The sequence below is a fragment of the Columba livia genome, chromosome Z (genome assembly GCF_036013475.1).
Source record: "Columba livia isolate bColLiv1 breed racing homer chromosome Z, bColLiv1.pat.W.v2, whole genome shotgun sequence".
NCBI classification, from domain to species: Eukaryota; Metazoa; Chordata; class Aves; order Columbiformes; family Columbidae; genus Columba; species Columba livia.
Genome location: NC_088642.1, coordinates 19,709,524 through 19,853,702, shown reverse-complemented (window position 1 = coordinate 19,853,702; position 144,179 = coordinate 19,709,524). Strand labels below are relative to the sequence as shown.

At 39.4% G+C, this 144,179-nt stretch overlaps 1 long non-coding RNA gene across 2 annotated transcripts; it reads right to left on the bottom strand.

The window, feature by feature from the left end:
• Nucleotides 1-51,182: 51,182 nt before the first annotated feature.
• LOC110365935 (uncharacterized) lies at nt 51,183-97,143 on the bottom strand. 2 transcript variants are annotated; one of them, XR_010469261.1, is made up of 8 exons: nt 94,341-97,143; nt 94,105-94,249; nt 90,857-90,981; nt 89,536-89,631; nt 74,427-74,562; nt 72,725-72,839; nt 60,982-61,085; nt 51,183-60,855 (listed from the first exon to the last, which is right to left on the bottom strand). It is a non-coding gene; the product is annotated as an uncharacterized LOC110365935 (long non-coding RNA). The 2 variants fall into 2 exon arrangements; XR_010469262.1 differs by lacking the exon at nt 89,536-89,631.
• Between the last annotated feature and the right edge of the window lie 47,036 nt (nt 97,144-144,179).

Genomic DNA, 144,179 nt, shown 5'->3' with positions numbered 1-144,179 from the left:
GCACTAAATCTACAGCAAGATTTAGATTGTTAAAGCAGGACTTTATGTGTCAGGATTTAGATGCCTAAATTGCAAACTTAGACCCACAGAATTCCACTTCAGTACAGCTTGTGGAGGAATGTGAAGTCTGTAGACAATTCATATTTTTAGAAAAAATTTTAAGTATCTGTGTCCTCCTGGGCATGGCAATTGTGAGCAGCTCCTGCTTAATTTACGATCACAACCTACTGGGATCTGCCAGCTAGGCATTCTTCAATCTTCTTCAGTGCTTCATGTGGAGTGTGGTCTGAGTGCATTCTGAGAGTGAGCCTATCCAGACCGGTCTCATTCAAAATCCAGTAGCAGAAGTTATTATTTTTCAAAGAATAGTGAAGGTGATGTTTCCCCAGCTTGTTTATACCCAAGCTCAGTGGATGAAGGGCTTGGTTTGTGACAGACCTATTGACAGTCCTTCATCTGATCGCCTACACTCAAACACTCTTCTTCCTGCTTCACAGGAAAAACTCCTATTACTAAGCTGTAGACCACCAGTCTGAAGTGACTATTAATAGAGGTGAGAAGCTGAGTGTCAGACTATTATGCTACACTGCTCTCTGCACATACTTTATGACAACTAAATTTCCCTTTACAGGCCTCTTCCTAGGCCAAACTCAAACTTTTTCCCAGATTAGATCTGCCTTTTCTTTTTCTTCCACTGCCCCCTACACAAACAACTCCCAGATACAGGTAGCTACATTCCAGATGAATGCTAAATATTTTCTTGGCATACTAGTGCTGCATGTGGTCTTTCTAGTCCAAAATTATTTTGTCTAATGTCTTATTGTAAATTTCCATGTAGAATTTTGGGACTGATTTGGTACCGGTCCATTTACATTTTCCTCACAATCTGCCTCCAAGGATTAGTGAGGCTCTCCAGCGAAGAGTCAGTGATATTCTGCAGCATCGTGTTTAAAAATACCAAAGTGATATTGACCATAAATTATTCTAGACTCATTTCCCAAAAGAAAATTTTGATTAATGACTCTTTCCAATACTATTGCCTCTCTGATCTGATATTTTTGTAACTAAAAATGGGTTTCCCAAAGCAATGGAAATGTTTTCCAGAAATACATAATGAAAATAGTTGGATAAACAACTATTTGAAATTAAATTTTATGATAGTCAGTTAATAACTTCAATAAATGCCAAGATAGTCTTACAGACTTTGATAAAAAGAAGCAAAATATTATCTAGTTCTTATCTTGCATTCTCTAAGATTTTTGCTTTATTATTGTATTATCAGGTGAATTTTTTTTGATCCCCGAAGCCTACAGTCCTAAGAGAAATGATCAAGAGAATTGTCCTTCACCAAGAATTATGCTCCATGTAGTAAAAATATACAGGAGATAGAGAAGATTTATCAGCAGATCAGAGACCTTACTATTTTACAACAACAGTACGCTAGGGGGACTAGTTTTACTCTTGCTTCAATCCTGGTCATATGTCACAGTCACAGAAGAGAGTGCAGCTTCAGAGAGTTAATATTTTGGCACTGCTAATAGTGAATCCTGCACGTAGCAGGCCAAATATCTCTATTGTAACTCATTTAAATCAGGAAAGTAACTAATACCTGAAAGTTATCTGACCTACAACTTTTTTTTCCCCTTCAGTTCAAACACAAATTTGTCTGGCAGAGAACTGCAGTTATTAAACATGAAAGTGGCAAGAAACAATAAATAAATGCTCATAATATGGAAACTGGTAAGTCCATATATCATTAAACAGACCAGACACCATTGACCAAAGTGAATGAAATATTTCTTTACTTCAATATCTTGTGTTTAGCAGAGAACTGGTAAAAGTGAGGAACTCCTAACTTCTCTTGTACTTGTTGTCTCTTTCAGAAAATCACAGGATGTCTCACCTTCATTTCCCCCATCCTTTTGTCTAATCTTTTGTGTGCTGGTAATTCAAAAGGCCAATGTATCCTTAGTACACTCCCAAGGGTCTGTACTATATGGACCAGACTTTCAAGAATTCAGCACTCAAATTCTTGTGTTTAACTATAAAAATAACTAATATAAAATTAAATGTGGATTTTTCCACTGAACTGTCATTCTCAATACGATCTGTCTAGTGGTGGAAACCTTGTGTATGTAGGGTTCTTAAGTCTTCTTCAATTTTAGAGACCCCTTTGTGTCACTAACAAAGTGCTAGAGAAAGTTTATATAAGGAAGGTGATGATTGCCTAGTATTCAACTTTTACTAGACTGGGTTCTTTATAGGGTGGTTCTTCCAAGTGTCTCACCTGCACTGTTTATGGAAATCTTCCATGATGCTGTCTCAAACAACTTCTTTTGGGGTCCAAGGCTGTTTGAGTTAAGAATTTCTTACTACAGCCCAACCTAAACTTTCCCTTCCTTAGTTTCAGGCCATTGTTCCGCTGCAGTTGTAAATATTTCCCTTCCTTCATTTAAGATAAACTGTTAAGGAAAACATCAAGCAAACAACAACAACAAAAAATCTTCTCATCTTCTTTATAAGCAGTGAAATGCCACAGTGAAATTCAACTGTGGGCAACTTGTAATATTTGTGCAAGAAAAAGTCCATCTGGTAATTCATAACTGGAAAATAATCTTACATGTCATTACAAAGGCTCCTAGCTGGAGCAACTGAAAAACTCCCAGGGACAAAGCTCTCTTATAATCAGTGTTTTTCGAATGAAAAGTTCACACTACATATGCTGGTAGTATGTGGAAGTATGATTCTACCACATACGTGGCCTCAACTCTGACGTTTGCACCTGGCTACCAAATTAATATAAATGTAATACAGTTCAACTTTTCTAAAATGTTTCATTTGGTAATTTGTGGTATTTCGATTAAGAATGGAGAAAAATCAGAAAAATCAATATTGTTCATATTAAATAAAATAATAGCAATCAGGTTAGTTCTCAAAATATAAATGCAAATAGAGCATCATCAATGATCTGGTGTTTTCTTTACTGAGACCTTGAAAGCCCTCTTCCTAGTTCTGAGATAGTGACCATATTTTATAAATGGCCTGGAATAAAAAAAAACAAATCTCTGCTGACCAAGTTTGCAGATGACACAAAGACTGTGTGGGTCATGTGATTAGTGAAGAGGGCTGTTTAGGTTAATTGAATCATTTGACAAGAAAGTAACAAACAAATCACAGAATCATACGATCAATATGTGTAGATGGGCAATCCTATGCCTAAAAATACTCTTGCAGGATGTGACTGGCTTTCCTGGAGAACAGTAAATAGGGGTTCACAGCAGAGACCTAACTTGAATATGAGATTAAGATGCCATTTCCAAAAGTGCTATTATAATTATTAGAGAAATAGAAACAGGAATCTTGGCTGCAGATAACAAAGACGTACATCGACTCTGCATTTGTGCTATGACTAGGAATATTCTGTCCAGCTCTTGCCCAGGACTGGATGGTTGTTGTTGTCTCTGGGTTGATAAATTAGAGAAAGCTCAGAGCAGGGTTACAAAATGAATTGGAATATGGAAAACATAATATGGTGACAGATTTGTGCAGATCAATCTGGTTGATTTTATTAAAAGTTATGTGGTGACAGCAACTGTCATCCAATATCTAAATGAGGAGCCAGAATTTAAAGAAAGATGCTAAATCTAGTCAAATACAGGTTAAAATGAGGCCTTTATAAAAGCAGTGGTGGCCTTTGGTTATGGAAAATGTTTAATAAGATGCATAGTGGATGCTCTATCCCTGGAATTTTTGAACTAAATTTATTTCTACTGACATAGAAATTAATTCATGTGCAACTTATTCTAAACTGGTCCTGCTTTGAACAGGGGGTTGCACAAAATCACCTCTTGAGGTCTCTTCTAGACTTACAACCTAAATTACTCTGCAATTTTGTGGTTTCTGATTTTTGGGAGATTTGACTACATAACCGCTTTTGGGATTAAGGTAAATCTCTACTTGACTGCAATATAGAGTAGAGATAGCAACACCACTGTAGCTGCAGGGCTAATTCATCCAGGTAGCAGTATACTTTGTCCTTCAGTAACCTAAGAGAAAACTGATGTACAGTTTTCCAGAACCAAGGTCTGAATACGGGCCAGTGGAATCTAGATGCTTCACTTGTTTAAGGTTAGCCTTTAGTTTTTGTATTTATTTCTTAATAACAAACTACAACTGATTTGAAGTTAAGTTAGCACTGGCATATAATTGGGTACAGGAAATATCTCTCTACCTTTAGCTCCCATCAGAAAGGGAGGAAAAAAATACACTATTTCCAACACAGGGAAAAATACATTCCCTGCCCTAGGCAGAGAGCTTACAGAGCTCATTATAGACAAGATATGAAAAGGCTATAGTAAACAACAGGAGGCGAGAGGAACTGCATTCAAACACACACATGTACACTGTAATGAGTTGCTCAGTGAGGTAGTTCTGATCCTTGTAACATTCACCTGCAGAATTAATGGTTTGGTTTGTTAGTGTTTACTCAGTTACCAGCATTCTGTTGATTTCTTTTGTGGCTACAGAAAAGAGAGGAGGAGGGCTTAAGAACACATGCAATACTCTTGCACATTTTGTGTAGAAAATTGTACAGGACTATTAAAAATCACCGGATCATTTGGAAGAAAGCCAGGTACAGGCTCAAAGATAGAGTAGAAGGGACCAAAGAAACACAAGCTAAAGAAGATAACTGAGAGCTGTGGTTTCTACAAATATTGCTTGCTCTTGCCTTTTGCACTTTCCTGTGTTGTTGTATGGTTCATAGTTTTTATGTTTGGTAAATGCTGGCATTAGATTTTTTGTATCGTTATTACATTCCACCTTGCTGCTGTATTAATATTAACTTTGCATCTCAAATGTCCGTAATCAGCAATTTTTTATCTTACTCTTTGATGGATGATGGCTAATCTCAGTGCTTTCCCTTCGAAATTTGCCTTTTTTATACGCACACAAATTATCATCAGTGAGTAAATCCAAACCAAACAGATCAGCCAAAGGACTTGACATTCCAATTAAATATATTAGCTGATGGAGCCCTAATAATAAAAGGGTAAATTCCAGATGGAAATCAGTTAAACAGTTACTGTGCTAGTTCTGCTTGGCCAAAAAGTCTGCTCTTTCCAGATGTGAAAGTCGGTCTGCTAAAAGAAGTAAAAAGCAAGTGAGGAAAACTAAACATTCAGCACCAAAGGTCATTCTCCCTTAAAAGACAACAATGTGCATGCAAGGACCTAAATGTCTGTTACAGTGGCTCAGACTGTTGGGTGTCTCTGTATCATAAAGGATCTTAGCACCAGCTTTGCACCTGGACAACAGCAAAGAAAGGGAAACAAGTTAAAAATGTATCTGCGATATCTTGACATTCAGTTTTTAGAACACAGCAGAAGAATTTGGAATCACTGTGTACAGTTGCCACAAATCCTTTTTTTTTTTTTTTTTTAATTTGCATCATTTCGCTAGAAAAAACCTCTGCTATTTACTAGCACACAGTACATGCATTAGATGAAACCTGAATTCTGGCTGAGGAGAGTGGTGGGACCAGCTGCAAAAGGAGCAAGGAGGCAGGTTCCCAATGTGCAGCCTTGAAGTAAAACTGCTTCTTTTCCTTTGCCTGCTCTTTTCTTTTGCTTCAGTAGCAACTTCTGAAAAGCGCTAGTCTGAACAGAGGTTTCTGTAAGAAATCTAGGAAACTATTTTATATAATGTATTTTCTATTGTTTAAAGAGGTTTCACATCTCGAGGTTGGAGATGAGGTTGCTGTACTTAGATAGTTTGAAGTAAACAGGGAAAATTAATTCTAACAGAGAAGGACAATAATAAAATTATCAAAGGGTAGAAAAAAAGGTCATACCTTTTGTACTAGTGTGGGAAAGAATAGTGCTAATGGGAGAAAACAGAAGGAACAGTTAAGAATAAAGTAGTTTTCCTAGTGTTTCTGTGAACCCAAGGATAGAGATTTGTCTGTCTTTACCAGTTGTCCTGGCTGACTAAAATGTAAGAGCTGCAGTATCTGTTCCTGCAGCTCAAATGGGGCAAACTAGCTGGAAAAGAGATCAACCCTTAAGGAAGCCTCCATTTGCTCACTCAAACAAAATTATAGGGTTCCAGAGAAAAGACAACAAGAGTTTTGCCCTTTATGAGGGAGGAGGGGGATCTTAATAACAGAAAGGAAAGAGCCACATGAGCATAAAGTTGATAGACCCAATGCAGGGAAGTTTAACCAATCGTCTGTTCTTCAGTTTCCCTTTTTTTTTTTATTAGGAAGGGATACTACTGTTACCCTTCCTCCCAAGAATTCTGACAGATAAAGAATCATAGTTATGCACTCTTGGGAGGCTCTAAAAAAAGAAATTCGATAAGAATGGAGGATTGTGCCAGAGGATGACTGAATTTCCAAATTCAGACTTAATGGAAATCTTATAGTACACATATTAATCAAGAGTTTAATGTTATGGAAGAATCTGTGATTCTGGAGTAGAACTTGGAGAACATGAACATTTGCCATGTGGAAAGGGTAACACACAGAGTACGCTGTGTACTTATTTTTAAGTGTAGTCACTCTGCTTCTCAAATGAGTACAAAATGCACGTGAGAATGCATATGCTTCTTCAGTACACAAGCTATAACCCTCAGTCTCAACATAGGTTGCGCCAAGCAATCCTTTTTTCTGCTGGCACAAACACAGTTTCTCCTTCACCTCTTCATATCTTTTTTATGTTTGTCGCATTTACACAGCTGGATCTCACTGGACACTGTCTGTTCCAGCAACGTCAGCCGCAGGCCCTCCTCCTCTTCCCCTCCTGCTTTCACGCCTTGGGGTAGCTTCACAGAAGTACGGGCGGGCTTGTGAAAACACTCGTTATGTCTCCTTCCTCAGCTAGACAGACCGTTTATTTTAGATAATGCTACTGCTACGGACGAAGGAAACGGAGAGTGTCAAAGTGTTTCATGGTGCTTATGTCTTCATAAACACAAGATCTACTGACTAGATATAAAGCAAATGGAAGGTGAAACCATGCGTCACAGAAACGAGGAGTTAAAACAAATACAAATATGGGTATTTGTCTTTCTCCTGAAACGTGAAGAATTACTTCTGTGCCCAAAAGCCTGGTTATTTTTTTTTCCAGCTACCCTAACGAGTCTAGTGAGAGGTTTTACCTTAAGTTACAAATAGTGTTCTTTTTCTCCTTGTCCGACGCAGGCGTTTTCTTCACAGAAGTGTACAAATACAGTTTTTGGATATATATTCATTAAATATTCAAGGACAAGTTTCGGCCCATGTAACAAAGGGAATATGTTTATATTTCTTTTAAGAGGGAAAAATAATTGAAAATTGAAAATCATATTTGATGTCACATACAGAAGAGTCCCTGCCTCATCCTGCTCTTATTACATGGCTGCCAAGGTAGCTATATGGGTCTTGGCCAGCCTTGGATTGCACTGGAGACACAAGAATGAGATGCCATAGCCATTCTGCACTGAATCACAGCTCTGCCACTCTGGAGGACTTAATGGGAAGCCATGATGCTACATGGAGCTGGAAATGTACAAACTATCAACACTGCAGCAGGAGGTTTTAGAACCTTTCCCCAGCAATCAGTGTGTTTTCAGAGGGATCACAAAGCCTGCAATTTGGAAGTGTTGGGAAATATTAATCCTTGTGAGGATGCTTTTAAATGTCCAGTGTAAACTGTCAGGTGTAAATAGGAAAGTCCATTAAATTTTACACTGTGAAATCCAGACCACTCAGTCTACACTGTTTAACTTTAATGTAACTTGTGAATCTCTAGTATGCAGCAGTGTAGCTGCACTATCACAGATGTCAGTGAAAGATGTGGTAATAATTTTCTATATTTAAAAACTACACATTTTTTCTCAAGGTCTTTCAGGAAAGCAATTCTGGTGCTATAGGCCTTTCTAGCTAGCACCCTCTAATATTGAACCTGCTTTTTTTTTTTTTGCCATCTGTTATCTATATTTCATACTTATTTGGGACTCACAAAGACCAAGGAATACTGTGATACAATAACAGATAAGCTGTTCATCCTCACTTTTGTGAATACTCTCTGAATATCTAACACTTTTGTAGAGATTTTCATGTATTCAGGAACAACTTGTGGTCCAAAGAAAAAGAAATGATAACAGCTTATGAATGCATAGACTAAAGATGTTTCTAAATAAACATTTCATACTATTTATCAACACTCTATATAATTTCTAGCATTTGCATTTCTAACAGGGAAAGAAACTGTTGAAATAACAACAGCTCCTACATGTATTTCTATACTGAGCTGTGTGATTCAATGTATATGGCTCGGTGGATCTGAAGCAATGAGTTTCTGCAGTCAGAGGAACTCTGCAGGGATCAGAGAGATGTGGTAGCAGTGATGTGGCCAAAAAAACCCCTACAAAATTCACTAATTTTTCTAGTTCAGCCTGACAGGCACTGTCAGCCAGCAGTAACTGCAGAGTGCGGACGTGACAGATTTTCCCACTGGAAGGATAATGAGCACTGTGTGAAATGATTAGTAGTCTGAGTTTGATCTTTTAAGGAAATGTGAAAGTTTCTAGTGGGAGAGAGAGCACAGATAAAGTAAAGGCTGTATTTATTCTGTGGGATCACTGTATGTCTAGATAGAGCACAAACAGCCAAGTAGGGAGATGTATACTCCTTGGGTGTTGTGTAGCCATAGACCAAAAACCCCAGGCAATCAGTGTGTTTCAGAAAAAAAGAAGTTAATCTATGAAGCAGAACACAAGGCTGTTATAATGAATGTTAAAGAATTTTACAGGATGTTTTATGTCTCATTTGTATGGCATCACACCAGCAATAATTTATAATTTTTCCTGAATGAAAAGGCTAAATGAGAGGAAAACGTGCTGTACACCTGGGTGTTGAGATATTTACCATTGGAACAGTGGTTGCATGTAACTGCTTATCCCTTCCTACCTGCAGCAACTAAAAGAAAAGGGTATGGAGGCTCAAATTCAGATGAGGTGTAAGAGTGTGCAGCTTCTTAAATTCAGGAAAGTTGCATTACCCTGTATGAGATCACAGACTGCCAATGTGCCAGAAGATACAAAGGAGGTCACTATTCTATGATTCTTTGACTAGAGAAACAGAGTGTTCACCAACTGTGCAGTGGTACCACCTTTTATCTTCTCTTTTTAGACATTTCACAAAAAAATATATGTAGTTATCATTTCAGAAAAGCCATTTAATATCACTGATTTTCACAAAATCTGGACTGCTCTGCATTTATTGACTGGTATACAGAGACAGATACTTAGTACTTCCACTGCTTCCCTTGCTGTGACGACAACATACTCTGAGTGTCATTTGAAGTCCCTTTGAAATACCAGCACAACTTCAGCATATGCTAGGCAAAAATTCAGCACACCTAATGTCAGGACTCTGCAGTGAAAGCACTGTAATCTGCTCTGGTTCCTTTTTTTTACCCAATGCAGACAAGCAGGCACTTCAGAGAGCTTTCTATCTTACATGGACATCCTCCCACATTTGACTTCTGCAATAGAACTACCCTTTTCTCTCCATTATCTGTGAAGGAAACCTGGACAACTGGCCTACGTGTACTTCTCTGGACAATAGAAGACTATGTTTGGACAGATGCTATCCCAGGTTTCAGAAACTGGTGCTCTAATCTTTTTCACGGACACCCCTGCCACATTTTCCTCTGAATGGCTTCTCAGCTCCTCCGTGGAACCTTCCCCACTGGAGCATCCCCAGTGCCTGACTCTGGGTGTGGACTCATTGCCAAATGTCCTGCATACATAATAATGTTGCTAAGGCTGCTTTCCTGCTAGTTCTCATAATCTTTTCCATTGCCAGTCGTCAAAAGGAGTTTTTTAAATGCCTGAGCTGAACAGCATCAATTTCAATTGTAACTTCTCAACTCTGAAAATGTGTCAGTCTCCTGAGGTGAAATTCTCCATCTTGACACTTCTTGCAATCCACATCAATCCTGAATAAAAACTAAAAAACCAGAATATGCTGTTTACCCATAATAATCACTGAGGAAGTGTGTGTGTAATTGATAACGTCTGATCAAAACCAAACCCAGTATTTCTTATGTTTTCCAGTTTTCTGAATTCTCATGGATCCCATTGCACTCAGTCAAGCTTCTTTGAATTGTTCTCAGCTGATTGTATTTGCAATAGCCCAGATCAGTAAGTCTGGGCTATGTGGGGACTGTAATTTGCTAATGAGTGCATACCTGTCCCTGTGGAAGGAGTCCAGCTGAGTTCTGTGGAATTATATTGGTCTAGATCAGAAGAAGATTGCCCCTTGTATTTTTAGTAGTTGTTGGCACAGAGTCCTTACCCTAATAAACAGACAGATCAAGCTCTATTCTTCTGTTTATAGAAAGATAATTTCCTGATTTCCTAGCTGGCCCAGGAACCAAGCTAACGGTTTAATTATTTCCTTTTTAAAAATAATATTTTCATTCTTAATTAGTTCCATTGTGATTTCAGATTTCCACAGATACTGAAATATTTCTATGTCACACCCACATAAAAGATTGCAAAGTAAATTCTCAAAAATAACTGGTGCTACAAGCATTTCTGGCACAAGATCTAGCTGGTGTTTGAGGTTATCTATTCTAAAGCACACAGAGAAACATTATACAGCAGGAACTTGAGAAGTAATGCACAGTTCTCGGCAATCTGTTTTCAAAATAGAAAATCTTAATCCTTATGTGGCAAAATATTCTTCCTTCTCTTTCTTTATTTCTATTTTTAGTGAGGTTTTATGATATTAAAGAGGACATTTCAATCAGAAACAATAGTTATTAGATGAAATTACAATTATTTGGTTTTGAATTATTTTACAAACTTTCAAAGAATAATTGTGTTGGCACTTTCATGACAAGGTCAAAGAACATAGAACTGCATGGGCTGTCATATCTGTTGAGAACAAAGGAACCTCAGAAATTAATTGATGTTTTAACCAAAAGATAATTGCTCTGTATTAAGCACACGTGTGTTCAATGTGATTGAGCATCTTAAAGGTATAAAATGTAAACCCAAAGGCCTTCCTGCCAAAATATATCCCATTCAAGTCAATTTTTGCCATTCTTTTCAAAATGCCTTGTACATCTGATACACATTTTCTGACAGCAGCTTAGTAGTGTTTTCTTTTTAACTCTAGCTACATTTAGTCTGAAATATGAGGGCAGAATTATTTGGAAACTCCTGTTGCAAGTGGTTTTATTTTGTCTTCAAAGGATGTCAGTAGGATCTAAATTTTCGAATCTGAGGTATGTTAAGCAGCAGACACAGAGCAGGAGTGTCAACAATGTGCCACTGCCACAGGAGAATAAACAGCATAGCATGACTGACAGTACCATAGCTAATATTTACCATGCAAGCAAATGCATTTAGCACCTAGTTCTCAGTAGAAACCTTTTAATCGCATCTCAAGACTGCCTTCATAATACCGACTAACTTTCTGCATTCCTATCTACCTCACCTGTACTGACTTAAGTCATTTAATGAAGCTGTGGTAGCTCAGGCCACCACTTATGATCAGTCACAGGCTGTATGCATCTTCTGTAACAGCAATTCCTGCTACTAGTTCTGCTTTTCCTACATAGGATCGGATTTGAATATGGAAATTATTCTTTACAGTAACCTCTGCAAGCAGCTTCACCTTTTCTATCACTCAGACTCCTCACCTTAATATTTCAGTTGTTTCTTACTGACCAGAGTTTAGACTACAGTAGGCACCATGTTATCATTTGCTGCTCAAGCTTCTGGGAGGTTTTGAGAAAGTTCAGGCAAAAAAATCCTACCAGAATGTATCTTTTTCACTCTGTACTTAAGCGGTTTATTCTTTTAGGTCACATCCATGTTATAACAGAGAATAGCGAACATAAGAGAGTGATTTAGATTACCTAGCTGTATTCAGATGTCTAAATACAGGCATCTGCATGTAAGACAGGTGCCTAAGCTCTCGTTTCTGTCACTAAGTCTAGAAAGAGATTCAGCTGCCCTGATGTAAACATCTACTTCAGGCATTGCTGATTAGGTCTTAAAATGTCTTTGTCTTGACTAGGGGCTTGATTCAGTGTCTTCAACACAAATATCTAATACCAACTGACATATATGGGGGGATCTTAAACTGTATAGGGCTGGGCAGATGTGACACAAGATCCAGAGAAATTCTCTGCCCTTCTGAACTGACAGGTGAGCATCTAATGGAAAAACTAATGGCATCATAAATAGCATTTGACAGCAATTTGTGGTTAGGTGGGTTGAACCATTCAGCTCCTCTGGCTACGACAGAAACCTTCATACTGAGTTCAAAATTAGACAGCTAAATCTTTATATCTACTGTCTGAATTTGGGTTCTATCTAGGCAGAAATGTAACCACATAAGAGAAAGCTCTTTGAGTTTACTACCTGAAAAAGACCCTGTTTCCTGCATGAGTTTGCAGCTGTGAGAAACCCCATGCTAGTGTGATCCTGTTTATGTTGTCACACAAGAACACCAAGCTAGTCTGAACAGGAGCACTGTAGTAAACTGTTTTTTTTAACCATCTCTACCCAAGTGCATCTGTTGAAAGAGTCAGATGGAGTTTCATCAGATTCTCATCCAGTTGCTGCAGTAACATCAACAGCATTGGCTGAAAATGGATTAGACTTTGGTTATACACAGTGCTTTTCTTGTGAATGTGGATATAACATAAAAAATAAACTCCTTTGTTTCAAATCTTTATGTGGTACCACTGTCACACTCTCTGATATTAGCCTTCCTGCCATAGTATTCTTATTTTGTGGAGAGAAAGCTGAAATACTGAGGGATATGATAGGTTTCTCAAATTCACAAAATAGTCCACAGAAGAAAGAAGTGAACCCATATCTCTGAAACACAATATCTGGTGACTTAGATTGCATGATCTTCCCTTTTTACACATGTAGGAATGTTCTCAATTGATGCTGCCTTTTTTTTTTTTTTTTTTTCACAGCAATAGAAAAATAAAGCACCCAGAGCTTCACTCTTCCTTATGCAGAACCATACATTGACAAGAAGGGCTTCAAAACAAACATGAAGAAAAACCCTTTCGACTCTTCCATTTATGTAATTTTCTTATCCTAAAGCAATAGCTATTCTTAAGAACAGGGATTAGCCATTAGGTTTGAGGAAGTTTTGGAGTTTTTAAAGTGCGCATCAAAAGTTACACTGCAAACTCCTCCTGCCCATTTGAGTAAAAACTCAGTTCTGTCAAGTAGAGCGCATGCAACTGAATACAATAAGCTATAATTTTTAAAGTGTATTTGGGAGAAGCCTGGGCTCTTAGCTAGTGAAAACACAGGCACAAGGATAGTCAAGATGGAGTCTCAAGGTCTGCAGTATTAGTTTTATTGCTCTTAATAGGCACTCAAATATCAGGATAATTGAATAAGTGGATAAAAGAAGCTTTGTAACTTTAGCTGTGAATTTTAAACTGTGAAAGAGTTTAGAGTCAGGAGAGGCATATGAAAATAACAAAAGAAAGCAAATAACTTACACTGTTATTGACTAAAAGGATTATGTTTGCAGCAAGTTTAAATACACAGTGATAAATGGAAGTATCTAAGATGGTAAAACAGATTAGAAAGGCAAATTCAGCTTGTCTCCTGATAGGAATCTAGCAAGTAAGTACAATATTTTTTTCAAAAATACTGGATTTAATTTAGCTCACTGCAAGCTTGATCCATATCTCAGTCTTTACTTTGATTTAGAACAGTGTCCTTTAATTTCACTGGGCTTTGGACCAAATCCTCTGTGGACATGAAAACTCTTCTAACAAGACAAACTCATAAAAAGAGGCAATGCTTTCTAAATCAAATTAAGTTAAAATTTTGAAAAAATAAAAAACCTACAAACAACAATGATAACAAAAAAACCCCCCACAACAAACCCCCCAAAACCAAACAAACCCATCAAACCAAACACAACAAACCAGTTTGTCTGTCAGATGCATAAGCCATTCTTCAGCTCTGCAATGGAAGCAGCAAAGTACTTAATAATACAGTTCAGAAAATTAGGGAGAAATTGTCAGTGCTTGTAGCATGGGGAATCTGTTAGCAACGGAGCTAACATTAATGCTGTAAATCCAGCATATTTTGGTTTTATATATGCATTTCTGATTAAATACTTTTCACAAAACAACTATTACAATTACAACTTTTCATTCACTTTTGTCCTCAGTGGAGACCTAATTCAAGGGGACAGTTAGTCTTCAGAAGGAAGTTCTACTAGGCACTGTAAGGCACATACTGATTGCAGACATTGTTTTTACAATACGGGATATACTCCAACACCTCCAGTCATCCTCTTGGTGTTCAGTGACTGGTAATTACCTGGATGTCTCTTTAGTCTTGTTGGACATAACCACATGATCACCTCTCTCCCCATTAACATTTCATATTGCTCCAGTGCCACCACCCACAGTTTCTTTCAAATTGTCTGCTTAACACAAGTTAAATTAATTGTTCTCAGCACCTTTTATTGCTTAGAAATTGTTTCTGTTTATGAATCCACACGTCCAAAGCTGTGACTGTTTTTTCTACTGATAGAACTTGCTCTTAAAAAATATTTTATCTTCCTCTGTAATAATGACTGCAGTCAGTCATCCACTATAGAATAATGTATAAAGAAAGATAAAGAAACTAAAGTTCTTTCCAGTCCTGTCTACTATTCTAGAATATTAGCAGATTTTCTGAGCAGTAAAGATCCTTTGTTATTTGTCAAAATCTGCTGTTAAAATTCAAGGCTGTTATTTTGTTCTGCAAGTCAGAGTACTGCAATTCTTTATAAAATGAAAGCTAGGACGACAGATCAACAGTTTACTATACATGCACAATCCTTCAATCCCTTGAAGAGAACTTGTTTTTTTGTTTTTTTGGGTTTTTTTGCAGTTCCTATTGTTTCAAACAAAGCTTCTTCCTACCTAAATGGTTACCACTGTAGCTATCAATGACATCTTGCCATTCATAAATAATGAAGACTATACCCCAATGGATCATAAACTTTAATTAGGAAGAATGTCACAATAGGACTAGAAAGTTTTGGTGGTTCAGTTGGCATTCCAAATAACAATTGCTCATGTCCTCCTGAAAGTTATATTTTAGTGGACTTTGTTAAGCTTCTGGTACATTTTAAGAACGCAGTTTCATCCCTTAATTGGCTCCTGTAGCTATTTTCTCTCAAAGAAGAGTTTAGCTCTCTGTAAACAGAGTTCTAAAAGCCACCATGTAAAGTGGTATACTCAGGGCATAAAATAACACTTAGCTCATGTCATTTTCTTCCTCTGACATCCACATCTGGAAAAGGCACAAAGTGGAAACATTCTGGTTATAATAATTCCCATTTAGGGAGAAGAGAGGATAGAAATTCTTGCTAGCATTCTGACAAAGATATAAACATTACTATTTTCATATTTAGCATGACTCCTTTAGCATTGGAAAACAATGAAGATGTCACAACTTTCAGAAAACTAGTTTATTTTCTGTTTTTATTTTAAGATTTACACTATAGATTTCAAGTGAGGTAGGATGAATTAGTTCAGGAAGGTGGATAGCTGCAACCTGGAATTTCTCCTCACTTAAGCTGCAAAGTCAAAACCAACATTTAAGCTTTTGGAAAGTTTCTATTTTTCTTATTTAAGTAAAGACAGAGGCACTCACTTTCTTACATAGTTCACTAAAGAAGATATGGAGGTTGCAGTCTTTTGTGGAAAGTTTGCATTGTTCATTTTTCTGTTGTTTTAATCTAAAATCAAAATTATGTTAATTGAAGGCATATGGAAGTTCTTTGTACACAAAAACATAATGGTCTGGGAACAAAAGTATTGGATATCTTACAGTTAAAAAAAGCTTTCTTACAAGATTTATGTCTGTTTTATGGAATTACAGGATTTTGTTCTTTCTGATACCTTGGAAAAGCACTTGAAACCTCTGATGAACTCCAGAACTGAATTTTACCACGATTCTTTGAAGTCACCCCCAACAGCTGAACTCACAGAATACTGGCCTGTCCATATTTGTTACACAGCATCTATGCCTCCTCATGGAATACCATTGAACTCAGGGGGTAGAATAGAGCATGTATATGCTAGCATATGGAGCAAAACAAAACCTCTAAGACAACTGGTAGTTTGTCCAATTTAAAGTGGAACTGCTACAATGGCTAACAATTGGCATTTGTATATGGGCCACTTCAGGAAAGGAGGACGCAGACAGTTGTGTATAAACCAGCTCAGGAAATGGACAGAAACAGATCTTAAGAAAGATGACTGTAACTCAAAATGCAATCAGGCCATTTATATATTAAAAAATAAATCTGCCTTGATCTTTCCATGAGTCATGCATATCTATCATATTTAAGTTGGTAAATTTGTATCGAAGACTTATTTGTGTGAGGTAGGATGAACAGAGATGGCAAACCTTTCCTCTATGAAGTCATGCTGACCAAGAGGAGCATCAGTTGGTCATGGAAATATAATAGTCATAGGCCTGCTCATGCATAATAACATGATGACTAAGAGGCAGCAAAGGGTGGAAAAAATTAATCAACCAATTAAAAATAAATAAAGAATTACTTAGCATAATATTCAGGACTATACCAGAAACTGCTACTCTCAAATAAAAGCCATACTGTATGCCCTCTCTGTCTCTTTCTTACTCTGCAGAATTTGGGGTATACTTCTCACCTTGTTACTAAGGCCAAATTAGGCAAATCCAACCATAGCTTCTTATTGCCATTTTTTATAAATACACAAAATAAGATTCTAGATAAAAATAAGATGGACAAGCAGAAGTAATATTAAGATGTATATAGTTGCTGATACTGTATAATACCACTGTACTTATAAAATATAATTTTTAACTAAACACTTACGAGAATAGAATTTTCTGAAACTTTATTGAATGAGGAGATTGATCTTATTCTCAGTGAAGTCAAGATCTTTTGCCCCTGGGTCCCTGTACAGACTGTGATTTGCCTTAACACTTCAGCCAAATTCTTTACTTACCAAAGAGAATGTTTTTATAACCAAACCCAAAAGTGAGCATGTGGCATATCCATTGGCATCAATTTATGCAGTATATTAATAATTTTTCTGCAGTATTTTACTATTAGCTACTACAAGCACAATTCTCTAGCTGTGGAAAACTGTTTGGTCTTCAAGGCTTCTCTGATGGTGTGTTAAACAACAAAATCAAAGCAGTTCCCTGATGGTTTGTTCGGTTAGTGTACAATTTGCAGTGGATGTGACCTTGATGCTCGAATAAACAAAAGGAAGAATTTTTAAACAATAGTTGATGGTATCATATTTTTGATATCAAAGGACCTGTAGTAAAGTTAATGTGTGGTCTAGACTTCAAAGTTTTGCTGGCATATTGAGCGGGGTAGAGAGTAGCGAAACCACACCATGGAGATGGAACAGCATGCCAACAAAGCCACAAGCAGATATGTAGCTTGAGGAACTTCCAGTGCAGGGTTTGTCATGCTCAGTAATGCTGCCATGACAGAAACCCACCAGTACAGACTGTAACTCTGCCAAAGCACCTAGACCTTGAGAAAACCTGATGGCTGAAGATCTTAAGTGTAGCTCAAGTAGGGGCACACATACCTAGTCCTAAAATGAAGTCCAGAAGGCTGAGCTATGCATTTTCTATATTGCATGAGAAAGATGATTTAAACGAGGTCCAGAAGAGGCAACAGACTGAAGGAGCCTTAGGTTAGCATGCTGTCACTGCATCTGACTGTGCTTACACACAGGGAGCAGCGGGCTACCTGAATTTTTTGTCTGATTTCCAGAATGGAGGATGGAGGTACCTCTACTCACTGATAAAAACAAATGTTTGTAATCTTCCTTTCAAAGATCTATCCTCATGAGGTAAAGAAACAGTATATTTGGAAAGGATAGGCATTAAGGGAGCACTGACTCCTAATGCTGACCCGCCAGCACAGCCTCTGCAACACCGTGTGACAACGCAGAGGATTGTCGAGCTGCCTGAACACCTGCGTGTTGAAAGAAGACACAGGTAAATCCACTTTCAGTTGTAGCACTAAGGATAGAAAGCTGCTGGCATCACTGAAAGAAGAATGATTTGGGATCTACACAGTAAAAAAAGTCATGAAGGGTTTAGACATATGATCCAGCTGTCGTCTGAAATAGTAGGATCCTAGAACAGCAGATTAAACCCACATGTTTTAAACATAGTAACTGAATTTTTATCCAGAGGAAACAAACAGAGAGAAACAAAGGGATGAAAATTGCTTGAAGCTTAAGGAACCAATTCCCTGGAAGCCATCCTGCCCAAACACAGCAGAGGGGAGTAATCTCCTGGGGAAAATTCAAACTGATGTTTGAATGCCTCATCATCTGGCTGATAGAATTAGAGATCCCCTTCAGCAGTCACTGTTGGCACTTAAGAATAAGATGAAGAGTAGTCTGGGATGTCTTAAATAATAGACCTGTATCAGGACATTACCAGAACTGTGGCAAAAACATTCAGAATCTTTCATGTGTTTTTTTTTCAGCATCTCCTTGCATGAAAAGATGCTGTTTCATATTCTGTTAATTCATTATTTTGATTTATTTCAGAATAAGGTGGCTGAAGTCATTATTCCGAATTTTGTACCAAATAGTCAAAGCTTTCTCTTTCTCCTTTGAACTCTTTTAAACTTGTCATCTCTAGAGAAAGGACAATCTTTTCAAAGACATTAATCAGCTGTACCAGTGATACTGCTCTAACAGTAGGTTTACAGTAGTCATGAATGTGGAAACATAACAACCTCTAACAAGGCCTATAAATGATGCACATGAATCCATGCCAACAAAAGTAGTTAGCTTATGTTATTCATGGAGAAGACACATCCTCGCAATCTGAAAATGTCCTTTAAAGAATACAATATTGTATGTCATGACCAGCACCACTGTATAAACCCAGATTTTGCCACGTTTACTCAAGTGAAGCAGTAGATAAGTCAGATATTGTGGAGAACAATTCTACTTATCATGACTAAAAGGAACAGAATTCACTACTTGGAGGAGTATATCCTCCATCTTCTGAGCTTTATATAACAATGACTGCACCTTTGACTGCTTGAGGATTGCATAACAGTGCAAAGGGAGGTGAATAATGACAACAGAGTAATATTCCCAAGCAAAATGTTTTACATTAGTACAACTGGGGTGATTCAGACCCCTCTGTTCAGTAGTTTATCTCCGGCAGCAACCAGTTAATGTACAGCCAAAGGAAAGATTTTTATAAAGGTGAGGTGTTAAAAGGTTCTTCTGTGATACACCTTGTATCACAAGGCCATTGGGAGTTCATGGGCTTTCTGAGCCAGTATTTGCATCTGAACCACTGTATTAATCTAATGTCTGGTTGGTGGGAAGAACTACTAACCTATTTTGGGGAACTGCTTGTATATTAGGATAGTACCATCATATTTCTGTATAGAAAGTTACGCAAATGTGCCATGTTTTAGGTCTCCTTTTACACAAGTTTCAGGATGCTTTGTGATTCATTCACTTGAAACACTACATCATAAATGGGATGCTTACAAAGAATCTTTCTAATAGCCATCCAAACCCTTGCTTGAATTCTAGACACCTTCAAAGCTTTACAGCAGAAAAACCAGCAATTTCAAGCCTAAGTGGAAAACAAGTCGAAAGTATTGCCTGAAAACACATGTAATCATCAAGGGTTGGAAAGTAACATAGGAGATTGTTAGAACCAGATACTCCTTCACAGCAGAACTTCAGAAGAGAGAGAGAATTGTAAATCAGATTTAAGGGAAGCAAATCTACTGAGGATGCAGCAGTAATTTGAAGATGCACTTACAGTTCTGTTAGATATTGATGATATTTCCTTTTTTCATGTTTTCCTTCGTGCAAAACAAAAATATATGGAGCTTAAAAATTGCACTCTTAAGGAGGTTTATATATATTCCTTACAAGTTTGTTCTATTTAAAATTAATCTCTGGATGAAAGTAAGCAAAGAATAAGAACCCTTACTAGGAAAATGTGTGGGGTTTAATTTATTGTTTTCAGGGTGACTGTCTGGTGTTAGTATGATTGCAAAGGCTATCCCCGGTTTGTCCTTTCTTTGCTCCCCATGGAGACTTGGATGGATTCATTCCACCCCAAACAAAGTTTTTCCTCCACCCATCAGAGATAACTTTTGTAATTGTACAAACATCAGAGTGTAAATCCTGTTCTGATAAATTTGAAATGTCGATTCTGTGAATGAAGCTTCACAGTATGTTCTTTTGAGCAGTTATAAACAAGATATGAATATTGTATCTGACATAACAAAATCTGTACCTCATTCACAGCTTTTGCAAGGAAAATAAAACCTTCACATCATTACACAGGGGACTTCTTGGAATTGCAGTTGGAGATGATGATTATGGGGAAACTAAGACTTATAAATGCTTTATTGTTTTGATGGAAATCAGCCAAGGAGGCAGATAAAAGACTTAAGAAGAGCTAGCTAGGAAACAAATCAGAGACCTAACTGACCCTACTGGAAAAATAAATTCTAGAACTTAACATCTGGTTCTTGCAGTTGTCAACTCACTCAGCAAATGGTCAGACTGATTAGCTGCTTGTCTGCAGAATACAGGGAAGGAAGTAAAGACCACATCATATCAGCAGCAGTAGGCAGTGCCAAGTGAATGCTCATAACCTACAGGGATATTGGTGTAGGTAGCAAACAGAAGTGTCTGCATAAAGCCTAACTTTTAAAGTTTGTGCCTGTACTTCAATGTGACCCTTCTTGCTGGTGCAGTCATACAAACAATAAATAGTGATGAGCTCGTTGTTAAGGAGGCAGATATGAAATCTTAAGCGTCACATGAAACATTAGGTAACAATTACCTTGGACTTTGTTGCAAACTTTAAACTAAGGCCAGGTTTATTCAGGTCACGAACTGTTCTTCCAAAAGTTTCCAGTCAGTTTGGACTGATTTACAGTCACTGCCTTAGTTCAAAAACACATTTTGATGAAAAACCACAATCAAGCCAATGACTTTGAAGAAGATTTTTGCATGAAACAAACCCTAAAAATGAAGGATTTGGCGACCCCTCTCAAAATATGCAAAACACTAGCACTTTATATAGGCTGTATTTATACCATGCAACAAAAGGAGATTTAAGGAGAGGTTTAGGGAGTTATTATACATTACTATACTGAGACAATAAACCCACTCAATGCAGCTTAACACAGTGCAAATCCAGACATATTTCTGAGCTTGTGTCTACCCAATCCTTGCAAGGTGTGCAACATGTGTGGTATCAGGGACACACTGGCTGCTTACAGAGCCCAGCTGGGCACCCCCAAATCAGCACAGGTGTCTCTCCTGGTAAAGTCTTGAGGTCTTTGGGGACACAAGTTTTGCCTCTGAACCTCAAATTACATGTGTTAATAGTACTGGTGGTGCAGCAATTACTCAGCACTAGACAGTTGTTTTCAGTAACAACCAAACAGTCAAGAGCACAAAAACATTTTCTTTGTTATTTAAGGAAGAGTAAGTGGAGTTCAAATGTTTTGGCTTTGTTACCTAAAGTATGCTAGTGTGTTTGAAGGTTGTTTTTGTGTCCACTGGTCTGCCCTTTGTCCAGGATGGCAAATCTAACAGTAAACAACAGGTCTACCTGGAAGAACCATTCCCCAAAGTCTGGTGGGATCAGTCTTCTTGCTTTACTAGTCATTCACACCTCTAAGAACTTCAGCATATTTTCCTTGCAGAGAGGTGTTTGTTCCAGTGTAGAAACCGGGTACCGGTAAAGGTCTTTTATAACATTCTCATTTTCAAATAGCAGTCGTCTTGCCTAAATATTCAGCAGCAAATTAAAGGAGTAGTCTTTGATGATGCAGTGATTAATATGAACAAGAGACAGTGTGCTGAACACAGACACAGAGAAATACACAGAAATCTGTTATTCTGTCAAGCTTCTTGATAATGAACCATCTTGAAGGGATACTGGTATACCTCCTCCATTAAAGTCCAGGCAATCAAGCCTGAAAATGCAAGCTTTCCTTGAGACAATAGTAACAGAAAACTAGGACTGCTTTTTTTTTCTGGCTGGCTTACTTTCTGTGAGTCATATTGAATGTCACCCATACATTTCCATAGGACTTGCATTTGCTTTCACCAGATTGTAACGTGATGGTTGACTTACAAAGCTAATCCCTTTGTAGCATTCCTTTTTAAAAACTTACCTACATTGTATTCTTTGTATATTTTAGATTTTTAATCCTGCAGCTCCACAATAGCTCTATCAGTTCAAGATGCCTCAACATAAACTAGGAGAGGCGTGCTGCTGGACCTTGTCCTACCAAACCAAGAATAACCAAGAGATGTAGGGGGTTGGGAGCAGTCTTGTCTGCAGTGATCCTGAGATGGTGAAGTTCAGGATCCTGTGTGGATCAAGCAGGGCAAGAAGTAGGACTAAAACCATGGACTTCAGCAGGGTAAAATTTGGTCTCTTCAAGGTCCTGCTTGGAAGAATCCCATGGGTTTGGGCTCTACAAGGTAGGGGGCTCCAAGAGAGTTGGCTAATATTCAAACATCACTGCCTGCAAGCTCAAGACTGTTGCATCCCTATGAGGAACAAATCAAGTAAAGAGAGTAAGAGGCCAGCAGGGATGAGTAAGGAGCTCCTGTCAAAACTCAGGTGGAAGAAGGATGTTTATGGAATGTAGGAAAAGGGACAGACCACCTGGGAGAAATATGAGGTGGCCATGAGAGTGTGCAGGGATGTGGTAAGGAAGGCTAAGCTCAGCTTGGAATTAAATCTGGCCAGGGATGTCAAAGACAACAAGAAGGCCTTCTTCAAGTACCTCAGCAGCAAAAGGAAGCTTAGGGAAAATGTAGGTCCACTGCTGAATGAGGAGGGTGCCATGGTGTCAGATGATACAGAGAAGGCAGAGTTACCAAAAGCCTTCTTTGGTTCTGTCTTTACTGCTAAGACCAGCTCACAGAAAGCCCAGACCCTGGAAGTAGGAGAGCAAGTCTGGCAAAAGGAAGACTTGCCCTTGGTTGAGGAGGATCAGGTTAGAGATCATTTAGGCAAACTGGATGTCTACAAATCCATGGGCCCTGATTGGGTGCACCCACAAGTGCAGAGAGAGCTGACAGATGTTATTGCAAAGCCACTCTCTATCATCTTTGAAAGGTCTTGAAGAGCAGGATAGCTGGCTTGAGGACTGGAAGAAAGCCAGCATCACTCCAGTCTTCAAAAAGGACAAAAAGGATGACTCAGGAAACTACAGGCCAGTCAGGCTCACTTGAATCCCTGGAAAGGTGGTGGAACAGCTCATTCTAGTCATCATCTCCACACATGTTGAGGAAAAGAAAGTTGCCAAAAGTAGTCAGCATGAATTCACCAAGGGGAAATCAAGCTTGGCCAACCTGATAGCCTTCTTGTCTACCCTTGGCTGGGTAGACAAGGAGAGAACTGTGGAAATTGTCCACCTTGACTTCAGCAAGGCTTCTGACACTGTCTCTCACAACATCCTCATAGGGATGCTCAGGAGCTGTGGGTTGGATGAATGTAGGGTGAGGTAGATTGAGAACTGGCTAGATGGCAGAGCTCAGAGAGTTGTGATCAATGGTGCAGAGTCTGACTGAACGTCTGTAGTTAGTGGGATACCTCAGGGGTCAGTACTGGGTCCAGTCCTGTCCAACCTGTTCATCAATGACCTGGATGAAGAGACTGAGTGAACTCTCATCAAGTTTGCTAAGGACACCAAGCTGGGAGGAGTGGCTGACATACCAGAAGGCTGTGCTGCCATCCGGTGAGACCTGGACAGGCTGGAGGACTGGGCAGAGAAGAACCTAATGAAGATTAACAAAGGCAAGTTTAGGGTCCTGCACCTGGGGAGGAATAACCCCAGGCACCAGCACAGGTTAGGGTTTGACCTGCTGGAAAGCAGCACTGCAGAGAAGGACCTGCAAATTCTGCTTGACAACAGGTTGACCATGAGTCAACAATGTGCCCTTGTGCCCAAGAAGGCCAGTGGTACCCTGGGATGCATTAAGAAGAGTGTGAACAGCAGGTTGAGGGAGGTTCTCCTCCCCCTCTACTCTGCCCTGGTGAGGCCACTTCTGGAGTTCTGTGTCCAGTTCTGGGCTCCCCAGTTTAAGAAGGACAAGGAATTACTGGAGGGAGTCCAGCAGTGGTCTACAAAGATGATGAGGGGCCTGGAGCACCTTTCTTACAAGGAGAGACTGAGAGAGCTGGGTCTGTTCAGCCTGGAGAAGAGAAGGCTGAGAGGGGATCTTATCAGTGTTTATAAATATCGCAAGGGTGGGTGTCAAGAGGATGGGACCAGACTCCTTCCAGTGGTGGCAATGACAGGACAAGTGGCAAAGGGCACAGACTGAAGCAAAGGAGGTTCCATCTGAATATGAGGAGAAACTACTTTACTTTGAGGTGCCAGAGCCCTGGGACAGGCTGCCCAGAGAGGTTGTGGAGTCTCCTTCTCTGGAAACATTCAAAACCCGCCTGGACACAGTCATGTGCGATCTGCTCTGTGTGAACCTGCTTTAGCAGGTGGGCTGCACTAGATGATCTCCAGAAGTCCCTTCCAAGCCCAACCATTCTGTGTGATTCTGTGATCTTTCTTATAAGCCCACTTTAAGTACTGAAAGGCCACAATAAGTTCCCTCTGGAGCCTTCTCTTCTCCAGGCTGAACAACCCCAACTTTCTCAGCCTGTCCTCACAGGAGAGGTATTCCAGCCCTCTGATGATCTTGGTGGCCCTTTTATGGACACACTCCAACAGGTCCATATCTTTCCTGTGCTGATGGCTCCAGAGCTGGACATGGGATTCCAGGTGAGGGTCTCACCAGAGCAGACCAGAGGGGCAGAATCACCTCCCTCGACCTGCTGGACACACTCCTTGTGGTGCAGCCCAAGATACAATTGGCCTTCTGGGTTCCAAAAACACATTGCCAGCTCATGTCCAATCTTTCACTCACCACTACCCCCAAGTTCTTCCTCGCAGGGCTGCTCTCATTCCCTTCATCCCCCAGCCTGTATTGATACTGGGGTTTGCCCCAGCCCAGGTGCAGGACCTTGCACTTGGCCTTGTTGGACCTCATGAGGTTCACTTTAACCCACTTCTTGAGCTTGTCCAGGTCCCTCTGCATGGCATCCTGTCCCTCGGGCATGTCAACTGCACCACTCAGCTTGATGTCATCTGCAAACTTGCTGAGGGTGCACTCAATGCCACTGCCTATGTCATTGATGAAGATATTAAACAGTACTGGTCTCAATTTGGACCCCTGAGGGACATCACTTGTCACTGATGTCCATCCAGACATTGAGCCCTTGACCACTACCCTCTGGATGCCACCATCCAACCAATTCCTCATCCACCAAACAGGCCACCCATCAAATCCATGCTGGCTGTCTTGAATCTCCTTCCTGTCCTTCATGTGTTGGTGTCCTCATTCTGAGTTACAACAGCAGTAGCTGATTATCAGGAAGCGTTTCAGAGTGGGATTTAAGTGACTCGCATTTCTGAGACCAGCACAGGGACCACAAAAGAGCACTTTAGGATTTTTAACCTTTAGTAGCAAGTATTCAAGTGCAACTTCATGTTCATTCATTGTGATTACTGAATTTGATAAACCATTGACTCGGAGAAATACCTGAAACCTGCATGTTTTCTGGGACTATTTCACAGTCTGAGCTGGGCAATGAAAATGGAAAAAAGTCGATTTAAAGAAACACTGTCTTGTTTTAGGGTCTTGCACTCTCCCCATTAAAATTCTTTTCTAAAACAAAAGCATACCATTTCATTAAAAAAAAAAAAAAAAGAAAAAAAAAGCAAACTACATAGGCTTCTCCATACATTGCTTTCTTTCAATGTCAATGCATGTAAAAAATTTGTATTGCATTAAATAGGAAGTGAATGTAAGTGTGACATATGGAAATCTTCCAGATGATTGAACTGTTAAGTACAATTTAATGTTGCAGAATGTTTCTCCTCTCCATTAGCTAACAGCATGTATTTCTATATAGAGGCAATACAAAACTTTTCATGTGTTTATTTTAAAGAAACTTAATGAGCACTGTAAGCAGAAAAATCTCATCCATTTTCTGAATTGCTGTTGTGGGATTGTTACTAAAATTAAAAAAAAAAAAAAGTAATTACTTTACTTTTTCATGAGATCTAAATCTGATCTTGTTCAATCAATGCAAATCAAAATCAGCTTCATTGAAGTAAGTGAAATTCAACTGATTCAGAAGTTAGGAGGCTGGGGTCAGTTCCATTGACTTCTGTACAGTTACCTCTGACCTGCCTCACTGTGAGATCAGATTCAATCCAATATTGAAAAACTTGCACATTCAACTTATCTCCAGGAATACGCTTGAGATACACAGTTTAAATCCACAACCACACTTCCATAAAGGTGGGGTCTTCAGTGCGATGATTTTGGGCTTCACAGTAAGAAAAATAGGAATCAGTTCGAAGATCAGGATACTTGGATATAAATAATTTTCTAATGAATTTATTTTAAAAACAAGTGTCTGGAAATCAGCATCCCTATTTCTAGCACCTCACTGCATGTATCTGGATTTCTACTGTACATGAAAGCAGAGTATATGCTTTAGAGTGTGAGCAAAATTATCTGCTGTTGCAGAAGAAATCCAGAACTCTGGACTCAATTCTTGGCAAGTAAAAGCCTTTTTATTCATCTTTATACCAAAACCTAATATTGACATTAAAGAAGGATAAGATGAATACAGTTCGGTGCTCTGAGTGTTCAGCATGAGTGAAGCTAAGAAGGCTGGCTAACATGGAGAAGGGATTTGGTGGTACACCACATGATCACATGAACACAGGTTTCTGTATTTCATATAACCCTTTACACCTACCCCATTCCTACAACTACCTCCAAATTGCACCGTTTTTTTAAGTTTAGAACTATTTCAATAAGTCTTTTCCACTTTTGGTTTCTGATTGCACCTCAAGTGCCAAATGTCTTGAGGAAGGCTGCTCACCTCTCAATTTATTCAAGATGTTTGAATATGTTTTAAATCCATATAGAAATCCAATGTAAGTATAAAGCCTTTGGAGATTTGCACCTCATTACACCCCTATAAGTTCCAAAAAAACAGTGCCAACCCACCTACCAAAGTTGTGAACATGTCTACCTCACGTTACACACTGGTTACACTAAACCAGGGAGCTAGTTTTTAATAAAGATCACGTTGTCAGTTGAGCATTATGGACACCTACATAAGAATATGTATTCTTTTGCTCCATTTTTTATTTTTAGAGCATATCAGCAAAATCAGGATGAAGCTATAACTTGTAATTTCCTTGCAGTGTCAATGTTAAGGATTCTTGCTGGAATCACGCAGAAGGAAAAGAGTAAAATACATCTGCCTTTTTTTTTGCCTGATCTGGCAATAGACAGACATCGAATTGAATTCAGAACTTTTCTGTCATTCTCATATGGAGAGAATTTTGAAACAGAGGAAACAAAGAATGAAGTGGAGGCCAGGTGACGGTCTGGTCATGACCATGTAATCATACTCAGGCAGTATGGGGAATGTGCTGTGATCTTCAACAGTCAGCACAGTGCAACATAAACACGGCATTTTCCCTGGAGACTCTTCCTTAAACATGTTGGAATGGCAGGAAAGTTCTGAAACCCATTAAGATTTAGACTGGTGAGAGTTTAAATTCCTGGAAATCCACATAGATGGAGAGATTAAAGAGCTAAATACTGACAAAAAATTGCCTACAGGATAGGAGTTGAGTGATAGGCAAGCAACCTATCCCTTAAAAAAATAGTAATATGATAAGTTTTCCATTCTCACAAACAGCATGATAGATACAGATGGCAGAGTTTTGTTCAAAGTCTCTAGGCAATATTTGATGGTACAAAAAACCTTAGCATGTATTCTGTAACCATAAACCTAGTGTGTTTTTAAAGTTTGTTTACTTTAATATTGTAGCAGTAGGATGTATTATTTAAGATATAAAATTAATAGGCAATTAATAGTCATAGAAGTTTCACTTGTTTTTTTCTTTTGGTGTTTGTTTGTGGGGGTATTTTTTTAAAGCTTACATATAGAGGATTTATAGCTAGAACAAAATGCAAAAAAGAAAATATTATTCCAACTGAGGTCTTCAATGAAAGTAGATTGTGTGCATTTGCTCTGCTGCACGGTTCTTCACAGAATGGGAGATCACTCAGAGCTCATTGTGCTCAGAGAAGATTGAGAGGCCGTAAGTGATCCAAACAGGAACCGCAGAAGTGCGATAGGAAGCCCCTCTGAGACCATCTCACACTCACGCAATTATCCCCTGTTGCTAGACAAATGCTGAAGTGCATTCAAGTCACTATCAAAACGAAATGTCAAGAAAAAGCTGAGATGTTTATTTTCATAGCTGGAGACTCTGCCACAGGAAAGCAACCTTCTGAATGACCTGTTCTTCCTGACTGCATCAAATGACAGATGTGGGTTTAGGGTCATGTCATCTGATAGGCACCAGAGCGGGAGGGTGACATTTCTCCATCATTAAATGAGATTCATAGAAGTTAATTATTTAAAAAAAAACATATTCTTCTATTAAGACTCTGGTAATACTTATGATTTTTAAAACTCCTGGGAGTTTAGGATGTCCAGTGAATGTGAAATGAAGTCATTGAGGAGAACCTCAAAGGGCATGCCTCCATTGAACTTTGGCTCTAGGCTCATGAGAGAGAACAGGATCAGCCTGGTCAACGCAGCTGGGATGGTCTGCAGTGAGATGGCAGCTGAAAGCATTGAGCATCGTCCCTGCACAGTGGTGCTTGTCAGCAACCTGCATCTCAGAAGGAATTTTCGCTCAACTTGCCCTGCACCGATTCTGTTTCTCTTCAGGATCTGACAGACTGGAGCTGATTCTTTCCCCTGTCAGAGGGCTAAGTTACAGGTAACTCTTTTCTTTATTGATCTGCTTTGGGTTATACAATCGAAATCAGGATCACACAATACTGTTTTTCTTGAGAAAGGCTTTGGGCTGTGGTTTTGGTTTGGTTTGGGTTTTGTTGTTGGTTTTTGTTGGTTGGTTGGTTGCTTGTTTGTTTTTGTTTTGTTTTGGGCTGTTCATTTGTTTGTTTTTTTAGTTTAATTTGAAGCTTTGCATTGTAAACTACCCTGAATTCAGCACAAAACTTAAAACAGTCATTAAGAGTTTAAGTTGTTTCTTCCCTATTTGGATTTTTACTAGGAGATTCATGGTGACAATATTTCATCAGTATTAAAATAGAGGAGAGTGAACAGCATTTCCATGTGGGGCCGGGGATAGGGGAAGAGTATGTCTCTATAACCTGCATAATGCACCAAGGAAAGGAGCTCAGGCTTCAGACATGCGTTTATCTCTGTAGCAGATGAAATGCAGAAATCCATGAAATTTCCAGAGCAAACCTACCGAACTAAGAATCTGGCTGAACAAATCCTTATGTCATATTTTGGTTTAACTCTTTTAAAGCAGGCAGGCCTCAGGTTAACTTGAAAGAAAAACAAAAACAAAAACAGGCACCAAAAACCACACAACATATTTTCTTGTTTTTCCACTGTGTTCTTTATCATTTCCTAGTAACACAGCTGGAGAAACCCATTTTTTATGAGATGATAGAATTATTATTGAGAAACAGAACCATTTGGCTTTAAATCACTGAGTTGAACTGGAAAGGGGCAAAGCATGTCAAGATTCAATGATTGTTCCAGGCTGCATATAGAATGAATTAGTAGCTTCAATTTCAAATTCTAAGTTGCATAAAGACAAAAATACCACTACCATGACTTAAGATTTTGTTGGCAATCCCAGCAGAACAAGACAGGTCAAGCTTGAAAGCAAATGAGTGGGGTGGGGGAAATTCCCTTTCAATCCTACAGGTGCACTATCTAAGCCAGCGTTGGAGCACATGGAGGAGGCAATATGAGGAGGCTTGTGCTGCCAGAGCACCAGCTGGATCTCCTGGATGCACAAATTCATGTTGGAATGGCCCTAAAACTCTTCATTTACAGATAACAGATCTCCAGTGTCTGTCACCAGAACTCTTGAGTCTTCCCAGGCCTCTGCTGGGTCCTTGCTTAACACGGCATTGCGGTCACACCATTTTCTCTCATGTACTGATAAGTCAGCTGACAATTTATAAAATATTTCAATTCTCTCATGCTTTCTGGGATGAAAATTATGTTTTATGTCTCTGTATTTCCTTTATTTTTTTTTCATTCTGCTTACATCCAGAGCTTGAAAGTCGTATCCTGTTTGCAAGTATACAGCCTTCATTGCAATAAAGAAAATCTTCTGAAGTTAAAAGAGAAATGACTAGAAATGGAGTAATCCTGTGCAGCCCCAGAATACAGCAGAGCACTAAGCACAGTGCACTTTGACTGCATGTGACAAAAGGAACACTTTCAGCACATTTTTATCAGTGCCTGTTTTTTATTTTCTCATTTGTAAGGTTGCTGATATTAAGTTCATCTTAAGGCAAACATTCACCGTGCACTGATAACAAACTTGGGACACTTTGCATTTGATAGTGGTAAAATAAACCCTTTCTTCCAAGAAGTACAAAACATATTTATTTTAGTTTAGGTTGCCTAGGAACTAATGCTCATTATCTTATGGTGCAATGAAGAACAAGCTTCATTAGGCTACAGAAGATAAAAATTCATGTAAAAGTTTTGCATGTGACATTAGGAAACCTCTGAATCACTTCTATCAGTACTATCAAGACAGAATGGTAAACTCTGAATGTTTTCATGTGAAAAGCCTACAATTTTACAATTTTCATCTTAAAAAATCACTACTGCATTTTAAAAGATGTGGTAATTTAATACGTCTAGTAAAATGTTTGAATTGTAGTTATTAAAATGAAGGAGAATTGCACTGAACAACTCACTAGCTGAATTTTATACTTTATTGTGTACTTTACAAGTTGTTGTCAACACACTGATATTTCCAGGAATGTGTCCATTCAAAATCATGCCAAAATTGTGAAATTATTCTAATTCAATTTTTTCAAAAATTCAAGTGTATTTTTTCAATGACAGCAGTATATGAGGCATTCAATATTAATATATGAGTGTTCAAATGCCTCATATATATATCTCATATATATATCTATAAATAACCACTATAAATGTATATTTAAGCACACTTTGATTGTAGTGTGTTTGTTTCTGTTTAAATGAACTTTACTTAGAGAATAACATTAAAGTCCAATTCTCAATTTAGCATATGTTAGGAATTAATTTTCTTTACAGATTTTGTAATATTTGTTCTAAGTGAACTGTCTTAGTTATTATTTCTGAAAATATGTTTCCTTGAGAGAAAAGTCACAGAAAAAATTATGAAACACAAACTGATTGTTTGAGTCAGTTTGAAATTTGAAGCAAATGTTCCTTTTTTTTTTTTTTTGCCTAACTAATTGAAACTGTGTCTTTGACTGACATATTTTATCTAATCCTACTTATTTAAGAAAATAAAGGCGCTTTATAACTTTCCAGCTCTATGCCATTAGAGTGCTTGCCAAGTTTTTCTTGGCTAACACTGTGGATAATTATTTTTCAACTGTGTGCATTTTAGCACTTAAACCACAATATTTACCTACATAACAACTACGGAGAGAGTGCAAGTTTTCTCAAATCAGTGTGGCCCAAGCATTTTTGTGATTAAAAACCATAATGATAAGAAACCAACATATATGATAGCTGTTTCCATCAAATGTACAGGTTTTCAGATCTGTTGTAAGCACGGAGTTATACTTTGATGTTACACTAGTATTACCAAGCTCAGGATCCAGCCCAGATTGTTTCTTTGATTCTTGACATTTTAGCAAGTCGCCAATAAACCTGTCAATTAGTGCTATTAACAGTTAGTGTTTTACAGTGAAGCACACCTCTGTCCTCTAGGAAATGAACAGAGACTGATTCATCTTTTACAAATAACCTAACAACTTCATGCAGCACCAATAGAAGCTACACCAGCAGCCTGAAGTTCGGAGCCTTTCCCATTCCACCAGTTAAGGATGAAGAAGAGAACTGTTTCTAATGACAGTACCTACCTACTGGATCCAGGCGATGTGTGATCTTCACATCTTCATGGTGTACCATGGACAAAGTGAAACGTCCAGCGTTTTAAGGGAGAATTCCCAGCAGCTCTCAAGTACTTAGATTAAGCAGTGTCCCGTAGGACTGCTTCAAAAGACACAAGACTCTTATTTAATGTCTGCATCACGTGGTTTATTTGAAAATCACTGACCCATCTTTTCATAGCCTATGTCCCAGGAATACACTCAAATGAGATTTCAAACATCGATTTGTTGTAGTTGTTGTTGTTTTTTCAGCTCTAAATAATGGAGGCCTAAAAAACCCCATCAAACTTACCAAAGTTGCTGCTCCTCTAGTTGCCACCTCATCTAGCTGTAGGGGTAAATATTGAAATGCACTGGTATTCAGTTACTAAACTGAAGACATCTAGGTGGAATGAGCTGTTTCAAAATCAAATACGTTTTATTTACTTTTAATGTGGATGTTAATCTCCTGCACCCACCCCAAAATGTAAATTGGATCAGAGAAGCTGTTATATGTGAAAAGGACAGTCTGGAGTGATTTTCATTGAGCTATGGCTAAAGGGCAAATAATTGTGTTTGTATCATGCTTGTTGCTATAAAAAGCAACACTGATATTGACGACTGCAATATTCTTTGATGTGTAGAAGAAGCTGTAGTAGAAAGGTATATCTGTGTTCCATATTAACACTAGTTGCACTGCTGCTTGTGCAGAAAAATTACAAATATACCAACCTGTGTGACCCATCGCAAACAGAACCTAATTTCCTTTGGATGTGCCCTTCATTTTTCAAATGATTGCCAAGGGCTTTGCTAAACAATTTTTAGAGTTTCTTCATGAAACTTTATCCATAAATCTGTCTTTTTTAATTTTCTGTTTGGTTGACTGAATTTTCTGTTGCAAACAGGAAGGAAATTTAACTTTCAAAGAGGAGTGGTGCATGGTTTCACTACTGTGGCTGTAGTTCAGGGAAAATCTAATGACTCTGTCCTTACCCCTGATAGCTGAGTGATCTGTTCCTTGTCTATATCTGCTCAGCATCTGAAAACCCACAGTATACTACAGAACATACAGGACAAGAAATATTTTGCACAAGGTATTTGCTTCTTGTTCCCAAACGTAAAGATGAGCCAGGGAAGAAGAGAGAACAGATTTCTGCTATCATTAATCATTTTTGTTAAAATCCACAACTCTTCTCTGATTTATTAGCATTCTCTGAAAGAGTTGAAAGTTGTCCAAATAACCATGATTCAACAATGTTGTAATTCCCTACCAGTCACTGTGCAAACCGAACTCAGATTTTACATTTATGTAGGGATTCACGTAACAGGTTTATATATAATCTCATTACCCAACTAGCTCTCTCTTTACGAACCATGCTGAACAAAACAAATAAAAATAGCCCAACCTTTATTGCTCTGCTTCGTTTTTTATGTGTTGGAAGCCTGGATCATTTTTACACCACACATAAACACTCCCTAGAGACAGATGTCAGAACAGTTCAGCCTAAAAAACCAAGGGTAAATGTTCAGGTTCTGGTACGTGGTTGTTGGTGCTTCAGTTTTACAACATTTGAGAAAGGCAAAAACAACAAAGAGGTAAAAATCTTCTTACTTGCTCAGTCCTCTTCTGTTCTCTGCTTTGGGTACTCAGGCTGGCAACTCCTAGCACTATGTGAAAATTTGACCAACTCCTGCAGCAACAAGGCCAAATGATTCCTCCATAATTTTGCAGGAAAGCAGAATAATTTCCCTGAACTTGAGTTCTTATGGCAAAAAAAACAAAAAATCACAGAGAGCAGGTGTCTTTGGTTAGAAGTTCCCATTGTTTTGGAAGTCCAATAATGATAGTTTGGAAAAAAACAAACCACAAGTTATCTGTCTGGTGGGGCTAGATGTCCAATCAGGCTGCCTTGGAGCTGAAGTGTCTAAATGAGTAGACACTATCAAATGTTCACAGTTGGCATGGGTAGGGATTGCACAGCTACCAAGAGCTCTTTATATCCGTGAAACAGCTGTGTCCAGCCTAATTAAAATTGTGATGTTAATTAATTACATAAAGTAATAACTTTTCCTGGGCCAACGGTTTCTGATTGGGTTTGTTGGTAGTATAATGGTGTCATAAGGGACTTATCCAGGAGACAATCATTTGACTGCTGTTCCAGTCTCTAGAAATGAGGCTCACTAGAACACACTGGAGAGAGAAGGAAACATTTCTGGCCCATTCCTTGCTTTCAGTCCTGCACTGCAGAATGGTAGTCATTGTAGAGATATCTGCAAGAGGTCTTTCTTCACAAGCTCTCTGAGCACTCCCGTTGTCCCTCCTGCTCTTCAATTCTGTCCTTCAGAGCTGATATCTCAAATAAAATCTGACTTGTTGAGTTTACTGGGATAACCTAGAAATAAAATATATTATGGGCAAGTGTTGCATTGAGCCTACAAGTTGCAAAGTGATTTTTACACAGGTTTTCTCCAGAACACCACCAACTTAAAGGGCTGACAGCAAATTGCTCTTCATATTGACAAAATCAGTCATTCCAAGCAAAACATCACAGGACCCATTCTCTAACATTGATGACCTCAGGGGACTTATTTTCTTTACTGAGTCCAATTAGGCTTTTCTTTCAGCTCTGGACTCTTTGTGGCATCTGCCTCTGCCAGCACGCATTCCCTGACACATCTTACAGCCTGGTTCTTCTTGTTTTGAGGAAACCACCACTCTGTCCCTCACTGGTCACTCCCCTCATCAGCAAACATCTACATCTGCTCCTGTGTGCACCCACAGTGCTGAGATATGGAAGCAGCTCGAAACATCAAGCCTGTAAATCTGAGACCATGAGTAAGGCTGAAGTGATGGGCAACAAGCAGCCAAGAGAGGTGCTGCTTCGCTTGGAGAACAACAGCCCTCCGTAGCCAGCAGAACTGAGATATTGGCAGGGACCTCTGTAAGCGATACAAAGAAAACCCATCCCAGCCAAAGCTGGACTCTTGGCACGTCTGTGACTGCTGAAAGAGTTATACAATTTGAAACAAAAAAGCATTTTTAAGGCCAGTGGGGAGGAGGAGGTTTCTGCCTACATAACGGAGCACAGGCTTCTGCCTGCATGCTGTGCAAAGCTTGTGAAGCTCAACAAGGCCAAGAGCAAGGTACTGCATGTGGGTTGGGGCAATCCCAAGGAGAAGGGCTGGCTGGGTGGAGAATGGATTGAGAGCAGCCCTGAGGAGAAGTACTTGGGGGTGTTGGTTGATGAAAAGCTCAACATGACCTGTCAATGTGCACTTGCAGGACAGAAGGCCAACCATATCCCTGGCTGCATCAAAAGCAGCGTGTCCAGCAGGTCGAGGGAGGTGATTCTGCCCCTCTGCTCCACGCTGGTGAGACCCCACCTGGAGTCCTGTGTCCAGCTCTGGAGCCCTCAGCACAGGAAAGACATGGACCTGTTGGAGGGGGCCAGAGCAGCCACAGAAATGATCAGAGGGCTGGGACAGCTCTGCTGTGGGGACAGGCTGAGAGAGTTGGGGTTGTTCAGCCTGGAGAAGAGAAGGCTCCAGGGAGACCATATAGCATCCTTCCAATAGCAAAGGGGAGCTACAAGAAAGCTGGAGAGGGACATTTTACACAAGCATGTAGTGATAGGGTAAGTTGTAATGGCTTTAAACTGAAAGAGGAACGAATTAGATTAGATGTAAGAAAGAAATTCTTCCCCATGAGGGTGGTGAGGCACTGGAACAGGCTGCACAGAGCAGCTGTGGATGCCCCATCCCTGGAAATGTTCAAGGCCAAGTTGGATGAGGCTTTAAGCAACCTGGTCTAGCGGAAGGTGTCCCTGCCCATGGCAGCGGGGTTGGAACTAGATGGTCTTCAAGTCTCTTCCGACACAAACCATTCTATGATCCTATGATAAGACCTTTCATGCACTGTGTGTACAGACATTTATATTTTAGTGGCATTGGTGATATAACTTTTCTCTTTGAAGGTATGTGCATTTGCTGCAACAAGAGAGAGTTACTGGGAGTGGATAACCAGCTGGAAAAATGTGGTTGAGGTTAAACTTTTCAGGTCCATTCATGCCTGTGAATTAATTTAGCTTGCCGTTTTATGATCTTGAGTTACGAAATGTTGATGCAAAGCATTAATGCTTAAAGCAGTCCAAGAGACCATCTGCTATGCCAAACTCTAATCACTATGCGGTAATTAGGCTGTCAGTTACAGAAATCACACAGCATTTGTGATATTTCCAAATGAAGCAACAACCAGTGCCATGTGTTAAAAACAGGGATTGGTTTAGACAGGTAAGAGTCTGTTTATTTGACAGTTGCCAGCTTAATTTCTGAGCAAATGAATACTCTGTTCCATTCTGCCTGTAAACTATTTGAAAGAAGAGTTTACAGAGACATTCTCAGTGCTGTCCCACAGATAATAAAAGAAAAGAAGAATACAGTAGAGATTTTTCCCTTGAATTTCAACACAGTGGCAGGGTCTTATTCATCTCATTCTGAGATCTAAGGGCGCTTATTTAACACATACACCAGCGGAAGTTAAATATCACAACAGCCTCCTGAAGAGTTTAGTGAATTATGTGATTAGTGATTAATGGCTATTGAAAGTGAGCTTTTTTAAATAACCAAAATCAAAGTCATGTGCAAAAAACCCCCAAACACTTTCAGGGTTAAAAGATGAAATCAATATTTTGCTATATTAGGGGCCCAAAGTACTCTTAGCTGTCGATGTGCCCATATTTAACTCCTAGGCTCGAGGTAAGCTTTTATATACATCTACTCACTGACAGCTCCCTAGAGCCTGCTGGTTGGGAGTGGTAGAAAATTAAGATGTACTTAAGTCATTGCACTCAAGTCATTGCTCTCATGCACATTGTGGGGTTTTTTTTAGCATAAATGTAGGTAAAGAAAACATTTAAGTTCAACGGTAGAAACAGTAACTAATCCTGATTTGAAGTGAAATAAACAAAGACAGTGATATTTTACATCCAAATAAGCCGTATAGGGCTCACACAGCAACTTGTTTGTGGCTGAATTGTCCAGCCTGATAGCAGGGAAAATATCATACAAATCTGCAAGGAATCATTGCAGGAGGTATTTGACATTTTGGGTGATGCTGATGAAACATTTGCATTTACAGAATAAGAATTGATTATTGAAGATATGGATGCATAATTTTTGGCAGTGAACAAACTGGTTTCTACAATGTGCAAAAAAACCCACATTTATTCCTCAGTGCAGAGATCTGCTGTCTTTTTCTTGAGGACATCCATCTGAGCCTGCAGGTTTAATTTCAGGTAGAAGCAAAACTAGCTTTAGGAAGGATTAACATCTAGTATTGAAGAAGGAAAGGCTTGTTAGAGATCAATATTACCTCTTTTCATGGTTATATTACAGGTTTTGTAATATTTTATTTTTTGTGTGTGAGATCACTCTTGAAAGCCTGCATATAGCATTCTGACCTGTTATTTAAAGAAGTGGACACCTATGTAACTAGAACTCCTGCCTGCAGATGGGCTTGAATGTCTGGCCAAAAGAGAATCTCTCTCAAAATACAAGAAACTGTTATTTCATAAAATTATTTTTGAACATGGATAGACAGTTCTCAGTCCTGTACACGTGTACACACATACTGTACATATGAGCACACAGATATAGACACGAGTTTACCTGCTCAATAAATACCAGGGACATTTTCCAGCTGATACACTCAGAATCCAGCATTAATGCTTTGGCAGCTGCTGCCAGCAGCCACCAGCCCCCCCGCAGCCATTTTAAAGGCCAACAGATACAACTCCAAATGCCAGCAAACTGTGAGACAGTGCGAGTACTTTTACTGCCTTGCACAAGAGCAGCACCAGTTGCTGGTGGGTCTGTGTTTCTCAGAGATGTTTATTTGGAGAAACAGTTGCTGAGACATTCAGACACTATATAGACATTTGGGAACTTATTTTCCTTTGTCAAAATGCCTTTTGTTTTATTTACCCACCTATCTGGAGTCATGTTATACTTACGCAGATATTTGGCAGATACTTAGGAGTAGATTCTATGAAATCCCAGATAAATTGTGAAGGGTAAACACTGCAAAGGACAGAAAATACTATTCAAATATTTACTGAAATTGAAAACAGGGCAACAAAAAGAGGCTTTATCTATGGCATTTAAAGAGCCCAAATATCAGCACACATAGGTGTTTTGTAGTGCTGAAATGCACTTATGCTCACAGCAACATATAGTAACAGAAAGTTATATTGCCTTCTGTTCCATAGAGCAGGAGAGTAAGTGCAGACCTCTCAAATCTTTGCTAGTATCTGAAGCCATCATTCTTCAATTATAACTAGAAACATACAATATAAACAATTCTGGGGAATCAGTTGTTGCCAAATGAGGACAAAAGGAGAAATGTGTAGAAAGAAAGAGAGGAAGGAAGAGATATGGAAAAAGATTTTGAAAGAGACACAGATACGGCATTCAACATGACTCTTCAATGCAATATAGTAGCAAGAAAAAAATTAATTACAAGCTGTGGGACATTAGGTCATGGGGAAGAGAGGTTGCATGACTCTGTCCATATGGTTCTGGTGAGACCATACCTAAAAAAATACATTTGATTTTGAACAATGTAGTATAAAACTGATCATGCCAAACTGGAATGGATTCAGAGAGCAGCAAAACAGTTATTAAATGGCTGAATTTATGAGGAAAGATAAAATAGCTAAAAATATACATAGCTTGGCTATGCTATATCTAAAGGGAGACATTAATTGTCTGTTAGTACAGTATTCAAAGGCTTAAATGCCAAAGAGGCTGAAAAGTCATATGAATTATTTAGTGAGATACTAGGAGGATGTTGTTAAGGCTAATGAAATGGAATATTCTCAAATGATAGTGCTTGAGAAAGGACTAGCCCTCAACCATGTAACATATGAATAGTCTTTAGTTTAACTGCTACATTTTCTGTCCACAGGTTTATGGAGAGTACACGTGTGTAGGCCGGGGAGCACAGAGGAATGCAGTAGAAGGAATTTCACTCAAAAATTAATTTGTGGCTAATAGTGTGCAATTTATGCTCTGAGTGAACAAATGGCTTGATTTATGTACACAAACTCTTCAAATTCTTGTGAAAACAGAGTGTTTGGTATAAAGACTACAGCATTTAGCTGTAAAAAATGGGAAGTTTCTGTGCTGTAGTTCACATGCAGGTTGCACATTCATTGCAAACTCTGATATTAGACTTCCCATTGCTGGTTTACATCTGCAGAAAGTACATATGCAGTACAACTGAATAAACTTAAACTGTTCAGTGGATTTAAAAGAATGTACTTTCCTGCCTACTGGATTTTCAAGCATGAGAAAGAAATCTCCAGAGGTTTATTTTGTTTGTTTGTTTCCATGTGAGATGGATGAAGCTACACAAGCACAGAGACCCCAAACTCATTTAGTCTCCCCTCATTCCCTGGCAAAGGTCTTGTAAAACTTTGGAGATCTCTGGTTATGCTAAAAAAATAATAGACTTCATCCATTTCCGCTGTGCTGTTACGGTTTTTATCTATGGTGCTTTGTACGGAAGTTGCCAAACAACATCTGTGTTGCTTATGAAAAACAAATGAAAATGTTTTCAATTTGTTTAGATCAGCACAAAAATATATTTTCAAATGAAACCAATCTTGTTCTAGCAGCTATCTGATGAAGAATTGACTCACAAACACATGAGTCAGAATTGCTCCTGGCATTTTGCTGCCTTAGGTGAAATACTAGCCCAAGTACCCATTCAGTTCTTCATCATGTTTGACAAGTTAATTTAAGAGTGCTTTCTATTCAGTCAGGATTTTGTGAAATAATTTGTCTCTTTTGTTGTTGCTGTGCTTTCTGCTCTTACCCTATTGCCTTCAATCAGCTTCATGTTGCAGCACATCTCTTTCCTCTCGTTACACTTATTTCCTTAGGATATTACAATTATTTTTACCATCTAGGCTCTTTTCTTGCTTTTCCTTCCTCTTCCTTCTCATGCACTCTTTTGTCAGAGTCCCATATCTTCTGGTCCAAGCCATCCCACTTGTCACACTTTGTCAGCTAATAAGCCCTGAGGCTCATGAATACTCTGCACCTCGGTAATAATAGGGACTGGGATTTGTGGAAGAGTTAGAGCAATCTGATGGTGAAGAAGGCTGAAGATCTCTAAAGAGAGAGAAAAGGCAATAGCTTCAGCTGCAAAACCACCCTTATCCTGGTTTTATTTTAATTTAAGTGACTCTTGATGCTTCTATTTCAATATCTACAGTCTTTGCTTCCCAACTTTGAAATGCTGCCTCTCCAAATCTCAGAGCAGAGAAGATCTTACAGTCCAATGTGCTGGTACTGTGTCAGATGACCACTCCGTCTGTGTCCTTCACTTTGAAATAGACAGGAAGGACCATCCAGATAAGAGTTTCCTGACCTTATTGGTTCTGCAGGAACAGCTGAGACATGACTGATGCAGATTCTTAACACACAAATGTCATCTTTTGGAACAGCTTTAAAGAAGTTGCTGGCAGGAAAGCTCTGCTGGGTCCCAAATGATTTTGGTTTAGCAAAAGCGCCCAGTTTCATGATCTGGATACTAAGGATGTGAGAAGGGTGTGACAGCACAGAGCCTTATTACGAGCACAGGTCAAAGGCCTGAAACTCATGTGTGTCCTGCAAACCGGAGATCCTTCCAAGTCCTTCCAAAAAGCTGTAAAAGGGCCAGAAGCAGACAAGCTTCACAAAGAATACACTCCTTTCCTGTCCTTGGCTGTGAAGTTTTCCTTGGTGAAACCCAGCAAGCTGAAGTAGCCCTTTGTAACAGATCTCCACGAGGTTTTCAAGTTTACACTGAGATTCAGAATGGGAGGTGTGATACACATATAGTAAACAAGTATGCATACACATATGCATATGCATGTACAATATATATATATTAAGCCTGTTGAGTATTTATCTTATTAGAGAGTGTAGTTTAAAAGTTAAGATAAGATATTTAGTCAGGAGTCTTCTCTTAATGCTTTGCCCTGCTTGTTTCTGAACATAATTTCTCCTGGTCTACTTTCTACAGTTTTCAGCAAGTGTTTTTAGGAAGATGCTCTGTGTGAAAGTGAGACCTTAAAATTCCCAGATAACCACATTCAGACTGTCTAGGGAAACTGTGAAACCTGATGCATGAGAAATAGGGTGCAAACCGATTATAGAGAAACTAGAAAAGAATCCAGGAGTTTGGGAGTGTGGCCATTTTTTCCAAGCAGCACAAAAACACTGAACCATGTTTCAGATGGAATGTATTACTGAAGTTCAGTTTTTCCTTGACTTAGTTTTAGACAAATACTCAAGAAAATTTGAGGCCTCTCTCCAGGACACACTAATTTTTGGTTTTGCAGTTGCAGCTGTCCAGTGAGATTAAGGAACTTGGATCAGTTCCAGCCTTCATTTAGAGTTGTCGAAATAATAATAATAAAATTCAGTTTGCTGTGTCACATGATGGTGCCTTTAATGAAATGCATGAATTTGTGTCCTACCTTATGTCACACTGAAATAATAGAGGTAAATAAGAATTGTTACACTTTCTTCCTGTTTCTTAGTTTATTAAACTTAGTTACAGTAAACTTTGAATATGGAAGTGCATATGTGACTTTCATTTCAATATTAGACCCAAACACTGCTTCAGCTGAGCAGGTTCCTGCAGCCTCAAGGTGCTCACCAAACTGATGTGCAAACCTGCAGCAAAGACCATAATCCTGTGTCATCCATAACAGGACAATAAGTGAGACATAGCTATTTGAAACCTTCAGAAGAAATAATTCTGCGTCCAACTCCTAACATATTCAAAAGAAAAAGAATACACCAAGGGTGCTGGTTCTGCTGGCTTTGCCAATGTGAATAGGCTTTCCTCATGGAAATAACTCTACTGTCCTCACCAGGAGGGAAGTACCCTGCAGTGGCTGAAGAATGCAAGAAATGTTCCAGAAATCATTTCATTGTTAGCAGTGTTCGACGTGTGTTTGAAAGCCTGTGTTATAAAAACCAAATAAATGTTTTGATTAAAACTTCACCAAACCTGCATCTTTGTTGAATCTATTATAATCAAAAAATGACAAATTAGAATTCAGCTGTGGAAAAGGAACATTTTGTTACTACTGTTCCTGAACATGTCTGCAACAAAACAAGGGATCTATGAAGCCTTTTACTGGCTACCAGCAGGTACCATCAACTGCTAAATTCTAGGCACTGTTAATGAAATCACCAGGGAGTATGACTTAGGTCAAAAGCTTGGCAGGAGGTGCTGGCAACTGTTAAATCAACAGCAATCAAAACTAGAAAACCAACATGCTTGCTACCATCAAATTTAAAAGAGAACTCATTGTGCCCTAAACACAGCAGCAGGTTTAATAGAAAAGTAGACATGTTTATGGTTTCAGATTTACAACAAGACTTATAAACACCTTATTACTCAGAATCCAGTCTGCTGCCCCAGAAACTAAGAATGTTACTTTTTTGAGAAGGATCTGTTGACACAAACATCTTGCCTAAGTTTGCCATTGTGGTTAACCAAGATACATTTACTACTGAGAAGGTAAATAAAAGCAAATAAGATGCCTCTTATAGCACAATACAGTATGGTTCAAATTGACCAAGCTTAATGCTATGGTATAAATATGCTTAATATTTACGAAATTTTTCTAGAAGCTGCTTGCCTTGTTTGGCTTAATGTCTTATATGAGACCTACTGAATGGGAATGTGTTTTCAGTATTACATGTACTTAAAGACCTCATCAAAAATATTCAAAAGAGCTGTCATGAATACCACAGTTAACCATGGTGCAAATAAAATGGGTCACGGTTTACTCTTACATTAACATGAATAAATCGATCTTGTCCCATGTAGTGTATGTACACAGAAAAATTAACTGACAATTAAATGATAGCACTAATGGAAATGATGCTGTATAAACATAACTCAGCTACACGGACTGTGCTGAAGTAACACAGAAGCTCTTAAATATGCAGGAAAATTGAGAAACTGGGAAACCTGGGTCTGGTGTCCAGGCTCCTATTCAGGGTTTCTGGGCTCCTTCTCCACTAAGCAATCAAAAAGCATGCCCAGTATCATCTGGTGCTAACAAAGAAACTGCAGCTCACGAAGAGGCTCACGTTGTCCAGTCTTGGATTGTTCACACCACAGAATCAAGTCCTCAGTTTTGTCTTTCTCCTACATGGAGGAGAAGGAAGACAAAAAGAGAGACAGAGAAACTACTGAGAAGAAAGTAGGGCCATAATATATGCATTTCAATACACAGTCTTGAACTGGATCAGGTTGGTTTGCAATCTCAGAAATCCTGAAAGGCAATTCCCTTTCTTTTTTTTTCTTTTTTGTTTTTGTTTTTCCCTCTGAATTCATGCTTTAACACTCCTTTAATTCTGTTTTTAAAATTAAGCTTGAAGACATTAAAAATAATGCAGAAGACCAGCCTCCAGTGACTTTTAAAAACATCTGTTATTAAGTCTTTCTCCAGAACACATCTATGTGAGTAGAGACTGAGCATTAAGCTGAGTTTGTTTTCTCAGCAGAAATTCTCAGTATCTAAGATGACCCCCTCACACACATCTGTCTGCAAGCCTCGAGCCTCACATCAGAACTGTTACAATTAATATGAAAATACAAAACAGTCAGTGCAGTGGCTGTTTAAGAGGGAGAGAAAGTAAAATGCCAAGGAACTAAGATCCTGTGATTGTTCAGTAAGGCTGTAATTCATACTGTGCCACAAATCAGCATAGGAAAGGCAAATTCTGCTCAGACATCACAGATTCCTTCAGAGAATATCCCTACATCATAGCTGTGATTTTTGACAATCTGTGGCAAAACCAGTCAACTAAATAATGCTGAAAAGTAGAAGTTTTATATCTCCATAGAAAAAGCCCCAGGACCTGATTTCTACAGCTTTTACCTCCTTTTTCTGTTTGTTGTTTGCTTGTTTGTTTGTTTTTCTTTGTTGTGGTAGTAGAGGAGGGAGAACATTTCTAGTCACTCTATATTTAAAAATACTGTGCAAAAACTTGTGAAACAACATTGCTTACATTATACTCTTGGTTCATGGTTCATTTGTGGAAGATCAGCACTGCCCTGAGATGTCATTCTCACATTACACTGATGTTTAGATGAAGCACTGTAAACACTCCTTCACCATACAGTTACAAAATAAACCAGATTCCATTTTATTAGAAGTGTTTAGAACTGGGTATTGTGTGTGAGCTGAACAGCAGCGACTTCTGGAAAGACTCCAGCTGGGAAGAAAATGGTTGACTGACCATACTTGGGTATCCCGATTTCCACTTGTACCTTGCCACACTGAAGAGCTTTCCACTTGGTTCACAGAGTTTCTCTGCCATTTGTTGTCAAAAAGGAGGTAAGATAGAAGGAGGGAGATAGAGGCACTATTTACAGTAACTGAACCATGGTTTCCTGGAGGGCTATCCAAAGGACTGGAATCAGACTCGCTTTTGAACTGTATCCAGAATTACACAGGTGTTCCAACCTACCAAAACACTGCTGCAAAAACACCTTCATCATCTTCTTGTTTACAGACCCCACTGACAGGTGATGTCCCCTCTAACCTCACTGAGTTCCTCAGCTGGTCAGTTTCATTATAAGGTCACTCTCAATGGTTTTTGAAAATTCATGGTGATCTGGACAGGTTCTTGAGAATCAGAACAATGAAAATGTCGCTCCTGTCTTCAAGAAGGGCAAGAAATAGGATCTGGAGAGCTACAGGCTAGCCAGCCTCAACTCAGCTCCTGGGAAGGTGAAGGAGCAAGAGCTTACCACTTTTGTTTGAAGGTCAGAATCCTGTATCAAAGCATGAAAAGGTAGAACAGATAAACTAATAGCAGGTAACTTCATTTATACAGTCTTCAACTCAAGAAGTCCTTAACCTTAGCTTCAGAAAGGTGAGAGTAGACTGGAGGGAAGATCAATCTATACAGGCCATCCTTACACTCTCATCATAAGCATTCACTGCTGCTTTCTGTCCCAGACATCATAGCATGGCAATTCTTAAATACTTCATACTTATTTACAAGCTTCTAGGCTGAAACCAAGCCATTTCTCAACTATAACAGAAGATTAGTCATTTAGCTGAAACGGTGAATTACTGTTTCTTGAAAAATAACATGGAAAAAAGATTAATAAAGATGATAAAAATATAACTAGTAAATTATAGCTAAAACTAAATTGCTAACACATCAGTGAGAGAACAGATGCATTTGTATAGTGAGTTCATAAAACAAAAAGAATTAAAATATTTTCTCTTAAATTTTGGCCCCAGAATTTGGCTTTGAGAGTTAACATAACTCTTCCAAAGAATAGGGAGCAAAGAGTTTTTTGTAATGTTCATATGACACAATAATCCCTATCCTTTCAAAAATGTTTTCTTAGAGACCTTAATCTTCTCTGAACCCAGCAGGTGAAGTACAAACATCAGTCTCAGTGCACATAATGCTCAAGTGGTGTTTCAGGCTCTTGGTACTTCTACAATTTTACAGTAAGAGTTCCCTCTTTACAGGAAGTGGAAATGCAGATTGTAGGTGGTTCTGTGCTGGCATAAAACTAAATTTGCTGTGGGGCTGAGATGTTTGTGTGGGTGTTTGGCTATTACGATTTCGGTTAGTAAGACACATAATTTAGTGTTAGTAAGGTTGGTTTGATGCCTTTATTAGTAATTTCCTGTAATTTAACTATAACATTGTTAGGAAATGCAGTTGAGTAATTCTGATATTAAATTAAAAATTTCAGTTTAAGGAAATAATTTACTTATTTTATACTTCTATATAATATGTCTAATATATTATATATACTTATATACTTGGTTTTTTATTTCTAATAGAAGGAAACAATTGTGTTTTTGAAGAACTATGAAAAGTACACCTACTAAAACATTGCATCACTGTTTCAAGTGTTGTTCACTGTTTCATCACTGTTCAAGTGTTGGCTAGAGGTTTAATTATTAAACTCCAGGAAGTGTAAGTTAAAGCGTCTTTAGAATTGATTCACCAGAGGACAGTTTTTCCCTTCTAAGCCATTTTCTAGGCTCAAATATCTGGAAAACCAACCACATGAGCACACTCCAGCCTTGTTTATAAGAACACATGCTTGATTCAAACTCCATTGGAAACAGACTGGTTTTCAGTGAGATTAGCAAATGTTGGCAGGGCTCCCTGGTGTACCTGCTCCAGATATTGAAACAAATAATGTGCCTTTAACCTAGGAACTGGCTTATATTTAAGACACTTAAGAAAAATTATCTGTCTTTGTTGGGTTAACATCTTTCCATGTAGAAGCATTCTGTTGAAGATCTCTGGGAGTGTTGAGTGCCTTCTCCTGGGCCAGATGTCTAGGGAGGCCATGCTTTTAACTGCAGAACTTTGAGATGTTTTTGTTCCTGATTGATGACCCACATGTCAGATGCATGTGATTAGTAGATCACAGTGATCAACATGAGTGATAGCTGCAGAAAAGCAGAGAGGTAGGTCAGTCACCTGTTTCACATTTATATGTGAGGCTTCATTAATCAAGCTCACAGTTATTTTGCATTTTACAAAGCAGTTTCAGCACACACAGTGATTCTGGCCTTTGGTGTTAAGGTGTTGCATTGGTTTTGAGGAAGGCACTAAAGCAATTTGTTTATTTGTTATGCTTTCAATTTCTTTTTTCTTGGAAAAACGCTTACACAGTGTCTAAGGATGGTGTCTTTATCAAGATATTGCAGATAAATGTGATTCAATATACTAAATTTAGAGACAGAATAAGCTCTCTTGCCTATTAACACCTTCTACATCAGCTGATTCACCGAACAGGTCTACAGAGTGTGATAGGTCGTAGTTCTCATGTAGTTCACTTCCTTCAGAAACAGTTCACTACGCAGTCTAACTTAGCTGCTCCTGATCATGCTGTTAACAGAGATCATTGTGACAAAAAAGTTAGGGCATGGATTTTTTTAAACTTTGAGCTTGGAAATCTATCACCCTAAGGACATTTTTACCTCTAAAGGGTTACCTAATGTCATGCATGTTCTCCATATAAGGCCATTAACAATATAATTATCCTTTTAAAATGATTGTACCATGAAGCTTTCTAATACCCAAATTGATACAGAACAAATGTTTCAGTGAAAGATGCCTTTAGGATACTGGTGAGGCTACCTCCTACTTCAGAGGGAACAGAATGACTTTCATGAAGAAAGATTAAACATTTGTAGAGGTATTAGACTGCAAAGGCAACACTGGCTGGAAGAACAAGAATATACAATAATAAGAAGAGGTCATGCATTTGCACAGCCTGAAACTCTAAATATCAGCTGGTCAGGAGGGTATCAGCCAGCCAGATGTTGGAAGGAGAGGCCTTTCTTAAAAAAAAAAAAAAAAAAAAAAAGATAAACTATAGATTTTCTTCTATTTCTTCACCTGTGTCTTTAGAAAGAATTTTTAGCTATGTGGACTATTTTGAATACCATGGCTGATGCTTGGATTTGCATTTTGTCTTGATTTTGCTTAAGATAAATATGATTTAAAGTAGCTAGAGAACAAAAAGGGTGGTGTAAATCTATAAACCAAGACTGTGGGACATGTTAATGAGTGTCCTAATTACCTTTCCCCAGCACATCTTAGGGTTAGCACTGCACTTCCCATTTGGGCTTTTATAGGTGACAAGAAAAGCTAGTTAGGTACCTCAGTGAGTGGCGGTGGGAGCAGAAATGTCTTCCAGCAATTGCTGGCGATACTTAAGGCATGTTAAGGGGCCAAGGCAGGGTGTCCCAATTGCCATCTTAAATTCTGTTTTCTCTGCTGTAAAAATGGCAAATCCAAATTAAGACTATTTAATCAGTAGAAAAATCAGATTATTTTTCGTAACAAGAGGGACTTTACCCATCCACAGACTGAACATGACTCAGATTAGCCAAGATGCCACTCTTTAAAACAAATCTGTACCTGATGTGAAGAATTTGCTTTTCAGCCTGAGTCAGAGGAAGGAAGTTTCAAGCCATGACAGCACTACTGTTTCATAGTGATGAAGCCCATGAACTCATTTGCCACTCTCCATCTTCTGCTGCTTATTAACATTCACAAAAATCATTAACATTCTTTTTCATAAATAACATTTTGTTTTGTTCATGAAATGGTACTAGCTGTGAAGTGTTATCTGTAAAGTCACCAAGGAGAAGGTGTTTGCACCATTACCTACGTCATGTTTGTGCTCTGAAGACTGCAGGATCTTCCAGTTTATTTCTTGGTATAATTGGAATTGCATTGATATTGATGAATGGAAAATGGTTGGTTGACTTTAGGACTGTTCCCCTTTTTGTCTTAAAATTACTCAAGTGTCCCTACCTTAAACACTTGGAAATAAAATCTGTTTGTTTTTCTTTTGTTATTTTAAAAGGGAGACAACATTTATTCAAAGGTTGCATGTTGGAGTGAAGACTAGTTAAATTTCCATATGACTTTTTATTAATTTGAGACCTATGCTTCTAGCACAGAGATATAAGAGCACCATGAATCAAATCAAGACACAAAGGCTCAGTTCGGTGCAAGAAGCCTGTCAGGAATGGTAATTGAGCTCTTGTATTCCCACTGCACTCCTGATTTACCGGTAGATGTCTCTGTGTCAGCTTCTCCCTCTGTCTGGTCTCTGATAAAAAGTCTGCATTTGAACACTATGCTATAAAAGGATGCCTGGGATTTTTCATTGCACCTGCTAATCTATAACTATGTCCAAGTGATTTTGAAATGAATTCAAAGAATCTGGTTTGTCTAGATTATTTTTAAATGTAAAACAAGGTATTTTTTAATAGTCAAACTGCTAGCAATTAAAGCAACGTTAATTAAGGTGTTTTCATCTTGAATATCTTCATGTTATTTATGAACTAACCTAATAGATGAAGCGCTAATTCAGCAGAAGCACATCACAAGAAAACTATTGATATAAGGAAAAACTGAGTTGACACAAAAGAAGAAAAACCCTACAGTAAAGGTGGCTGTGAATTTCACATTATCTCAATGCACACATACGTCCAAAGGGAAAAACAAAAACAAAAACAAAACAAAACAAAACAAACAAAAAAAAAAAAAAAAACAGAAAGGCAGAAACCTTCAAGAAAATGCAAATATTTTTCCCTCTAAATGTTAATTATCCTTAACAAAATTAACTGGGAGAAAAGAGGCTACTAACCAATAACAGAAATTATTTGTGACATGCATTTCACACATATATATGACAGTCTGCCAAATGGAATTTTTTCTGTTGCTGATAAAGTTAATCTTATTAGCACTTGACAGGGTGCACCAGTCCTGCATCCAGAGATTGTGCCTATGCTGGAGTGCCATCCCATGCCTATATTTCCTATCAGTCCACACTCTAATCAAAGAGTTACAGGACAATAGTACAGAATGAAATTAGGTTAGGAAGCAAAGGTGACTATGGACTACGTATCTTTAGGAACTCTATTTATACCAGATACCTTCTTTTATCTTCAAACAGAATTCATGTGCTCTATCGCATTTTCTGTGGTTACAAGAAATATACAGAGAACTACCTCATGACTGGTGTCAGTTCTATTAAAGAACTTGTATGTCAATACAGTCCTGGTTGTGCTTTATAAAGGCATGAATGACAGTCACCCATCACTGCCAGAGATGCAGATATGTCATAGGAAGACAACATTGAAGGGACTGCAACCTTGTCTGGGTTTGTTCATTTCTGTCATTCCTCACAAGACTGACAGTATTGAAGACCATCTCAGAGGAAAGGGAAGGGAGGAAAGAGCAAAGAGCCTTTCCTCCATAGGGAGGCAGGGGGCAGAGAAGTCTAGGACTATAGAGGTGATGAACACAAGCAAAAGCAGAGTAAGCAGAGAACATAAGTAGAAAAATAGGTAGATAAAAGGTTTGGTATAGGATCAAACACATTGCTCTGTTTCTTCATGCTATGAGGTTAGAAAGATATCTGTGGGTGAATATAAGTTCAGCTCTTCCTTGAAGCAGAATACTTGCCAACCTGCAGGAGTTGAAGGCCACTGCTCTTGAGGTATTGCTTGATGCTGAAGATAATCAACAGGAAGGATGTTCAGATTGCCCATGACTGAAACGTTTTCATCAGTTGAGGTCATTTGCCAGAGTATGGAAGTTAGAATCAGAGCTTCATACATGTAGGTAAACACAGAATCACAGAATGTTAGGGATTGGAAAGGACCTCAAAAGATCATCTAGTCCAATCCCCCGGCCAGAGCAGAAATGCCTAGATGAGGTCACACAGGAATGTCTCCAGGTGGGTTTTGAATGTCTCCAGAGACGGAGGCTTCACAACCCCCCTGGGCAGCCTGTTCCAGTGTTCTCATACTCTCACCGAGAAGAAGTTTCTTCTGAAATTTAAGTGGAATGTCTGGTGTTCCAGTTTGTACCCATTACCTCTCATCTTACCATTGGTTGTCACTGAGAAGAGCCTGGCTCCATCCTTGTGACACTCACCCTTTTTCCCCAGAACTTCATACATGTAAGTAATCCAGAGCTTCATACAAGTGAGCATATATACACAGAGTGAAATAAAGGTCTTTCTTACCTCTTTGGCAAAGAGGACAGAAAGAAATAAATAGGCATGTTAGTAAATGAGCTGTTGCTTAGAGAAGAATTCAAGTCCAGTGAATGCTCTGTCTGGTCATGAGCTGAGAATAACATAGTGTGTACTGTGACCACTGGGATCTTTTGCTAGCACCAGTGAAGACAAATGAGGAAAAAGAAGAAAAGGGAGAGGAGAGGAGAGGAGAGGAGAGGAGAGGAGAGGAGAGGAGAGGAGAGGAGAGGAGAGGAGAGGAGAGGAGAGGAGAGGAGAGGAGAGGAGAGGAGAGGAGAGGAGAGGAGAGGAGAGGAGAGGAGAGGAGAGGAGAGGAGAGGAGAGGAGAGGAGAGGAGAGGAGAGGAGAGGAGAGGAGAGGAGAGGAGAGAAAGGAGAGGAGAGGAGAGAAAAGAAAGGAGAGAAAAGAAAGGAGAGGAAAAGAAAAGAAAGAAAAGAAAAGAAAGAAAAGAAAAGAAAAGAAAAGAAAAGAAAAGAAAAGAAAAGAAAAGAAAAGAAAAGAAAAGAAAAGAAAAGAAAAGAAAAGAAAAGAAAAGAAAAGAAAAGAAAAGAAAAGAAAAGAAAAGAAAAGAAAAGAAAAGAAAAAAAGAAGAAAAGAAAAATAGGCACTTGAGTTGAAGAGAGTCAAACAGCAGAAAGAGTTGTTTCTACACGTGGCATATTGAAGATTTGTTAGATATAAGCTACACAGACATGGTTAAACATACTGGATTTAAGTGTGTAATAACTGAGGAATTCAACAAGGTACAAAGAACAATGAATCTCAGCCCCTGAGAAAAAAAGATTGAGCCTGGTACAGGAAAGAGGCAAGTTGCCAGTTACTGGGCATTATACATCGTTTCATGTTAGTAGATTTTTCTCCCCCCTGAAAAGAACCTCTTACATTTCATTTTAGTTCTGACTGGGTAAGCTGAGTAAGTATCAATCCAAAGTCTTTGTTCAAATTACAGTCAAACTTATGAGTACAAGCATATTCATTAAGGAAATGTATCCGTTCGCCTTTCTTTTCAAATATCAAAAGTCAGCTCCACCATCATCCTTTAGAGTCTTGTATCTGTGTGCACCTCCTACCTTTTGCTTAACACAGCTTTTTCAAATACCTACCTCCAAAATATACCCAGTTGCCTCCAACCCTCAGCATCTCAGTGCACTTGTTAAATACCCTTTCTTCCTTTTTTGTTCTTGAATTGCAGTCCTGTCTTCTGACTTCTTTTAAACTCACCTCACATGCTTGGTAATTTCTTCCAGTATGATATTTCCATATCACTCTAGCTTGCAAGAATATAAGCAAGCACCTGTGTAATCCTACGGAAGCTGACTTCCATCCTACAGCTATTTTTAAAGAATGGCCTCTTTGAGTCCTGCCCAGTAACAGGTGGCTTCAGGACAGAAGAATTATCCTCCTGAAGAAAAACTGTGATGTGAACAGGTGTTGACCCATGACATTTCCATTGAAAGCAGAAAGACCAGAAAGAGTTAGACCAGCTCTGATAAGGTGAGCACTTCTGGAGGAAAACCAGCAAATTTAGCTTTGAAAAAAAATCTCTCACAAGTTGAACAAAAATGGAGACGACAAAAATGGAGAGAAACATATAAATATATATCTGTCTGAAGGCTGTGGTGAGGAATTTTACTTCTTTGTATTTGAAAATGATTAACTGAAGAGAAACATTGGCATTAAGCCTATCTGGCTAATTAACTATGGTGAATAATAGCAGTGACTTAGCACTGTTCTCTTGAATGCAAATCATTACGCTACTTGTAAGTGAAGTGTACAGGACATGGGAGTGATGGAACTGCAAATGTAAGAGACTTAGAATTTGTGTATGCAACCAAGCAGTTTGTAATCACCAGCAGCCAAACAAACACAAAGGTCTTCTAAAGGAAGTAAGTAGTCCTGAAGTCCAGAAAAAGTAATCAGAAGTTGTCTAAGGAACCTCCTATATGAAAAAGGAAATCCAATATATCATTGTTAATTCAAGAGCTCCCTCATTGACAGTACTTGACAACAAAACAGTGAAAAAGAAATAATGGTTTTCTTCTCTTTTATCACAGTCATCCTTTGATGAACAAGCCATCGTGCTGCTCCTATCACTATTTAAAAGTCTAAGATACTCAAGGGATTCTCTCCTTCTTTCTGCATCGTGTTCAAAATTCCCCCACTTTCTCTCTGTTTCTTCCCCAGCAATATTACTACCACGTGTACAACCTTCTCACACAAGGGCTGGGTTTATTTGGTCTCTCTTTTTTTTTTTTTTTTGGCCTTCCGTACTAAGCACAAAAATGTAAAACCTGTAGTTCTGGGTATGTTACCAAAGGAAACAGTTTTACTTAAAATCTTGTTTTTGCCAAAATACTTTCAAAGTATCTGGAGAGGAGTCAAACCACAGTGGCTCTTGGTTGTATTTCCTTTTACTACTTCCCCAGGTACTCCCAGCACAGCATCAAGTAATTGGATAGTCTTTCAGGGGGAAAAAAGCCTGCACAGGATAGATTGTAGGTTTAAGAATTATCCTTCTGGGGCTGGGGACTGTGAGGATGGACACGGGGCACATGGTTGCCAAACTTGAAATCCTTGCTTGTGTCAGTTTTTCTGGAAGACAGGAATCCAATATGACAATTTGTACTAAATACACTGATTATGTTCAGCATTTGTAATCCTTTTTCAAACCTGCATAACTTTTGAAAATTAGGACTCAGAGATTGAAATTATCTTTAATTTTACTTGATTTTGATATCTGATCCTGCCTCTATTTCAGATCAGCCTTTTCCTGTAATGTGGATATGAATTATGAGTTTACATATACATTACTCATCAAGCATTAATAGTGCAGTGGGGAAAAAAAAAAGTATCAAATGCATCCAAGATTGCCAAATTAATCATATAATTATATGCTACAACTGCTATCATTCCATTTTACATGCCATCTAACTAAATTTTGTTACATCCCAGACTTCGGCTTATATTAAAAACACAGCTGCAAGGCTTCTTAGTATAAGCCAAACACATATTCCTTGTGTACTGAGGGTCTTCCCACAGGCCACCTGTAGTCTATTATTTTAAAATTTTACTTAATTCTTCTCAAGCTATTTGCGGTCTTGCTGACATCTCCAGAAGACTTATTCCACATCCCCCTTCAGGAGTGTTAAGATCTTGAGAACACAGGCACTTTGCTTTGGCACTAAGGATTCTGTCTGCTTCTCTTGACGGTTGCTGAATTCTCTCCCACGAAAACTGGAAAAAATGTTTTAAAGATGAAGTAGGAAAAGTCTTTTTGTCCTCTGCCTTCATTATCCTCATAGAAAACTTTAAATGAATCATTTTTCATTATGTTTTAATTTCTTTGCAGGATCATAATTTCTGAAGAAAGAGGGGTATCAGACATTTTTTGGTAAAGAGCGCATGAGAGACTGGCTGAGGGAGTAACAGAATAAACATAATTCAAGTATCACAGCCCACAAGATACAGAGTTTATGGTTAGCCCCAGAAGGATGTCTGTTGTATGCAGTGCATGCAGCTAGGGGTTTGTTGGACAGACCTTTCAGTGAGTCAACTGTTCCCTTACATCTTTGAGGAGCCAGTGTTAGCAGATGGACTTTGTCTAATGGGTTTGTAAAGAGGAGATGACAGTTCCCTGGAGTACACATTGCTGCTATTCAGTATATGGGCCCTGTTGCAATAATGTCTTACAGCCCTTAATATGCCTTCTCAAAGATTATTCGTTTGAAAATGTGCACATATAAACAATATGTATACAGCTGAGACAATGTCCAAAGCACGGCACCTTTCACCTCAAGCTGGGATTCTCTCATCACCCGGTGCTATAACAAATTTCCATTTCCAAAAAATATTGGGAAGAATTACATACTCTGCAGTTTGAATTGAAAGCCAATATATTTACTCTTCATGGGGTGAAACCTGATATGATTCTATTCCAGTGTGGTGCTGGTTTTGGCTGGGATAGAGTTAATTTTCTTCACAGTAGCTAGTATGAGGTGATGTTTTGCATTTGTGCTGAAAACACTGTTGATAATACAGGGATGTTTTAGTTGTTGCTGAGCAGTGCTTAGACAGAATCAAGGCCTTTTCTGCTCCTCACGCCACCCCACCAGTGAGCAGGCCAGGGGTGCATAAGAAGCTGGGAGAGGGACACAACTGGGACAGCTGATCCCAACTGTCCACAGGGATATTCCACACCATATGACATCATGGTCAGTATAGAAGCTGGGAAAAGAAGGAAGAGGGGGACTTTCAGAGTGATGGTGTTTGTCTTCCCATGTCACCAATACACATGATGGAGACCAGCTTTCCGGGAGATGGCTGAACATTTGCCTGCTGATGGAAAGAGCTGAATTAATCCCTTGTTTTGTTTTGCTTGTGTGTGCAACTTTTGCTTTACCTGTTAAACTGTCTTTATCTCCACTCATGAGTTTTCTCTCTTTTTGCCTTTCTAATTCTCTCCCACATCCCACCAGAGGAGGCAGTGAGTGAGTGGCTGCATGGTGCTTCGTTGCCAGCTGGGGTTAAACCACAGCAATTGCCCTGAGTGGGAATAACTAAAATGTCCATCAGAGAGGAGATGATTCTCAACAATAGTACAAATACTGTACTGCCATACACTACTGATATCCTAACATGTCACAATATCTTATTGCTTCTTTCAAGTGTAAAGTCAGATTTGGTTGCATCACTGAGAGCAGTCCATACTCTGAAAATGCATTTTGGATCTATGTATGTAATAGCAAGTAAAAAGCCATCATAGCTTTTCAGTCTCAAATCCTTGTTCCTGGGCTCATGCAGCAGAATATTTCACTTCAAATCCTCTTTTTTTTGCTACTAGGCTCGCAACATGTGTGAAGCAGCCTCTCCTGGAGAAGATGTGGCATATGGCAAAATGTCTCAAGGACCTGCAGGTAGCATTGTTAGATCACAGGAACTTTTTTCATTCACTATTCCAGAAAGAATAAATCTTCTGTTCATTCTGATCTCCAAAACCAAGACAAAAAAAATTTCTGCCCATAACTACTTGAAGGAGTTACAGAGACAATGAAGCTGAACTCTTTGATATAGTGGCAGACTAAAAACCAAAACCTTCAGCCACAAATTAGGGTTTGAAAGGTACAGACTGGACATCAGAAAAACTTCTTCACTAGTAGGGTACTACAATACTGCAACAGGTTGGTCAAAAGAGGACATGGAATCTCCATCCTGGGAGGTTTTCAACACTTCACCGTACAAAACAACTGATGTTTTGATCTAGTATTGGCAAAAGTCCTGTTCCAAGTGAGATAGTGGACTGGTTGACCTCCGTAGTTTCTTCCAGCCAATATTTCTATGCTTTAATCATAAATGCAACAAATAATAAGAACAACAATAAGAAAGGACAACAGAATAAAAATCAAGTCAATCCATCTTTGCAGGAAAGAATGTAGGATGAAAAAATAGCTATGAATATCTATGAATGTGTATGTTCTTATTCTGCTTCGCTGCCAGTGAAGCTAAGCAACAGCTGATAATACAAAATGGGCATTTGGCAGCATCCTTCATCCAGTCTTCCCTCTAATGCTCTCCCACAATCTTCTGAATTTATTGCAGGGACAACAATACAGGTGACCAAAGGGAGCATGGCTTTACCAAAGCACAGTAAATCCTTGTTAGCTTTGGTGTGGAGTCCACATTGGAAGATAACCATTGAAGACAGCGGAAGCAGAAAAACGATGTTCACTTTTATTGTATATAGATGTGACTGTGCTGCAGTCCCTTCTGAGATGTTTGGCAAATGCCTACAATGAATGTTGGTTTATGCTTTGAATTGCACTCTGTCTTTCTGTAGGGAAAGTAGACTCATAATGCAGGCTTAATAACCCCCATAACAATCCAATTTCCTGTGTTTTGCCCACTCACACAGGCACTTTCCTTTTTCCCAAGGATGAAAGACTCTGTATTTCTTTAAAGGTATTTATTTTAAAATATTCCAGGTGCTGCCTTCCTGTTGGCTGCTAATTTTAAGGAGAAAGAATTCACTCAATTTCATGCTGCAGTCAGGCTCCAAAATGAAATAAAAGTATTTATTTTTGAAAATCATTGTTTTTCTTGAAGGCACCTCAACTTATTATTGGTCCCAAGTTGTTTCTTAATTTCTCCATATTTGTTATTACTCTGTTTTATTATCATGAGGACAGGAAATATGAGTCAGTAACCCTAAGATCATCCATTTCACTCACTTATGGGGGGTTGAAGCCCAAGGCAAACAAAAAGTGTCAAGTATTTCAAATAAACTGAAAATACCTCTACCATTTACCACCCACAGCTGAGTTCACATTTGCAGTAGAAGTATAGCTGTTCTAAAACATGTTTAAAGAATTAAGCATAGTAGCCCCACAGAAAGGAATGTTTAGGCTCTCAACAGTTACTCCTGAAAAGGAATATATTATGAGGTGTTCTTTTAAATGGAGCATTTAATGTCTCTAGATAAATTTTATACATGCTTTGAAGCATAAATAAGGTATTCACATTTGCCTTGGATTGCTGAAAATGTGACCAGTCCTCATATTTTCTTGATTAAAAAAAATGTCACTGTTTTCTTTTAACTTTTCATTTTCCTGAAGTTATCTTCTTGGTTTTAACTGAATTATAAATAACCACTGTTACAGAAAGTCCATTCTTTCAGTATTTCCTGTTAGACTGAAAGCACTGTTTGCTGGACTTCTCTAGTGCCCATCTGTTCCCCAGAGACTTTCAGATCTGTATTTAAGGTCAGAAGTTCAGAGCATTTAGATGAGTTGATACATGCTCCTCCAGACTCACCTCAGCAAAGCTAATGGGTTCCACTTACCTGGAAGTGACGACCAAAGAAATTTACCATCACTTAAAGCCAAAAATCTTAACCCAAAAGTTAGTGGTGACAGGTGGACCTCTAATTTATTCACTAACCAGTTAACCTATGGTTGAAGTGCCTTAATTAAGTGAAAATAGACACTGAATTCTTGAATCGCAGAGTACAGCTGTGAGTTACACTCTTGATAACAGGATTCACAGAAGCCAGTACATTGAAGAAGAAGACATCTACACTATCAAACAGGAGCAATGATGGAGAAAGATGAATGAACAGCCACTTTGATTCTAGATTCAGGCACTGTCTGCAACACCACACCAGATACTTGTATGAAAATGTGGGTAACAGTCTCAAACCCATCCTTGTCTTAACTTTTCCATTTGATGTGGAAGTGTGGTGACTCATTTCTTTTAAAAGATGGGGACACATCCTGGTGATGCCACATTTTTTTAAATAGCCTAATGGTGAGAGCATCTGTGCAAGAAATGGGAGTCCTAGGCTCATTGGTACACCATGTAACCTGAAAATGTCCATAAATAACTTATTGCTGTTGACTACATTCCCTGGAATTGTTAATGTATTTAGAAGAAAATCATTTGCAATTCAGCAAATAGTGGTACCACAAATTCTGGTTTTCATGGGAAATTTGCAGTACATCCAGAGCATTGCTGAACCACAGGCTGCCATTCCTGAATGAGTCTCTTGACCTATAGGTTTACTGTACAAAATTCTGGTGGAACTAACTTAATCAGTTTCATGTTTTCAGTTAAGGTGGCTGGAGTTGCCATGGGTGAAGTGTGAAGTATGTAGGAGCTATGTTCTTAGTCTATGTCACTCATGAAACTTGCTCATGGGATAACCTACTTCAGGAAATTTAGGTGTGCAAAAACTGCTGAGTGTTGTTTATGCAATACTAATAAAAATATATCAGGGTGTGTGAGGCAGCAATGTTCGAGATGACTAAGTAATTTCACTAGTGGTAAATAAGTGCCTGTTGTCCTTCTGTTTAATCAGGGAACTAAGAATTGTATATTGCTCATTCAGTTTAGATACCTAAGGCACACACCAGGCTTCTAAATTTTTTGAGACATGTCTTCTAGATGGCTGAAAGCAACATCTCTCCTTCAAATTGATGGAATCTTTGTTCCTTCACAAATTTTAAAAATTGTTATCTCACCTCTCATGTCTGATATGAAGAAATATGAATCCTAGGCTATCACAATCCTTTCTAAAACATTTATACAAGCTGCTGTATATATAGCTGCTCAGTAACAGGGTAGAGGGAAACGTTTGACTTTGTTTCTGTGCCTGGTGATGAGGATCTGCTGCTCTGAGAACTCCAATCTGTACAATTGAATGTTTTTCTACTTTCTAACGAGTTCCTTATTTCCTTCTGTTGATCTAAGCAAAATTATCCAAGTTTAACAAAGCACTTCAAGTAAAATTGTCTCAGGGTCATTTTGCTGATTAAATGGAGACACTGCATGGAGATATTTGGCCCCCCTTTATCCTTCAAGCCCTGTGTTTCATATGTCAGGGAATTCAGTCATTTCAAGGCACAAGTTCTTTGTGGGAGGTTTGTTGGGTATCCATTGCATCAGTATACATTTCTTTGTTATGGCACAGACTGACTTGCGTCATGTTCTTGTGGTTCTCAGCAAGTCTGAGAACTGAGCCAAGTTTCTTGACTACAGAAATGAGTACATTTGGGAGGAGAGAATTGTAATTAAACTGAATTACATTATGCCTTGTTTTTCTGCTTCAGAGCATCATGATACAAAATGAATTGGGGCCTTTGCACCAAGGCAATGAGTTAAACCTGAATATGGTATAGTCTGGGAGGTGATTTCTACCAACTTTCAAATAAATTATTTAATCTTAAAGAAGTCATAGTTTCCCCTTAGTCTGTCTCTGTTAGTCTGATTGCCTCTTGATCTTCAACACAGTTTTATACATTTATGCTTAGTTTGGCTCAAAATCACATATAAGGCTTGCGCAAAGAGATGGCTCCTCTGAATCTTACCCCTTCAAATGCAATCTGATCTAAAGGTCAAGCTAAGTTCTTTCTTGTGACTCATCAAGAATAATAATGTTACTGCAAGCCAAATTCTGGCCTTAAATTCATGGCCTCACATTCACCTGTGCAAATAAATAATTGCAGAATTTGATCTACAAACAGATCTCTTAGAAAACTACATTGCCCTCCACAGGATTCTTCAAAGGTTCTGTAAGAACCAGGTCCCCTTAATCTACATCTTGCTAAAAAATTTCTCTTATCTTTTGTCTAAAAGAGAAAAAATTACATACTTTTGTTTCTGAAGTATCCAGAGAATTCCCTTTCAAAAAATTTTTCCTCAGTCTTTCCACACTCTAGCCACAGACTAGAATTGGACATTTGTTATAATACAAATTGGAACTGCTGTATTGCCCAGCTTTCTGAAATGATGTTTCAGTTCAGGTGCATTTCTGAATATGTGGAAAGTGAAAAATCTGAACTGCAGTAGTCCTAAATAAAAATATCTTTTTGTTAAACTTTTGTCTTCAAAACTTGGAAATAAATATGTTTTAGTTTTTTGTTTTACTGGTTAAAAACTTGTAATTTATGTAAGTATGATTACTTTTGAAAACAATAGCTATTAAAGGAAATTCATAAGATGAAGAACATTTTAAACAGTTACAAAAATTGTTCAGCTGGCTGGTAAAAGTGTCAGCACAAAAATGATTAGCATTGCATTAGCATTGCATTAGCAATGATTCTACTGGGAATGTAGAGTAAATTGAGGCAGGTTAGGCTGGCAGGTGTGAAAATAAAGTAAATTATTTGGAACAAGAAATATGTTTGAACAGTGAGAAGATAATTTAAGAAGAGTAACTAATGCAGAGAGAAAAATTAAGAAAAGCATTCAGTCATGAGCCTGGAGGAAAGGTGATCCACCCATAAGCTTTTCTAATTCTCTATCAGCAAGACTAGTTCAATAAAACTTCTAACATTTCCCTCTAATTCCTTCCTTCTATTAAAAATAAATTTTTTAAAAGTAGTAATTACTTTCACACAAACCAAGATTTTAAGGTATTTTGTGAATGCAGGCAAACCCTGTACTTGCCTGATGTTTTGTGGGGTTTCCTCCCAATCAGAATGACACAGAGTATTTGTTCCCAATCTCATGAAATGCCTCCTTGGTTTTGTGGTCTGCAGTGCTTTAAAAGAAGCAGTTGTTGCAATGGTTGGACTCCAGAACTCAAGATCTAAGACTTGATCTATTAAGTTGTTACTGAAATTAGAACGAAAAGTTCGAACTGGCATCACAAGTGAACTAGTAACCAGCTTGAGCACAGGACAGGTGAGGGGTTCACATGGCAGCCAGGGTTACAGGTCATAAGCCATATTATGTATTAACCTGGGAGTTGACGTCATAGTTCGATGCAGTAAAACGGTCCTCCAGAAGTAGTGTGGCAAACACATGAGCTTCTGTGTCCAGGCCTGCTCTCTGAACGAGGTTTCCTAGCAAGCCAGAAAATAAAAGAAAGGCAGTCATTCAGACCTGTCAGGAAGAGTATTGTAAAGCTTTTGCACTGGTGTGGGTTGAATGCCTACAGGGACACGTGGAAACAACACCATGGACAACTCTTTGATGTGTTTTTTGTTTTCCCAAACATCACTTTCATCTGGCTTGTTTCAGCTTGAGTCAGCCTGTTGTCGTCTGAAAGGTTATTTCCTGACCTATCCTGATGCATTAGGTCTAATAGTTGAGTGCTATCATTCTATTGTTGGTAGCTAAGACCACAATGTTTCTATCTCTGCTTCTCTCAGAAGTCTCATGTCGATTTTGAAAAAGAAAAAAAGAAAAAAAAAAAACACACTAACACAAAAATCCCCAAGGTTAGTACTGACCTCTGCAAGATGTTCACAGAGAAAGGGCAGTTGCACATTACTACAAGGGAGGATTCTAGCAGACCATGCCTATATATTCTTGCTGCATGGTGACAGTGTGCCATGTCAAGGCTATGGGAAAGTCTAGCAGTTTGATCAGGGGTATTTCATGTGTGGTTACGGCCTGGAGGTTATTTTTAAGCAGCCTCAGCACTCTGTCCTAGTTTAAAACCCACTTATGAGCCTTCTGTGAGGTCAGTTAATATCACCTGTTGTTTGATCTTGGTGGTTGCTTTTTTATTGGTTATTTTGCCCCAAAGGACGGGCTGGAATCAGGACAGTAGTTGGAGAATACTCTGCCTAACTGTAAGCTGGAAGATGAAACCCTAGCCTGTAAACTCACCAATTAATTAGTCAGTGCCATTCTCTAGCCTGAATCTTAAGGAAGTAGTTGTAGCAGCTATTATCCCGTTTTGAGCAAAACAAACATTAATTTCCAACCACTGGAATGACTTCAGTTTCCAGGTACTTTCCTGCAACAACTTTTCAATAAAAATTAAATTTACTCCTCAAAATCCTAAATCTACAACTCAGAGGCTGAAGCTTTTTTAAATCGTTCAAAAACTTTAAGCAGCTTACTTTAATATCCATAAAGGGAGAGAAGACCATTTTGTTTCTTTGCTTTACTTGTATTTCATGGCTAACTCCTTATTTGCATGCTACATGTTCAAAACAAAGACACAACCTTTCAGCAATATATTTTTGAACATGAAGGTGATTCATCAGCAGTTCTGTTTATCACCAAGACAACATAACCATGTGATTATGCCTCTCAAATCCTCCTGTAGGCTGTGAAGCCAAATCAACAATATTCACTACAAATATCCAGACTTTGGATTTCCTTAGCTAATCTTTCTAACTGTGGAAATCTTTCTAAGACATTGCCCATGGCTCTTGGCAGAGTGAGCTGACAGTTAACAGGGGAGTAATATACCTATGCCTTCATTTAATGTGTGTTGTGTCATGCAGATAGAGACTAATACTATCTCTGGATATACACATAATGTACATATGCTAGATAAGTATACATACACCAGAATTTCATGTCTGGGGTCTAATATTAATAGCTAGCTTGTAAAATAACAACTTTTAGAAGAAAGAGAAGAAACAAGGAGCCCAAACGTGCACTGGGAAGCTAAGCATGTGGAGTGACAGTCAAATGGTTCTGACCTCCCATATGCAAAGCTGATGCAGCTAAAGAAAACACAAAATAGGATGGTTTAGAATGTCATGTTACTACAGACATCTTAAGAAAGAAAGGGTCTGGCAGAAACTCTCTTCAACCTATTCTTCTTCAAGGTGATATCCTCTGTAATACTGAGATGGTAATTTCCATATCAATTTGTTTTTTCTAGGATGGTACTGTTTTTATTTATTGTATCAACTGTCACACATAACCTGAAGGTCCATGCAATGTTCAGCTAAAGCTGTCTCTGCACATTCTGGGTGATCTTCATGTTTCTGAATAAGCAAGCATTATCGGGATTCCATTCATTCCAGCTGACTCTAGGAATGGTTACAGGGAGAGAAGCTCCTCGCCTCCCACTCGCTCTCTCTCTTTCTTAAAAAACTTTTTCAGAATAAATATTTGAAGACTAGAAAGAGGCAAAACTCCCATAGGGCTAGAAATACAGACAAGCTTACACCAGAGGAGTCTGCAAAATAGCTTTTTTTGTTTGTTTGTTTTCTTTTCAGTGTCCAAGGTTTAAAGATTTTGAGCTTTTAAATTGTCTTTGAAAATAAGAGAAAACACATTATGGACTTTTTGGTGAACAGAACATATTAGTATGTCTTGGTAACTAATAATAATGGTGATAGCAACAACAACAACAATAATAATAATAATTATTATTATGTCAAAGAAACACACTGAGAATCAAGTAGTTGAAATCCCGTTTTCACTTTATGATCAGAAGTTCAAATGTTTATTCAAATGAGTTACCACTGTAGTTTTGACACCTTTAATAATTTTTGTCCTTTGACCATTTAGGCTTGCAGTCTGGTGAAAACAATTGCCGTACTTTAATTCTTTGTAAAATACTACAGAGACAGCAATAGTTCTAGAAGTTTTTACGGTCTCCCATGCAACATGGTACAGCTAGTGAATAACTTCTAATTCAGGCTATCATTGGTCAAGTCTTCTTCAGTGTGAGCAGGTATTCTAGAAGTTGTTTTAACAAAATTATTTTATCCCTTATCTTTTGATCTCTGATATGGTACACTTACATTCTAATTCTGTCAACGTGAAATTATCATTAGTAAGACCTCTCTCCCCTCATCTGAACACACTTTTTTTTTTGGCAGAATGCTAGGTTTCCCACTACTAATTCACTTAGTTTAGGTTTAGCATGGGAAAGTTGAACACGATGCTAAGACCTTAACAAGAAAAAAATTCTAACGTGATTTTAGTTCGTAGAAGAAAAGGAATGAATGAATTAGCTTGTTGAGACGTTGGTCAAGTTTGGATTTCTGCTATAGTAGTGGGGATTCATGCAGGGGACACAGTCTATTGCCTACAGTTTCCAGTTTGATCTATGACAAATTCCTCTATTTTCATTATTTAAACTAAACTTCTGATTCTCCTACCAGAGATAACTTTGTCCAAAGTTCCTGCACCATTTTTTTTCATATGCAGCTTGAATTTACGTCTTTGTCAGAGCTACCTGTTTCAGTGTCCTCTTTGCCATTCCTGTGACTACCATTTTTTCCTACTTCTTTTCTCTCTTCACCCCATCAGCAACATAAGAATTAAGCTGCAGTAAAAGCTTATTTAGTTTCATAGTGTTTTCCACTGACTGTGAACTCAGAAACTGGACTGTATTCAACTCTTCTATCCATGGTGGAGGAATGCAGTGTATTGATTCTTTGGGTGTAAACCTGTTTTATTTCCCAGCAACTTCCATTGAGGACAGAATTAGAAAATATCCTTCCAAATGATTCAAGAGTAAGTGTTGGACTGCAAGCTGCAGAAAAAATTTTTATGTCTATACTAGAGCTATGAATGGGCTCCAGACTGTTTTGCAGCACTGAGTCTAAATGGCACACAGCACTCTGTGTCGACACCAGTAAAGTCTCCTGCCCTGAAAGCACCGGCTGCCAGCATACACCCTATTTGGAAATGGTCACTGCCAGACCGTGAGCAGAAATAGTTTGGGTAAGTGCTCTTCATGCCCACCATGCAGAAGAGAATCTTGAGTTGTATTTTTGTAAGAATAAGAGTCCTGTGAAGTGGTGTAGCAAGAACTCTGACGGTGAGAAAAGGTTTGTAAGGGCCAAAATGGTCTGGATACCATCCTGATTGTGTACGAGCAAAACTAACTAGTGCTCCTTGGCTTTATCTGATTTACTATTATGGATGTAGTCACTGAGTTTTCTGGGCTGACCATTGAAACTTTCCCCTCCAAAGTCATGTCTAGGTCTCCCTGGCTCCCAACATTTCCTTTAGTTAATGGCATAGCAGCTTCTGTACTTGATCCCCTTGAACTGCATTTGACTGCCCACCTTCTGAGAAGCAACCTCTTCACCAGGAGTTATCAGTGGGAGCTTTGATAACACTCCCTTCAAAATCCTCCTCATAGAGAGGACAAACAGTGTCAACACATTTGACAGCTGAGAAGGACTTGCTTCTTTTGAAAGTCAATAAAATATGTGAAAGCTCTGCCCTTCCAGGTACAAGCAGGGTGAAGAAATTGTTCCTTGGCTATTTGCAGTTACTAGTCAACAAGGCTTGCCTTGTATGCCTCTCCAAGTTTAACCAAATGAGGGCGTTGTCTTTTAAATGCAGATAGGCTCTTTTAGTCACAGGGGAAGGGAATTGCTTTTTTCAGGACACTTCCTAGAAGAAAACTCAGTAAAATAGTTCTGTGGTCCTCTTCCTAATTTCAGGCCACTTGTCTCCTCCCTTGTCTGAATAGTTAAGAAAAGTAGTTATGCTGGCAGTTGTGGAGTGTGTTTAAAACACTGTCTGTGACACACTAGCTTTCAAATACACTGGCATTTCAGTCATTAGATGAATTCTACACTATTTGAATAACACATTATTTGCTTGCTGTAATATAATATTCAGCTTTATCTGAGAGAATTATCTGAGTAATGTTTTCCTCTATGCGCTGCACTTACTGTGGTGCTTGGTTGTTGCATTGGTGCTCTTTGGCCTTGACACTGAAGGAGCCTTGTTCTGTCCTACACTTTAAAGTTTATCTGTAAACAAAAGAATTAGGCTTTGACCTTTCTGTTTGATGTATGAGAAAATCTTAGTTGTTTTCAGGGTCTCCTTATGTCTTTTTTATTCTAGGTTTTTCTGAAAGACAGTGTTGGGTTGTGGTAAGCAAGAGAATTCATAAGAAGCTTACAGAAAGCCTGATCCTCCAGGGTTTGAAATAATTTTTTTTGTTTTTAAACAAGGATTCAAAATAAATGTTTAATGACAGTTAAAAGACAAAGACTCTGCCCTTTTCTCCTACAAGTGTTCCAAGAAAGTTCCCATTCCATTTCTCTGATCTCCTAAGGTGTCTGCCAGCAATGCTAAAGAAAACAAGAGTCAAAATTATTTGCATTTCTGAAGGGGATTAATCTCATTCTTATTTCCTTATACCTCACCTTTAAATCTTAGATCTCATTTGTATAAGAAAACAATAATTTTTTAAAGTTAAAAAAAAAAAAATCCAGGCATCAGACTCCTTGCTACTGCACGGTTATCCATAGAGGAACATAAACCAGGATTCTCTGCTACATGGTAGGGATGAAGAGGAACGTGTTTCCTTATCCAAACATTCTCCAACAGAGAAGAAAGTTCATGTCTTCTTTGTTTAGAAATCTTAACTTTCAATCACCTGCTTGTTACTCCTGCTGAAAGTAATTTGCACAGACATTATATGTTGTACATCGCAAATCTGTAAACCAAATAACCATTGCTTAATTACAGGTTTCTTTCCAGAAGCAGAATGGAAAGGTTTCAGGGGGAGTTTCTGGACATTCTACATTTTAGAAGGAAAATAATTGCCAGATTTATATCCCAGAATTACCAAGGCTAATTACATTATTTTTGACCATAACCCAGCTGAATTACACTCTATCACAAAATCAGAACTAACAAAACAAACCATCAATACTTTTCCTCTCTTCAGATGAATTTCACTTCTTTACAGAAAACCCAAACAAATTCTAAGCACCATTTCAACCCTTTTAGTCAGCCTGGGAAGAATTTCACCCACCAGAGTTCAGACTTCTTTTTAATTACTTAAAAAAGAAAGTCAATTTTTCAGTAGAAAAGTTTGCAGTCAGCAGGATTTTTACTTCTTTATGAACCTGGAAATCCTTGAAAAAAAAAAGAGGGGGGGGGGAGGAGAAAAAAAAAAGAACTTGCTAATACAAACAGCTGTGACACAAACTGATCTCCTTGGTTTGGCATTTAATCCAGTTTTATAAACCCTTCGCCTGAAACTTGACTTCCCAAAAAATGTTCTTCCACCTTTGTTTCCCAGACATCTATTCTTATGGATCACTACCCATAAAGTGTGGGGGGAAAATGATCTATCATTAAGCTCATTCAATGAGAACAAAGTTATGCTTCATATATCCTATCAAGCAAAGTATTAAACAATTCAGGCAATATTTTTTTCAATACTGGTATAAAGCATAAAAACTCTCCATGCATTAGGATATCGCCAAACCTATCACCTTTACTGTTAGTTCGCTCATAACTTGTCTATTCTAGCTTTCTGGAATAGAGTTACAGTAGAAACTATTAATATTTTAAAAACTATGTGGCATATGTTTATTTCATTATATTCTTAAGAAATCCAGTCATTTCCACAGGGCGTTTTAACAAGCCACATACAAAAAACAACAGCAACAAATTAAACTAAAGTATATCAGTCAAAAAAAATCAATTTTAGATAATATCAGCTAGTAGTATATGTCCAAAAGGAGGATTGTTTGTTTGTTTGAGTGTATACATAAGGTGTCCACAGACATACCTCTGATCTAACTCATTTTTGTGCAATGTGCAGGTAAATTCAACTATATATTACCCACATTCACAAAACAATTGCTCATTTAAATATTGTCAGAAAATAAATCTGAAAAATAGCCGTGATTCAGGAGAGCACTAGCTAGGTAATTAAAAATTTTATTGGGTCTTTTATGATTGTTATTTAGACTAGTACCTTTTTGCAGCTAAAATAATTACTTAGTTACATGTGATAGCAAATACTGGCCTACAAATATTTCAGTATAGCTGATAATAATGACTCAACCATACTGATTTGAGAAAAACAGTGTTTAGCTTATGCCTACTTTTAAGACAGCAGCTGGGCAGACAGATCATGGGCCTAATACAAAAGGAGTCTAGCTCGGCATTATTCATGCAATCCCACTGGATTCAGAAAATTGCACAGGGATATCTGTTATTTCCTTCTTTTAAGTTCTGTTCAATTCCTTTAAAAAATGAGGCTGACATATTTCATGACAACTGGGTCTAGATGAAATTTTGTTTAACTGATTTAAACTGTAAGGCATCATACTAACATGGGCCTTAGCTGACTTGTAGCTTACTTCTTTGCAGTAAGACTAATGAATACCTGATAAAAGCATTTTATAGCTCTGAATCATTTCTTCTTCCACTTTAAAAGAGAAACCAGCATCAAGTGATCAGCTCTTAATCAAGCTGCTTTCTAAAATAATGATGCATTTCTTGTAACCCTACTGATCTCTTTATTTTCCTGAACGTTGCACAAAATGAGCCTAAACCAAACTGTACTGTTTACAAGGGTTATCTGTGCAGTGAAACATCACATGCTACAAAAAAAACCTGCTTGTACACAGACACTTTTTTTTGTGTAGCTGGAGTCTGAAATAGAAGAAGTGTAAAAGGCTATATACTAATTTTGTCTATGAAAAACATGTTACACTGAACTGAACTGTTTGCTGGAAGTTGCATATGAAGCTCCTGTTGGCTTTAGTGGGAGAAGTACCTCCACTGACACTAAGCCATGATACAATCACCACTGACAAATCCAGCTCATACACTTCTGCTGAGCTTGCCTTTCAGGCTTCATGACAAGAATTCCAAAAGGAGTTAATGTTAATATGACACTATCCAAAATGCAAGAATGAAAAGGGTTACTGTGTTTTTGTTGTAAAAAGACTAACCATTTGCAAAATAAAAAAAAAAAATGTTTTATTTTTAAAAGACTAGCCCCTTAAAGATTATTGTTTTAAAAATTAAAGTGGATGTTATGTAGTCTACTAGCAGCAGCAACAAAGGACTATGAGATCAATCCCAAATGCCTCTGTAAAAATATATATAGAAGAATTTTATAGAGACATGAAATGAACTTAGATTTTAATACTGTTTCAAGGAGCCAAATAGTAAAGTCTAAATGGAGACATCAACAATGTTAACAATGACAGCTCTGCTTCAAAATTCTAATGAAAGTCTTGTAAAATGTTAATAACTACTAAGCCCATTTGTTCACTACTGGAAAAAAATAATTTTGTTTCCATGTTTCCTCAGATCTTTTAGGTTGGGCTATACTTGAAGTGCTGACCACAGTAAGAACCCCAGACATATAAAAGAGCCTGAGTTGTTGTGCTACCTGCCAAGGATAACTGTTATTTTAAGCAGTAGTATGGTGAAAACACATCACACCACTTTCTGGGGTCAGACAAATGCACACAACTTATAAAGAGAGAGAAACCAACCACAACTTTACTAAAATTTTGAGGAGCTGGCATGAGTCTCCTATCATTTTCCTCTCCAACTAAAACTGCAAGGATATGAACATTTCTCCCTCCACCCTGAGTCCTACTAATTGGGACTGAAGCAAAATCACACTGATGTTTTCCTGCCAGGTGAGCAAATAACAGCCCATTATATAGAGCAAGATGTACCTGAAGAGTTGCTTTACATACTGGGGATTCTGTTTCAGTTTCAGTTACGATTGCCCTGAAGTTACAAAGTGACTATTCCCCTGGTACAGAAGTAAAAAAGGGTCATGCTTAAACATCATAGTAAGCATGAGACCTAGTTGTATCCCGAGAGTTTTCTTCTTTGTCATTCATGGAATGTGTAACTGTCTTCACCGAAGTTCTTATGTAAGGAATGTTTAGAAGTTAAGAAAGAATCTTTGTTGCAAAAGGTACTCTCTTTCTGTGCCTGAAGATAATCTGAATGAGTCTGGTGCATGCATCACAGGTAAATCATTCTTTTCTCTCTCAGTGTAAAACTTAATTAATCTCTGATGCAGCTCCTTGGAAAACAACTGAATTATCTCTTTTTGAAGACACTTGGTAAAAGATGTTTCCTAGAGACCACATTTCTGCTGAGGGAGTAAGCTCTTAACACAGTTTCTTCTCTACCATTCTGCCATGCCATGCACTTGTGTATTCAGTGTCTCTTGCTTTCAGATACTGAAAATCACTCAGTCAGTAAACCGAGGCCATCTGGCTAATCCAATAATCGTATATACCAGGGCAAATACAGGATCTCCCACAGCTTGCAACCCCAGTGCCTGGTCTGACAAAGGCAGTACAGGGCTAATGACAGGGTTTGTGTGAAAAAGTGAAGGGCAAAAACTGAGGAAGATTGATTTTGAGGAAGAGAGAAGAGGTGAGACATTGACCAGAAAGGCCTGTTTATTCAGAGAGAGAGATGATATGGAGAACTGTGATTAGCCATGAAGTTTACTGTTGTGTAAAGGTGAGAGGAAATAAGGTTAAGTAGACAGACAAACTGATTTAAATAAATAAATATATGAATAAATGAATAAGAGAGCATAATTTGGGAATATGTAGAAGGCACGTGATAGGAAGGCAGAGTTTGCTCACATGAGAGAAAAGAGTTTTATGAAAAAGACAAGAGTCCCTTGCAGCAACAGATGCAGGATTGTCAGTGCAATAAGCCTCAGGAAACCTGAAACACCCTCATATCTCAGCTATCATCTCTTCATTTTGAGCAGTGGTGAGAGATACTTCACACATGATCTAGTTTTTCTATACTAGATCCAAATACACAATCATTTCCCTTTAATGTGGACTTATAGGAGTTCATTACTTCACTTAAACCTTTTATATGCTGAAGCCGTTCTGTGATCAAAGAATCCGGGCTCACTGACATGCTCTTTTCTAAGGAGAATTTACGTCATTTTGCCAGCAAAACAAAGAATAACAATATATATTGCAATGTTATTTCCCAGCTTTGGGCTTCAGCCCAGACTCTGGTCTAAAACAAGAGATTTTCCCGAATTAATCTCTCCTTTTCTATTTATGTAACTGTTGCTATTGTCATTTTCCTCTATGGGACACATGCATAAGACAGAGTTGCTATTCATTTCATCATCTGTCAAATGCCACCATCCTCCTAAGGTCCCAGATGAAAAGCAAGATACTGTTTATAAACCAAACAGAAAGCACAGTCAAGTTGCCACTGAGAAGACAGAGGCTGAAGGACAAGGGCATGAATGACAGTAGCTGGAAGCTGCATTTTTATCAAGGCCCAGTTCCCTTAGCTGGATGATCCACTCCAGGACATGGAATGTATGTTGAGATTTGTCTTGGAAGTTTTGTGACCTTCCTGGACAAATGATCTCCATAAGGTTACAAATATCTCAGAGCAAGCAATTGTGCTGACACAGATGCATTCAAGTGGTTTGTACTTAATAACACCCAGCTGCAGTAGTCATGAGTACAGAAGAAAGGTGTACAATAAACAGAGCTGCGGCTCTTCAGTCTTCACTACAATTTTGAGTAGTTTTTTTTTCCAAGCTCTTTTTGAGAGGTTTGTTCATAAAGGTGGATGGATTCCTCATTCCCATTTGTAGTTATCTGCAATCCTAAATTCTTTTTACACAGCTCTGTTGCCTTTGACAGCCTCTTGCTGAATGAAACCAGAACACAGTGCAAAACATGGTTGAACTGTCTATTTCTAAAGTGTCCGAGGTCATCAAACAAACTCAAAAAACGTCTCACAGAATTTCCATCTGGAAGAACAACTTGGCTGAGCTGGATGCAGAAACTCTGTCAAGCCTTCCCTTAAGTCTCGCCAGGATATTAACTTTGAAATAAAGCCTAGATTTTCTGAGTTCTGTTTTGAAGATTTCTGCTCTATTCAGAATGTCCGTCTTGCCATTATTTTTAAGAAAGGGGTAAAAGCAAAAGAGTAGAATTTGGAAATAGATGTGTCATCAGGTCAATTATATTGTTGTCCAGAAGTGAGCCATGCTGGCACATGAATCTAATTTATGATTCGGACGATATGCATAGGACATTTATAATACCTTTGCTTGATCCCTATAGTAGCTACAGCCACTTAAAGTACATCTGTCCCATGCAAACTCAGCCATCAGCGACCCTCTGTAAACCCCATTTCTGCATCCTGCTTTAATATAAAAATGAAAAAGAGATTTGGAAGGCCATTAGGAACATTTCAGAGAGCTGTGCTTGTAATAAAGGCTTCTAAAAATTCGTCCCAAGTTTCTACCTTCAGGGTTACATTCCTGCCATATACAAATTTTACCACCAAGTTGTAAACCACGAGAAATTAGGAAATTCACACAGACCCAATACCAACAGTGCTCAGCCCTCACCAGCAGTACTATCATACAACAGGAATCACCAAATGGCTTGATCCAATGCCCACCTAAGTGAGTAGGAAACTTTCTGTGGGTTTGAGGGAGAGCTGGTTGGGAAAAGGAAGATAGGTCCAGCAGTGATTTAGATTTTAACATGGCTAGGTAAATTTTCAAACTTCAAGTCATAAGATTTCTTGTTTATTTAGAGAGGACGTGGTTCAGCAGCTAAACAGTGTTATTTCTTTTTATTCCTAACAGTATCGAAACACTGGTTGAATAAGGATAAAAAACGTGAACACACACACACACACACACACACACACACACACAAAACATGTCACAACACTTATGCTTACATCTTGATGTACATACAATAGTCAGTTCTTTGAAAATTTTAATTTTTAGATTTTTTTTTTACTGATTGGTTTTCCAGTGTTTTCTGGGAAATGGGGTCTTATATGGTTCACATTTTGCACTATGATTCATCCCTTTGAAACATCGATTATGCCTGGACTGGTGAAAAGCATGGTGTTTAAAAAGAAAAAAGTTTCGCCCCAAAATTTCAAACTGGGTGTCCTCTGCCCACATATTCATGGATACCTTTCTTTATACACAGTGCTGAAAATATATTCAAACAACCTTTAACTCGGCCAAGCTCATCTCAGGTAATGGAAGTCAAGCAATGTACTCCTGTTGTAGCTTTTATTCATTGCAAGGATATTATGTATCAGCTGAATTCAGATTAAAACATCAACTGGAAAAAGATATGACAAGACATTATCGAAGTTAGCAAGAAACAGAAAACAGATCTAACTGATTTTGTTATTTAGGCTAAAAACATGTCAGGAAAACACTTGCCTGAAAAAGTATTAGTGACTGGTGAGCAGGGATGAGCAACAGTGACTACATACTTATATGATTGTCAAGAGTTTGTCATGAAGTGTCAGCACCTTTGCAGCAGCTGCTGTTAGTGAGTCTTGGCTCCAGCACAGCAGCAATCCCTGGATGAAGAGGCCAGGAATTGTCTGTGCTTCTTTGCTCCCAGCTGCTTCTACAGGCCCCCAGGCTTTTGCTGTAAGCAATGAAATACCTATATTAGCAGCTGGAAACAAGGAGAGCCAAAGTCATTCCACATACACCACAAGGAAGTGGACCATCAGTGGCTCATTCATGAACCACAGTGTGGGAACCTCTGAGAATACATATAAAAAACATATGCTGTCCATGGATGGAAACAGACTAGTCCAAATAGGGAAGCTGGAACAATGCAGCTGCACAATAGCTTCATGTGTGAAAAGTGAACACATGTGGGTCACTGCTAATAGAGTTAAATCCCTGTTAGTCCCTCTGGAAAACTCATGCCAACAGTCGTGGATCAATACAGCATAACTAAGTACATCAAAATGAAAATGTAGCCTATTTCCTACCAAAGGAATTATTTCTATGGGACCAGAACAAAACAGGTGTGCATTGTTAAACCTTTGAATCACCTAGCCTAACTCTCTATCAGTAGAAGTCATTGAACCAAGCAAACATTTAGACTTTGCCCAAGTCATGCAGCCTATGCAGTGAAAGCTGTAGCAAACAATGCTTTTCAGACATCTATGTTAGGATAACAGACATAGGCTGCATGGTAGGAACACGAACTTTTATTTTTACCTGCGCAGTTTTCTGGCTATTTTGATGTTTCCCCTCTTTTAGCAGAATATCTGGCCCAAATTACACTCTGGAGGACTACTCAAGCCTGATCTGAATCCAGACCCCGGCAAGATTTTTTCTGTGTTCTAGGTCTATGCTTTCCTGCCAAGCTGCCTTATTCATTCAGCCATTGGAAGCCCCTTGGAAGAGTGTGTTAATATGTTTATGCACTGTTGTTTTTTAGGTTATGCCTCCTTTGCTTTCAGATTACAAATTCTGAGAATTCAAGTAAATACTGTTTATGAGAACTTAGACTGGGAGTCATGGCATTTATTTTTAGTTGTAAAAGTACAGCAGCTTGCCTAAGCAGGCCTCCAAACTCCTCCTTCAGGGAGGGACAAGGCCCTCCAAAAGGCAACTCACTCCTGCCAAAAGCAGATGCCTAAAATAAATGAGATGAATCACCACTCAGAAGCTTCTGTTGTTCTCCAGCAGTAGTAGAGGAAGCTTGGTCAAGTGGTTTAGACTACAAGCCTAACTCTGTCTAAAGTTAGTTGAGATGCATAGAAACACTTTACCACTTTTTAGATTGTTCATCATGCATATTTTGAAACTTTGAAAAATGCCTCACTGATAACTTTCAAAAGCCTCTGAATGAGGTGAAGAACTGCACCTTCTATATTTACAACAGAAAGCAACTTACTGTTAGAACTTATTCAAGAGATGAACAGCAAACAGGCCAGCCAAAAAGAAGCAGAACATGACAGGTCCACAGGATTTCTATCACAGCATGTTATGTCTTCTAAAACTTTACATGAGCTCAGTGGGAGACTGGAAACCTGAAAGCAGAGAAATCCATGGAAGGTTACATATATACCACACACTCTCAGGAAGCCACAGAATCACATGTTGCCGTAGACTGTGAGATTGCTCTAGGAATGGTCTGCTGCATTTATATACCTTGCCCTACACATCTGCTTTTGACCAGTGTTGTAGTGAGAGTATGAGAGCCAGACAACATTGCTCACATCACGGATTCTCACATATCTGCTAGGGCCATTAGCAGTTCTTGATTCACAGATTTGCTAGGAATTATCACATTCGAAGAGCAGTTATGTAAACTAAAATCAAAATACTTGCCAATTAATACTAGCTATCAATGGAGTTTCATCCCTGGTAATTATTTAGGCTGAAGATCTTCCTGAAACTATATCCATAAACTAGCAATGATAATTGGCTACTTCTACTGATTATACATGCTTTTTTGATGCTCCGTATACCCCCTCTTTATGCTTACAATTTCATAAAACATGCTGAATATTTCTTTATACTCAGTCTTTTTCTCATTATCATCCATTGCTTTTTTCTTTTTTAATGAACTACAGTAAGTTTGGATACACTACTTAGCCTCATCCTACTACTTTTTTTCTTGTCCAACCTACTGAAAAGCCACATGAAACAGGGAAAAACTTAAAGCTTTTATGTGGTCACCATGACCTCAGCCAAACCAACTTTTTGGTATCTTTGGACTCTGAGCATCTGGGTTTTAGCTTTACTTCCTGTAAAGGAGAGAGGTAATATCAGAGGGCAGACAAGAAAAATAGGAGAAAAACAACTGCTTTAAATGTAAAAATTCTGAATAAAAATTTTCAGACTGTAACGACCCTATTAAATAATTGCTTGGATCAGTTTTCATTAGAAGTTGTGGGATGTTGCAACAATTGTGAGCTGTACTACTGAGGCTTGTGGGAGGTTTCACTTTTTCTCTTTAGGCTGAGAATTCATCACAAATACGCTCACAAAGACTTTAAGTGGCTATCAGGGGTTCCCTTCGGTTTGGACTGGGAAGATATTCTGCCCCTCACTTCAAGCTGTGTACTGTAACAACAGAGTGCCATTCCTGTTACATCACTGACATCAAGTTACTCGCTAGTAGCTCGATATACCTCAAAATGAACACAGAAGCAGCAGAAATAGAAACAGGCTGGGCTGGAGGAGGTGAGGGCTGGAGGGGGTGGTCTGCATGATAACACATCATGATTGGTTATGGTTTTTGTGCAAAGAACACATTTGAACAGTTCAGGGATGGTCAATTTTTGTTTGTTTGTTTCTTTGTTTACTCACTCCTGCAATACAGGATCAAGAGGACATCTGACAAAATCTAAAGGCAAGTAATTTAAAACTGTTGAAAGTAAGAAATACATAAAGACAAGCATGTTTTGAATAATAACAGCTTATTTACAATATATACATATATATATATACACAATATATATATACATATATATATATATACACAATAACAGCTACTAACTGGGACTAACTGAAGGAGAAAGGCATTATAGGACACACATAAATGTTACATATGTGCATTGTACAAATACCCTCTTTTGCATAAAACATTACTAAATTTAGGGACCTCATTCCTCAGTGAATAAGCAACCACTAAGAAATAGAGTTGTGGAGGAATTTCTCTACAGGCATATTTCACTCTAATTTTCTGTTTCATGGTTCTCTTGTAGATTCTTCTCAAGATTTTGCCCATGGACAGTGCTGGAGCTAAGATATAGAATTAAGTGAATTTTTGTGTGCTCTAATAACATTATGCCAAAACCCCTTAACAAATGTTTTGGTTTTTTATCAACTATGAACCCTACTTAGCATTCGGAAAGGCTGTTAGAAATCTCATGTTAGTTTTCCAAAGACACCTGACCTTGATCCAACAGAAAAAAAAAAAAAATCCCACCAAACTGGGAGAACCTATAGGAGAAGTGTTAAAAATTGAGCAGAGAACTTTATTCTTGCTTTTATATGTAATTTCCTACCTGTATTAGAAATTACCTAACTAGACTATACCATTAGTGTAATTAATTTGATTTTTAAGAAGTATTGAAGCACAAGAGAAGCTCTAGAATTTGACTAATCAGTAAGACTAGACAGCATTTTACAATTGTACTCTGTATTAGAGTAGAATATGCCAAAACTAAGGATAGGGAGAAACACATCCAAGGGAACACAAGATAAACTAAACTAAGTACAAGAAGAAATAGATTCAAAGCAACACAGAGCTGAATGATGGCTAACCCACCTTCTTTAGGGGGATTGAGAGGCCTGAGATGGTATTCTGCACCTAGTTTTAAACAACACATTTTTGGAAAGTTGTACATTACCTGGAAGAGTTCAGAGTAGAATAAGCATTATTAAAAATAAGTTACAAAGAAGCTTGAACAATTGTTTTCTTTAGAAGAAAGAATACCAAGGAGGGCATGATTGTAGCCCTCTGATATATCAAAGACTGTAAATACTATCATGAAAAATTGTTTTTCGTACAAATAGAAGGAACATCAGAAGAAGTCTTACTGTGACTACAGAAAACTCTGTGGTTGGATATTAAGGAAAATGTTCTAATCAAAAGGTGCTGAAACACCAGCTGTTTCAGTATGCTGTGGTATCTCCTGAATAACTTGGAGGACTGTTCAGGAAAATATCTGTCAAGTATGTGCGAGGATATCTGATTCTTCTTCAGAACAGTACTGCATCACAGAATCATAGAATGGTTTGGGTTGGAAGGCACCTTAAAGGTCATCTAATTCCAACCCCTCTGCTCAAAGCCTCACCCAACACGACCTCAAATGCTTCCAGGGATGGGGCATCCACAAATTCTCTGGGCAGCCGGTTACAGTCTCATCATCCTCATAGCAAATAATTTCTTCCTAATACCTAGTCTAAACCTACACTCAGTAAGATACAATGATTTCTCATTGCTCCCTATAGCCCTCCATTTTTATCATTTTGTGGTACACTCCTGGGCAGATGAGTCCCAAAGAATGATTCATTGTGCCTAGTGGGAAATCCCATTGGGATATGCCAAGGAGCACAACAGACAATTTAGGACATGGAAAGCTTGTAGAGACACTGGAAAAACTGTAACATACCACACAAGCAGCTTTTGTAATTCCCAAACCTGGTATGCATTCATCATTCAAAACTAACATGACACAGATGCCAAAACCTACATTGTTTTCTGTTCTGATTTATATTGTGGTTAAAATAGAGAAAGCACTTACATTTTCATACAAAATATTGAATTCATATACAAAACCTCATTTTTTTTGTCTTTTGAGTTATTGAAAAGTGAGGGGGTTTTGAGATATTTTAACAATATAATCCAGCCACCTTCAGGACGGATGGTAACTGTCATTAAACAGTCTTAGCTGAGAAATTAAGAACTGAAAAGACTTATAATACGAAGGATGAAGACACAGTGGCAAGGCTGGCGCATTATCATAGGCAAAAGTCAATGCGTTACTAGCATTTCTGTGTCTGTTCAAAATACTAAGGTGTAAGCAATTTTCTGATTCCTGTCAGGTTTTGGTTGATTTAGCTCTTAATTCTGGCACTTTTCTAATACACATCACTTTAAATTGCCTTAAAATCAGACGTATTTGAACTTATTTAAACAAAATATTCTAAATACCACTGAATTAATCAAGACATTCTACTCTTTCATGATAAATTGTAAGAAAGAAAATAAAGTGTAAAAAGAAAATAATTTCTCTCATTCACCTTTAATTAGTAATTTTCAGTTTCTTCCAGTGATAACAGGGAAGACTACTTCCTTTGGGCTATTAAAGATATAATAGGGAGCTGAGTTCTTTCCATGTTAGCCTTGTTAGAATTAATCATTATTGAGATAATGATTTTTCAGGAAGAGAAGCCACTGTTCCTCTGAGAGACCAAAAAGTTCCTTTGCTCTGTGAGAGCTTCTGCACTGTCACTTTTGGAATGTTTAGTTTCTTATCATCCTGATGATGGCACTTCAGGTAAGATTTGTACTGGGAGCAACTTTACAAACCACTATCGGAAATGACCTACAAAAAAGTGATAATATCAGTGACATCACAGACAACAAAAGTCACTGAGTCCACAACAATTTCAGAAAGGTGGGAAGAAAGACCATTACAAAAAGTCATATAGGTAGGTAAATAGAGAGGGTCAGAAAGAAATGTGCAAGGTGCATGAAAAATGTGTATTTCTACATCAAGTTAAAAACTGTTGCAAATAACTAGACTTTCAGTTGGAAGTGACCTACAATGATCACCTTGTCCAACTGCCTGACCATTTCAGGGCTGAGTGAATGTTAGAGCAGGTTGTTAAGGGTCTTGTCCAAATGGTCCTTAAGCACTGACCGGCTTGGGACATTGACTGCCTCTCTAGGAAGCCTTTTCCAGTGTTTGACTAACCCATTTTCAGTGTATCTGCTTTATTTGCCAGTATCAGTATTTATTTACCAGCATCAGTAGTGTGCCAGTAATTCAGAGGTTGTGTCTCCCTGACATGTTTCATCAGCTTTCCAATTCATACATGATATGTATGCCATTAATAAATGGTCTATAAATAAATAAGTACATGCAGCGTGTTTAAAATTTATCTTAGATGAAGAATTTAAAAATGCAACAAAACTGTCAGTTTTGACATTCAGCTGAAATCTTGAGACTTCATAAATGCTTCAGCCTGCCTTCTCTGGCCACATTAGTGTTGTGTACCTTGAAGGCTGGCAAACCTGCATGGACATTGGGGAATACAGTGGTAAATGAGGCTTTGTAGTGCACAATCGACTCTTTAAACTTTCTCTTTTAATCTATAACGAAGTCAGGGGTAACTTATATCATGGTTTTTCACTAAAAGGGTTTTTCTGTTTTAGAAAGCTCATAAGTGCATACCCATTTTCTACACAGAGTTAAAGACAATAGAACTAAGAGGTCTCCATGCCTCGTAATACCACAGTTTTGAAATGGTGGCTGCAGGAGGAAGGAGTCTGATTGAAAAAAATATTGTTGTCTTCAGAGGTGAAACAGATGAAGGAATTAATTTGTAATGGGTCTCCAGGGTTGCTCTGAATTCCTTCAGCTGTCTGTTCTGCTGACATGGTAAGGGCATTCAGCTCTACTCAAGTCAGTGGGCAAGGAAGGCACTCAGGGTCTGATCTTGCAAAACCTAAGTTATAAAAATATGCATATTTTTGGAATCTGAGGAATGTGCAAAGATTTAGAATTTATACTTCTAGGATTACATGTTTTAACCCAATTAAATCTGACTGTGCCAGATGCAGTAGCTGAAATTATAGATTTGGAACAGTTATTTTGAGGATGTTCCAAAGTATATGTAAATCAAGCACCATGATTATTTTTAAATGAAGCAAGAAGCACTGTGTTTTGTTTAATGAAAGTTTTCTAATACCTCAAATTCTTATATGTTTGCATGTGTATTTAGCTAGGGTCTGGATTACATCTACATTGCACAATAAAACACCCAGGAAGGACCAAAAGTGTGAGGCATCACTACTGTTTTTGAACCACAGGATAAGTGAGGAAGGCAGTATGAATTGTACAGCACGTTTAGGTGTGTAGTTGAAGTTCATTCAGACTATTGAATCTTTTGGAGACTCGAGGCTGAAAATATCTTTTGGACAACTCTCCTGCAAGATCTATCAAGCTTCTCTAGGCTCAGTGCTGGTACCCAAACTGAGCACACTAAGCCAGCAATCCCATGAAAGTCAGAAGGCCAAAATATAGCAGATGTGTTAAGATTACTTTTATACTTATGGTTTCTGATAAAATTGTCATTCATGGTAGAAGATGGCTCACTGTGAAGCAAAGTCTTGAGCAAATTCCTCAGCTGCATTTGCCAGAAGTTTATACTCCTCTTTAAGCAATAAAATACCAACTGCTTTTGGTAAAGTGTATAGTAAGGTATAAAAGCTATCTCTGCCAACAACGCAGTCCTTCTGTGTCATTGTGGAAGAAAAGGCAAGGGTGTAAAGTCAAGCAGAAACAATATCGCCAGACTTTGCAAGAACCTGGTCACTTGAACATTGATGGATAAGAGATCAGAATTTCTAAAAAGTCCTCCAAAGACGTCAAGGATTTACAGTGACACCGCTAATTTCCTACTGCACAGTTTTAATTACAAGTTAATAATCCTAGGAAATGGGTCTTTACGGCTGATAGAACCTATTCTCAGATTGATATACCTGTCACCATGCATTTCAGTTTGACCCAAATCCAAAACATTGAAGGCACCATCTGTACCCATGCCTTCTCCACAGACTAATTTCTTTACATACCCCTGATAATTACATAACAATATAAAACAAACAAATAGACAACCAACAAACATTTAAAAAAAAAAAAAAAAAAAATCAATCAGCTGGGAAGAGAGAAGTAAATTTCCTCTTTTCCTAAAGTTAATATTGTCACTATAGTCACCTTGGAGATGGAAACCGTAGGAGCACACATAACATCAAATAGTATTTTTCTTTTAACTGGGGAGGAAACAGACAAAGCTGTCTTAAATAACGGCCCAAAGTTTGCACAAATGGGAATTTGTTTAGCTTTTACAGGGAGTGCCCCTGCCTTCTTTTTCCAAACTCTCTGAGGTAGGTCATGCTGAAAAAGGCAAATGATGATTTTATCCATTTCATGAGCTTTTCCATCAGTTCTGAGACTAGAAATTGGGAAGATCTAGTTCCTAAAACTCTTGCCCTTCCCTATAGGATACTATATCCAATTACTCCTTTAATCAAAGCTCTAGTTAGCCTATTTGTTGCCAAATTGAGAGAACCTGACATTAGTCGACAGATGAGTCTGCCAAGGAGAGCTGTAGAAACTGAAAAGACGGAGGACAATGACTGGCTGCTTTGATTGTAGTTGCAGCTTGCAAAAAGTACTTCACAAAATCACATAATAATTGAGGTTGGAAGGAACCTCTCAAAATCTTGAGAGCTCCTGAGAGCTCACATCATAGAAAACTCAACAAAAGTGCTTACAGAGTCACAATTTTAGAAGGTCCCTTATGGTCACCCACCCAACACAGACATGCCAAGGCTTCACATGAGCTAGCCAGAACTACAGTTCTTCAAAAAGATTGTAGATATTATTGGAAACGGCTAACTCTGATAACTCCACCTAGTAAGTCATCCCTCTTTCAGTAGAGACTCATATACAGCAGAAGGTCCGTGAAGTCTTCAAGGTTTTAAATTGATATGTGCAGTTGCAAGGAAACTACTTTCTTCCTACCTGGAAGTTTTTGAGTAATGTTCCAAAACCAGCATTGCTGGGATTTGTAGAGCTCAGCCCAAACTGAAAAAAACATCTGTGGAACAGTGCTGAACAGTCATATAGAAACATAGAATCATTTAAGTTGGAAGAGACGCTCAGGATCATCAAGTCTAACCACAACCTAACTCTGGCACTAAATCATGTCCCTAAGATCCTCACCTCAATGTCTTTTAAACACCTCCAGGGCTGGTGACTCCACCACTTCCCTGGACAGCCTATTTCAATGCCTGGCAACCCTTTCCATGATTTTTTTTTTTCCTAATATCCAATCTAAAGCTCCACTGGTGCAACTTGAGGCCATTTCCTCTTGTCCTATCACTTGTTACTTGGGAGAAGAGACCAATACTCTCCATGCTACAACCTTCTTTCAGGTAGTTGTAGACAGTGATAAGGTCTCCCCTCAGCCTCCTTTTCTCCAGGCTAAACAGCCCCAGTTCCCTCAACCTCATCACAATAATTTCTATCCAACATACATTCATTCTAGTATGGGGCAGAGGTTCTTGATCTATAGCAGCTCTTGAGTGATGGGAGAACTGTCAGTTAGGACTGGACTTAAAGGCTTTTTACCTCATGTACTGATTTTGGCAACAAACCAAAGGTAGAAGGTGAGAGAAATGGACGATAGACCTTGCATTTGGACCTTGCATTTGTTGTCTAGGATTCTCATTCTCACGTGGTAGCCTTCCAGGTTCATGCCCATGCTTGCTCTAGAACCAGTTTTGTTGCCAGCCTTCTTTACTACCACGGAAGCTGATGTATCTGGTGTACAAAATGGAAAAAATAAATAACTCTTCTGAATGACTGATAAACCTCTGAATGGGTTGTTGTGCCCATTTTCCTTTGTGGCTGGCTATAGAAAGAGTTGAAATATCAAGTCCACAATCCAGCTGTGAGAGTAGGCTATACTTAAGTCATTCCAGCACAATGGAGGCAAAAATGTATAAAGTTCAATTTCTTACTGAATTTTCTGAAATCTTTGCTATGAGTGGGATGGTGTCTTTCAGATCTAAGTTCACTAGCATTTCAGGAGTAAGACAAAACCAGGACAAAAATGTCCGTTTTTTCCTTGGAGCTTGAAATAGGCAAAGACATTGAACTTTATTCAGATGCCTGAGAGACTAGACTTCTGATACTCAATTGTATTTTGAATGACCACGAAAAATGTTCCTTTCATCCAGTAATATGTATCCATGTCATCTTTATGAACCAGAGATTGCCATATCCGTATGAGAACGTGGACTCTGTGCCTAAAACTTGATTGGAATGTTTTGCAGTCACCTCACTGGGGATGAGCCAGTAAAGGAAATTATTCAGTCTCTCAACCAAGGATCCCTTTCCTAAGTTTTAGTCAATACCAGCCTAGTAGGTGGGTGGTAATGTGTGGTTCTAAATCTCAGTAACCTGTTATGTACAAAGGTAAAGAAAATATTCAAAACAGGCTGAAAAATAAAGTAATTAATTACTGTATTTTATCACTGGATCATATTTTACTTAAATACGCATTAAATGTTTCAAATTCTGAAGTTTAAGAAAAATCATAGGAAAATCATAGGAAAATCATAAAAAAAATCATAGGAAAATCATAAAAAAAATCATAGGAAACCTAGTACTTTTTTTTTTTTTTTTTTTTTTGGTAATAAGTTTACATAAGTACCACTCTCTAAGTTTGCAGCAATTTACCCACTGATTCTCTCCATGCTTTCTTCCATGCTGTGTGGAATGTCCTTGAGAGAAACACTTATTTTTCTGCAAAATTTACGTGTGCTCTGAAGACTGAAAACAGTACGGCTGCGTGGTATGCACTTATCTATCTGTATTAGTATGGGGAGGTAGAAGGAGACAGCTTTAATTATGTTACGTATCCAGTTTTACCAACAGCTGACTACTGGGTAGTCTTATTCTCTTTTTTTATTTTTCTTTGCTAATGGTAGCAATGTTTTCTCCTGTGACATTCCTCTATTCAAATAAGTTACTTTAAACCGACTGTGATAAAAAGGAAATTGCTGTAATACTAATAAAATTAGCTTCAAAATCTTCTTATGGAAGTGAGTTGTGAAGTGAGTTGTAAGCTGAGTTTGACATTCACCTTGTCTTCTGGTATCACTGTATTTTAAATATCTTGCTGTACAGATCCAGCCTTTATAAGACCTTGGATATTGTCCTGGATTTTTAGGGTAACAACAACTGGAGAAAAAGAAATACATCTTTTTGATACAAGGGTATATCCCAGGCAATTTCACACAAGAGTCTTTGAAGAAAAAGCTAGACATGTTTCATGTCAGGACACAATAGAAAATTAATCCAAAATACTGTGTGCTATTCTCATCCCTCATGTTTGAAACTGATGAACTGAAGCCAGAAGAGCTTCAGTGAAGAGCTAACAGTAAGATCCAAAAGAGAACATGGGAAACGGAAAGAAGTTTTTTTGCTCTGACAGGAGATAGTATTGCTTTCTGCAAATACACAGATGGGTAGACATCAGTAGTGGAGAAAAGGTATATAAATTGAAAGACAACTTTTGAACTTTTGCAGTATTTATATGATAACATAACAAAACAACCAGCTGGTAAAAACCAGTAGTGAATAACTAAATTTAAACAATCCTCTTTAAAAAAGCTTTTAGAAGAGCATTTCAGAAGCAAGACTCGGGCAAAAAATGTAATTAATTTCCAGATAGGGTTTGATTATGTGTTGTTTTCTGCCTTTCCCTATCATAGCTAGGGAACTACACCTCATGGTCCTTTCCTGCAGAGTCTTCCTACACAAGGGTCATGATTCTCCCATTTGAAACCTTGGAATAGATTTAATGTTCTTAGATGGGTTCGAATTTTGATTGATGTTACAAGTTGGAACCTGGGAAAATTTTCTTACCATATTTTAATTCACAGTATTTTTCTGTTATTTTAAGTATCAGAAAATATTCTTTCTTCTGGATGTCCCATGATCATTCTCATTTCTCCATATGTGTTAATGATATACAGGAAATGACATACAGGATTCTCTGTCTTTGTATAAAGCCATATAAAAAGTACAGAAATAGGGAGACTACTGAGATAAGTCCAGCGATGTGACACGTCTTCTCTAAAGATCATTACCATGTGCCAAGGCAGATACCTCAGTCTATAAGCTCATGCAAAATTCTTCAACCCAAATTGAACTTGTGGCCCACACTAGTCTCTCCTTAAGATTCCAAGTCAAATGACCAATGAAAATCCTAGATCTTAGGTTTTGAAATGAATGCTTTACATCCAGCTACCAGTCAAAACACAGACCCTAACAGAAACTTGTACTGACCTCCTAGTGTTTTGTTCTCGCAAACACTGTATTGCCAGTTCCTGTTAGTATTATGCTTGTGTAGCAAAGTTCTTTCCAGAGAGCATATTTTGGCAATGACTAGTTCATTTGTGACCGATAGACATGAGTATTACACAAATTGCCTAGTACTACTGTTGTGTAACTGAGAGCTTGTGTTCTGTTGCAACCTGAATTGCAATAGTGGAATCAAGATAAAAATGAGATCCTGAAAATTAGTTCAGCTTTAGTGCTTTTCTTCACTAAATACTGTTTTCAAAAGTATGTCCCTTGATTGCTTAGAATAGTTTTCTATTTATAGACTTTAAACTTTAGATGAAACTATTATAATCAGTTGAACAAAGCTCAAAACTTCACCTACTAATTCCTTCCTTAAGACCTTAATTTGTGGTGGAGCTAGAGCATTTTTTTACAGGGAGGAATCCTGTCTCAGTTTCAAGGGTCAGAAATTCAGAGTATCACAGTTAGTTGCCCTCACAGTGAAAATAAGGCCAAAACACTGCATCCTGCCATGCCCATATTAGTGTTTACTTTGTGAAGATTTGCTTTGCTTCTGATATTCCTTTGTGAGTTGTACTGTCTGCAAAGAGCTGTAGAGCAGTAACAATTTATTTCACATAGCACCATTCATATTTTTCTGTTTTCCTAATAAGGACTGTAAAAGTAATTTAGAAAAGTAAATGAGAGTAAATGAGAGAGTACACTTCATTTTGGAAGAGATGGATGACAGTTTGTTTTGGTACTGCATGGATTTTATTACCTCCTTTTATTTAGGTCTAAAACTAGTAGGAAATTTCCCTCACAGAGCTTTGGTGAGTTAGTGGATATATTACAATACCTCAGATTTGGGCCATTTCCCAGAAAATCTAGAGGCTGAATGAGATGAAATACAGTAAATTAGAGTGGCTTCCGCATGACATGATGTGGATGACCAGTCTGGTGGAGCAGTGAGGAAGCAGAGGTTCACAAATACTGGTAAGTTGACTGTGAAGGACAATCAAACACTTTCACACCCCAGTGTCTTCAATTATAGTCCTGTGTGATATGATTTTTCTCATAGCATTAAGCATCACAGAGTCATCAGGAGGAAAATGCACATGTACAATTGCAAGAAAAAAAAAATAGTTTAATACATAGAAGTCTGACCTCCAAGAAAAAGAAACTATAGTGACAGGGCCAGCTAAGCCTGTGCAAAAATGTTTACAGGACAAGCTGTGAAGTTAGGCAAAGACATCTCTCCTGGGCAGTTCAAAAAATACACCTTTCTTGGGAACCTCTATAATAGCAATCTGGAATCTGGAAGATCCATGGACTACAGTATCTAGACTTGAGCAGTGAAAATACCTGATACGGCAAGGAAAAGGCAATCTTATCCCATTCACCTGAAAGTGCCCCCTAGGTTATTTAGGTGATTGGATATTTTTGTAATAGTTAAAAAGCTCTGACCTCCATGGAATTTTTTGTTCCCTGCAGCACAAAATGTAGGCTCTGTTTTACAAAACGGAGGGCAGTTATGTCAGAGGTGACAAGCCAAGTGGAATTCATTTACAGAAACAGGATTCAAAAGTGGGCATTAGTCCACAAGATGGAAGAGTTCCCAGTGGGAACATTTGCAACCTGATGCTTTTGCACATAAGAAAAAATAACTCAGCTACCAGTAAATCCACAACCAGTTCTCAACTTTGAGGAGGAGAAAAAAAATGTCTTCCTCTCCAGACACTTCCCCTAGAGATCCAAGAAAAGCATGCGGGAAACGCACAGAAACACCAACGTGCCTCATCAACACCATTCCCTCAAACCTCGGCTCTCAAACTGATGTGAATAATTTCAAAGCACTTTGAAGGTTTTAATACAGATTACTGACATAGGGGTTTATGCACTAGATAGGCAACTTTGAAAAAGGTGCCACAAATTACATCATGCTTTATTTGCTGCTACTCCTGCCAGGACTGTTACTCTGTTAAAACAGTGGACAGCATGATGCAGAGAAATTACCTAAGGATGCCATTAGACACTATTTAATGAATTTGCTTAACTTAGGAGTAGAAACTAGTAGGCCATTCTTTTGTCATACTGGGCTGTATAAGGAAACTTTGTGTCATCGTGTCATCCTGCTGTTGATCACACAGGTCACGTTCATATTTCCAACTAACAAAACAACCTGTTATGGCATATACAGGGAGCATAAGATGCAAGATGTGCACTGACAAAGCCATAAAGACAAAGAAACAGGTTAAGTTGCCTCTGTTAGAATAAATAATTACAGTTATTTGTATACTTATGTCTGGAAACACCACTCAAGGCCTGTTTTAAAGACAATTCACAAAGTAGTAACCTTATAAAAATAAAACTTATTTTTTAAAAGAAGAGAAAAAGGGAGTTCTTCCTGTTATTTATATGAGGAAATCTACTGAATTTTTTCTGGAAGAGGAATCTGGAGAACAGGTGTGATTGTCACCACAGTAGTAAATAAGTAAAACCTAATTAATAGAGAGGGGAAGTAGTTTATTATTTGGACTGTTTAACACTTCAAGTTATTTTTACTAACACCTACTCAAACACTGAGAGGCATCTGGGAGAAACATCTCATCCATTTCACATTTCAATGCAAGACTGAGAAAGCACATAATATGCATATGGGACTTCCAGACAGCCAGATTTAATATAGCTAATACTTTTAAGAGGAAAAGTGTCCATGACTACAACACCTTAAAGAAGTATAAAAGATCTCGTGGCTTCTTTTTACCTTTTTTTTCAGCACTTTGGCTGATTTTTTAACATTCTCTGACATCATTATCTCATGGGATACTGTGTACTTCATATTGCTATTACAAGAATTCTGGTTTCACCCTAATTAACCCAGAAGCCGGAGGCTGTCAACCAGTCAGTTTCCCCAAACAGTTTCTAAATTGGCGTGATCATTCTGGTTGCAGGTTGAGTCACAGGCACTAGGCAATCTTTTCTGTGAAGCCGGGGTCAGGAGACGGCTGACAGCAGTAAGGAAATTGGGGAGAAGAGAGTACTGAAAGACAGATAAAGATTCGTGGCTGGCATTGGAGGAGAAAAATCTTTTAATAAGATAACATTAAACTATAAACATGGGCAAAAATGGATACATAATAGACAACTGTTTAAATCATACAATGGAAATACTTATCATTATTAAAAAACAACCAAACAAACAAACAAAGAAAACCCACTGGATTGAGGATCAAATCCAGAAAAAACTCAAACAAATGTAACTAAAACAGCATTCGACACCTACACTAGCAAATGCCACTTCACAAACATGTTCTCTCTTAAAGGCAGAGCTTCAGATATGAAATTGAGCCAAGTCTTATATCTTGTCCAATATTTACTCTCAACACAAAAATAGGCACAGGTTAGAAACTGAAATCTGAAATACATATATATGTGGGGTAGACAGATACTGACAACTAAGGAAGAGGTGACCTGTTTCTAAAGACACTACTGTTAATATGTATTCCTTCTCTTTTGGCTGTGAGTATGTAGTAGAAACTACAGGTTTTCTAACACATGCACACAAGACACTAAAAAGAACTTCCCAAGTTATTAGGACTGTTTCTTCAAATCACAGATCAAGATAGCATGAAATGTAAAAGCCAGGCACTACTAGAAGGATAAAGACAGGGCATTACTGTCACCAGCACCAGTTTGCTCTTCAGAGTTTGGACACTTACAATTTCACATGAACTTGCTCTATAGTGACTTTTATTGGCACTGCAAATATCTCAGGCCAAGAGGACAAAGCTTCTAATAGAAAACCTGGATAATCAAAATCAAGTGTGCAAATGAAACATGGACACTTATTTCCCAGTTACATCAACAGGACTGACAAGAAAGTGGCTTTTTTTTCCCGAAGCACCCAAGCTGTTTTGGTAACACAGATGGGACAGTGTCTCTTGTTATTCATGTCCAGGTAACAGGAAGCCTGTTGCCTACCAACATTCTTTTTTCTCAGACTTAATTTTATACCAAGATCCTTGAATCAGTCGCAGAAAGGTGAGGGTGTTTTAGGATAAAGTCAGCTGTAGAGCATTCCTGCTTCCTTTGTCAGAGAAACAACATTTCCTAATCAATGTCCATCAAGGACAGTTAGCATTGGCAGCTGTCGCGTTTCCCAAACTTTTCACTTTGGACTCAAACTTTGAAAATACTCAGTAAAATAAATTTAATTGTCTTATCATGTCTTAACAACCTCCCATGATCTACCTTTCACAAAGAAGTCATATGGACAAATTTATTAGCACAAAACACACATGCACTCAAAAAGCCTGAAGTTTAAGAGAAGTTTCCAACAGACCTAACAGTAGAGTCTTCATACATTTTGTATTATAGTGGGATTTTAACATTTCTTACCTGAAGTGTTACTTCCTTGTAATCTGATCCTGCTTTGATACTCTTACAATCTTATCAGTTTTACTACACGGATACTAATATTTGGATTCCATTATTCTGTAAGATAAAAATGATGCTGAACAGCTGAATGTCTCAGTACTTTGGCTTATCATTAGCATCAATATCTCCAAAACAATAATTAGGCCTTGCCTTTCTTAACTTATTAGCATGCACATTCCTGAAATCCTAGGCTTCTACATATGCATGTATGCATGGTAAGGAATGGGACAGAGGAGCTCTGTGAGGTTTAAAACAGGTGAAGTTTATATTACAGTTATAGATGAACAGTCAATGAAGAGAGGTATGATTTAAACAGGTCATGAATGTATTTCTGGATGGGGTAGAATTGGGACACCCCACCTGTGGAGTACAAACACCATTCCCTCCTACAGCATTCAGAAAATAAATAAACTAATGGTGCTCACCCAGGAAGCACATGTGAGGAAAATCATAATTACATCTTCAGAGAACAGTGTTATGGAAAACAGAAAAAGAAGATAAAGCAAGATAATGAGTAGATTAGTTGGCACTAAGATTGTCCTCTACTACACATGAGAAAAGGCAGAGTCCTGAGGAAAAACAAACAAACAAACACAAATACAAACAAAACCAAGCAAACAAACAAAAAACAACATACCACACACGCAAAAAAGAGTGCCTGATCATATGTGTAGAGACTGTCTCACAGTGAATACCCACAAGAGTAGCAGCCTCAGGTTTCATAGTCTTTTCTAATTCCACCTTTGTCTGCCTTAACAGTGTCTGACTTTGCAGCTTTACTAATATCTTATACTGGAGGTATCTGTGTGAACCAGCTAAATGACTGGTAACACTCACAATGGCAAGGTGAGAATAACAGGGAATTTAAATTTCATTTTTTAAGTAGTTTTAGTGTTTGAGACTGCCCAGTTTAATCAGCTTATCAGTTTAACTGCATTTGATATTTACAGACATTTTTACACATTGTCCTGCAGAAAGAAAACATACAATAGGGTAGTATAGGAAAATCCTTGGGATTCCCTCCATACAGAATCTACTGTGAAACTCCCACCGAGCAATAGCAGAAGAATTAGTTTCCAATTCAATTCTGTTTAACTCCTGGTGTTTTCATGATCCAGCTTATTTGCTGCTACATGCAGATGACTGCCATTTACCAAACACCAGAAAAGTACTTTTATGAGTCTATGGGGAGAGTAATAACCAAGTTTGCAGATCTAAATTCTGTCCATAGGCATTTAAATATTTGTATCCATAATGACCTAGAGTATTTCAAGTGACTCACCAATGTCTACAAGAAGGTTGTTCTGTCTACCACAGATTTTAAGAGTCCTAGACCTTTCCTGAAGGAGACATATAAAGCAGCCGTATCCTTCTTTTCAAGGCTCAGGCTTCTCTTTCATGATGTATCTTGAAGAGAAAACAATGAGTAAGCAGAAAAGCATGTGGTCAGAATTGTTACAGCAAGTATGCTGGGTATGCCCTTATCCTGGGGAAAAGGTGACGTGTAGCTGAACCTCAGCAAGAAGAGGATGGATTGAATCTGGTCCTCTTCGTCTGTCTTTCCTGGAGGAAAGGAGTACTTTGTCACCATGGGAGAAAGAAGCTGCTCCATTTTGGGGAGCTGAAATCTTCAAACATGCCCTAAGAATGGCTGCATGACCAGGAAGAAGATAAATACTACCTGATGCACTTCCAAGTAAACAGAGACACAGGTATTAGAAAGTTTAATGTTAATATCTTTGGCTCCTACAGATTTTAGGCACCTACAGGATTAGGCAACAGATGAATAGGGATTTTGAGGATCTAGCTGTTGGGTCTAGTCACCCAAATCCCACATCAGCATCTAAGGCCTTTTGTGGATCTAGGCCTTGGTCCAATAGCATCTACTGGTGGAAAACAGAGCAGTGTCCTCTGCTAATAATAACAGTGAGGAGAAATATTGCAAAGCAAAGATACATTTATTATCCTACGCAGGCTGTAAAGAGAAACACAGGTATTTTCCAATCAGGCAAATAGAGATTAATCTGAATCTTTAGATCATCTGTAGTGCATAGCTTGCTATTTTCTCAGGCCAACTTAAACAGAACAGAGAACTCCTCCAATCAGTTTCGCAATCAGGTTAACAGAATAGTCTTTATTCTTCATGTTAGCAAAATTCTTACAACCTCTGTTAAAACTAGTCTGTTGTTTCTTCAATTTTGTATGAGTCAGGGACACAAAAAATCAGTCTCTAAATAAATCTCAGAAACTAGTAAAAACAAAGCAAGTCCAGAGGGCAGAACACTTGTAAAACAACCAGACAGAACAAACAGGTAGAATTAGTTTTTGCATAAAGTAAGCCAGCTTGAAGGCTCTTTAAACTTTGCAATACAGTTTGGAGACACTCTTCTTAAATTATTTTTCGGTGAAAAAAGTAGAGGAGAAAGAGACAAGCACCTTGATATGACCACAAACTGCTATCATTGTATTATCCTAAGTTTCAATGTATTCTTTTTCAGAAGGGTCATCTGCCCCCTGTTTACCAATATCTGGGAAACTAAAATAATTAGGAAAATTTAACATAGGTAGAAGGCCAAATAGACGATGCATATTGCAGTTAAACCTTCTTTTAGCTTTTCCCTGAGTTCCCCGGTCTCCAACACCAGACTGATTAAATAACTGCCTCCAGTGCATTTGCAAATGTGTTCATCAGAGCTCACCCTACAATAGTTTATTTGCAGGGAATAATGACCTGGGATTTAAAAGTACTTCAACACTCAGCTTCGTTTTGAAAACAACGTCATACTGTGTAGGTGCCTGAAAAAGACTGTTCTTTTACTAAAGCAGGAACCCTTTAAAAAATTGGAAATGGGACATCGTAAAGGGATCTTAGAAAGAGATGCCCCTGCTAGAACTAAATCAGCCTGTCAGGATGTGGGACATTAACGCAGATAGCTGAAGTTCAGTGAGATGTATCCCTTTGGTTTGCCTTTGGTTTCACCAAACAGAGCCTATAAAAGCTGTAGAGTTTTTCTTATCCTCCTCTGAATGACAAAAACACTTCTATACCAAATTGGCTAAAAACCTTTTTAGGGAAGTTTCTTCTGATCCCTCTTGTTTCTGAGGAAATTATCTTTTTCACTGTTTCACAGTGATCAAATTTCTCAAAAATATTTGCACTTTCAAAATTTCAACTGGTCCTTATGAAATAAAATTCTTCTATATATGCTTTTATTTTTTTCTCCTGAAGAAACACATTTCTTGCATGAAACACATTTCTTGCAAGAAACACATTTCTTGCAATAGAGTGAGAGGAGCACAGACTATTTCCATGAACAGCACACCAGAGCTAATACGCATCACCTGCATTTGGAACATTTTGGTGAATCATTTCTCTCAGAGGGCTGTTTCTGAAAACTCGTTCAGTACATCTGCCCTGAAGATATTATTTTCTTCCATTTAATATATTTCAGATAACACAGAAAAAAAAAAAAAAAGGAGTGCTGGACTAGTCAAATGGCATGAATTGTTTAAATAAAATCTTGCAGGAATTTTTTTTTAAACAGTCAGGCTAGTGGACAAACTTTGTGGATTTTGTTCTGCTTCACTTGCCCTATCCAGAACACCCCTCCCTCAACTATACAATGGTCTTTTTTCACCTGTGGTTAAAATGCACCTTTAATCTGAGAAGACAAATGTTTTTTTCTAGCAATGTTGGACATATTTATTTGTGAGCACATTGCTGATATTTGCACCCAGGTACTTGCCCAATCTATTAAACAAACAGCTTCTTCTGGAATTTGCAAACAGCAGGCACCTGCCATTTCTTATAACCTTCCACTTCCTCAGCACTTTCATACTGGAGAAGAAACCGTATTATAAGATGCATCCATGCAAGTTAACTTTAAAATAACTTCTAAGCCCACAAGCATAAAAATGGAAAATATATTTCTCTGTAAAAAAAAAACCTGCAAGTTAGCTAATCAAACTTTAGCCTCAGGAATCTATAGAGACGTAACTTAGGGCTTTTAACACTGCACAGATAAAATCAGCCTGCAGAAATAGCAGGCGCTTAAGCTATAAACAATAATGTGACTCCTCTCCACCTTGTGCAGCTGGATGTTCAGGGTTATCTGTACCCCAGACTCCAGAATACCATAGAAATACCCAGACTAGACTTAAATACACTTATTTAGGCATCCAAATCATTCTAGGCTCAGCAGAACTTTCCTTGGCAAAATCTGTTTTGCCCAGGTAGCAGGAAGGCAGCCAAGGACATTACGATAGTTCCAGACTCTTCCCCTTCTATCCCTATCACCGCTCACTGCCTTTTTAAAGAGACATTAATAGAACCAGGAGGTTGTAATTTCCCCATTCTGAAACAAAATGCTTCTGAAGTCCAGAGGCAAAAGCTTCTATTCCTGTTTTCCGTATCTCAAGACTGGTGCTGGTTTTCAATTCTTGGATTGAATTGCTGAAGTAGATCCATGACTGATTTCAAAATGAAGATAGAGGCCCTGGTTTCATCATTCACAGAGAAACTTTCCTCACCTCGATTTTGGCAGCTCAAGGTTAGTCCTCCAGCCTATGCCCTTTTACTGAAGGTGCCTTTTACCAGCCAGCATGGAACAGCTCGGATCTCAGGGTGGTTCATCGCTTGTATCTAGCACAGGGGGACATAAATCAGCATCTGGAGCTGGTGAGAAAATGAGCCCGGAGTGATTACTTCAGACATAAACAACTTTTCAAGGGTACACCCCAGGCCCTGTTCCACCCAGCCACATTACCTCGGAACTCAGTGGGTGCTGTGGCCCACATGGAAAACGTGTCCCCCAAGGTCTGGAGGGCTGAGCTCCGGGGTTTGGCCATTGTAACAACAGGGCAGAAATTTCTAGAAAATCCACTTCTGCCCTGCCACTCATCTCCAGTATTCCCTGTATTTTTCAGATGAAAGGACACTTTGGTTACCACAATGCCAGACACTTCTCTCACCTCTTTACCAGCACATTCCCAACATCTTCGCTAGCTACTTTGCAAAAAAATTTAGTCCACACCCCTCACCTTCTGCTCCCACGCAGGGCGACTCCCTCAGTAGAAAATCAGGAATGAAGTAGGGGTCAGGGAGCCATGAGGGTCCTGCTCAGCCCAGAGCAGCTCCCCAGGGCTGAGGCAAGACCTGGCCCCAGCCTCCCCACTGCCTGGCTGGGCTTCTCCCCAGCCCGGTGGAATGATGGCCACCCTCAGTGGCCAGAGCACCCTCAGCAGCCAGACCTTGGAGAAGAGGAGACTGGAGGAGACTGAGAGGAGATCTCATGGCAGCTACAGCTTCCTCACAAGGGGAGGAGGAGGGGCAGGCACCGAACTCTTCTCTTTAGCAACGAATGACAGAACCCGACAGAATGGCAGGAAGATGTGCCAGGGGAGGTTTAGGTTGGGCACTGGAAAAAGGTTCTCCACCAAGAGGGTGCTGGAGTACTGTAACAGGCTCCACAGGGAGATTTCACAGCCCCAAGCTTGACAGTGTTCAAGAAGAGACTGGACAACACTTTCAGACACATGGTGTGAACTGTGGGCTTATCACATGCAGGAACAGGAGTTGGACTCAATGATGCTTGTGGGTCCCTTCCAACTCAGGACATTCTATGATTCTACCCATGGAGAGGGAACGAGCTGGGCCCTGACACCTGTGTCCTCTCTCAGCAAGGGGCATCCTGGGGGTCCATGACTGCCTGTGCCCTGAGGGACAGGAGGCAGGGCCGAGCACGGCAGCAAGACAGGTCCTCACGGGCCTCTACCATGCCCAGAGATGCCAAACTGGTCAGATTCAGCTCTGTGCTCTTAAAAATAACAGAATCAGAGTGGTTTGGGTTGGAAGGGACCTTTGAAGGTCATCTAGTCCAACCCCCTTGCCATGAGCAGGGACATCTTCAACTAGATCAGGTTGCTCAGAGCCACGTCCAGCCTGGCCTGGGATGTCTCCAAGAATGGGGCATCGACCACCTCTCTGGGCAACCTGGGCCAGTGTTTCACCACCCTCACTGTAAAAAATTTCTTCCTCATGTCTTGTCTGAATCTTTCCTCCTTTAGTTTAAAACTATTACCCATCATCCTATTCCAACAGGCCATGTTAAAAAAATCTGTCTCCATATAAAAAATCCATATTAAAACAGTGAACAAAACAGGTAAACTAGATACCAAAGATCCTGTGCTGCAGATAATTGTTTTCCAGAACAAACAGCTTAACTCCTGAATGCAGACAATATGACAGTAGGTGTTTCACTTCCATGCAAGCAGAGACTGGCCCACCATGACAGAAATAACAAGGTTTTGAGAAGGAATGAAAACTGAAGGATATTTGAGACTGCAAGATGGGTTGAGATTATAAAATCAAAACACCAGTGTTTGCTTTGCATGCTCACTCAGCAGACACCACGTTGGTACATTTTGGTACATTTTGGCTGGGACTTACCTTCCTTCTGCAATGAAAAAAGACTCTGTTCCAACACTGAACAAAGTACTTTGGACAGAAAAAAAAAAAAGTGGTAAAAGATTTTCATCTTTCCTTGCCTTACCAAATTTGCCATCTGACCTGTTTTTTAAATGTTTAGAAGTGTGAAGCAGTAAATGTCAGGGATCAGTCTTTTCATATGTTTATAGTGGAGGCAAATTCCAGCACTTTAAAATACCATGTCCAAATTCAGGTTTCAGTTATAAAAAACTTGAGAGTTAATTGAAGTATTCACTTTGTTTAAAGGCCTGTATGACTCCAAATACGCCATTTCGTCATATCTTATTTTATCAAATAAAATTGTTGTGGTCTTACAAGAAAAGGCACTGCAAATAGAGAGAACCCTGGTCTTACTGGTGTGGTTTACCTTTTTAAGGAATCTAATACAGTTGACAATATTTCTTCCTGTAGGTTCTCTTTTTTTTTTTTTTTCAGTAGACACCTCCTTCCACACAGATGGACTAATATATGTTCAAGATGTATCTTTGTATGTACTTGAGGATCTACAGTGCCCGACAGGTGAAATTGGTTTCCTTATGTAACACATAATATTCAGAAGCTGATTTACCTGTGGACAATATTAAAGAAAACCAACAGGGCCACGTCCTTATAAGCTGCAGAATTAATCTGAAGTCACTGAGCTGAAGACGAATTACACCAGGCTCTGCAATATAAAACCTGTTTTTTGTCTAGCTTTCCCTACTTCTTATTAATTGCTAGCAGTGAAAGAGATGCATGTACCAAATTAGCTCTTTTATTAAGAATCTGACCACAACTTGCATTAGCATACATTTCAATGTACTGCACACTTCACATCAACACCATCTATTTGCCTGCTATTCACCCAAAATCTTTATGTTGAGTTGTCATTTAGCAGCTATTAAAATGTTTAAATTTCCATATAATACACTGAGCTCTTTATATTCCTGCCTTTTATTTATATATTAAGCTGCACCATTTGGAGCTTTCTGTCACACAAGTTAAGACATTTTTTATTCCATGGTGAGCACAGCTATACTACACAGAATCACAGAATCACAGAATGTTGGGGGTTGGAAGGGACGTCAAAAGATCATCTAGTCCAATCGCCCTACCGGAGCAGGAACACCTAGATGAGGTTACACAGGAATGTGTCCGGGGGGTTTTGAATGTCTCCAGAGAAGGAGACTCCACAACCTCCCTCGGCAGCTGTTCCAGTGCTCTGTTACCCTCACTGAGAAGAATTTTCTTCTCATATTTAAGTGGAACCTCTTCTGTTCCATTTTGAACCTATTAACCCTTGTCCTACCATTGGTTGTCACCAAGAAGAGCCTGGCTCCATCCTCGTGACACTCACCCTTTACATATTTGTAAACATTAATGAGGTCACCCCTCAGTCTCCTCCAAACTATAGAGATCCAGCTCCCTCAGCCTTTCCTCATAAGAGAGATGTTCCACTCCCTTAATCATCTTTGTTGCCCTACACTGGACTCTCTCCAGCAGTTCCCTGCCCTTTTGGAACTGAAGGGCGCAGAAATGGACACAATATTCCAGGTGTCTCCTCACCAGGGCAGAGTAGGGGGGAAGGAGAACCTCTTTCGATCTACTAACCACCCCTTTTCTAATACACCCCCAGGATGCCATTGGCCTTCTTGGCCACAAGGGCACAGTGCTGGCTCATGGTCATCCTGCTGTCCACCAGGTCCCTTTCCCCTACACTGCTCTCTAAGAGGTTGTTCCCCAACTTATACTGGAACCTGGGGTTGTTCCTACCCAGATGCAAGACTCTACACTTGCCCTTGTTATATTTCATCAAATTTTTTCCCTGCCCAACTCTCCAGCCTGTTCAGGTCTCTCTGGATGGCAGCACAGCCTTCTGGTTTGTCAGCCACTCCTCCCAGTTTGGTGTCATCAGCAAACTTGCTGACAGTGCACTCTATTCCCTCATCCAAGTCATTGATGAATATATTGAATAACACTGGCCCCAGTACTGACCTCTGAAGCACTCCACTAGATACAGGCTTCCAACTAGACTCTGCCCCATTGACCACAACTCTCTGGCTTCCTTCCTTCAGCCAGTACGCAGTCCACCTCACTACCCGATCATCCAGACCGCACTTCCTCAGTTTAGCTGTAAGGATGCTGTGGGAGACTGTGTCAAACGCTTTACTGAAGTCAAGGTAGACCACATCCACCCCTCTGCCATCATCTATCCACCTCGTTATTTCTTCATAAAAGGTGATGATGTTGGTCAAGGACGACTTCCCCTTGGTGAAGCCATGTTGACTGCCCCTAATGACCCTCTTATCCTTGATATGCCTCGAGGTGGCACCCGGGATAAGTTGTTCCAACACTTTCTCAGGGATGGAGGTGAGGCTGACCAGTCTATGGTTACCCAGGTCCTCCTTCCTGTCTTTTTTGAAGACTGGAGTGACATTTGCTTTCCTCCAGTCCTCAGGTACCTCTCCTGTTTCCCAAGACTTGGCAAAGATGATGTCAAGTGATCTGGCAATTACCTCAGCCAGCTCCCTCAGCACTCGCGGGTGCATCCCATCTGGACCCATGGATTTGTGGATGTCCAGATTGCTTAATTGCTCCCTAACCCAGTCCTCATCAACCAAGGCAAACTCCTCCATTGTCCTGACTTCCTCTGGGTCCTCAGGGGTACAGGGCTCCTCAGGACAGCCTCCAGCAGAGTAGACAAAGAAGGCACTCAGTAACTCTACCTTCTCTGCATCTTCTGTCACGAGGGCACCCACTGCACTCGTCAGTGGGCCTACATTGCCTCTGGTGTTAGTTTTATCTGCCACATATTTGAAAAAGCTCTTTTTGTTGTCCCTGACCCCTCTCACCAGGTTTAATTCTAAGGAGGCCTTAGCTTTCCTAGTTGCCTCCCTACATCCACTGACAACAGCCTTATACTCTTCCCAAGTAGCCAGCCCCTGCTTCCGTGATCTATAAACTCTCCTCTTCCACTTGAGCTTAGCCAGCAGTTCCCTGTTTAACCACATAGGTCTTCTGGCTCCCTTCCTTCACTTCCTATGTGTCAGGATGCTCTGATCTTGAGCTTGGTAGAATCAGTCTCTGAATGTTAACCAACTATTTTGGGCCCCTTTACCTTCAAGCAGCAGGAATCTCGATACTGAGCATTTATATTTACCCTATTCTTCATGATATTCAGATTGTTATGATTCTTTAAAACAGTTTATGTACACTCGCAAAGCGATATTCTAAACCATAAAGTTATGCATGTATGAGCTTTTCATAAAGAACTGCAAGAATAGTTTCAGCTTTAAAATAAAATATGCAAGAATCAGATGACTCACAATACTCTGGGAGTTAATATTATTAGTTCCTAAAATATCTGAGTAGCATGAATATAATAAATGTGTATTAGTTGAATTGCATTTATTGTGTTTTTTCAGCAAGTCACCGCCTTGAAATTTCTTATGCCATTTAACATGCAGATACATGCAGAGCAAGCACACAAATCTGGTTGCCTTCTGATGGAATGGTGTTGCTATGAGGCTGGTAAAGAGGTAATTATTTAGAGAGAGAATTAATCTTTCTCTTGTGTACATGTATTGTGTCTAGACACTTTTTAGTCTTAAATTATGTCTGGGAATTCCAGGCATCACCACAGAAGTGGAAATAATTACAGAATCCCAGAATTATTTAGATTGGAAAGGACCTGGAAGGTCATTGAGTCCAACCATAAACGTAACACTGCCAAGTCCACCAATAAACCATGTCCCTAAGAACCCCATCTACACATCTTTTAAATAATTGACACTTGGCCATGTTGAACCTCATACAATTGCTTCAGCCCAACAGTCCAGCCAGTCCAGACCTCTCTGTATGGCCTTCTTACCCTGAAGCAGTTCAACACTCCTGTCCAACATGATGTCATCTGCAAGCCTACTGGGGGTGGACTCGATCCCTCGTCCAGGTCATTGATAAAGATATTAAACTGAACTGGCCCCAATACTGAGCCATGGGGAACACCACTTGTGACCAGCTGCCAACTGGATTTGACTCCATTCACCACAACTCTTTGGGCCTGATGGTCTAGTTTTTTATCTAGTGAAGCACACACCTGTCCAGGCCATAAGCAACCGGTTTCTCCATGAGAATGCTTTGGGAAACAGTGTCAAAGACTTTACTTAGGTCTAGGTAGACAACATTCATGGCCTTTCCCTCATCCACTAAGTGGGTCACCTTGTCATGGAAGGAGATCAGGTTGATCAAGCAGTATCTGCCTTTCGTAAACCATTGCTGACTAGGCCTGATCACCTGCTTGTCCTGCATATGCCGTATGATGGCACTCAGGATGACCTGTTCCATAACATTCCCTGGCACCAAGGTTAGACTGACAGGCCTGTAGTTCCCCAGATCCTGCTTCTGGCCCTTCTTGTAGATGGGTGTCACATCTTCCAAATTCCAGTCAACTGAGATCTCTCCAGTTAGCCAGGACTGCTGATAGATGATGAAAAATAGCTTGTTGAGCACCTCTGCCAACACCCTCAGAACCCTTGGGTGGATCCCATCTGGTCCCATTGCCTTGTGTGTGTCTAAGTGGGGTAGCAGGTCACTGACCATTTCCCTTTGGGTTATTTGGGTTTCATTCTGCTCCTCATCCCTATCTTCCAGCTCAGGGAGCTGGCTTGCAGCAGCACAACCAGTTTTACTATTAAAGTCTGAGGCAAAGAAGGCATTAAGTACCTCAGTCTTTTCTCCATTCTCTGTCATTGTGGTACCACCCGCATCCACTAAAGTATGGCATTTCTCCTTAGTTCACCTTTTGTTGCTAATGTAATTATAGAAACATTTTAATTGTCTTTTATGGCAGTAACCAGGCTAAGTTCTATTTGGGCTTTGGCCCATCTAATTTCCTCCCTTCTTAACTTCACGGCATCCTTGTAGTCCTCTTGAATTGCCTGCCTCTTCTTCCAGAGGTCATTAACTCTGCTTTTACCCCTAAGATCCAGCCAAAGCTCTCCATTCGTCCAGGTTGGTCTTCTTCCCCACCAGCCTCTTTCAGCACATGAGGACAGCCTGCTCTTCCACCTTTAAGATTTCCTTCTTGAAGAATGGTGAGCCTTCCTGGACTCCTTTGCCCTTCAGAGTTGCCTCCCAAGGGATTCTGTCAAACAGCCTCCTAAACGGGTCAAAGTGCGCTCTCCAGAAGTCCAAGGCAGCAGTTCTGCTGACCATACTCCTTCCTCCTCTGAATCAAAAACTCTATCATTTCGTGTTGTCTGTGCTCGAGACCGTTTTTGACCATCACATCACCCACAAAGTCCTTCTCTGTTTGCAAACAATAGGTCCAAAAAATGAGGGTGCCTTCTCTCTCATTGGGTCCCTCAACAACAGCGTCAAGAAGCTCTCTTCCACACACTCCAGGAATGTCCTGGACTTTTGCTCTCTGCTGTATTGTATTTCCAGCAGACCCCTGGTAAGTTGAAGTCCCCCACAAGAACAAGGGCTAGCAGTCATGAGACTTCTCCCAGCTGCTTGCAGACTATTTAATCTTTCTCTTCGTCCTGGTTGAGTTGTCTGTAACAAACTCCCACCATGATATCTTCCTTGTTGGTCTTTCCCCTGCTTCTGATCTCAGGTCAAGACAGTTAAAACACTCCCTAATATACAGTGGCTACTCCACCACCTCTCCCTTCTTGTCTGTCTCTTCTGAAGAGTTTATAGCCATCCATTGCAGCATTTCAGTTGTGTGAGTCACCCCACCACATTTCCATGATGGCAACTATACCATATTTTTTCTGCTACACAAAGGCTTCCAGCTCCTCATGTTCGTTGCCTCTTCTGTGTGCACTGATGTAGACGCACTTCAGCTGAGTTATTGATCACACCACCTTTTTGGAGGAAGAAGTCCCAATTCCTACATGACCATTCACAGAGGCTTCTCTGGTTTCTAACTCATTAATAATCCTTGTGTCTTTGCTGCTGTGTGGCTCTCCAGTCCCCACTTCCACTGAGATGACAGAATGAGGGACCTCACTAGCACACCGTCCCACAAACAATGGCATGTCTCCACCAGGTTTATCTCTAGTGAACCCCTTCAAATCTAGTTTAAAGCTTTTTCAATGAGACTTGTTAATTCCTGTGCAAAGATCCTTTTCCCCCTTTGACACAGGCATACCCTGTTTGTTACCAGGAGGCCTGGTGTCATGTAAACTGACCCATGATCAAAAAACCAAAATTCTGCCAGTGACAACAGGATCTTCCCATTTCTTCCCTCATCATTCTCTGGAACTGGAGGGATACAGAATACTACTTGTGCTTCTGATCCCTTAACCAGTTGTCCCAAGGTCCTCAAGTCTCTCTCGATTGCCCTTGGACCTCTTGTTGCAACTGTTACCTACCTGAAAAATCAATAATGAATAATAATCTGAGGGCCTTACCAGGGTAGGAATCTTTCTCTTCACATCTTTAACCCTGGCCCCAGGGAGGCAGCAGACTCCCTAAAGAAGAGGGTCCAGTCTGCATAGCAACCTCTGTTCTCCTCACATGAGATTGACCCATTTGTTTTTTCTTCACAGAAGCAGTTCTTATTCGGGACATAGACAAACTTCAGCTCGGAAATACCTCCAAGCTAGATAAAAAAATTATAATTACTGCTTTGGCCTGGTATTACTTGTGGCCTGATAGAAGTTACAGTTTATATTGGGGAAGAAGATTTACCTGCAAAATGGTTGTAATGTGTTATTTCTTTTTGTAACTGCTATAAAGAAGTCTTATCTGTGGCAGATGTTGTTACATTTCTATGCCTACCTTGACTTCACTAAATCATTTGACACAGTCTCCCACAGCATCCTCACAGCTAAACTGAGGAAGTGTGGTTTGGATGATCAGGTAGTGAGGTAGACTGCGAACTGGCTGAAGGGAAGAAGCCAGAGAGTCGTGGTCAATGGGGCAGAGGCCAGTTGGAGGCCTGTATCTAGTGGAGTGCCTCAAAGGTCAGAACTGGGGCCAGTATTATTCAATATACTTACCAATGACTTGGATGAGGGAATAGAGCGCACTGTCAGCAAGTTTGCTGATGACACCAAACTGGGAGTAGTGGCTGATAGGCCAGAAGGCTGTGCTGCCATCCAGTGAGACCTGGACAGGCTGGAGAGTTGGGCAGGGAAAAAATTTGATGAAATATAACAAGGGCAAGTGTAGAGTCTTGCATCTGGGTAGGAACAACCCCAGATTCCAGTATAAGTTGGGGAGCGACCTCTTAGAGAGCAGTGTAAGGGAAACGGACCTGGGGGTCCTGGTGGACAGCAGGATGACCGTGAGCCAGCACTGTGCCCTTGTGGCCAAGAAGGCAAATGGCATCCTGGAGGTGTATTAGAAAGGGGGTGATTAGTAGATAGAGAGAGGTCCTCCTTGCCCCCTACTCTGCCCTGGTGAGACGACACCTGGAATATTGTGTCCATTTCTGGGCCCCTCAGTTCCAGAAGGACAGGGAACTGCTGGAGAGAGTCCAGTGTAGGGCAACAAAGATGATTAAGGGAGTGGAGCATCTCCCTTATGAGGAAAGGCTGAGGGAGCTGGATCTCTTTAGTTTGGAGAAGAGGAGACTGAGGGTGGACCTCATTAACGTTTACAAATATGTAAAGGGTGAGTGTCACGAGGATGGAGCCAGGCTCTTCTCGGTGACAACCAATGATAGGACAAGGGTTAATGGGTTCAAACTGAAACGGAAGAGGTTCCACTTAAATATGAGAAGAAAATTCTTCTCAGTGAGGGTGACGGAACACTTGAACAGGCTGCCGAGGGAGGTTGTGGAGTCTCCTTCTCTGGAGACATTGAAAACCCGCCTGGACACATTCCTGTGTAACCTCATCTAGGTGTTCCTGCTGCAGTAGGGGGATTGGACTAGATGATCTTCTGAGGTCCCTTCCAAACCCCAACATTCTGTGATTCTGTGATTTCTGTGGAAAAAAAAAAAAGTCTCTCACCGCAAGAACCCAAACTGCAATACCTATCATCCATCCCCTCTACAAAGCTTATATTTTGACAGAAGACAAATAAATTTCCTGTAGAGAGCTCCAAACAAGTCCCTTGTTTTCTGATTTTTTACCATACTCTCAGATGAAGTGGTTTGTTCATAGCTATCTATGTATAAGGACTATGCTAACAGTTAGTGCCCAGATCTACGGAACACAGACGTCGCCAACAACCTACAGGAATGAAATTAAGAGTCACACTCACTCTCTGCCATCTAATGAGTCTGTGTGTTAAGAAAACATCGGATAAAGGTGAATGGTACCACTGCCAACATGCAAGGCATGATGTTGCAGAAACGGAGAGAAGCCCAAGCTCCATGCACCCCACCAGCCCTCTGCTCACTGGCACAGCAGGACTGACACATGCTGCTCCTCCTCAGGGAACCCCAGAAATGAAGAAAATGGAGACAAGTTGCGTGTGCACCCTCCCATTAGAGACAATGCTATCCAGCATGGCAAGCACTTCTTCGAGGTCAAAGAACATTTGTTCTGTGCTTAGAGCTGTGAGAGAACACACTGTTTTCCTTGAGTGAAGCTCACTCAGCTTTAAGCAGAGGTTTAGGGCTTAGGTCTAAATGAGTTATTTACACAAAGGAATAACATGTGGCTCAAGTTCAACAGGAGGCATTAGAATAAGCAGTATAAGACTTCCACAAGACTGAATAAATCCAAATATTACTATATTTTCTGGGAAGAAAATAAACACCACCCAAGAAAAGGAGTGGTCAGAAATCAGAGACGTGTCTGACCTGAGTTGTACATACTGCGGTGCTGTTGCTCAGGTCAACATTCCCATGGAATGACTGGCCAGAACAACACTGCTGCTGAATTCAGTCGCCGCACTGCTAATCCAGACATTAAATACTGGGAACTCAAACAATGATCTTTCTAAGGCACTGAGTTAGTTTTGTTGCCACCCAATCTTCCCATCTCCCCTTTCACTTTATTATTTAAGGATCAATTACCTTGGGTTTTTGCAACAATTTAATCATACAAGGCCTGATCCTGTGAGGTGCTGAATACCTTCAGCTGACACTTACCACACATCACCAGAGGAATGCTTTGTCTTTGGCTACATTTTCAGTCTGGCTGTTTCCTCTGCCTTTTCCACAAGTAGTGGTGCTACATGGTCCATTTAAAGGGCACTTTTACTGTTCTTTGTATTCCTAATATACAGAATAATTGAAGTAATTGATTTAGTAAAATAATGTTCTAGTGAGGTAATTAAATATATTTGTATGTTTAAAAGCACAGGGTATTTCCATGAACCTTAAGGGAGCTATTCATATGTTTGGTGTTAATAATTAAATTATTAAATTCCAGCAAAAATGAGATCCTTATTTTATCTCCTGTTTATGTCACACAGGTCCTGAGGAAGTGTTTAGTACTAGAGATTCACAAAGCTGCAAGGGTGCCTGTGACATCAGTTATGTCACACAGTCCCTATGCAGCAAAATAAACACCACTGCAGCCGTAAAAACAAATCATCGTCTTATACTTAAAAGGTGCTTCATAAGGGCTTTCCAACACACTCCACAAAACAGATGGATTAACTTACGGCTTGTTGTTTGCAAAGCCATGAACACGTGTAATGAAGATCAAGTCTTTGTCTGAAAGAATTTATCACCTGAAATGCAACTACTTATAGGGAGAACCATGACAGCTCTTTAACAGCTTTTTCATTTTAGATTCTCCAAGGACAGAGGTAACTGATCAGTCCACTAGGTCTATAAATAACAATGAATAATACACAGCTAAGATTCTGAATCTGTTCTAATAAATGGTTGTTTAATTTCCCCAGTTGTAGCATTCCCATTATAAAGCTGCCAAAATTCATTACCTTTCTGTTCCCAGTCAAACCTAAAAAGGAAGTGCCACCCATTCAGTAAGAATTGCCAACTTCGGTCAAAAAACCCATGGGACTACCAGACAGATCTTTCCAGAGATTAATGAGATGAAAAATCCTGACAAAACAGCACCACTGAGATCGGAACTTTCACTTTCAGAGATGATAGCCCTCTCCAGCTGGAGAGATTACAACGGCAGAAAAATCAAGGTTAAGCTGAAATGCTTTAAATGCCAGGTCTTCTGCTAAACTCACCCATTCCGAATGAAACATTACAGACTTGTCACCAGCAGAGAGCAGGGAAAGTAACAACTGTCTGCAGCAGGAGGGTAAAGGAGCAGCTCTGAGCAGGGAAAAAATCATCTATGCAGCAAACACGGCTGAAATGTACTCACACCCTTGCCCTAGTCCCTTTAAAGCATGATGTAACTTGTCCACATGGTTCTGCTCTGAGACTAGAGCAAATGTTTCCTGCTCACCCCTGACGTGTAGCTTTCCAGCAGATAGATTCATCAGTAGCAGTCAGTCACAGGTGTACCATTCTTCATGTGACTTTTGATGGAGAAAACACGACAGCATCTGCCCTTATTTGGAGTTAAGCACCACTGTCCTAAGCAAATTTCAAGCAGTCAAGGAGCTGTGTTATGGGCTCTGCAAGCTACCATTCCCTCAAAGACCAAAACATGCTATTCAAGCTTCCTTGTGAAGAATTCAGCATCCTTAAGAAATAAAACAGTCAATCACATTTGCCTTAAAGTCAGCCAAAGGATGATCTATTAAATCGAAGCTACTGCATTTATCAGGCTGGAGCTAGCCCTTATATTCCCTCTTAGGCAACCAGCCAAAAATTTTTATACATGCAGGCACTCCACTGGCTTTGAGAATTTGCTTTTCTGCATAAGGATGTCATGCAAGGAAAAGACTTCCTGAAGTCTAACCAAGAGCTGTAAAATCATTAGCTGGACACACATGTTAAACAGCATGAATGCAAACAACAGTAGTTTTCCATAGTTCATATGCATGCGTACCTCTGAGAACAGAAAGAATCAAAACCAAACATTATTAAAATAATTATTGGCAGATCATCTGCATATTAGCGTGTTCTGGCCTCGGGTACAGGCAGATGTCAACCTAACTTTTTCATTAAAATTAATTTAATGGGGTTTTATTGCCTGTTTGAAATAGTAAATGTCCGTAATAGTAGTACAGCAGTGTTTATTCAATAACTTATTACAATGTCTGAAATTTGACCAAAAAAAAAATCATGGAACAAATCTTCCAAATGAATTTCTAAAGTGGACTTCAATTTTCCTGGCTGCAGTTAACAAAATTTAACAGTTACCAAAGTCACTGACAAAATACAGCTCAGTACAGAATCAGGTTTTCCATGAATATTTGTGATAAGTGATTGATGGTTTATATTATTATCACATGCATTAGTTAAACATTTGAAAAAGTAAACCTTATAAAGAAATAACAGGGAAGATAGTATTTAATTTCCACTGGGAAGAATTTAAGAATTTTCAGATGAAAGTGGTCTGTACATGCAGTGAGCCAGTCTTGTAAACATAATTTAGATGTGTGTAACAGAGTGGTTGTATTGAGCATCTGAAAACTAGAAAACTAGAAAACAACACTAGGAATGTTTGACACTAAAGTAATAATCAAGATTTACAAGTTGTAGAAACTCTTAATATAATAACACTACATTTTATGTACAGGCAGGGAGTATTCTACTGCACTTTGAAACTGCAGACAGATAACAAGATTTTGTTACCTACAGTAAGTTTTATGAAGAAAGAAGTGTGCAAAGAGTGTCTGTTTTTCCTAAACAATAATCTTTCTGGATTTTGATTTTAATTTAAAAAACTATAGGAAAAAAATATTTAGGTTGAGCCTTTGCTTTCAATATAATAGATAATCACAGTACAGCTCTACATTACAGTGACTTAACTTCAGATAGAGGGGGGAAACCCCTGTGATTCATTCTTACAATAATTATGTTTTAGTTGTGCATAAACATTCCACATTACCACCATAAGAAAGAAATCTTTTAACTTAATGTAGACAAACCTCCATTCAGAAATAAAGGAAATAAAGGCATGTTGTATTTATTATGACCAGAAGAGAAGCTGGCCTGTTACATTTGTATTAGAAAGCATAACGGTGCACAGTTTATCTAGATTTCCTTTTCATGAAAAAGATTCAAAATGTGCTCAAACTATGACCTGTTGTTGGAATCCAGCAGAACTGTGTGGAAAGAGAAATGTCAAATCTTCTTCTAAGGATCATACATCACTGGTGTTGTGAACCATGTTCCAAGGAAAACAGAGCAATATTTTAGAGTAGTGCATAGCTGAGTGGCACAACTTTAGCTATCAGTCTTTTTAACTTACTCTATCCAGGAATATTTTCATCTGAATAACTTAGTCCAGTAGCTTCATTCTTTTCATTATGCTATTAAGAACACAGCTATAAATTTCTTGAGTATTACTGCTGAACTTGTCTTTCTTTGTTGACTCTGTGAAGAAGTTTTGGAGAAAAATAACAAACATTTTTTTAAAAAGTCTTTTATCCTGGGAAATGTCTTTTATCATGGGAAATGTCTTTTTCTCATAAGACACATTCCATAGGATACTTTTTATTCTCCCTCAGTGACACCTGAATTTACACAGACGAGCCAAGCCTATGCAAGGTGAAACCTCAGTTTGATTTGGACAGAATCCTATGTACACACTCAGCCCCTGGAACCAAAAGCTTATTTAGGAAAAGGACATCTTTATCTTTCTTTGAAGACCGAAGTGATGGGAGCACTGACATTGGTAAGGAGAGCAGGGCTGGGAGACAGCTGTTGGACTGACAAAACTGAATCAATGAAACTATGCAGCCCAGTGCCATTTTCTCCAATAATGATAATGACACAAAAAAAACTGTTCTCTTCTAGGAAGAGAACAGAAAGTGTGGAGATGCAGTGCAGTTTTAAAACAAAAGCTTTGTTCTAGGGCTGGCCATAGCGCTGTCTGGGTCAGTGATGTGACATCTGTACAGATGAACTGAGAACTGGGAAGAATATTACTTTCATATCTTTTACAATTTCTTTGGGTTTAAATATATTGCATTAATATCTTAATTTCAAGTAAAGGTTTCCAAACACATATATTGGAAAACCGACTGCCTAATCCCTCAGTGAGTGAAGCCAATTCAAATGTTGCTTGATCAAAGACAAAACCCTATGCTTGCCGTGAGTTTTCATGTCCTGATCCAAAGCTGATTGCAGCCACTGGAAGCAGCAACTCTGCCCTGCTCCAGGCTTCAGTCCGCTCTATGCTCCTGATCACTTTGTCATCTAACACTTTGTCAAGGGTTTAGATTGCGGGGTGACAATAAAACCCTGGCAGATGTATTGTTAACCCCCTCTCCCCTTCACTTCCCCCTTTCTCTGGCCCTCCCTCTCCCCGGTTCCCACACAGGACAGGCGATCAGGAGGGAAAGAAGGACAGAGAGAAGAGAGTTGGAAAGGGAGGGGAGGGGAGGGGAGGGGAGGGGAGGGGAGGGGAGGGGAGGGGAGGGGAGGGGAGGGGAGGGGAGGGGAGGGCAGGGGAAGGGAGGGGAGGGGAGGGGAGGGGAGGGGAGGGGAGGGGAGGGGAGGGGAGGGGAGGGGAGGGGAGGGGAGGGGAGGGGAGGGGAGGGGAGGGGAGGGGAGGGGAGGGGAGGGGAGGGGAGGGGAGGGGAGGGGAGGGGAGGGGAGAAAATTTGTTTGCATTTTGTTTTGCTTTTGGTGTTTCTTTACAAATCTCCTCATTATACTCTACCACTAAGTACGAAAGAAGACAGACATATCATATTAGTGTTCTGTTCAGGCTTTACCAGGAATCAGACAGGAATCCTCTGCACCTATCTTCTGTCTAAGGCTTGGTTTTTAATTCCAAATCTTTGGCAAAGTCTGCTTACAGATTGTGAGAGAAATGGGTGTAAATATTACATCAATACTGTTCACTTCACCTCACTTCTAAACTGACACTAGGAAAAGCATCTTTCAACCTAAATGGTGAACTTTCCTGATTCTAGCAACCTGAACCAAGCCTTAGTGAGAAAACTGCTTTGTGACCCCACAACATTGGATTAATTACTGTTGCTTTTCAGGGAAAATACTGTCTATATTATTTTTACAAAACTAGGTTCAACTGACGTGGGCCTTCCATTTAAATATACCAAAAATTGCCCTGAAACTATAAATCGGCCTCTCCCAAAAGATTTCAAACATTATCAGCAGTGTAGAAGAAGGTAGTGACTCAAGGCTATTGAAAGGTACACTGGTTATTAAAAAGTCTGATTAGTTTTAAATCATTGCCATAAAGAATGTCTTTTAGGAGGTACTTCAAATTATTTTGATTACACTCATCTGCCATTTCAGACCACTCTACTCTCATTTTCTGAGTAAACAGGCAGTGCAGGAAGCCTGTTCAAACTGGTCTTTTTTCTTTGCAAACTACAATACCCCACATCAAAACCTCAGGAAAGTTATTTCAAAATTGTTCAGCTGTTCAGGAACCTGGACTAATCTACTGAAATCTACTGACCTCACATATGGAAAATGCCCAAGTAGGAACTAATGTGTATACCCTCTTTGACCTTCCTCTTACAAATTTCAGACTTAAGAAAAAGGCTGAAAAGGAAAAACATTCTTTCCTATAAACACTAAGTTTTACAATACCATTTGCTTTCCGTTCTCAAATTAAACCGGAGCCCACATTTTATTATGGTTTTAAATTGTCTGCAATAATAACACCTTACCCCCTTCTAAAATGTAGAAGGCAAAGCATATTCAGGGTCATAACATTTGGGGTTGTTTTAAATCACTTAGGAAGTCTGCAGAAACGGGACTCCCACAACTGCTTTGCAATGAGAGGATAATAGGTTCCCAAAAGGACACAAGAGGTCTTTGTTTTGGGTTGTTTAAGATGCAGAACAAAGGAAACTCTTTGACAACAAACAAGCCTTAACAGACCTTAGAAACAACCAGCGTAAAGAAAAAAAGTCTTTCTCTTACAGGATATGAAAGAAACAAATGTCACTGCATTCCTCAGGCTTCCTATGATTTTTCCCAGGCACCAGCTGATATGTTCCCAAAGCCACAGAGGACTCCATCCTAAAAGATGAGTGCATTCAGCCTTTGCCTGCTCCACTGTATCTCTTAGGAAGTGTTCAGAGCATTGCACTCTTATTTCCAAAGTTCAGCTTCCTGGATATTGGTGTCCTGCTAACTCTCAACAGACAGTTTCTTCCATAATGCACAGCTTTCTCCTGTTAAGTGTGATATCTTTTGCTAAATGCATCCTTTTTCAAACAGACTTTTTTCCTGAAAGATCCAACTTTCATTTCTTGTTTTTGTTCCATTCACTGAGAGACCAGCTGAGTGTCCTGATATTTCTCTGCATCATATTTCCACTGTTTTGTAAAAGGCTTTTGCTACTCCCTTGTTTCTGTGGTTGGTTCTACATGCCTGAATTGAGTGCGAGTTTTGCCACTGCATGGGAGCAGAAAGAGATCCTTAAGGCCCAGTTCAGGTTGCTTTCTGAGCACTTGCTCTTCATACTAACTGCTTTTGTTTACAGGATACAATTCTGGTTTCTAGTTATATGCTATATTATATGCTAGTAAGCATATAATAGTGAAATGTTAGGAAACTGCACAAAAAAACGAACCTGTATAGGCTTTTGAGAATCAGTATCTTTTTTATCAGTTAAATACATAATTTAAAATAGAGAATTCTATAAAAGTGTTCTTGACTTCCATCTCCTGAACAATATTTCAGGCAAGTGAAAAAAATCTGCCATTCATGTTTGAAAGTGTGTTTGAACTGACAGAAAGCTTTCATCCACATATTCAGCCACTGTAATGTGAAATTCATCACATCACCTTTGCCTTCTCTCTCTTTTTATAGGAACTGAAAAAACATGTTATGAATAGATGGAACTAAGGTAAGTGACTGTCACATAAATGCACTGGAGCATGCAGGGAGCCATTTCCCTTACCTACACCACGTACACATAGCCAGAACAGGTGCATATGCTCAATTCCTTAGATGGCCAAACCAAGGCACTCAGAAAGCCATATGGTTGTACACAGATGTATCATTTTTTCCAAGACAGATACTATTTGCTTGACAGCCTACCCATTCACAGAATCATAGAACACTTTAGATTGTAAGGGACCGTAAAGGTCATCTAGTCCAACCCCCGTGCCATGGGCAGGGACATCTTCCCCAAGGCCAGGTTGTTCAAAGCCCCATCCAACCTGGCCTTGAACACTTCCAGAGATAAGGCATCCACAGTTTCTCTGAGCAACATGTTTCTGTGCCTCACCACCCTCTTGAGAAGGAATTTCTTCCTTATATCTCATCTAAATCTGCCTTCTTTCAGATTAAAGCCATTACTCCTGTCCTAATACTACATGCCCTCATAAAAGGTGCAAAGGATTTGCATCCTTTGAAAAGATGCAAATATTGGGAAATTTACAAGTTTCAAAAGTGAGAGGAAACTGAGCCAAGAGCCAAGGATACCCACAGAGAACAGTTTCTTGGGATACCACATAGCAAAGCATGAGTTTGGCATAACACAACATCCAGTTCCAACCAATGCATGCCAGGACTCTTCAAAGACACAGTTCCCTACCTCTTCTCTTTCTGTAATCATAACACAAGAGTTTTAATATTAAAACTAAAGTCTATGATCTAATTTGTCAAGCCAAATTAATCCCACAGGTGTCCTGCACCTCGGGGACCTTCCAACAGCAGATAGCAAAGATGCGGGACTCAAGCCTCTCCTGGTCCATGGTGGCTACAACCCAGCCTGGACACTCAGGCAGGCAAAACAATCAATTGGTTGCACACTTTTCCCTTCCCTGGTTTTATGGACCTGGCAGTGATGGTCCCCAGAACCTGGCATTATACCAGTTTCATTTTGCCTTTCCTGCCCCTCTCTGTATCTAGAGGTCCCCAAGCCTGCTCATAGGAGGTCTTAATGCTATTTATGTTCAGCTCCTGTCAAAGAAAGTGACAACAGTTAAGTTCTATAGTTCAGTAATGTCCTTCTTGCATGGATTTAAGAGGAAGCAAAGGAGACATTATTCGCACTGTTATCCCTGAGATCTCACATTATGTGGCAGGGCTGTAGCTGACTGAGGCACAGACGTTCTGCTCTCCTCACTGCATGAAGGCCCTGTCTGTATACCGTTTTTATCAATTGTTTGTCTCTCCCTTCTTGATAACTACAACCCAGCAAACCTTAAATAAACTCTCACTTGACACTGATAGCTCATCTTTATAGTAACAATAGGGAGTGGTAGCACATGACCTCTGCAACCCAGCCATAGTGGTTTTACTTATTTCTGAGCAGTGACTGATGGTAACCATTACATTACAGTAACTATTACATTACAGTAACTATTACAATACACATTTTCTCAGCACTTTTTTTTTTTGTCTGATTACACACAAAGTTTAACTCTAAAGTGATTCACTATACTTCAGTCAAATTTAGAAAAACTTACTTTTGTGGCTGACAACAACTCTGCCTTCTCAGGGGACAATTTGGACAGATTCTATTTAACAATGGGGAAAAGCGTCATCAACCATTATGAATCTCTTATAATAAGATGCTGTGCATCAGTGACCAAAACCAAAATCCCCTGGCAGTGATGCAGTGCTGGATGACCATATTGGGAATGGCTTGAACAGGGAAAAGGAGGTGGGAATAGATCCTTTCTTTAATGTTTCAGTATTTCAAGTTTTCAGCTTTCAGACAAAGAGGGAGCTTTTATGCTTAATGAAAAGTTATGCTGACCTGTGATTACCATGGAACCTGCCTGCACCTGCTTTAACCAGGAGCTAGCCTGGTGACTTGACAGTGACTGCACCATGGAATTGTTGGCCTTCATCCCGCAATCATTGTCCCAATCTCAGCGAACCACAAAATACAAGTGTGCAGCCTCAGCAGGAGTGGCTGTCAGGCTTTACTCTGCAGAACCTTTCAGGGCTGAAATATGGCTGACCTCCACTACTTTATTTGTTGTGTGGGTAAACTCAGCGTTTTACTTCTAGCACTATCAGACTTGGACTTTTGACAAGCATTTGCCTGCAATATTGAAGCAAGATCCTGTTGATTTTAGCAATTTTCCAGTCTTGTTTTTTTTGGCATCGTGAAGAAGTCCTACCAACAGTGGTGATCTGATAGCATCTCTGAAACATCCCTCGTTATCAGAGAACACTGCAGTCAGGGAATGGCAATTGTGTGAAGGAAAGTACTTCCTCTCCCTGGCCCCATTCCATCTCTTGGAATATTTTTCATGCCAAAGGTAACAAGAGGATGCATACACTGAAATACATCAACATTTGTTCATAGCATTCTCATATTGTTTAGCGAAGTATTCTCTTTGCATGTAAAGTAACATCTTCCTAAATGATGATAGTAGGAGTTAAATTGTGCTTGCTTCATCTGAAAATAATACTTTCTTCATTCACACTGCAAGGTGTGGAAAATGCACGTGAACTACATGCTCACAGAATCTGCTTGATGACGAACCATGGGTTAGCTCTTACCTGGAGAGGCATTGTGTGGGAAGAACCTCTTGCTGACAAAGACTGATTGCTGACTGTTCATGCTTAACAAGCTCTATCCTGGTAACAAAACCTATGTTTCTGCTATGCTTTTATTCTTTGAAGACTAGCAAAACACCCACTTGTTGAAGGAGAAACACATTTAATATGCAGAGGAGACTCAGGAGCATAAGGGGTTGGTCCCAGCTTTGTTGGAATCAGTAGGAAAATTCTTCCTAAACATTTCAAGTGTGTTGGGATGGGGTCCTGATGAAGTAAGTGGGGTAGATGAGATGGGACTTCTCCCTTGTTCTGCCAAGCCTTTGCTGCTGACAAACATGAATGCAATAGCAAGAACCATCTGTACTCTTAGTCCTCGTGCTGAATTGTCATGACCAACTGCCAAAACAGACATGCTGTAATTCACTGACTGCTTTTTGATGTACAATAAAATGGCCAATGACATGGGGTTTTTTGTACAATTAAAAGACATTTATACTCCATCTATATCACCATCTACAAAAGGATCATGAAATTATCTTGCATACTAGACTGCCGATCACTCAGGCTGACTCACTGTCAACACGTCAGTCCAGGGCAACTGCTGCCTCCCAGAGAAGAATATGGGTAACGTTGCAGCTTATGTGTCTCCCTCCCCTCAAGAAGTCTGCCAACGCTCCCCTGTAGGACTTGGCACACTCAAGCAAACTGGATTCCCTTGTGCCCTACATGAAATGCACACTCACAGAATCATTCTGGTTGGAAAAGACCTTTAAGAACAAGTCCATCCAGTAACCTAACACCATGAAGTCCACCACTAAACAATGTCCCTAAGCACCACATCTACATGTATTTTAAATACATCCAGGGATGGTGACTCAGTCACTTCCCTGGGCAGCCTATTGCAATGTCTGATAACCCTCTCAGTGAAGAATTTTTTCCTAACACCGAATCTAAATCTCCCCTGGCAAAACTTCAGGGTATTTTTTCTTGTCTATTGCTTGTTACTTGGGAGAAGAGATCAACACCCACCTCATTAAAATCTCCTTTCAGGTAGTTGTAGACAGTGATAAGGTGTCCCCTCAGCCTGCTTTTCTCCAGGCTGAACAGCCCCAGTTCCTTCAGCCGGTCCTCATCAGACTTGGGCTCCAGACCCCTCACCAGCCTCATTGCCCTTCTCTGAACTCTCTCCAGCACCTCAATGTCTTTCCTGTAGTGAGGGGCCCAAAACTGAACACAGGATTCGAGGTGCAGCCTCACCAGTGCCGAGTACAGGGGGATGATCACTGCCCTGGCCCTGCTGGTCCACTGATACAAGCCAGGATGCTGTTGGCCTTCTTGGCCACCTGGGCACACTGCTGGCTCATGTTCAGCCGCTGTCAATCAACACCGCCTGATCTGTTTCCACCAGGCAGCTTTCCAGTCACTCTTCCCCGAACCTGTAGTGCTGCCTGGGATTGTTGTGACCCAAGTGCAGGACCCAGAACTTGGCCTTGTTGAACCTCAACCCAATTATCCAGCAGGTCAAGATCCCTTTGGAAAGCCTTCCTGCCCTCCAGCAGTTCAGCACTCCCATCCAGACTGGTATCATCTGCAGATGTATTGGGGGTGCACTCAATCCCCTCTTCCAGATCACTGATAAAGAGATTAAACAAAACTGTTCCCAATACTGAGCCCCAGGGAACATCACTTGTGACTGGCCAACAACTGGATTTGGCTCTGTTCACCACAACTCTTTGGGCCCAGCCATCCAGCCAGTTCTTTACCCAGCAAAGAGTACACCCATCCAGGCCATGAGCTGACAGCTTCTCCAAGAGGATGCTGTGGGAAATGGTGTCAAAGGCTTTATACTCAAGTCCAGGTAACCACCATCCACAGCCTTTCCTTCATCCACTAAGCGCATCACGTTGTCATAGAAGGAGATCAGGTTGGTAAAGCAGGACCTGCCTTTCATAAACCCATGCTGACTGGGCCTGATTGCCTGGCTGTCCCATATGTGCTACGTGATGTCACTCAGGATGATCTGCTCCATCACCTTCCTTGACACCAAGGTCAGACTGACAGGCCTGTAGTTCCCCAGATATTCCTTCAGGCCCTTCTTGTAAATGAGCATCACATTTACCAACTTCTAGTAAACTCTGCAGTCTCATGCAGTAAGTATACCCCACCAGTGACCCGTAATATAGTCCTCGCTTTAGTTCAGGTACTTGGAAACAGAAGAGACAAATAAACAAAATAATAACTGTGTTCAAGATGGAAGGAGGCTTTGTGGGACCCAGAGAGATACAGAGCCAAGTGACATACAGATTAAGTGTGTCTGTAATGATTTCAGGGCCAGAACACTGACGGTCATCCTGTTTTATGTAGGAGTATAAATGCAGCCCAAGTCTTCTATCTATGGAAAAAGGGCAAATTAAATTATGAAGGATGTTCAAACCATCTGCATTTTTCCTGTTAAGCTTTTTCTTCCTAATTTCAGTACTTCTTTGTTAATACATGTTTATATAACACTTTCAAAAGCATCCTGCTTGCCTCAGCTGCAATGTTTACTACCACTTTCACTAGCATTTGTTGCAAAAATCAGTTTGTTCCTCCCTCTGCGTATTGCTTGTTTTCTCTTTTCTTCATTACGCCTTTACATTTTCTTTTAATAATGGAATATATACACTCACCAGCTACCATTTGATGCAAAAACACATACCTTTTCTGTATTTAACACATAGACTGACACCTGAAAATACAGCTAGACCCAACACAGGTTTAAATCAAAAGTATGGGAGTTGTGTATTCTGCTTTATTTTAGCACCAAATGAAACAATATGTTTAGCTTCTGCTAGGAATGAGCCCCTATTATTCTCTTCACAGCTTTGCGAACGTTTTGAGCTGGCTCTGTAACCTGACATAGCACTGCCTGTGTGTCAGCCTCCTTGAGCCTTGACTTTTTGTTAAATCCTTGAGGATGAACTCATAAAAATCCTGTGTTCTGGCACAAAGAGTTTATGCTCTGTCAGTATGAGGAAAGGCGAACTAAAAATTGCCTTATATGTGAAAGAGTAAAGAAAAGGATTTCAGTTAATTAAGAGGCCAGCCCACTCCCTAGCCTGCACTCTGAGCTTAAGTGTTTTCTAATTATAAAATTCCTCAAAAGATAAGTGTCCTCTATGTAACTCAGTGTATAGTGCAGCCTACAACAGCCATTGTCAAAACACAGAACAGACTTTGAATTCAGTCAGGGGTTTGGATGGATAACTGTCAGGGGGAATCAGAGAAAACCCTTATAAATGGCTGAAAAGGCCAAAGGGAGAAGTGAACTCCAGAGCTGGGAGCATGTGGAAGAAGAGATGTCTCATTATATAGTCATGACTTCAAACTATGTCCAAGGATTTCTTGCTTCTAAACTGAAACTAACTTCTTGCTTGTGGGTGAGGAGTGCTAGAAAAAAAGGACAAACACATAATTAAACAATACGATTTCCTTCTTCTTCCTCCTCTCTGGTATTTCTGGACTTGAATGGCTATTTATTTTGATCCTTCTTGCTGATCCAACAGATAGCAAAGTTGAGATTCAAGAAACATATAAAAGCAGTTTCTTCCGTCTCAACCTTTTTACCTATTATTCAAAAGCTTCACCATCTTTCATGAAACTGCATTAGACAACAGAATGGCAAAACAGCTATTTTTTCTTCTGGAGAGATAAATGTAGCTAGACATTTGTTTTGTTTAGGTTGCTGATAGTGCTATTAGCATGCAGGTTTCTTAGCCTCCTCTTTATCCAACTCAATATATAATAAATAGTAGAAGACTGAAAAAAGGTTCATTGTTTTAAATTGCATTGCTGTTTCTGCTTCAGGGTCAGAACAGAAGTCTTGAAGGGACAATTACTGGATTACTCAACACTTGCATCACTTAAGCAATGACAGTAGGATATTGCAATGAAAATCTGAACAGAGTATTGTAAGAAGAGACTTGGGAGGGGCATAAGGTAAAGGAAGGTTTCAAACAGATATTTCAGGGAGCTTTAATTATTTTATAATACAGCTGACTGTCTCCTGAAAGTTTTTGATTTAAGGCAACAAGAGTCATTGCCAGTCTCCAGAGAAATGAACATCATCAGTATTTGATCCTGCAGTGCACCAGAGATTCCCTGTAGCAATAACTGGTCCACAATCATTATCTAAAAGAAAAGGTGTTTTGCACCAGAAGGGGAACAAACAAGCCTTAATCTTTATTTTCTTCTATGGCACCCATGGGGCTGATGGTGAAAAAAACATGTTTTCCCTATAGACACACTTCTGAGATCCTCAGACTTCCCTCGGATTTCTATTATTTCCTTCCCGCCCACCCTCCCTGGCAATGAGAACACCTTGTGAACTCCTTGTGAAAAATGGAGGAAATCTGTTGTGAAGCTTGCTCATCATGATCCTGCTTCCGCATCAGAGAGAAACCAGAAAAAAAGCAGGAGTATAATCAGGTCTGATTTTAGAGCCTGGTCTTAACATGTTTTCTTGAAAACACTCCCACTTAGTGTGTACTGACCAAAAACATTGGGCCATTAGTCTGAAAGAAGCAAGCTACTTTTTACCTCATTATCTCTGACAATAAAAAGCTATACAGATTTTGGCAAACACAGCCAGATATTTTTTAATGTCTCTTTAAATCTTGCTTAATATATAAATGACACTTGAAAGTACTTTTTATTGCAGTTGGCATTTTACCTAAGACTATAACAAGTTGCTTCCCTAGTAAAATGTCTTTTTTCCTAACCACAAGGATATAATTCAGACTCTCAGATTTATTAAAAAAAAAAAAAACAAAAACAAAAAAACGAGTTTGTGTTAAAGCAACTCTCTGGGAATAAGAAGTAGTATTTCCCAATGAAGAGAAAGCAGTCACTTCAGTGTGCTGAACTGGCAGGACACCAAGGCCTGTAGTACTTCCTACAGACAATTTTCCAACACAACCCTTGAAAGAAAAACCATTGAGGTCATCTATGATAACAGCAAACTATAAACAAAAGGAAAACAAACAAAAGGAAGTCTCTCTGCTAAAACATGAGATGGTGAGATGGCACACTATTTACTGGGGAAGAGCAAAAATAAAAAGACGGCACACAGTGGTGTACAAGCAGATACAGGCTCTCCAGGTTGCAGAGCCTTGTGCCTGTGTTTGCACTGCAGGACACATTTGTCACCAGAATTGATTCCCATGAAGCTTTCCGTGAACCATGTGTAGGAAAAAGAGGATATTTGTTTTGAACAACAAGACTAGAACCTGATCCTGGTAAAAACAATTTAGACCCTAGGACTTGTCTGTAAAGAGAAAATCACTTTAGAATTTAGCCAGTTGTAATCTGGCAGCTTCTTTAGACCATTTCCTCCATGGGTCTCTTTCCCTGCCATCAAAATGAAATGGTGAATCTCAGTCTGTTTTTCCAGTTGCTTTCTATACTTTACAGCTGTTCCTCTTTTCAGGTTTTAGTTCGGCTTTTGCATTTCTAATGTAAACTTCCAGCAAAACAAAGTCAGTAATTAGCAAGTCACAGAATCTGGAGTGGTACCTGCACCCTGCATAAAATTTTCTTGTGTATCATACCTTTCTTTCAACTGCACGTACATGAAGCTGCAATTTCTATCTAGGAACTGGTATACTTTGAACTGCAGCATATACACTCTTGAAACTCTTTTCTACTGTGTGTATGGATCTTTAAAAGCCCTGTGGCCCACATAACAAAGGTAATTAGGAACTGAAACCCGTTGGGTTTTAGGCACCTGGCCAACACCAGCACTGTTGAAATCCCCATTGGAATTTATCTACAAACTGTGGCTCCTAAACACCTTTGTAATCTGGCACTATTTGTGCCAAAGAGAATATTTTGCCGAAACACTGCAAATGCTTTGGTTTGGTTCACAAAGTTAATGCATATATTGAGTTTCACACCTATTGTGTAGCTATGCAAGTTCAAAGGATGCAAAACTATCCCCACCGTCTGGCCCAGGAGATAAAGCGACAGGTTACAAAGGTTTAACCTACAAACATGAGGGCAGGCGGTGGCAGATAGGCCAGACGCCCATGGCAGCACACAGTCACAGTCCACCACTGTTCTCATTATGCCTGTGAAATCCCAGAGTCCTGTTCAGAGAAAAGCTGAATTCCGTGCAAGCAAATTTTCTAAGAAAAGAGACATTTAAGATAAGCCTCGGGTACACAGACTCAATGCCAAAGCACTTTGGCCTTTCTGAGCCCCCCGCAGGCCATTGCTGGGACAGTGCATGCAGTCTTTACTGCTGACTGGCGTTTGGCAAACCACGAGCTTGTCCAGCTCCTGGTCGGACAAACTGACACATAAAAGAAAGCAGATGAGCTGCAACCGTCCTGGCCTCACGTGAAATATCACAGTATGTTTGGGATTGGAAGGGACCTCAAAAGATCATCTAGTCCAATCCCCCTGCTGGAGTAGGAACGCCTAAGTGAGGTCGCACGGGAGCATGTCCAGGCGGGTTTTGAATGTCTCCAGAGAAGGAGACTCCACAACCTCCCTGGGCAGCCTGTTCCAGTGCTCTGTCACCCTCACTGAGAATAAGTTTTTTCTCCAATTTAAGTGGAACCTCTTGCGTTCCAGCTTGATCCCATTACCCCTTGTCCTATCATTGTTTGCCACCGAGAAGACCCTGGCTCCATCCTCGTGGCACTCACCCTTTATATATTTATAAACATTAATAAGGTCCCCCCTTAGTCTCCTCTTCTCCAAATATATATATATGTAAGGAGAGGAGGGCTCCTAGCATATTTCCCCTTATTCTCTTTAGACAAACAAAATACATGTTCCCCATAGAAGATTATTTTGAACTCAGCAGTCCTAGAATTAAATCACAAGTTCCAGATTGTTTCAAACATCAGTGAACCTGTCCTTGCCACTATTGTCCCAATAAGAAAATGCTTAACTACCTATAAAGTGTAAGCTGAAAACACTTTTCCTCTTATTAACGTTTTTGATGCAATGTCCACTTGGAGCCATCAGAATGCTGTATAATTCTCCAGACAATGCAGAAACCACAGTCATTTGACTCTGAATGTTTCCTTCTTCCTGTAGCTCTTGTGTACATTTCTTAGCTCATATCCCTACAAGTTTTTGTTTTTATTTTCAATACCTAGATTCCCCTTTACCTACCTGCCCTCCTCATCAAGTAATGATTTTCCTTTCCTAACTTCCCCTCTAGAGGAAAGTGCCAAGACTATACTTCTTGTAGAATTGGCTTTTATTTTCTTTTTATTTTTTTTTTCAATCTTGTATGATTGTACATTCCAGTCATATACATTCTTTACACTGCTCAATTGTTTATACTGAGTCTCGGTTATTCCTGAACATTCCTCTAATTCTCTGCCATAGACTCATGTACTTCTGCTCTGCTATGGAAAAAATGGGTGAGCTCTTCAGAGAAGTTCCTCTGTATAGTCCAAAATGCTTCTGCTCTATTCCAAAATCATACTGGAACTGTATCTTTTGATCTTTTACTGCTGGGTCTACACTTTGTTATAATGGGTTTTGATGCATTATGGTATGGGAAGATGTCTAGTGTAGAAATTAATATTGTGAAGAGCACTTCTGAAGGCAGCAGTCTTAATTCAGCACCCCATGATTCCTTTTTGCCCCAGGATGCTGCAGTCCAACCTGCAATTCTGAAAACTTTTATTCCTGCTGACCAAAATATTACCCATGCCTTGCCTTTAACTTATAATCTGTCTTCATAAGAAATTTCAAAAACCTTTAATGAAGAAGCTTTAACTGGTCTAGTACAAGCACAGAGAATGGAAGAGACTTGATATCTTTAAAATTAATGGTCCACTTAATAGAAATGAAATCAAATACTGACACTTGTGGCTGCAAAGGTATTATTTAAGTAAGGCAAGTTGAGGTCTGTTTTTTGCATCGGTCAATGAAATGATATATATATACCCTTACATATACACCATTTCTTACAGAGTTACATCAGAGTTACTGATGATTTTTTTCTACCAGAGACAGTTTAGTGTCTTTACAGTGTAATCCATAGAATCATGAAATCATAGAATAGTTTGAAGCAGGGAGGACCTTCAGAGGTCATGTAGTCCAACCTCCCTGCAATGGGCAGGCACATCTTCAACTAGACGAGGTTGCTCAGAGCCCCGTCCAGCTTGGACTTGAATGTTTGCAGGGACGGGGCATCCACCACTTTTCTGGACAACCTCTTCCAGTATTTTACCACCCTCATTGTAAAAATTTCTTCCTCATGTCTAATTCCTGCCTTCCTAACTCAGTTTGTCCTACATTTTGGGATTAGGAAGATGTAGGTGATGGTGTTATGGAGAAACACAACACACCTTGTTGACTGCTGGCCTCAGAAGGCATTGCAGAGGCTGAGTGTGCAATGAACTTTCTAGTGTCTCTCCCAAGATCCCTCCAGCTCTGGTATAGGAGTTAATAGGCCTGTGACACATTGAAAAGAAGTAAGGTCCCAGGGAAAGGCCAGACATAGAAAACTGTGAGCTCCAAAGAAGATTCAGAAGGGGAGTACTAAATCACTCTCTGTGTAAAGTTTTTAAACTCAATATGTGTTATGTATCAGAATATATAAACATACATACATACATGTTTATATTCCTTTTGAAACCATGTACATGGGGATTTTGCCCTCCCCATATGAACCTGTCCAGTCTTCACCCCATGTCTCTCTCTTGGCCATTTCCTTTCTACTCCTGCAGCACAGTTATGCTGTGCTTTACTCTTTCCACTCTTCCCCTGAATTTACCCAGCAGCACATGCCAGAATTATGCAAGAATTGCCAGAAGCCATTCCAGAAATCACCAGCTTACCCAGCACTGGTTTCAGTAACCACAAAGGAGAGAGTCCAGATCCTATACAGCTGTACATCGTAAATTATACCTCGCAGTCCTCCTCTCACTGCGGAGTGGGCTGACCATTCACCACACACCATGGAGGAGTAGCTCGCTTGGTCCAGTCCCATAGAGCATCCAATGGACATCACGTCAATGGCAGGAAAGGGTCACAGGATGAATTTCAGACAATGTAGAGGGCACTGGCTCTCAGTGCCTTGGGATTTTCTAATTCTGAGGGGGGGTTTCCAGCACAAGAGGCATGGGCCAAACCTCATCATGTACAAGTCTCTGTGGAGGACTTGGTAGGAAGGGAGGTCCTCCCCAAGACCTCTGGGCAGGAGGTACAGTTTGTCCTCTGGCACTGAGAAAGGAAAGATGAAGACAACTCATCTCCCAGGTGATTGCTCTTCTGCCCAGAGCTTGTAGGCTTAAAAAAAAAAAAAAAAAATTAAAAAAAAAAAAAATCAAGAAATGCCAACTTAATTATTGTAGTTATTCAACATACCTCAAAAGGGAACCACAGTCTCATCTCTCTAGTTCTTCTGGCTGCAAGTCTGTTCCCTCAGCTGCTTTGAATTTTCACATGGTCTTTGTCAATTATGAAGATATAAAATGATGCAAGGATTGTAACTCTTCTTACAGACAGATTAATTGAGGTACTTGTTTCTATAAAGCTAAGAAACAAACAAACATTCAGGCACTTGTTTTAGTCAAAATAAATAAATGAGGTACAGTGCATCAAGCCTTATGAGATTTAACTTATGTCTTTATAAGGTGTAAGCAGGACATTGTAAACCAACTTCCCTTGCTAAAATTCCTGAGTAGGAATTTTTTGTGGCTTGTTATTAAATGTTTAGTCTGAATAAGATGAAGGAAGAACTGAGTACTCACATGTTCTAAATGAGGCCTGCAAAACAGTTGAATCATTTCATTTCTTGTGCATCCTGACATGGTCAATGTCTACCAAAAAAGGAGAGAAAAGTCAAAACAGAAGCACTTAGGACAATGTTATGAACCACCCTTCAATTAATTACAGAAAACTTTGACAAATTACACACATGAGGAAAATGCCACTGGTCCTCTTGCAATCGTATCTGTCACATTTTACTGCAATTATCACATTAATGCTTCTGCACAATCTGCTACAAAGACAGTCCAGTTATCTTCCTATGTAGTAAAGAAGCTGATTGCATTCTATAATTCCGCTTAGACTTGAACCTGGCTCAGATAAAGGGCCTGCCTTTCTCCATCGTTACTCTTGGTTCAAATGTAATGCTTTTGTGTTCCATCAGAGCCTGGTCTGGCAGATTTAAAATAAAGTAAGGCAGAATGTACTTGCTTAATGTGCTATTTTTCTTATTTTTTCAAGAACTGGGTAGCTATTTGTTGTTAGGAAGCAGCAGGAATAACATTCATAGTTTGGTTTGTTGGGAGCACATTGTTTATAAAATGTTTTAACTTAGAAACACATCCAGAGTTTTGGATGAATGTGATTACAAATTATAATATATGTAAAAATATTACCCCAGAGGGTGTGCCTCTCATTTGTATTGAGACTGGTTTTGTACTCTACCAAGCAAGTTAAGACAAGGTTTCAAATTCTGGAATTATGCTCATTGGCTCTCTAGCACATGAAATAAGAGAGGCAGGAGTACCAACACTGTACTTGGCTAATAAGCTATAGGACTGTTGAGGGTTTAGATTGCGGGGTGACAACAAAACCCTGCCAGATGTATTGTTAACCTCCTCTCCCCCCGCTTCCCCCTTTTGGCCCTCCCTCTCCCAGCTTCCCACTAAGGACAGGCGATCGGGAGGGAAAGACGGAGAGAAGAGAGTTGGAAAAGTTAAAAATGTTTTACTAATGCTACTAATAAGAATAGAGAAAATAATACAAATTATACAAAACCAATCTTGAAAGTCTCAGCAACTGCAGAGCCGGCACCCGAAGTCCTGGATTGGACTCTGCAGCCAACCGAAGCTGGATTCAGTCTCTCACTAGGCCTCAGTTCGCAGGGACAACTAGCAAGGTACTCTCCTAATGTCGACCATAAGCAAAAGGCATGAGATGCTTGTAATCTCCCACTTTTATATGAAGTATTCACATGAATGGGATGTTATACTCCATTGGTCAGTTTCTTGGTCACCTGTTTCTCGTTGCCCCTCTCACGAAAGGTGCATCCATGCTTGTCAATAACTTTGCATTCCACTGCTATGTTTACCAAAACATGTATCTGGTTCCCCAGGAAAATGCAGCTTATATGAAGGCTTTAGCTGACAGGCAAATTCACTAAAAGAGAAACTTGTTTTTAACAAAACCTGGACAAGGACTAATTAGCAGATTCTCGTCTGAAAAGAAAATATATGATCCTACTCACCAGCCTCTGCATTCTTAATTCTGTCAATAGGTCACAAGCAACAAAGCCTGTGCTTTCTTGATATACTGAACCAGAAAAGAAAGATGTCGGGAAACAAACTTTGTATGAGTTTCCTACTTCTCATAGGTCTTTGGGGTTTCTTTGTGTTTGGTTTTGTTTTTTAGTATATACAGTCTTCAAAATAACTGAGTCATGGTCTTTGGATGGATGAAAGTGACGACTCCATCCTGCTTTCCTATAGGACCCACTGCTGCACTGAAAGTGCTATCAGTGCTGATAGTTCAAATCATGCTTCACAGATCAGGTGTTTCACAGATGCTTCTTCAGCCATCTGGCAAAATCTTGCTCATTAAGAGGCACAGATCTCACCTTTGCCATTACATATGCTACACCCCTCTCAGGCTTCTTTCTGTCACACCTGGGGGTACAGGCCTGGAGTGGAAGGCGAGTATAAATGACTGATTTAAACCAGCATTTTTAATCAACTGAGTGGCCATTCAGTTAACACCCTCCTTTAAATACTACCTTCCATGTCCTTTAAAGAAACCAACTTGAGGTTTGTTTTGAAAGAGTATTTTGACAGCCACTGTGCTGACATGGAACTACAAATGCGCATACATATGTATACATACACACACACACATATATATATACACACATACACACACACATTTTCTTCCTTTTTCCTTCCTCACAGTAGATAAATCAAAGCCCCAGGTCTACCTACAACCTTCATTTCTGCAGTACAGCTGGCAAAGAAAGAAAAATTAAGGCCTCCCCTTTTACTTATTTGTACACTTTTTAGATGACCTCCCATGTGTAACTCATACTATTCATGAAAATTACCCTGATATTTTCCTATTTTTATTGTTAAACTCCAGGAGACTGCTACAGTTTCTAGACATTCAAACAGAAAGTCACACAATTTCTCACACATTCAAAATGGAGCCAAAAAGATGCTGGCAACCCATCAACTACAGAGGAAGCCTGTGAGTGTATTTCCTCCAAAATGTGTTTTCCTTACATTAAGATGGTGTGAAGATTTCTAGTTCTTGCAGAGAAACAAAAACAGTCTGTAAAAATCCAGCAATTCAGTAATATTTCAGCATTATGATCAGAGTCTAAAAGAGAATTCAAAAGGCTGGGCATTTTCCACAGAGATGAGTACACTCAGGCCGGTCTGCAGGGATAGTACACAAGGATTTGAAGAAAGGAAGCTAAGGAACAGCAACAACACCTGCTGGTTTAGGTACCCAGATGTTATGCAGTCAGAAAGAATAACCAGATCCTGTCTCAAGTAATCATTTTAAAAGACCATTGAGAAATTGGACAGAACTACTGTATACACAAAAGGCACTGGTCTGGCATCAGCAACAGGACTGTAAATAGGAGATGGGTAAATACTCTTCATTGAAACACAGGCAGATACAAAGAAAATATCAAAATACTATCATCAACTGGGGGGGTGAGAGGAAGAGTTACAAAACACAAGGGAAAGCAGATAACAAGGGCTATACAACTAACACACTGACCGGATATAAATCCAGAAATGTGTTTTAACTCCACCATGCAAGAAAGCAGGCAGAGCACAAAAGGTTTCTTCAAACACTACCGATATCTCAAGGCTTTGTCAAAAGCTTAGGAGAAACTTTGGACTTTACCAAAGGTTTGGTTTTTTTTCTTCCATGTTTCCTGCTCAACAATACCAGTGCAAATAAAGAGGAGAGAAGGACAAGTATTAGTGGATACAGTGTGTCCATATCCATGCAATGGCTCATTTTGCATATTCATGCAAAGAGTAATGCTATTAGGCAATCTTACTGGCAAAAGAGCCAAGAATGGAACAAATAACAGCTGTCATCTTACCCTTAAGTGCGATCATTTCACATCTCTGCAAAAGCATCAGAGCAGAATGCTGTCAAGCATATATCCTCTGTATTTCTGTACTGTGTATTCATTCCTACCTTTCATTTTGCTGCTTATCAGGGACTGGTTTTCTTTGGGACTTGTTGCAATGTAGCTGGATAGACAGCCTATTGAAAAGAAGAATTACCAATGACTTTTGCCTGTCTGCACCCAAACTTTGCTTCATCTTTTGGCTTTGACTGGGAAAGATTTTGTAGCTTAAGAAACCACTCTTAAGGTCACATGCAAAGGCCGCTTGCACAGAAGGACAGAAGCAATCATAAGCAGAACTTAGTGCTACTGAAGAATACAGAGACTGTCAGAGAGCATATGTACCTCGGTGGTTAGCACACAAAAACCTCTCAAAATCACTAAGGTCCCTCAAAATTTCTTCATAAACCAGCAGAAGAATAGAGTTCTGTGTTCCCAACATTATGGATGGAAAAGCCTCCCAGAACAAAGTCCCAGACCTTATCACAATTGCTTCCTGAAAGGAAACGAGGCTAAACAGTGCCCAAGGTCAACCAAAAACTGCTTGGAAACCTTCTCCTGTTGCTCTAGGTATCAAAATAGGAAGTAAACAGCTTAGAAACAGTGCTGAGAATGCTTTGGAGGAAGTACAGTTTCCTCTCCATGCACTTGCTATGTTTGTTATCTTTCATGCTCTCAGCATCCCCCCTTCACTCACTGCAGCCAGCAAATACTGTAAAGGCCTTGCAGAAATGCCCTAGAACAATAACATTTATACAAAAAACCTATCATCAGCTTATGGCTCTGAGAAACATTGTGATGCTCTGCCTGAGAACAAGAACTTGCAGAGGGCTCTACATCACATCCCTCAGAACTCCCCCATTCAAGGCCCAAGGTCTTCCCCAAAGCTACATCTCAAGTAGGAGATGAGCATACACCTTTGCTGAGGAAGCAACCTGCGTCTGATTTTCACCCTATTTGTATACATATGGTTGCAACGGGTAAAACTCTTTGAAGTGCATTATAGACATCACTGAATGGGAAAATGTGTTTCTTTAGTTTTCTTTGGATTTTCATTGAATTTGGAAAAAAACAACCCCTGATCTGCCTGATCTCTCAATCAGCAATATCATGTACCACAGATAACCAGATTTTATGATCTTTTCATCAAAGCTAGAGCTTTGGTGAAGGATTTGACAGCAGTAGACCTACTAATGAGAAAGAATGAAGGGCTATACAAGTTGCCAAGGCCTTGACCCTTCCTGTGGAGACAAAGCCAGAGCTGCCACCAAAGTGTCACTTGTGTCACAGTCCAAATGACCCAAGTTATTACTACTGTGTTAGGGATTTGGGGGTATGTTTTTGCTTAGGATAAGGAGCAGATACATGTATTTTAAATGCACTGTTCTGATGAAATTCACATTAGTTAGAGAGGTGGTTCAGCCGCAGAACTGCTAACAGCTCTTACACAATGGAAGTGCTTAACAGACCGAGGGGGTTCCCAAAAACTGGAAAAGACAGAAATGTAGTAGTTTAGCAGGGAGCAAAAGAGAAAAAGATAAAAGAGAACCCAGTCAGCTTCATTACAGTTACTAAAAAATACAAGGACAAATAAACAACTGTTTCCAAGATAAGTAGGCAATAAATTACAGGCAACATGCAATTGTAGAGGACAAATCCCATGAAACCACTCCAGCTCTCCTTATGACAATAACCGGCATTGTGGGTGAAGAGAAGCCACGAATGCCATTTCTATTGATTTACAAAATACAGTGTCAAAACCCTTAGTAGGCTCTCTCAGAAATAAACCAATGAAATATTTTCTAGATGAATCAATGATAAAGTGAGTGCTCAACTAGTAGAAACCAGCCCAGTTAGGTCTTGTTTTCCACTGCAAGGAAGAACCAAGAAAGGCTCCCACCCAATATGCTCCAAGTGGGGACTGATTTGACATTTTCATGAGTGATTTGGCCACTGAGATAGAAATTATCATTGTTATTAAATTGATACTGGCTGGGAGGAGTGATGGGGCAAGCTGGCTTAGAGCCCTAAGAAATTCCCATAGGTAAGAGCAACCAATGATAGAAAGAAAGGAAAATCAGGTTCCTTGTCCAGAGAAAAGGAAGAACAGTTGAAACATCATAATTTACTTCAAATACGTGAAATGTAAATGCAAAGCAGAATGACGAAGCCTGTTCCCCAGGCTTGTCTGCCCTCTAGAACATTAATTCAGAGCACTAAATTTCAGCACAGGAGATGTCAGCTATGGCTTTAAGAGGACTATGTTAGAGAGGCATCTGCGGGCAATTGATTCTGCTTGGAGCTCAGGCAGGGCTAGAACAACACTCCTCTCACTCCTAGCTCTATATTTCATGTGATTTTAATTGCAATGGAACACTTCTGCTAGCTATTAAAAAAAAAAAAAAAAAAAAAGGGGGGGGGGTTGGAAAAATTGTAAAACCTGAGGTAAATATGTAGAAGATCTACAGACATTTGGCTTGGACTATTATGATCTGGAAGCTGACTAGCTAAATGAGCAGCGAACATTTTTTAATTTCATTTCAAATTTTAATTCAAGATCAGTTTTTTCACAGTGAAACATGCAAACATTTGTGAATTACTATCTTGTAAACAAGATAAATTGCTGGATTGTAAAGTGGTCCACACTTTACATGTGGGTAGTTTTACCAGGTTTTACAAAGACTTTTTCACAGTTTTATATCCCACCACTTTTTGCTTTAACTATCAGGTGAGAGGGTACTTAATACTCAAAATTAAAATTAGGACACTGAGAAAAACTGAGTTGATGAAACAAAACCTTTACTCTTATTCACTGTTCCATTTTCTTCAAAAACTCATTATTTCAATCCTTCATATGTGCTAAACACATGGAATTTTAGCCTTTTCAATATTTTAGAAAATCTGATTGAGATGTCACAAGCATTTGTGTTAGCTTTTCTTCATCAGTGCAGGTTTCAATATCAAATTTAACACTAGAAACCATCTGAGAATTACAGAGATTTTTATACCTGAGGGCTCTATGAATAAGCAAACAAAATCCTTTTCAAGAGAGAAATGGTACGTACAACCATTGTAATCTCTGGGCCTGGGAAAGATAATCATGTTGGTTCGTTTTTTAAGGAATCAAACTAAAATAGGTCAGATAATACAAAGAAGAATTTAGGGGGAAAAAATGAAGAAAATGTTCAGAATACCAGGCCTCTGAGGAAGTCCTGACATATTAAACAGGCAGAAGGTGATGTGAGTTGAATACTGAATATTAAACCCATGCTAGCAAAATGTTATATTTCCCACACACAGACTGAACCTCTGAAGATCTGCCCGCATGAAAAGCTGGTGATTTAGAAGGGGGACACACTCACATTTGTTTTCAGATTCTGTTAGGAACTGGGACATGGTAAGTACCCAGAGAACACTCCCTTAAGCCTGGAGTTTTCTGTCCAGCAGATACAAAAGGTGAGAAATGGATTTTTGCTGGGGGAAAATGGTGGAACAAATATTTGTTTTTCCTGAACACATAGCTGCCCTTCTCCAGGCATGTCCATGTTCAAAGGAGGAGAAAAAAACATCCGACACCCAAATAGGCCTCATAGGCAGATTTAAAAACAAGCATGGATAGAAGTGTTTTCCTATCTCTCTTTTTCTCAAAAAAAGAAAAAAAGCTTCTTGGTTTAATCCCACTGTAGAAAAGGAAGATATTGAAAATTTTAAAAATAAAAGTGTTGCGGAACAGAAAAAAACAGTTCACTGCCAAGCTTTTCTTTCAGGTCCATTGAGTCAAGCCATTCTGACCTCACTGTTTAAGTTTCAGATTTATTTGGCCAGCCTCTGGGCTTTTGGCCAGAGTTACTTACCCTGTGCAAGCAGCACTTAGCAAAGCCTTTCCCCAGAAGTAGCAATAGCAGTGTCACATCAAGAGCCTGACTTTGAACCGGGTCAGCACTCACTGTCGGTGGGAAGTGTGAGTGTATATACAATTAGTTCTTCGAAACCACTCTTTTCTCACAATCCAAGCCCACGGCAAATACTGTCCTCTCCTCTCTAGGCTCTGTGGTTGCCCTGTTGGAGCTTATCTTACACAGCCTTATTCACAGTTCGTTCTTATGCAAGGGAAGTTCTTAAAGAAAGGTAATTACTGCTGTGAAAGTCGCAAATATTTTGCTGGGAATTCACGCATCATTTCAGTATTTCGGCTGAATAACAGTTTTCACCATGCTTTTCTGATAATAAAGTAATTTTTACCACAGAATGGAAGTTGCCCCAGGGCAAAGTAAAACTCGCTATATTTGTATTATGTAAAGTGTTTTGCGATGTGACAAAAAATATATACACTTTTTTTAAAAGGAGAAAGAAAACTCTTTTAGTTCATGTTTGGAAGCTTGGATTAAGCGCCAAGCTTTGATTGAAAGGAGAGCTTAATTTGAACACCTGAACCAACAACGGATATTTCAAAATCCATCCATACATATTGCATTGCTTTTATTTGAAAGTTCAGAAAATAATGGTGGTAAGAATTTAAGTAGCATGTTAAATCTTCAGCCAGTCTTTCCACTCAATATATTTGTTAAAATAATGTGCTGAAGCAGCAGGAATTTATTATTGGGCTTTTTCACAGAAGACACACCTTGAAGTTTTCCATTCTAAATCTTTTAACAGATGCATAAAGTGGTAAAGTGCTCCACAGAAAATGCTTCATATACAATGTGAATTCAAAGAGCAACATAATGAAGATGTGAAAGATCAACTCTTTAATTATATCTTAAATAGCTTTAGATTTTCAGTCTAACATTTTAAGGTGGTTTTGACATCAACAATCCTATAAAGTAGAACTTGCAACAGACTTTAGGCTACAGAGAAAAGTCAGTTATCATTAGCATATATTTGGAGTAAGTTTCTGGTTTTAAAAAATAACTGATTTAAGTATCACATTTTCAAATTCAAAACACCGGTACATTAAGAATTTGGCTCACATCATTTTGAGCTAATGTCCCACTGTAGATGGCCTTGCATTTACTGACAAACTAACTGAAGTGGTGTCCCACAGAAATCTCCATTACTGTGCCACAAGAACTGACTGAAACTGTTGATTTTGTCTGGACAGAATCACACAGAATCACAGGTGAGGTCAGATGACAATACAGAGACCCTGCAAACCAAATGCGTTACCAGGCTACACAGTGCCTTTGGTTTTGGAAGCATGCATACTAAATGTCAAAACGAATGTACAGCAATCAGACACTCGTGCTGCAAGTACCCTTGAACCGTGGGTGCTGCACCAGGCAGCACCGGCACAGCTTGCAGGTTTGGATGTCACTGCTGGCGTAATGTTGCTGACTTGGGAGATGCTGATATGAATTAGATCAGATTTCCTCTTTTTCCTGTTTGCTGCAACACTATACATTGGCCTCCTGCTCATGGACCCCTTGCTGCACTCACACCAAGTCTTGCCCTGCCACCTCCTTTGCAGAGACAAACCTTTCCTAACAACCATCCGTATCAACTTTACCTTAAAAAAGATAACATTATGTTACACTAAGAAACAGTTAAACTGTCATGAGATTATGTTAAAATTTTAAAATGCACTTTTTTCGGTATGATTATTAGTTCTTTGCTTACTTATTTATGATATAAACCTGCCTTTCTTCATTATGTTACTTATTTATGATATAAACCTGCATTCTATCATTCACTCTTGGACATGGCACCTATGTCACTAACTCAGTGTCTATACAAATCAACTTCCAGGATCAAATGTGGAAAAAAAATACAGACCTCTGCAAAGCTTATAAGATTCCAGTAATAGGTCCTGGCTTTTAAGATATACCTGATGGCTTTTGTTTTCATCTCATAAATAAGGAGCATAAAAGGGTAGGCAAGCTGTTTGTAAGGATGCTGAAACAGAAGTCATTGCACACTGAGATTAAACAGCTAGTGAATCACTGAAGCTAAAAGTAATCCACAATCTTCTAACACAGTTTGCAATTTTCAGAGCCTGTTGTATTGCAGCTAGTTTGCTGGGCTGCATTTGGTAAGTCATCATATTTCATCAAGTTTCCAACACAGCCTCTTGGGCAGTGAAAGAATTGCTGGCTAAAAACTGATATTAAGAAATCAATAGTGTTTGCATCATACTGACAGAGTTATTCTTGTGGAAAGAGTAGAAAGAATCTTTTGATAAGGAAATAAGCAAGACAGGCAGCCAAAAATGTGAGTTTCTCCAATTATGTCACTCTTATAGTATGCTTCTGGAAACAAATCACGTCCTTTTTTCCCAGCAGGCTACATATTGCTGTGCAGAAGCCACCGCCTGTGGGCAAACTGGAAACATTCCTGCCAGTTCAGGGCACAGTTTGCCATTTTGTTCAACTCACTATTTGGAAAAGAGAAACCAAGTGTAAGAAATGCAGAACAAAGCCTGCACCCAAACAAGATTAACATTGCTCATCTTTTGTTTTAACATTGTTGAAGAAACTCTGCTTGAACAATTAAAGTCTTGGTAAGGATTCCCAGCTCTAGGAGGTGTTTAGAAGACAATGTAAACAGCTCATGGACTGTTTTGTAACAAGAATAATTAAGCAGTGAGCTCAGCCTGTGTGATAACAAAACAAAATTGTTGCTGCATTACTGCTGTTAAAAATCCCCAAGATGTGAAGCTTGTGGAAAGTTTGATCAATCACATGAATTTAAGTAATCATTTGAACTAGAAGATCTGTCACAAGATTTGGTGGCACCGAGAGAACAGATTAAGCCTTCATAGGATGCTCAGTGAAGAACTGGAATCTCATCGAGCATGGGAAGAAAGGAATGCAGGTACATCCAAAATTACTGGAAACCAGGAAATGTGAAAAATGTTTGATCTGGTTTACCATCTTAGAAAAACAGCGGAAGGACAAATACAGGAGAGCTTTGCTGAATCATTGGATAATACTGGAGAATAAAATTTGTGGCAGTAAAATGGTTGCATCTACAACACATATGGAAACTGCAGGAATGAAAAATGGTCCCTTTTTTTGCAGTTAAATACCAATATGATTAGTGGAGGAGAAGAAGTAGGTTTGCAAATATGTTTTCCTATCATTAAAATGTGTGCACTACCCCAAAGCATGGCAGATGGTTTGCAAGTCCAGTGGATAGTCTGCAAACATTGAACAAAGGACGAGGCATCTAGGAGAGTGCACAGCCACTGATTAAAGGATCCAGGAAAATTAAATGCATAAAGTATCAGCATATTCTGGCAGAGCAAACAAGGTCAAAGAGGCTGATTTTTACAGCCAGATTGTGCTAATGCCTGTCACAGATCAGCTCTTAGCCACTGTGCAAGTCTTGTTTGAGAATCAGGAACAGCTGCACTTAACGTTGTCCCCAGTGAACTGCTGCCCCTTTCTTAGAAGCTACACTGGCCTTTCCTTAAAATTGCTTCTGAGCTAGAAGTCTGCATCCTCATTTCAAAAAAAAAAATTGCTTGCTTCCTGGGAATGTAAATCACTGTGCATCCTGATCTTTGAGAAACATTAAGTCAGCCCAAGGAGTGGGAGAATGACCCTCCTTGTTCTGCACCACCCCAAGGGCCTGGGGCTGGGTGACCTCCACCCCCATGACCAGAAAGCCCCTGGCCAAAGGAGCTGGGGGGGCAAACAAGGGCAGGTCATTTCGTATTGAATGTTTTTCTCTTGCACATAGTGGGGTCATGCCCTCCACCAGGCTGCTAGGGGGAAGGATGCTGAGACTACTGATTAAGCATTTCAGGCCTTTCGAAAGAGAGCATTTAAGGGATTTTTTTTCTCCTCCTTTATTTCATATACATAGGCATCATATGTGCAAAGACCTGGCTTCCTGGAAACTCCTGGGGGAGGCAGCAACACTGCACAAAAGGGGGAAGCAGACCCTCTCCTGAAATGTTTTTAAAAGGTTTTATCAAAGGTTTTTAACCCACTGATGTAAATGGAAAATTACAGCACTAAAACAAATATCACATCAGCGGAGCTAGCAGTGTGACACGCATCAAGAAAGGACAGCATTGCTCTGAAACCACAGCATTATGTATCGGCCCCTGTGGATCTGTCTCAAACCAACGGTTGTGCAAGTCAGATATGTTCTCTTCAACTCGGAAGCAGGGCTAGGGAAGATCTTGAAAAGATTTGGTTCCCATAGACAGACACTAGAAATGTGAAGATGAATAAGGAACACCTGCTGACAAGGCAATTCACAAGCACTTGGCTTTCTACTTTTCTCCCTACCACAATCTTTCCTTTTTTTTCTGGAGGCAGAAACTTCCAGTTCCCTTCAGTTCTGACCTGCTTGCCTGCATGTAGATGCAAAGTGTTTGTTGGAGGGGTGGGGGTCAGATTCAGGGGCAAATCAGGCCATAGTTCCAAATCTTCTCACCCAGGCACAGACTTGTCCCATATTACTGTGAGATCCTTAAAGTGAAATCTGTACTGGGACAGCATATCTAGGGGAAAAAGCATATTTCACAGAGTTGTTGAGCATCACATAATGTTAAAATAGCCAAACTAAACCAAAATTTAAAGTTCATAACCAGTAAAAGTCATATTCAATTAAACAATTGGCACTGGACAAGTTGAAGAAAAACATAAGCAAACAATGGAGTTACCATTAGTTACTCTAAAACAAAATTCACGTTCCCACTTAGCTTTTTCATACATTTGGGGACTGCCAAATGACTTATTTACTTTTACCAGATAGCACTCAGTGATTCTAACAAAGTAAGTAAAACATGAACTGAGTTATCCAGTCTAACAAAGGGAAACAATTCAATAATGAGTTGAAAAAGAATTGATTATGTACAACAGTACTATTCATATTTTGGCAATGAGTACCAGTCAGCAATATCAGAGTGTCTTCCACAATGACAGTAAATAGCAGTCAGTTTCTTAGAGCCTAAAGTTTAAATCGTGTGTTTATGGATCAACCAAAGTAGACTAACCATAAAGTCAATTATCATCATTACTAACATGCTTAACTCCAGAAGTAAATGTGATTATGAAATGTTGCGAAAGGGCTACATGGCATTTCAAGTAAAATCAAATTCCATTACAGCAAACTAAAATGCAACATCGTATTCAGATCTCCTAGACTAAGTAAAAGACTCAAATGCATAATTAAACATGGTGGTAATTGCTTAAAATTTCAGCATTACACCACATAAAACAACTAACAAGAGCTTTTAGTGTGCCTTCAAGGAAGTCCTGTTCTGGCACTAACACTGGGATTAGAAAGATAACATCATATAACAATTACTGCTCAAACCTATGGAGTATTCCTGTTTACGGGTATAGCTGAACATTTTTAAGTTATAAAAGTTAGACAAAAATAACCCCATCCAAAGAGATTGGCATGGTAACCTTACAAAATGAGACAGGTAGTGTTCCTCACACTGGATTTGCTGCACACAAAAACTGGTTTTGTTGGACCAAGGTTGGAATTTTTATTTTTTCAGTATTCTGAAAAGCTTGAGTTTTTCTCCATCATGAGCATATATGTATTTCTTTGGAAACTCAGGGGATTCCTGGTGGAATCTGAAGCAAGAAGTGTTGATTTTCTTATTTCTTTGGCACTGAGCCAGCTGGGTGGACTTGATCCACACACCAGTTGTCTGAGTGGTCTATGGGGGGCTGATCAGAAGAAGAGTAGAGAAGCACTTGGATAAGGGGAGCTTCCTGGTCACTCTGATTTGAGTCTTTTCCAGATTATCAGCAGTTTAAAGGATTATTTGGAGAAGCACCATCTTTAGCTGGGAAGTTCATTGCCTGCTCCCCAGTCTGACTGAAAATAAAGTTTGGTTTTACTTGATGTTTCTTCAAGCCAAGCTCAAAGTTTTGCCAGGTGCCATTTCTCAGGTTCCATCTGGTTTTGGAATCTGAAGGCTGACAAAATGGATCATGAGAGACAACCTTCCATTGTAGCTGCTGCCTAGAAGCAGATGTTTTCTCTTTACATTAGAGCTCTGTCTTTCCTTCACACATAGGAAGACCATATTCCTCTTCTGTTAAACAAACCTCTTGTTCATTTTTAAGTATCGTAGCTATAATTAGTATACCTTAAAAAGACTGAAAATTCTGCTTGAAAAGTCTAACAGCCTGGAAAATTTTCAACATCTGATGCAAATGAGTACGGTTTCTGACTAGCAGCATCTTCTGTGGTTGCTTCTCTCAAGAAAGAAAAGGTGTATTTTGATACAACTTTTTGCATTAGTTGCTGAACAATAATTCCCAACCAGCAAAAATATCACATGGAGACAAAAGTTGTAACAAAACTTAGCTCTGCATTCATTTGGAGTTTCAAGCTTTCTTTCAATAAATAACTGGAATTTTCACTGTTTTAGAGAAACTGTTCACTCTTAAGAAGTTTCTGTTTCTGAATGAGAAGAATCTCTTAATGTGTGTGTGTCTGATTAAAATCTAGGTGGTTTTTTTAGGAAATCTTGTATGCATATTTGCTTCTTGCAAGTCCTTAGGAAACATTACAAACAATAAACATGGCACCAAAATTAATGGTTTCTAAGTAAGGAATATTGTCTAATACTAAGCTTTGGTATTTCAGCAATAACAATAAATTCGTGATTGCAGCATTCCTAAGAGAGTCATAAATATTTTTTGTCAGTGTACCGTCCTACTGTTTGCAACACGATGTGGCATTCATAGTAATATTGAAAGTTCAAATCATAATATCTTGCCAGGAAGCTTTAAGGCTCTTGGACCGCACTAAAGTATCTGTTTGCTATCAAACAGAAGATCAATAATTTCCCTGTTGACTACTATTTGCTGACTTGGTTTTCTAGATGACACAACAGAATAAAACAATTTACATAACATAATTGTAGCCATAGAAAAGAAAGCAGAAACAAATGGTGGTGTTGGGTTTTTGTTTGTTCAAAATATTTCATGAGTGAAGCAAGAAAGGACACCCCTGCATGCACAAGGACCAGATCAGAGAGGAGGGGATGCAGTCACAACACTGAAGTCCAGAAAGATCATAACATGATTTCCCGTTGTTTTGTGTATGCCCACACAGCTATGACTAGCTGTCAAAAGCAGCATGTAATCCTGGCAGAAATGCTTTGTGAGTTGAATTCTTAATTTTAAACTAAAGAAAAATATGCGGAGAATATTTATGCATGTGATGGTACATTAGTATTAATGAGTTTGCTTCTACATGAGGTATTGGGTTCCTTCAAAAACAAGAACCCTCTTCTTCATATATAACCCCCAGATATTAAAAGGCTGATATATGAACTGATTCCCTTCAGTTGTAAATCACTGTGTAAAATATGCCATAAAACTTACTGAGTCATAGGTACCACTCCTGACTTCAAATCAAACACAAATTAAGCTTGAACTTGAGTTTAAATGTTGGATTTCAGATGGTTTTATTGTTACAAGAGTTATTGTTTCCTAACCAAGGAATTTCAAAGAATAATTAAAGCATGTTGTGAAAGATGATCAGAAACGTGATCAAGTGTGAGAACTGGGATGGAATAATTTTCATTAAAATCATGCTTCTCTGTCATTGCTTTTCAAAGGACAAACCAAAACAACAGAAACTTAATCCTCTGTGCCAAAATTAAGCAAGGAAACTTCCTAGGGGAATCTTCAGTGGAAAAATATCCAAGCAGAAAAGCCAAGTGTATTTGGGGTTCTCTAACCATATGGAAGATGTCACATAGTTTTATGAGCCTTTTTTGAGACATTATAATAAGTCTTTGTTAAGTGTATTGGAGATAATTTGAACTCTTTAAATGTTTTCTAAGTACCATTTACATTAGTTTTGTAGATATACAGAAGATACTTTTTCCCTGTTTACACACAAAAAAGAAGAGCTCTTTCTTCACCATGATTGTCTTCAGCACAGTGGGTATATTTTCAGAATTTAATATGGGAAAACAGTCTCTTCATGGAAAGTTTGACTTCCATATTGTGAAAGAAATGTGTAGAAGCTCCTGCAGCTTTTACTTAGCTGTACACTTAGTGAGATTTCTCCATTCTTGGTGAAACAAATAAGAGTTCCTGAAGCTGTTATGGCTCCCTCCTCCCAAGTTTGTTTGCTATCTTCCACAACATTTGGTCCTTGACAAGATTTGAAACAGATTAAAATCTCCCCTCTCAGTTTGTGGTCTCTTGGAATGTTAGGAGTTCCTGAGTTCATTTTCCTCAAGGTTAAAAACATGCGGAAGGGAAAAAAAGGAAAAAAAAAAAAAAAGTGAGAGAGAATACAAATCTTTGTGACATCTTTCGGGTCAAAACCAAACAAACAAAAATAAAAACAAAGAGAGCACAGACATGTTCATTATTGAGATTGAGGCCTCCCAGTCTGCCAAACCAGCGGCTATTTAAGGACTCCTACACCTCATTTCTGTGTTCTTCCCAGAGCCATAGCTAGATAGGGGGAAAAAAATCACAGAAATAATCAAGTTCAAGGAAAAAAACCTTTAATTAGTAATTACCCTCTGCAAATGGGGTCACCAAAATGATGAGCTTACTCAGCATCCACCAGTAGAATGCTTCATTAAGAAGTCAAGCCATAACCACACACCAGATTCTCTCTCCCATTCTTTGAGTTTCTAGCCCCAACCATCTCTCTCCCACAGGAACAGCAACCTCCAAGAGTGCTATGCCAGCAGGGTCAGCCCTGAGTCACTGTGCACCCTGCAGGTCCCTGGGACAGCCTTGGCATTGGGTACAGGGAATCATCAAAGGCAAGGAAGGAAGTTCACACAGGCCATGACTGTACGAGGGAGTGATCTGACAAAGTGAAGAAGCTGTGGTTGAGGACCCAATGTTTGTGCTATATACCCTTCACAGTGTGTTTAATTAGGACTAGCTTTGGAGTGGTCCCAGAGACCAAATGTCCACTTGTATGTGTGGCTCACTTGACGCACATGCAGCTCAGTATCACCTAGAAGGAGCTCAGTTCACACACACCAAGGATGCTCCATGATGCAAACCAAAGCACAGAAAGTAGGAACAAACAGGAAATTTTCTTCAAAAGCACTCCCCTGCATGCATAGAGATCAGGGTCAGCCTCTCCTGACAAGTACCTCCACTGTCCTTTTGGGTCAGCTGTTCCTAAACATCTGCCTCATCTTTTAAACTGTCTTAATCCACACAAGTGCCAGTAATATAACAGGGGGAGACTGGCTGCCCCAGGGCTCCCCATCAATTTTTTTATGTTCCGCAAGGACTTTGCTTCTCTCATCCCACTGCAAAATCAAAGCCCAAGGTTTGGTTATGCAGAAAAATATTTCCAACCCATTTTTCTCTATGCATCAGGGACAGGCAGGGATCAGCACTGGGCAGGCAGTTTATTTACTGCACATTGTGGTATCCCCTTTACTTACTGTGGAGCATTTTCTATGTGAAGGAGAGAAGAAAGCAGCACTTCTCTTTGCTTGTGAAGCCAGCATCTTACAGCAAGCGGTAGATGCTCTCAATAGATCTCTTTGGTGGTTCTGTATGTAAAAAATAAACTCTTGGCATTGATTTACACCACTTTCACAGTTCCATCTTTCATTTTAGTCATTTCATTAAGTACTAGTACTGCATACTCTTGGTGACCACTATCTGCTCGCACAGTGGGATAAGAGCAAGACTCTGTGATACCATGGCAGGTCCATGAGGGAAGGAAGGGACAGGAACTGCATCATCACACAGTCATACTTTTTGTTTTGTCCACAGTGCCCAAACCACATCGTCCATTAAAAAAGAGTGACTTTCTAGGGGGAAGGTAAACAAAGGTATGGTCTTTAAAGGAAGATAATTTGTTTCACAAATGTTTTCAAGCCTTCAAAAAAGGTATTCCTACAGCCTTTGGTCAGAAGTCTGACTACTGCAAAACAGCAAAACAGTTGAAATGCATTTTAACAAAGGAAACAAAACCACAAACCTAGGCATTTGAAATAAATTCTGTGAGCATAAAATAAACCTTTGCCAACAATCCAGCACCTATTTCAATGACAGTCTTGGGCTGCTATTATTTTAAAGAAAAGTTATTCACGATATACAGTGATACAATCCAAACACTGTAATAAGTTTTGCTTTAATTAAGAACACTGAACCTTTCCATGCTGATGGGGGAAAAAAAAGAGAAAGAAAGAAAGAAAAAAAAAGGAAGTCGACATTATACTTGAACAAAGGAGAGGAGCAGAGGAAGAGTTCCTGGCCCAGGGAATTTATTCTTTTTTAGCATGGGATGCACAGATTGTATGGATGACATCCCTTTGCTTCCAAAATATCTTGGTGGCTTCAAAAGAAATGCCCTTCTTTCTCACAGGAATGATCCTGATGCCATTTCCCAATACATGATCTTTGATGTGTCAGTGAGATTTCTAGAACTGTCCCAGCTGCCTGCAGTATTCTTCTCCTCTAGAAGTTACCTCCAGGAGCAACACATCTGCCTTAACCATCCAGGTTGGAAACATTTGGGTTCTTTTTCTGCACTCGTGCCTCCTTTCCCTGTATTTCTTCTCTTGCAACCACAGGCACTGTGCAACGTGTTTGGAGCTGCACTGATGTTCCCCAGCAGACTGACCCTCTGCAGAAGGCATGAAAGAGCTCCACAATAGAAAAGGTGGAGAAGGTTAATTCTCTTAAAGTGGGAAATGTGAAATTCACTGTGACTCATACTGCTTATTTGGTATCGAACCCAGCTGTCACAAACTGCTCTGGAGCAAATGACCAAAGCATTGGGAAGACCAGTCTCTGCACTCAGCAGACAACTGCCCACAGAGATATACCCAATACCTCTTCATATTCCCAACCTGTTCAGCCCCAGCATCAGCCTGAGAAACATGTTCAGCCATTCCTCTTAACTCCCAAGGAAACCCAGGGTGGTAATGATTACCTCCACACAAACCTTTCAGGTTCAAAATGAAGAAAGGTACAAGAGCAGAGCACATTCCACCATACACTTCTGTTGGTGCTTAAAATAGTTGCTTAGAAATATTACTAAATGTTGTTATTCAAACTGCATGTACAGTTGGAATAATTAAAAAAAAAAAAAGCCATGAACTTTCTTCTTCCCTCCTACACAGGTCCTTACCCAATACTATTGGATCAGGCCAACACCTCTTCCGTGGGCTCATATAATTGCCTGTCTCTGGTTCCTCAGAGTTAGGTTCAATCTACCCACTTTCCTTCACTCCAAAGCAAGTATTCTTGCCTATTGTACAAAACCCTGTGAAGTACACATTTGCGCAATATATGCAGGAAAACCAAAGCAAAACAAAACACTGAATGCCTCACTGCAAGGTTTCACTGATGGCTTTTCCACAAAACATGCTGGCCAGCCATTTTGTACTTTGTGGTTTCAACCATGGGTGTTGAGAACAGGTCCAGATCTCCAAAATCTGTTCTGGTATTTTAGCGCCCATACCCAGCCACGCTTAAGGTTTTCCTCATTACAGCTCCATCCTTTGTGGTGCTGGTTACCCCACCACCAGCAAGCACACAGCTGCTACAACATCCAGGCCCTGGGATAAGCAAGGCACCTGCATGGCCTTTTCTTCCCCAAGCTCTTCCTGTTAACTCTTTGATGATGTTTAACAAGACAGAAGAATGAGCATCTCAGAGAAGGTGATGGATTACTGCTCCTGTCAGCAGGGAAGTTTTGTTTTGTTGAGCTTTTTTAACATCATCAGCACTGGTGGCAACTGAAAGAAGAACTCGGGGGCAGAATATCACTTGCACAAACAATATATGAACTTGAAGGAAAGAATGAAAGAAAGACTGTGAACTGGCTGAAGAGAAGAAGCAAAAGAGTCATGGTCAATGGGGCAGAGTCTAGTTGGAGGCCTGTATCTAGTGGAGTGCCTCAAGGGTCAGAACTGGGGCCAATATTATTCAATATATTAATCAGTTATTTGGATGAGGGAATAGAGTGCACTGTCAGCAAGTTTGCTGATGGCACCAAGCTGGGAGGAGTGGCTGATACGCCAGAAAGCTGTGCTGCCATCCAGAGACCTGGACAGGCTGGAGAGTTGGGCATGGAAAAATTTAATGAAATATAACAAGGGAAAGTGTAGAGTCTGGGTAGGAACAACCCCGGGTTCCAGTATAAGTTTGGGAATGACCTAATTAGAGAGCAGTGTAAGGGAAAGGGACCTGGGGGTCCTGGTGAACAGCAGGATGACCATGAGCCAGCACTTTGCCCTTGTGGCCAGGAAGGCAAATGGCATCCTGGGGTGTATTAGAAGGGGGGTGATTAGTAGGTCGAGAGAGGTCCTCCTCCCCCTCTACTCTGCCCTGGTGAGACCACACCTGGAATATTGTGTCCGGTTCTGGGCCCCTCAGTTCCAGAAGGACAAGGAACTGCTGGAGAGAGTCCAGTGCAGGGCAACAAAGATGATGAAGGGAGTGGAGCATCTCCCTTATGAGGAAAGGCTGAGGGAGCTGGGTCTCTTTAGTTTGGAGAAGAGGAGACCGAGGGGTGACCTCATTAATGGTTACAGATATATAAAGGGTGAGTGTCACGAGGATGGAGCCAGGCTCTTCTCGGTGACAACCAATGATAGGACAAGGGGC